General features: G+C 47.4%; 1 protein-coding gene and 2 long non-coding RNA genes across 10 annotated transcripts; 2 read left to right on the top strand and 1 right to left on the bottom strand.

The window, feature by feature from the left end:
- The first annotated feature begins 15,800 nt into the window (after positions 1-15,800).
- LOC109282611 (uncharacterized) lies at positions 15,801-17,925 on the top strand. Its single transcript, XR_002089640.2, has 2 exons — positions 15,801-16,027; positions 17,041-17,925. It is a non-coding gene; the product is annotated as an uncharacterized LOC109282611 (long non-coding RNA).
- Positions 17,926-18,480: 555 nt separating this feature from the next.
- On the bottom strand, positions 18,481-120,243 carry RASSF7 (Ras association domain family member 7). 8 transcript variants are annotated; one of them, XM_019485182.2, is made up of 7 exons: positions 120,052-120,241; positions 72,247-72,382; positions 61,088-61,242; positions 54,436-55,343; positions 46,631-46,799; positions 43,387-43,494; positions 18,481-20,097 (listed from the first exon to the last, which is right to left on the bottom strand). In XM_019485182.2, exons 3-7 carry the CDS (start codon positions 61,188-61,190, stop codon positions 20,033-20,035), a joined length of 1,353 nt encoding a protein of 450 aa, XP_019340727.2. In that variant the 5' UTR covers positions 61,191-61,242; positions 72,247-72,382; positions 120,052-120,241; the 3' UTR covers positions 18,481-20,032. The 8 variants fall into 8 exon arrangements, with proteins under 8 accessions (XP_019340727.2, XP_019340728.2, XP_059578517.1 ...); XM_019485183.2 differs by lacking the exon at positions 46,631-46,799 and having other exon boundaries at positions 20,010-20,097; positions 120,052-120,242; XM_059722534.1 differs by lacking the exons at positions 18,481-20,097; positions 46,631-46,799 and having other exon boundaries at positions 37,298-43,494.
- Positions 20,092-25,565, top strand: LOC132248677 (uncharacterized). The gene is made up of 2 exons (XR_009459997.1): positions 20,092-20,621; positions 25,297-25,565. It is a non-coding gene; the product is annotated as an uncharacterized LOC132248677 (long non-coding RNA).
- Positions 120,244-124,111: the final 3,868 nt, after the last annotated feature.

The following is a 124,111-nucleotide window of genomic DNA, read 5'->3' as shown; positions in this document are numbered from 1 at the left end:
CTAGCCAGCAGATAGCCCCACACGGTAACAACGTCATGCCCCAGCCAGCCCTGGTCAGCATCTACACATGCATTGCAGCAGGGTAAAGCACTCTGCCATAGGATAGTATTTCTGTTGGACAGCAGTATCCTACCGTGGACTTAACTAGTTTGCTCCAGCCTAACAGCATTACGAGTGTACAGGCTAATGCTTTACTGTGGAGCTAATTAGTCAGCTCTGCAGTAAATGTCTCGAGCAGACATGGTCAAAGAGTGTCAATTACAGCCAGTTACCCCTTCAGCCCAACAAATTGTATTTAGTGAAATCATATCTATCCGTTCTTGATCTGGCATCCAGAACTGGAAAATATACTACTTCCATAGAAGAAGGTGAGTCAGGGACTCTGAGACTAACTGGTTCAGAGAGGCATGAGCTTTTGTAGACAATGACCTTCTTTGTCAGATGCATCTGTTATTTTGTAGGTTGTTGCCTAAAAAAGACTCATGCTTCACTGAACCAGTTAGTCTCTAATGTGCCACCCTGCCCTGACTTCTGCTTGACTTCAGAATTACATAGCTAATCACCTCTCTGCTTCTCTGGATTATTTGCTGAAGTGGTTAACTAAAAAATAAGCCTTATTTCAACTTTGAATTTGTCTAGCTTCAGCTTTCAGCCATGGACTCATATTATACTTTTCTCCAATACATTAAAATGTCCTTTTGTATCCAGGATTTTCTTTCACATGAAGGTACATATACACTCTAATCTAGTTACCTCTCAGTCTAAGAGGTTGGGATAGGATGGGCATTAAGGCACACAGTAAGCCTGTGTGAGGTGGCCAGTATTCACTTCGGATTCGGCCGATTTGGGGGACAGTGATTCGACTCAGTGAATCGCTGTCCTGATTCGATTCGGCTGAATCTCTGAATCAGGCCCATCCCCCAGCCCAGCAATGGCTACCCTGCCTGCCCCAGCTCCCCACTCTTTGGGGGAAAAAAGCCCCGGCTTAGTGGGTGCTGCCGTGTGGGGGGCGATCCCTGCTGCCCCCACTGCCCCACGCTGCATAGGGGGCTCTGCCTGCTCCTCCACGGGTGCCCTGCCCAGACCAGCTCCAGTCCTTTAAGGAAAAAAAAAAACAGTAAAATCCTGCACTCACCACTTCTGCTGGCGGGGGGCAATCCCCGCTGCCCCCCACTGCCCTGTGCCATGTGGGGGGCTCTGCATGAGCCCCCTGAAGCTGCTGCAGGAGCAGTGAGTCTCAGGACTTTCTTCAGGTTTTTTTTCTTAAAGGACCAAAGCTGGCCTGGGCGGGACACCCATGGCGGGGCCAGGGGAACAATCAGGGGGCTTGTGGCAGAGCCCCCCCATGCAGTGGGGGGCAGTGGAGGGCAGCAGGGATTGCCCCCCCCAGCAGCACTCAGTGAGCATCGGGGCTTTTTTTTAAAGTACCAAGCTGAGGCAGGCGGGGCAGCCATGGGGAAGCGGGGCGGGGGGGGGGGGGGGGGGCTGGCAGGGGTCCCCCCATGGTCTCCTCCCCCACCCCTCATTCCTTGCCCCTAGTACTTACCAGCTCGGAGTCGGCTGCAGCTCCCTGTTGCAGCCACCAGGGACTGCCCGAATCAGCAATTTCTCCGAATCTTTCCTGAAGATTTGGAGAGCTTTGAATCGATTCAGACCTTTATGTTGGTCCCCTGCTTCGATTTGGATTCGGCGATTCAGCCACCGAATTGAGCCAAATCTCCTCCGAATCGAATCACCACCCGAAGCTTCGCGCAGCCCTAGCACACAGTTAACAGTCCAGAGCAGCTGTTTTTAGATAACAAAACTTAAAAAAAACAACTTCACAATCCACAGACTATTGCCAATCCCACCATGTCAAAAATCATGCGACAAACTCTTAAAAATCAAGAGATTTGGAATGTAAAACATGAAATGCTATTTTTTAAGTGTGGGGAGGTGCTATTTGTAAAGGTGTGGGGGGCTGTGGGTGTGTGTGTCGTTTGGAGTCCGGGTGAGGGGGTCCTGCACACCCGCGCAGGATGCAGGGTACTGTGGGTCAGGAGTGAGGGGCAGCAGCAGGGCTGGGAGGGCTGTGGCTTGGGAGTGAGGGACAGACATGCATACACACAGACATACACACACAGACAGACAGCCTCCTACGGCTCTGTTGCATGACTCGTCCCAGCCCTGGGGTCTCACTCACCCCAGCCCCTGCTCCACTCTCACCACGGGGGTCTTGATCTGCGCCCCCCCCCACCCATTTTCCCTCTCCCCTTGCCCCTTCCCCTCCACAGACTTACCAGCTTGGCACTCTCACACGTGCCAGAAGAAAAAATCTCAAGATTTGATCTCTCTATCAGGAGATCATGAGTCAGAGTTAATTTGACTTGGAAATCAGGAGTCTCATGATTTTTTCATGAGTTGGCATTACTGAGTATGGTCGAAAGTCCAAGACTACAGATTCTTATACCATTTCCTGGATCAGCTTTTATAACCCATTGAGAGACAAAGGGGTAACTGCTTTGTTTTCTCTCTTCTACATACCTTGTCTCTCCCAGCAGTGTTCCCTCCTTTTTCCCCTCCCTTCCCTATCCTTTATATTCTAATCACTGCTTTTTATTTAGGAACTCAGCTTCTGCATTCCCTTTGTAGCATCTGATGAAGTAAGCCCACTGCTTAGGAAAGCTTATGCATCCCTGATTTAGTTAGTCAATAAGGCACATCTCTACCCTGCCTTCTGCCTGACTTCAGACTAAAAAAAATCTAACTACCTCTCTCTGCAAGGAAAAAGCCAGAGGAAGTGAAGCAAATACACCTTTAAGATGTAGAACACAGAAGGCAAATACATTGATTCATATACATGTTATTTTTAAGCCAATATTGTACCTGGAGGCGGGAAGCACCTAAGTAATGATTTTGAATGCCTGGGGTTGGTAACACCAGAACTGAATAAGGGACTATTATGAAAAATCAAGACAGAAAGGTGAAAGGAAGAGGAAGGGAAGGCAGGTTGCTGCTCAGAAGTGTGTAGGGCCTGATTTTTCTCAGTGTGCTGAGCACTCTCTACTCCAAAAAACCCAGAGATGGCCCAGCCTCTCCAAAATTCTGATTTTGGGGTTAAATGTGAAATGCACATTGTCTATAACTGAGGCCAGATTTTCAAAGTTTCTCAGCACCCCAGAGCTTCCATGTTGATACTAATGGCCTGTTTTTTTGAAAACAGACAGATATCCAATATGGAGCTAATATACTGAGCTCTTTGGATATTTCAGCTCTGAGCATGAGGGATGAAATAGCTGGAAGACTCTCACCTTCAGCTGTCCCAGTATTCACAGAAGGCAGGTCCGTGTGTCACCTTATAGATTAACTAGTTCCAAGCAACATGAGTCTTCGCAAGCTACAGCCTACTTATCAGATGCAAAGCAGGCTATAGGCTACAAAAGCTTATGCCTCCAAATGAGTTGGTCTATAAGGTGCCAGACTGTCCTTCCTTCTGCCCAACTTAGCTAGCTACCTCTTTCAGGATTCCCCTTTCACAGTGAGAAAAGGAGACAGTATATAAACTCCCCACTAGAGGTCTCTGCTACATACCACAAGAATACTGCACCCTTGGGCTAGCTCAGTGTAAGCAGTGTGCGTTACCCATAAGCATCTCTCTCAAAAAGGGTTTCACAATTACTTTTCACAGTTAGCGGAAGGAAGAAATCCAGCGCTATTAATGCTCTGAGCTGGAGAAGGAAATAAAAGTGTTTTCCACGTGGCCAGGAAACAGGAAGCAGGCACACTGACAATGACCCTTGATGAATAATCAAACTGAAATAATTTGATCTCATCGGAGAACTACTAGGGTACCCGGTCAGTGACGACCCTGAAAGCTACTACTCCTAGCCCTACCACATTTCAGTAGGTCCAGGTGGTCTTTGTCTTGCTAAACATACCCACCCCATGCACCCCAGATATGAGAGCAGCAGGGAAGGGACCCTATAAAAATGGAACTTCATTAGCAGCCTGGAAACCTGGGATCTATGCAGAGTGAGATCTATCCTAGCAGGATGGAGGTTCATCTGAATAATCCAGAAAGAAAAAAAATGGTAAACTTACTACATGCAGGTACAGATACTTCAGCACACCTAGTTTAATGGGAGATGCCACAGTCATCTTGTTTCCACTTTGCATCTCTCTGAGGTTGAGAATGCCAGTTAGCCATGTTAGTCTGAAGTCAAGTGGAAGCCAGGGTAGATTTGCACTTTCAAGGCTAACCAAAGTAGAAATATAGATCTATTTATAGCACAAAGTGTTGTGAGCTGAAGCTTGCCTCATCAGATGCATCAGATTCTCATCCTTCTCAGAATTAAGGGAAAGGGAAGATAAAAAAATTAAACAATTTTAACCAATTAAAAAAAATAACACAGCAAGGCAGCCTCACACACTCCACTACTCATACCCAGGTACATCCATACAGTCATATACTTCTTCATACTATCTCAACATCTCTCTCTAAAGGTCCATCCTGCAGGACTCCTTTAAGTGGGGGAGAGTAGAACTCACTGGGACTTCCAGAGACTGGTCTTTCATCCTCAAGTGGACCATTTGTGAAACCCAGAAGGGAAGGAGGGAAGGAAACACAGCCCCCCTGTAAAAGCAGGGAAGGAATGTTAAAAAATGCTAAAAGAGAACAGAGCATAACATCAAGCTTCTTGCCCCCCTCCAGGTCCAAATTCAGTCAGGGTGGTATTCAGGGAATGACTGGTGACACTGGCACGATAGTTGCATTGGTAGTTTGAGGCAAAACTTCCCTACCTCATGTAGTGCAAGTACAGAGCCTAAAGCAAGGCAGAACATCTCAAAGAAGTGATTGAGCCCACCACGCTTTTTAACATTTGCCAACACACATGATACCCTCTCTAATACAACAGGCATTATGGAGTAGATGCGGCAGTCCAACCCCTCAGGGAATATGCTCAGCTGGCATGGATGCACTACAGCGGCCTCAAGTTTCAACAGAGTGATCCCCCAGTGTAAAAGGGACTTGCAGACCCCCTGGCCTGCAGCCAAGGTCCAGATCCTATTTAGGTGCCTAACATGGGCATGGCCCTAAGTTCTCAAGGCACATATACTCACTGTGTCGCATTGGGTATATTAACATTGCCTATAGGAAGAGGAAAAGGGTTGGAGATATGGTATCTGCCTTGGAAGCAGTTACCCTATTTGTTGCCCAAAGAGAAAAAAGTTTGGTGATATCCCTCCTTGACCCAAGGCTTGAGTCAAAGCTCATGGAAAGATTCCTAGTGAATTTCTAAATCAAGTTTCTAAGGGGTCCATCAAGCTTCGAAAGTGACCACAGAATAGAAGCCACCATCATTCAGTGCCACTCTTGTCTGTAGTCTCGAAAGCCAACCATAAGTTCCCACAGCCTTACCTCTTGTAGAACAGGGCTGAGGCACAGTGATGATAGATAACATCAGGGAAGCTTAAACTGCTGTGGCGTGACGTATGGAGAAATAGAGGCTTCACTTAGGAATCTCTCATTAATTCCACCAAGATACACAAACATAACCTCCCTCTGACATTTGATTGAGGAAGTATATTTTGAAAGGAACATAAGAAGGTTACAGTGGGTCAAACCACCAGCACATCCAGCCCCATGTTCTCTCTTTCTTAGTCGCAGAGAGTGGATGCTAATATAAAGAATATTTATGCAGGATATACCCAGACTGATCTGTCTCCTGTCCCCCTCTCCTCTAAAGCTTCCAGTATTCGGAGGCCTAGGAAGTCCTAATTTGAAGACCTCAGGAGATCATCTAGTCCAACCCCCTGCTCAAAGCAGGACCATCACCAACTAGATCAGGGGTGGGCAAAATACCATCCACGGGCCAGATGCAACCTGCCAGGCCATTCTATCTGGCCCACAGGGCCCCTAAAAAGTTTAGAAAATTAATATTTATCTGCCCCTGGCTGCCTGTCATGTGGCCCTTGATGGCTTCCCAAAACTCAGTAAGCAGCCCTCTGCCCAAAATAATTGCCCGCCCCAGAACTATATCATCCCAGCCAGGGCTTTGTCAAGTCAAGCCTTAAAAACCTCCAAGGCTGGAGATTCCACCACCCCTCTAAGCAAGTTGTTCCAGTGCTTCACTACCCTCTTAGTGAGAAGCTTTCCCTACTATCTAACCTAAACCTCCCTTGATGCAACTTGAGACCATTGCTGCTTGTTCTATTGTTGGCCACCTCTGAGAACAGTGTAGCTCCATCCTCTTTAGAACCATCCTTCCGGTATTTAAAGGCTGCTATCAAATCCCCCCTCAGTCTTCTCCTCTCCAAACTAAATAAACCCAGCTCCCCCAGCCTCTCCTCGTAAGTCATGTGCTCCACCCCTCTCCAGTGTATCTACTACACCCCCCAGCTTGGTGTATACATGACAAGCCTGTCACATATATGTTGTATATGTGACAGGATTGGATGGGGCCCTTTGTTCCATGCTTCCTACAGCTAGGAATTCTCCATCAGCCCATCAGATCTCATGTGGAGCATGTCTGAGTTTGCTAGGCTGTAACACTTGTGCTTCCTCTCTTTGCTTTGGAATTTGAACATTGATTTCTCTTTTTCCTGTTTGTTATTTTTTACTTGTGAAAGTGTACTAGAACCAGCACAGCAGGCTGTGCTCTCCATCTTCTAGCATAGGGCTGGCCAACCTGCAGCACACATGCCACAATTGACACAAGCAACCTCTGGCATGCAGCAAACTAGGGAAGGGGCAGGGAGCACAGTGACAGATAGGATAGGAAACAGAAAACAGAAGCTTATGGGGCAGGGAGGAGAGTATGAAGCAGAAAGCAAAGCAGTAGTTCAGGCAGGAGAGGAGGATCAGAGGGGAGGGTGGGGGGCTTATATGTGGCACACCAGCCAAAAGGGTTGGCCTCCACTTTTCTAACAGATACTCACAGAGACAAAACCAAAGGGATAGCAGCTACATTTCATTCAGCCTTGTACAGTGGACTGTGTTATTTGATGTGACGTTAGGCAGCACGCTCATTCTTTATTTAAGGACTGACGCCTACAAGCTGTAGAACAAAGTAGTTAATGAAATGAGTGATTTGCAGAAAAGTGTCATTCTCTGTTGGTTTACTTAGATTTTATCATTTTATCTATGTCCTCTTCATACTCCCTCCATATTCCTGACAAGGAGCTATGATCTGTTTGATTCAATCACTAACCTTACCCCTTTCAATACCATATTGCTTATCTAGGGATATTTTTCAACCTAGTTAAGCTAGCATTGGCAGGTGATGGTTACACATTGTGACATGTCAGCCTGAAACGTTAGCTGAGATTACCCTAGTGAAATTGTATTAAAGGTCACTGGAGTTCGGGTTTGTAGTTTCACCCTAACAGATTTTACAAACTGGATTACATAAAGCAAAGCTGAAATTTATATGGAATCGCTCCCTGAATATAAAATAAGTGCACAATTTGTATATAAGGACTCTTAAAGATATTAAATAGTTTTTCAAAGCCACCTTATCAGTCCCTACATCTTCCTTTCAAACCCACACAGTTGATCTCTGCTCAGATGATCTGATTGCCCTCTGGGTGGTAACACACGCACACAAAAAATTATTTCCTGTATTACTTTTTCCTGTTTCACCCTCTTACATCTGCTGTTTGCCCTGAAATTTTCCATGTCCATTGGGAAGAGGGATTGAACTCTAGTTACCCATGAGAAAGTCAAGAAAACTAACCAACCTTTTGATTAAGAAAAAAAGAAACAAAAAAGTTTGAGAGATCTGGGAAATATACAGTGTAATAACACACACACACACACACACACATGACCAAGAGTCTTCCATGTACCAGTGCCAATATCAAGTTCACTCCTTGTCAAAAACCAGAGAAAGGAGAAAAAAATGGAGTTGCTTTCCCTGATGATACAAACACAGCTGAGTAAAACCTCTACCAGTGTAGGCTGTTACTTTTGCACTAGTCTGAGACAGAGAAAGGGGGGGGGGGGGGGTGTAGAACTGCGTTAAAGCAACAGTCACTAACCACTGTGCATGCTAAAAGGAAATCAAGACATTTACTATGCAGACATGAATTAAAGTTTATTATGATGTGATTTTAAAGTGTGCAGTTTTAATATAAGCTAGTTTGTTTTTTTTTTTAACCAGTGAGATAACTATTTTTATTAGAGGAAGCAGGAAAAAGTCAGTGCCTAGACTGTTTTCACAAACAGAACAAATAAAGAGGGGCACCCTTTTCCCCTTGATTTTTTTCAGGTCTAGTGCCAACTTCAGGTTCCTAATGGCATACAGTTTGCCTTAGCAGGGATAAAAGGTGCCCAACAATTCATACCCTGCAACACATTGAAGGAAGGGTTTTCCATCACCACGAAATCAGTTCCCTTTTAAAAATCTTTTGAGAATTCTTGTTAAAATAGGAATTGAAACTGAAGACACAGAGACCAAGTGATATTCAACTGTAGTGCACAGTACTTGTCCCACTAATGTTAGTAGTCAATTATGCCCCCAAGTTTAATGTTGGAAACAAATTCCTTTTGAGTCTACGAGGGTCTGTCAATTAATTTCGGTGGGTGAAGCACTGGATCTTCACATTACTTGCTTTCCATTTTCCAGCACATAAAATGGAACTACACTGCTCTGCCAGCAAAACTTTGAGTGAACCTAACCTCAACGCTCCCATGTTGTGGCAGAACCCTCCTTTCAGCCAGAAGATCTACAATACCACTGCCAAGTGGCCTGAAGCTTTTGCCACCGCTTGTCAGCTAGCAGAAGGCATGTATTGCTATTCTCAAATCTTCTGTCAGCTGAAGTGGCCTCTTCAGCAACTGGTGCCTTCTCAGGGTGCATGTATGGATGTGACATGCCCTGGCAGCTGGTCAGAGAGGCAGGTAAGTGTAGACAAAGCTTGACAAAGATTAGGGGAAATAAAGTGTAGTTATCTCAGTTTACAGCTGGGGAGTTGAGGCGGAGGCTGAAACTGAGTCACCCCAAATCACTGGGGCAGACTGGGATTTAAAACTGAATCATCTGAATCTCAATCCAGTGCCTTAACCCCTCTGAAATTTTGCTCTCAGAATGTATCCCCACTGGCAGGAAAGATACCATGATGCATTTGACCCGGGGTGGTTTTACTGACCTGGTAGGGGAGATCCCCTGCTTCTCAGTCTTGAATGACTTGGTGAAGTTAGTGGGTGGAGAACTGTCCACTGGCAGGCCCCTACCAATTGGAAGATTTTGGCTACACAATTTATGGTGATGAGGGCTTGCTCTTGAGCTTTCCCTCTAGCTTGCTCCTTTGGCCTTCTGGCTAGGGGCAAGGGAGACTAGGGGGCATCTGAACTCTAAGACTTCCCGGCTTGGGGCTTGCACATAGGATGCCTGCCATGGACCTGGGAGTATCTGAAGCCCCAGACTGATAAGTCTGGGAGGCAGGACACTTGCTAGTGGTAGCACCACAAAGGGAGCTCTGCTTAGTTGAAATTTGGAAATTAATGCAAAACTGTTTTGGATCTGGAAATTAAATTTTATTTTTTTCAAAATCCCCACTGTTCCAGGAGGTCCTGATACTATAAATACAATTCCTTCAGTCCTTTCCTTCTGCTGCTAACTTCTCCTTGTTAGCTACCCAATTTCAACCCATTCATGACTGAGTCTGCACACTCTAGACCTACCGGGTCTTTCCCACTTGCTGTAGATCCCTCATGCGGGCGGCGGACAGCCTCCTTCTGTGTTTATAAAAGAAAGCTGCCCCCTTGAAGGATGGACTGAGTGAATGCTAAAAATCCAAAAGGTAATCAAGAGAACACTGTTTTGCTGGACAGTGTAGGTACCAAGGGAAGGAATGGCAATAACTCCTTGAAAAACATGCTTTCACATGCAGGACACCCAGGTCTGGCACCAGGTATTTTATTTTTCTAGGCAACCATCTCAAAAGTTGCTCAATGCTAGGAAGAGCAGACAGACCGAGCATGAAACTGTGCTGGGTAGGTAGTTGGATCACAGCCACGCTGGTTTGCCATCCCCCAGGTGGTGGCCAGTCCAAAGGTTCCCTCCGCCAAAATGGCTTCCTTGGTGCTTATCTATGTGGCTTATTTAATGGCAACCCTGCTTTTAGTGTGACTGAGTACGGTCAAAGAGCATTTTACAACATCACAGTTTACAAGATTAGGCCTGGCCAGTCTCTGTAAGGAAAAGCCAAGAGGAATGAAAAGGAAGTTCATAGATTTTTTATTGTGTTACGTCACCCAGCCAGAATGAAGTATAAGGAAACCTCTGATAGATATTAGCCAATACAGATAGGATTTTACTAGCCTGCATGTGACAAAGCATATCCACTGCCACCAACTGAGCCTTCATTAGCAACTGGAGCTAAATCTATCCTGTCACAGTTCAGATTAATTATATTGGGCTCCATTTATACGTATTCTCTCTTCTCTGGCATTTCCTGATCCCTCCCATTCCAAATCACGTCTCTTGGCCTCCTCTCAAAAAGAGAGAGAGAGAATTGTTTGAGTTGCTTATCATCCCAGACTCTCATTATTCATCTCTGCTGGCTCTCTCTGGTTTTGTGATCCTTTTTTTTAAGACCCTGGTCCAAACCCCACTGAAGACAATGAAGATTCTAGCTAACTTCAGCAGGCTTTGGATTGGGCCCTAGTCTCTGCATGTTGTTGTTGTGCCTTTTCTTCTACTGGAAAAGCCTGTGGGTCTCCAGCTTGCAGGATTGTAAATACCTCTTTTTGACTGTCCAGTCCTGTGCTAAGCTGATCAGAATTCCCCAAGATGGCTTGTGAGCCCAGTCTCATGACAAGTGCATATAATACCTAGCTCAGTGCAGCCTTGGTTCCCTGATTTGGACCTCTGGGCACTGCTGCAATAAACAAATAATAATAAGAGTAGTTTGTGTAAATAATGTTTACACTTAAAAAGTGTTAGATCTGCCCAGAATGTATGAAGTGTATCTGGGAAATGACACCAGTCTCAGAAAAATCTGCTGGTCCACTTATCAGGAAGGGTGCAGGCCCAAATGAATGTAGTTGGGGGACCCAGAGGGTTACAAAAACAGGAAAGGCTCCGATAAGTCTAATGTCAAAGTTGTTAACCTTACTCACAGCTGAAGTGACGAGCAGGCAGCACAGCAAAGGAATGGTTAGTTTGGGCTTTCATGTCACTCCCTTCAATTCCTCTTCTCTCACGTTTACTGGATTATCCAGGCCAGATTTAAGCAGAAAACCCAAAAGATCAATACCTCATTGCTTTAACCTTCATTTCTGAACATGATAGAAGTTCAGGCTTGGATTTACCAGTCCGTAAGAAGCAAAAAATGTACTTAAAGCCTCAATAAGAGATGGCCAGTGGAGAATTTGCCTTTTCACAGGGCAAATCTGCCCAGAGACCTGCCTGGATTGTGGGAGAGGCTTACACTGGGGCTGGGTGATCAAGGAAGCTGTAGCTTGCCCACAGTCCAGGGCATTTAAGTATTGGTCGTGGGAGGAACAGATGGAAAACCTGCCAGTTACAGAGCAATTACAAGGTTCTGTGAATAATTACAGGGCCAAACTCAACTCTGATATCAGCAAGCGCTGCTCCCATTCATCTCTAAGAAATCTGTTCCTGTGTTTGACTTTAATCTCTTGTGTTAAGGATTCAAAAGAAATCAACCCATGGCTGTGGAATCACTTGATAGAACACAACTTCGAGAGAGAGACTGCTACAGACTGTTGTTTGGAAAACAAGACAGGGCATGGAGAGGAAAAACAGCTTTGTACCTTTCGGTGTAACTGCAAAAGCCACCATTTCATGCGCTCTACATTGACTGACTCTTCCCAAGTCAGAGCCAACGGGTTGAAGGGAACTAGTCCTCTTTGGTCATTTCTGTTCGTCTGTGAGCTAATGCTATGATGCTGAGCACAATGTGGCACTCATCCCTATTGGTAAGCATAAGACAGGATGTGGCCTTGCAGAGTGGGATAGCTGTACAGGGACCCATCCCTCAATAAGACAATAGTGAACAGATCTGGGGAGGGCACCTAATTGCCCCAATAACCTTTACCCCATCTTGTTCCAGCTGTCAAGCCCTCCCCACCCTCCACAAGCTAAGCACCTTAAAAACGTCCAAACTATCAGTCCTCCTAGCCCCCCCACCATTCCCTGTTCCATTCTGATTGGCCTGCTGCAGTTGTAAGAAGATACAACTAACTTTTCGCAATCACTGGTTGTCCCTCTGAAAAAACAAGAGGCCACCATTGTGGTTGTCACATACTAGAGCACTATCCCCAAAGTGACAGTACATCTGTGGGTGATGCCAGAAAGAAGTCACCGTTAGCACCTTTGGATGGGTAGACACAGGTTACTATTTTCAGAGGTCCGTGGCCTGGGTAGGCCCAGCTCAGTGTTACAACACGTAGCATCTTTCCTTTAGATTAACCCGGTGAGGATGTGTGCTTTGGTTTCTGACTGAAAAACCAGCCACTGTCTTTATGCTGCAGGCTTGAATGTTTTCTACACTCCACTCTCCATTATGTCATGCACAGCTAAGCATTGTGATACTTAGAAAGGCAGCCATATTTCTCTCATGAAACTAGTTTTAGAGTGCATACCGTGGCTGTAAAATTTTTCCTTTAGTCAGATAACAGTAAGTATTCAGTTATTTGGGGCAGTGTAGAGATAACCTCAGGTTTACATCAGTTCAAGTTCAGATCTCAGCAATGTCATCTTCATTTTTCAGATGAAAATAAGCTGGGTAAAAGTTTTTTACATGAGACCTAAATAGAGGACCTGGTTCCAAAGATCCATGGAACCTTTTTGTACGGCCTTGTACACGTCCTTGGATCACACATCCCCTCCCTGCACTGTTGCACAGTATGCAGTGTATTTAGTAGTGGTTAGTTAACGGCTTCCCCCACAAAACTATCAGCGTTGTATGAATCAGTTGTGAAGCACCCCTATAAGAGAATGGCTTACTGTTTACCGATTCCCTGGTGGCTGGGTGGCTAGGGGAGGGCAGTCTGCAACTGCTAGGGACTAACAGCATTACTCCTTTAGCTGAAGTGGTAAAGGTACTAAAAAAGAGGTTTTCAACTCCTGTTGATAACCCAAGCAGGAGGGATCTTTACACTTTTTGCAAAATTCCCAGTGAAGTCAATGGGTCTGACTCCGATCACATGCCAGTGCGAGATCAGATTCTGCTTGAGTAAAGGATGAGGAACAGGACACTACTCGTAAAACATTGCCATGTAATGCCATGAGCACGCCTAACTTGCTTAAAAATAGAACACCCTATATCCTCCCGCATTGTTAGTACAGGAGTTCAGTCTGCTGTGTACGTGACCCAGAAGGTAACACCTCACCCTGATCAAAGGGGCCACTATTTCCACCTGTCCCCAAAACTATAGGCTGCTTTTGATTTCACCTCAACAGGGCACTTAAATGGCAGTGAGAAGAGACAGACAATGGTGTAATGCACCATGTGGTTTTCTAATTTGTGAAGCATAAAATTCAGTGTCTGAAAGGTTTACACACTGGAGTGGGATGGGGGGGGGGGGGTCAGAGAAAGGGGAACCAAGACTTCAAGGTTGCATTCTAGGTTCTACCTCCGAATCGCTTTAAACAAGGCATTTCGCCTGTTTAGACATTACTTCACCTGTCCATAAAAATAAATCCTGGTGTAGTACAATCTATTGCACAGGGGTGCTCTGAGCCTTAATTAATGCTTATAAAACACCCTGGAGATTTTTAAATGAAAGATGCTAGGTAAGTGTTAAGTGCTATAACTGCTAATAGGGCAAGATACTCTGGCAAATATTTTAGTTCATTTTTTAAGTTTTTTCTGAAAAGATCCATTTACCAGACCAGTACATTTACCTATAACTACAGAAGATTTAATCCCCAACCATCAGAACCTCTAATTATAGACACTTAAGTATACAACTCTTCCATACATCTAAAAGCTGTCATAATTGTACAAGACACACAGGGGGAAAGGGGGGGGGGGGGGGGGCTGCTAACTTTTTTGGCCACGATGCTTTTAAACTGTATTAGAAAATGTTAAAAATCATATTTACATTGTTTTGTAAGATAATATAGGGCCCCGCATATGGTAATTACATGGGTACATAGGTGGTGTACATTAATGCAACCTAAGACACGTGGTCTTTACACAAATATACGTCTCCCAGCGCATCACAGAATGCACAGACACCCACCACACCCTCAGAATCACACAGCTCGCAAATATCCGCTGTGCACAAATTCCTCGTTACGCAAGGTATTATCTTCACTTGGTTGGTCGAGCACCGATGAATGCTTTGCAGCACAAGCAGGGATATTGCAGACACTTGCCATGCACATCCCAACGGCCTGGGCGCAAGAATTCATTGAGAGGGCCACTGAGTTTAAGCTCCCCCATCACCCAGGTTGACTCTCACTTTGCAGTTACATTGCAGCAGCGGCTCTCAATCTCATTAAGGCTTAAGGCAGCCCTAGTGTGGCTGCAGGACTCCTCATTAGACTCAAAGCACCCGTACTTCTGCTGCAGGCACCCATTAGATTCAAGGCACCCCTAGATCGGTTGCAGCAGGCAACCAAGAGACTTGAAGCACCCCTAGCTCAGTTGCTGGCACTCCTCAGTAGACTCAAGGCACCCCTAGTTCAGCTGCAGGCACACCTGAACACTTAAGGCACCCCTGGTTCTGGTGCAGGTACCCATTAGATTGAAAGCACCCCTAGTTTGGCTGACGACACTCACTAGCTCACTAAACCCAAAGCACCCCTTGCTCAGTTGTAGGCACCCATTAGACTCAAGGTGCCCCTGGCTCAGCTGCATGCACCCTTCAGTAGGCTCAAAGCACCCTTAGTGCAACTGCAGGCATGCACTACACTGGAGCCACGCTTGGTTCAGCTGGAGGTCGCCCTCGATACACTCAAGGCACCCCAAGTTCATTGCAGGCACCCTTAGCTCGGCTGCAGGCAGCATCCCTCTCCAGCCTCGAGGCACCCCTCAGAAAATGCCAGCTGTTGGCTTTCATTTGTTTTCCCTCCAGGGTTAAACCAGCCAGCAAGGCCTGTCTTGCAAGGAGCCCTGCAGGACCACGCTGGGATGGTGGGACCCTCTCGAGCTCCTCTTGGAAACCTCCGGGCTGATGGTGCTGAGCACCAACCCCGCACCCTCCCCAGCCTGGCAGGGCCTGGGGCAGCGTGGCAGAGCCTCCTTGCTTTGGGAGCCTATTCAAGAGCCAGCTCTGCTTCCTCCTCTCCCCCACCCCCAAAAACCCCTCCCTATATGATCTGCCCCCCAGCCCCCGCAGCCGCCCACGGCGGCCCCGCCCCAGCCCCAGATGCCCGCGCGGGCCCTGGCAGAGGCGCCCCCTAGCGGTTCCCGCTGCCCCCAGCCCCGCCCGGCTGCTACGTGCGCCTCGACACTGTCCTCATGGCAAAGCCCGGGCGGACCGTACCACACCGCGCCCCGCTGCAGGGAGGGGGGACAATGGGAGCAACCACCTCCGCCGCCGCTCAGAGAGCCCAGCCCAGAGGCTCGGGGAGTGTGCCCCCCTCTCCCCCAGCAATGGGCGGGCCCTAGCCCCCTGACAGGGGGTGTCCATTAAGGGGAGAGGATATGGGGGGGGGGGGGAGCGCTGAGGGGGCGGGGTTGCCAGTTCAACAGGTACAAATGGTTCCTCCCTGGGAGAAGGACGTGCAGAATTGAACGTGCCGCGCCCCGCAATGGAACTGACAGGGGAGGGAAAGGGGGAGCCACCAGCTGATTGGAGGGCGCGGCGCTGGGGGTGGGGCGCCGGCGGGGCCGGCCGCCCCCCCCCCCCCCCCCATTGGCGGGCGGCGGGGCGCGCGTCACAATGGGTGATTTGCATGGGGCAGGCGGCGAAGCGGGCAGGTTGTGCGGCGCTGCGGCGTGGGCTGGACTGGAGCTGGGCGAGGAGCCGCGGGCGCCACTGCCCGGGGTCGGGGAGCAGTGCCAGTGCCAGTCGGAGCAGGCCCGCCTCCAGCTGCAGCTACAGCTACAGCCTGCACTAGTGGAGGTGAGTGAGGGAGGGAAGGAGGGAGGGAGCAGGCTGCAGGGGCTAGGGTGCCCCAGTGGCACCTTCCCCTGCTCTGCAGGCTCTGCCCTCCCTCCCCAGCCCTCTCCTGCTGCTCAGGGAGAGGAGTTACTGAAAGTGCCACCCCAACACCCACTCCCTCAAAACTCCCAAGCCAGAAACCTTCCCCCCACCCAAGAAAAAAGCCCTGGAGAAACTCAGAGCCTGGTTGTTCCGGCCCTTCTCAGCCTCCCGTCAAGTCGGGACTGGCCCCAGCACCGGCTTCTAAAAGAACTCTGCACCATCAGGCTTTTTGGGGAAGGGGAGAAAGCCAGGAGTGAAGCACGTGGAGCCTGGCTCACTGGCCAAACTGTGGGGGAAGGGAGGGGGGTGTCACGCACAGCAGTGCCCAGCTGGACACATCTGGCTGAAAGTCACCTGCCAGAGTGGCGCGAAAAAAGGAAGAGAACGGTACGGGAAAGCCTGGGGAGGAAAAGCCGCCTTGCTGTGATCTGCCTGTGGGAGAGGCCTTCCTGCATCTTCCCCGAAGCATCTGGCCGTGGCTAGCATGGGTGACAAGAGCGAGTTGCAGTGTGGGGCGGCTCCAGTTATGGCAAGTCCGAGGGCTTCTTTTAAAAAGAGAGAATTATCGTCGTAGGTCTGGAGCTCCCTCGGGGAAAGACAGTGTCCCTGCCTGCTGGGAGCACGTTGCACAACAGGGTCCTGATCTTCATTGGGCCAGGCTGCCAGCTGTGGCTGGACTGAAACTGCTAGATCTCAAGAGAGAGAGGAAGCAGCTAGTTTGAAGTGAATGTGACACAGACACTCAAAAGGAAATCCAAAAAAAAAAAAAAAGCCCTTGCTTTCTTGCAAGTTGCTGGATGAAAGTAAGCCAGGTCCCATGTGTTGTTGCCTAGGCCGGGAAAGGGTGCATAGGCAGGGTGGCCAAACTTGGTATGCCATGGTAGCGTGTCTCTCCTCAGCTCTTGATGTGATTTGTCTCTTGTGTGTTTCAGGTTGCTGTGGTAGGGCGGGCCAGTTATTGCTGGCTTCCCAGAAGCATGTGTCTGCTTGCATTGGGTTAATCCTCCAGAAGCAGGTGAGCCACTGACTAACGCACATTGTGCTGTTAGCGATTCCACTGTGCGTGTGACAGCGGCTAACCTGCTTTTCGGACATCGCTATGTCTACTCCATCACCCCACCCCAGGAAGTGGCAATGCTGGACCCTGGGAATGGCTCCTAGTTCCCAACAAAACTTTACCGAGCTTGGCAACAGCCCCTGTTAAGTTCGCGGACCTGTGCTTTTTTGGAATCTTCTGAAGAGTTCGTAGGAAGCTTGTACGCCTTTTTTTCCCTGGGGATACATGAAAGACTCGCAGCAAGAAGGAAAAAACAACTGCCTTTGTTAAAATAAGTTAATGGGATGTAATCGATGCATGCATGTGCCATTTGGACCACCTGTACTCATGTTTAGCATCATGTTTAGTGAGCAATGTCTTGGTGCAGGAGCATTAAGGGACTTAATGTTTGTGGGCCGTACTGCAAAAAGGATCCAGGAAGTCGTGAGCAACTTGCCCTGAGCTAGGGGTGCCAAGCCAAATGCAAAGGATTCATGGGAAGGTTGCAAATGGAAGGACATGCTGATGAAAATGAGCCCCATCCCTCCCCTTTGTCCCACCCTGTCCTTTCCAAAAAGTAATGCTAATGGACATTGAGCCAAATTAGAGAGAAGCTCTTTATCCAGCCAGTGAAGGCTTGGTACCCAGTCAATGACTAACTGAACTACTGTCAAGGGTGTGTTAATAGAAAAAACTATGCATGGCATTGCCCTGGGTGAGTCACCTTAAAGACAGACTCTAATCTCTTATAAGTAAAGCAGAAACTGATTTCACCTCCCAACTGTTTTTCTCTCTCTTTTCTCCTGGTAAATGTTGCTATTTGTCTCTCAAAAAGAGGGCTCTAATTTCCCCAGATTGATCCTGCCTAGGAAACTCTCTCATTCATTTCTCTAGCAAACTGTGATGTCACATGTACCGTTACGACTTCATGGCTTGCAAAGAGCTCAATGCTGGGGGTGGGGGCAGGGGGAGGAGGTGCTTTTTCCAGATTATTTGTGGTTGCTTTAACCAGCTGTGAAAATAGAGGAAGTGACCAAGCAAACTTGCTTTTACCATAAAAAAGTTTTCTTTCACTTTTGCTCCAGCTTATGATCTAGGGAGACTGAAGAGTTTGCTCTTTGGGCGTGTGCAGTTTTATCTCTAGGTCACTTTGTGAATCCAAGCCAAGTTAGAAATATCAGGCATCCTCCAAGAGTGTTTGGGAGGCTTCTATTTGCTGCTCCCTGTGAACCTTTTCTTTTTTTCTTTTTTTACTTCTAAAACTGGACCCTGTGGAAGACTTGGGATTTCTTCTTATGAAAGGCGCAAGAAAAAAAGGGCACAGGTTCATATAAACTCAGTGTCAAAAGGAAGTTTCAAGTCACTAAACTACGTGGATTCCTCATACAGCTACAAATCAAATAAAGCAATAAATTGATTTACAGAGAAAATGTCTAGTCACCTAAGAGGCCTGGTCTTAGTAAATGTTTTTTGCAGGGGGGCCTGTCTGCTCTTCAGAGGAAAACAACCACTTCTGTTCCCTGATCAGCATAAGCAGGTCCAGTTAGCTGCCCTATCTAAACTCTGGAGCTTGAGAAGGAAGAAAGCAGTTTGATGATGGCTGGTGGTCACAGCTATGGCTGACTCTTCTGAAATATTAAAAACAGGGTCTAAAAGGGTAGAGAAAGGGAGTCTTCTCTCTCTTCCCCTCCCTTTTTTACCTTCACAGTCTCCACAATCTGCTTTCTCAGCAGAGATGCCAAGATGTGCATAGACCATAGAACAGGGGTCAACAACCCACAGCCTGCAGACTGAATCCAGCTCACCAAGAGGTTGGATCTGGCCTGGCATTGTACGGGAGATGGGACAGCATGTAGTTTTGCTGTGCCACTATTCCTCTGCTGCTCTTTCATGCCTGAGCTTACTCTTTTAGCAAAGGGGCTGGGGATCTGCAGTGAGAGTCAGCATGGATGCTCTGGAAGGTGGAGATCTGCAGCCCACAGCAGAGGACTGGGTTTCAGGCTCTCCCACTTGTAGTAACAAGATTACTGACCCCTGCCATAGAGAGCTAACTACTGTATTTTCTTATATACAACATGCCCTACAGTAAGAGACCATGCTTTTATAAAGGCAGAATGAAGAAAACAAATAGATAAATCTTTCTTTGAAAATACTGGGAAGCAGCATCAAGTAACAAGTAGCAGCAGCTAGGGAACCCAGCATGCTTGTGCTGTTCCCTGTAGAGCTTGGACAGTGTTACTTTAACAACCCCCTCCCCAAGCCCAGCAGAAGCTTAAGATACAGGAACCGCTATTACTGTATTTTCTTGCTTATAATGCATACCCTGGTTTCCAGCAGCTGAGATTTTTTTTTGGGGGGATGAAAAATGTGTGCTGTATGTGAGAAAAAATAAGGTACTCACTCCTAAGGATTGCCCTCCAGGAAGAGACTGTGGTGTGACATAGTAGGAGGGTGTAGCCAAGGGGCTCTTCTGTTTGGAGAACTGACATACCGAATCTGTGACCAAACAGAGGCCAGTTTCTGGGGCCCTCTCTACTCTAAGCACTCACTCTATCCCACCACCTGTCTCTGGTCCATGAAATTAGAGCTGGGCTGCTGGTAGGGAAACGGTGGGAAATTTGAAGGAAGATGATAGTGTAGGCAGGAGCCCATGGATCTTCACCATGGTAAGAGTCACTGTAAAAAGACCTCAAAATTTGGTTCTGGTAGGGAAGCTTCTTAAGCCTGCAGCGGACACTGACAGTTATGCAATATAACGCACAAGTACGGAGTCTAGCATGCACCAGAGTTAATTGTTCAGGAGGAATCTTCATAATAAGTGTATCGCAACCCAATATTCACAGGTTACAAGATCTCGTGGTCAAAATCTTGTGTTTTTTAAACCCCTCCTACCCAGAAGCGGCTTTTCTTGTAACATTAAAGATGTGACAATACCAACTCTTTCCTCCACTCCCTGTAAAAAAAAAAAAAAAAATGAAGAAAGTTACAATGGTATAACACCAAGCCACACTACACCCTTCTACCTGTGTAATACCCTAGGTAATTTTTGTAAAATAAATAGAGAGTTTGGAGCAACAGGGCCTTTTAATTTGTATTTTTTAGAAGAAGTGCTTACAGCTGAGCTTCTGTTTCCAGGTTCTTGCAATGCTATTAGACTCACTTGCTACACAGTCATCTGAACCTCTCAATAAATATCACAACATACTTGTGCATACATTCAGTTTTACGCTGCGTACTCGGATGCTCATGCCTTAAGCAAAGCCATCTGCAAGGCATGTTTATGTTATCCCAAGACAGCTGAAAGTGAAGACCACTTTTTACTACTTTTTACTGTCACTCTGATCTACAATATATATCATAACCTCTTATGTTATTTCTGCCTTTACTTTCACTGCCTCAACAGCAGTAGAACATCCCCTGAATTCAATAGGAAGGTGGAATGGACCAGCTGCAGTACAGTGCGTCTGGACAACACAGGTATGGAAAGATAATAAATCAAGCTCAGATGTTACCAGTTTGCTCTACAGAGTTGTTTCAAATTGCTGCAGGAAAGCTCTCAACTTTAAAGTCTCACCCAGCCCCCCTCCTTCCTCCCCCCAAATTACAAAGGCTTGTTCAAGCCACTCAGAAAGACGCTTGCTGTGTGAGGGAACACACCCTATTAAATGGCATTAGTCATTTTTATGGTGTGTGCATGCGTGTGGGTACACAAATTACATCTTAACAGCTGTAATTAAACTGATTCTGTAATCTGGCATTCCCATTTATGAGAAGAACATTTACATGTAAACTGAAGTGGGCCCTGAAAACTCTAGATGAAAAACTGTACAGTGTGTTGTACAGTCAAAGAAGTGTCTCTCTGAGTAGCGGACAATTCTGAAACAAAGTCCACCTAAGAGAAAAACCTTCAGAAATTCTGAAGGTAAAGCTACATAAAGGAGGCTGGCAGACTTGGAGTTTACCCACAAATGCTAGGAAATTTGCGTTGCACATGGCAATTGCAAGTGACCCATTTCTTGGATGTTGCTGGAGAGGGAAGCTGGCATGTTAAACATAGAAAGGTGAATTATCAATCGCTTAAGAGAGAGTCTTGCTTTTCCATAAAGACAAGCATGGGGCTTATATAATAAGTCTTAAAAATATATCTGCTGGCAGGAGGTTCCATTGGGAAAAAAACTCACTTAGCCGTAAACAACCAAGAAAGTCTACCAGACTCCTTTAATGCAGAGAAGAAACCACTAGCGGGAGAGGGTAGAAATCATGAAAGCAAGGTAGCATCTTTTCTTTTTACAAATGATGAAGGAATAGTCATAAAAAAGAAAATTACGATGGAAGTAGATAGTATGCTTTGACCCCTGTACCACACCCTCCTCCTGACTCAATTATATTTAATTGTCTGGCTCCAGTGACACCCTTACCAGTTTTTGGGTCCCCAGGAGCAATATAGAGCATTTGTACATTGCTTGCGGCCAGCGAGTGCATTTTCTTGTAGTCACTCTCTCCTTGCATTATGTAACAGATGCCAGTTCCCGAAGAAATGTGCTCTTTAGATAGGACATGCAAAACCTCTGGGTTTGGGAGTTGAACTACTATTTAAAAGCTCCGTTTGTCAGAAACAATCTCAAAAAGTGTGTTGTATATTGTTGTTATTGTGCTGTTCACCTGAGAGAAACCTCAAGGCCTAAATACTTGTTTGAGAGAAAACTAACAAATCTCAGTTGAGTAGGGCAATGCAAGCACTATGGCTGGGATAATAACTGAATAAAAAATAGTAGATTTTAGACATTTTTTTCTTTAAGCTGGTGCTGCAGTGGGGATGGGTGGGTACCTTAGATCAGCATCAAGTTTCTGATTTTAATCCATCGTGGAAATGAAGTAGTTGCCTACCAGTGACTGTCCATCTTCCTAGATATTATAGCAGCTCCCCACACAGTAGAATAGTTTATAAATGGTGAAGAAGAATGCTACCTGCTATTTCTCTGTTCTCTCCTTGATGGTTCACCTTCAGTTTTTAAGCCTGCTTATGGGTTGTTTCCTCTTTTGTAACTGGTGCATGGAGAGTTGTTGAGAAGCAAGTCTTGGCATTGCATCTAGTAAGAGTGGTGAAGGAGGACATGCTTCTCAGTGAATGCATGGCATGCCAGTTCACTGACTGTGGAAGAAAAATTACGGTAGTGATAAGACGCCTGAAATTCTCCCTATGGCTGTGATTAATCTATCCAGAAATTTTCCGTTTTGGTAGAGTCTGTGGGTGCCTTAAGCATCATAGAAATCAGAGGCTAAATTATAGATCGCTGCCCTGTTTCGATAACCCTGTTCACGTGTTCTTATTTTAGTCGACTATAAGAATTTATATTCCTCCACTGGAGTGAGCAGACTGATCCCAGTACATGACAGGACTCCTATAATCACAAGGACATGAAGAATCACACTGCAGTCTTTATCTCCCCTAAAAAAAGTAGTCATGGCCTTGGAACAAATTCATTCCGGACTTTTGTGGCAATCTTCTAGGCCTTTTCAATAACACTCTCTCCATGGGATGTGTTGGGTGGTAGCTGAATGTTGTAGCCAGCTAACACAGGGGTAACTTTGGGGCTCCAGCTCACTGGCTTGATGCAAAGGCTTGGAGCATGGGGGTGCATCAGCTCCAGGGGTGAGTATGGGTTCTTCAAATGCTTCTTGTCAGCTGCTTCCAGGTAACATTGGCATCCACCATAAGGCCCCCTGTCTGTCACCTAGGAGAAACACATTACACATGCTCCAGCTGAACTGGCCTTGGGTGGATCAGAGAAGAGGAAAATAGCTGATAAGCATGTCTCATGTTCTCATATGTTCGGAGGACAGCTTATCAAAATGCATTGATTTCTTGGCTTCCTAGAATAGCCTGATGACTAGGATACACTGTGTTTACAACTGGCATGGCTAGACCGACCTGACTCATAGGGCGGAGGAAGGTGTGAGAGCTGGCATGAAGGATGTAAACCCACAGCAGATGCCTTGGGTATCTCCCCCTCCCCCTTCTGATACCCTCATCCATTGTCCATGCTAGGAAATAAGCACATGTTCTGCTTGGGTGTCTGTTTCCTCATGTAACTCATTACACTTTAATAATGTCTTTGCTGAGCTCAGGAAACAGCAACCCAACTTCAGTATTTTTGCCACTTCTAATTCAGTTGAAGGTGCGTACCATCAGCAGAGGGGGTATGTCTGGCTTATACATAGAGTGACCATATAAGACCACTGGAAATCTGGAACACCTCCCCCCCCAGTCAGTGGCACTGCTGCAGGCAGAGATGGAGCCGCATGGTGCACCAAGCAGGCAGGCAGCACTGCTGCCTGCCTGCATGGCACACTAATTTGCTTTGCATCCCTGCACGCCATGCCCCTGCCATTCTGGGACTCTTGTTTTAATTTTCACCCACTGACTGAGACCAGCCTTCAAAATCTGGGAGTGTCCTAGCCAAACCAGAATGTATGGTCACCCTACTTGTACAAACCAACTGCAACACATACTTGCATGAGGGGGAAAGTACAGAACTCTAGAGAAAGAAGGCTGGAAGGGACCTCAGGAGAACATGAAGTCCAGTCCTGTGCTCAAGGCAGGACCATCCCCATCTAAAACTTACCAGGCAAGTGTTTGTGAAACCAGCACTTAAATTTCTAATGGCTTAAGCATCTCCGATTTAGTTATTCTACAAAGGTGTACCTCTACCTTGCCTTCTTCCAATTACAGAGATCCTACCACTTTCTAGGAAAATCTGTGTCCAGTGCTTAACCACCCCCATAGCTAGAACTGCCTTCCTAATATCTGACTCAAATCTCCCCTATCATGGTCTTAAATTGCAACAACTTTCCATATACCCCATGGGCAGAGAGAATAATTGATCACCATTCTCATGGAAACCGTTCTTTGAATATTTGGAGACTTAAATCCCTTCTCCCCACCCCTTTCCAATCACTCTTCTATACTAAATAGTTGCCATGCTTCCAGTCTTTCTTCATAGATCCCATCCCCTTTCTCTTGCACTCTATTTTGCCCATAAGCACCAAGTCCTCAGGCAATCCCAGCAGCCTTCCTGATACAGCTGAGATGCAAGAGTGATGCCATTGATAGGAAGCAGACAAATGGAGTCCCTGAAGACATGATTCAGGCTAGTGTTGACCTTCACAATAATCCAATATTGTGTAACATTCGTTTTTCCTTCTGCGCTTTAAAATACAAGGATTTTTCTTACTCCTTTATTCCGCGTTCCTCTTTATAGACTCCTGGGCTCTATTAAAGTAACCTGTTAAATCACATCGATTAATGTTTGGGATCGGGATGCCATCACGTTTTTGCTTAGATATGACACAGTTTTATTTGTCCATGAGTGAAGTTTGGCTTTGCAGCTGGTGTAGCTTTCTTTGCCTTTGTGGGAAAATTCAGCTCTTCCTCCTTTTCAGAGGTGAAAAGGCTATACCAAAGGCAGTGCTCCTGCTCACATTCCAGCCCCTCCAGAACCCCTCCTAGGCAGCCCGGTGGCTTCTACACACAGAGAGGCGTGTTCTCCCTCAATGCACCAGTCAGCTTTCCTAGCTTCCTAGTTGCTCTATTAGTGGAAAATTGGGCTGAATGGCCCACATCAGTTCTGGGAAACTCATGCCAGAATGGAGCGGGTGCAGTTGGATTCTCTCTCAGGGAAGCAGAGATAGCACTGGCACTCTCTTGGCACAGGCAGGCGGGCTGGCACAGCACTGCAGAATTTACTCCTCCTTTCACCTCATCCTTAAACACAGATGGCAGATTTGAATGTACGCTGCCAGGGCTGACATCCGTATGCCTCAGTCCATAGCTGCTCAGCTCCCGACTTTAGCTTTTAAAATCCTCTCACTTTCCCTTTATTGCCTGTCTGTCCAACTGGCTACTTACATGCTACTAAAAAAAAAAAGAGCATCCCCTGGGGCTCATGCTTCCCTAAGCTATGAAGACATCTTGCCTTTTGCTAAAGAGATGATTTATAATAAAGAAATAGGGGAATGAGGTCTGAGAGGAGTTGGTTTGGCATCAAGGCAAACTAGTCACCAGCCATGGGGGCCCTGTCATGTAATGATAGGTGAGGGGGGAAAGTGCTGAAAAACAAGTAATTTTGTAATTTGACTTTTTTCTTTTCAGTAACACTCACTAACAAGGTATCTGGCATAGCTGAACACTCAAGTCATCAAGGTTTTATGCTATCCACACTATGAGGTACTACCCTCCCACCCCCACTGAGGAATCCAAAGCATAGCCCTCTGCCTTTTGCTGCAGCATAGCAGACAGGATGAGGAGGACAGCCCACATCCACACATACCTCTAAGTCCACCAACCTACCCTTTCTCTTTTCTGCCACTCTCCAATATGTGCTGCTTGCTTTATTTAAATAAAGTGGTTTCTTAATCTCATAGCAGCGAGTAATTTCTTCCTGCTGTGTTGCGGTGGCCTAGAAAAAGGACAGCACGATCTCCACTGTAGCAAGAAGGCATCTCCCAGGGCATGAAATTTTAATTAGGAACAATCAGGCAGCCTTGAAATGGGAATGGCAAGCAGCAGAAGTCAAATCATCAATAAAATATTCAGTGGCAGAAGTGTAGTATTGACACAGCCTTTCGAGCACGTAAAAGCTGAAAGGCAGAGCGCTGTTTGGCTAGTTAGCATAAGGGCGCCGGCTGTTCCTTCTTGTTAGGTTACGTGTCCACAAGCCATTAAGCAGAAGCCAATGCTCAGTGCAAGAGCGTACATGCAGGGAACATTGGCTTGCTTCTGCCTCGTGGGGATAGCCCTTCAGCAAGTACAACAGGAGAGCTCAAGAATTGCATGGATTATGCACTTTGGAAGGGCTGGAGCACTTGCAAATAGATACTGGAGTGGCTGGGAAGGTGGGTGCACACATCTTTATGCAGGTTGGTCCTTCCATCTCAACCAGAAATCTTGAAGGGTGCCATGAGGTGTGAGGCCATAACCAGGTGAGAGAAGATATATGCAGGATCAGGCTGGTCTCTGCCTGGCCACTTCCCACCCACACGTCCTGGCCGCTCTGCATACGGTAGGGAAGTACTATAATCAAATTAATTTTTAAGTGGGGTACCACTCAGTTCAAAGTTATGGAGGGGTGCCTCAAAGTACCTTTGTCTATGAAGGCTGAGAACCACTAGTTTAAGTATCTCAACAGCATTCAGGGACCTTAGTTAAACAGGAGGCACCTGGAGGGAGACTAGAGTGCTGTTTATTAAGAGCAAAGCTCAGGACCTTTTGCCCTCCCCACAGCCTGAAGAATCTCTGACAGGGAAGGAGTACAGAAGTCAAGTGCTAATTGCAACTGGGATCAGACCAGCTGCTCTATTCTTCTTCGCAAAGGAAACAGGGCCACAATCCCTGAGCAAGGTGTATGTGGGGAGGGTGAGGGGGGGAAACACTTGGCTTTGCAATTCCTCTGAAGATAGCGTGAATTTCGGAGCAGAGGTCTAACAACAACTCATGAGAGTCCAGTGCCCATTTAATCAAATCAGGATGTGTGAATCTGTTACAAGCCCCAACCACAGGTGACCTAGAGGCAGGCCTAAATGTGCCGCAGCAAGGATTGCAGAAACGGCTTCCTTGAAACCTGGGAAGCCTCAAGGCAGGATTAACAGAGGTCACTGTAGATCATTCCAGCTGTGCAGGGTCAGCTGTGACTCCTCAGCTGAACCACAACTGGATTTTTTAGAGCTGAAATGTCTCCCATCTCAGCTTGCTCCAGGCCTATCAGTGCATCATTATACTGCATAATCCATGCCCCCCACCTCCATCACCACCCCCTCCCTCCCATCGTGTTTTCCAAACTGCAGACTGGGAAGGCAGAGTTAGCAGCAGGCAAAACACAACCACCTTATAAATCCAACTCTCCAAACACTTGGGGAGCAGACCTGTAAATTCATCCCCTGAACACAACCTTTACGAAGGAAAGAGAGAACAAAATCTCTATCACGCACTCACATGTGCCTATGTGCCTCACTGGCCAACCAATGGGAACTTTTGGCACTAATAAGCCGGCGTACAAAGCACAGCTAACTGTTGAGACAATATGCAGGAGTCAGCTTGCAGCTCAGAGAATCCTCTAGGGAAGCGTTAGCACAATCCCACTCAGAGAAGGGAAGTCACTGGGCAGGTTTTCTATTCTGCTTGGCCCTCCTCCTCTATTTGTCATGCCAGATGCCATTGTAAGACACAGGCAGAGTCATTAATCAAAGGCATTTTTTACCTTATTAAACTCAACTGCCTTCGCAGCTGCTGGACAATGTTTTATGGAAAACCCTACAAAATCCCTACTGGCAGCACTGCAGGAGTCTAACACTAAGTAGCTGGCAACAATGGAAACACCATTTTACCCTTCAGATTTCCACTTTCTACTCGCATGCTTATTTGCAGAGAAGGACAATAGCAAGTGGCTCATTTTTGAAAGCAAGCAGCAGAGCACCAACTCCAGTGCACCAGTTAATCTGCACGTGCAACCCTGCTGTCAGGGCCCCTCCCCTTTCCTGGACAGATCCAGTCACTGGCAGATACATGCCTGCTGCTGCAGCTCTAAACAAGGTTGCTAGCTATTCCCACCAGCTATTAAATGGTTAAAGAGATTTTTTTTAATGTATTTATTTTATTTTATTTTGTAAACTATTCTGGCCCTTTTGCCTCCTCTGCTTGGTTATGAACATGAACATTTTGCATTCTGGGAATTAGCGGCTCTGTCAGCAGAGCTAGAAATGCTCCCATTCAAGCAATGCAGCAGATTGTAGAAGCCTGGAGATAGACTTTCCATGCCTGTAGAGATTTTTTTTCCCCTGCAATTGATTGACAGTCCCTTTTGTGCATGATGTAATCCAAATGTAAATATACACAGAAATAGCTGAAGGAGCCTTGCATCTAATAGGAGAAGCCACTGTAAAGTAAAAAACAAAAACATGGCAGCGAAATTAGCAGAGACTACTTGGGATAATCCCAGGACTGAGCCAATTTGCAGAACTACCCACCAGGCTTGCCAACCAAGTAAGCAGTCTAAGCTATGATTACCTTTATGGCAACCAGATGCAAAGGAAAAAATACAAGCAATGGAACATCTTGTTTGGTGCCAACTTTGGATATAGACAGTCACATCCTCAACTAGTGTAAGCAGGTGCTGCTCCCTGAACTTCATGGAGCAATATCCATCTACGAGTAGGTGCCGATCTGGCCCAAGATGCAGGCATCTGGCAGAAACCTGAGGGTCTATGCATCCTGTGCTGTCAATCCTCTTCTAGCATGCCAGGGTGTCACTACGTAACGCTGAACCAAGACTCCTACTGCTGTAGCTACATTATGCTGTGAAGCAGAGGGAGTAGGGGGTGGGAAGGGGTCTTGTTTCCTTTACTGCAGAAGTGATGCCATGGATTAGAGGCATATTCCATAAGAAGGGTTTGTCTTCCCCCTACAAAAGGCTCATTAGATGTGAGTGGACCAGGTTGGCCAGACAGACCCATTCAAAACAAGGGCTCTGTAAGAACATGGAGCAAAGGCTGCAACCAAGCCACCCATATTTAATTTGGGAAGAAGCTGAAGCTCCTCCCTCACGTCCCTTTCCTTTGTGAGGGGATTTGCCTCACCTGCAGTATCTGCAGAGCCTATGGCTTCTGTCCACCCTGCAGCCCAAGGCTCCCTTGTTTTGTAATACATTTGCCTTTGTGAATGCCAAGAGTCAGTCAGCTATGCAAAGCAACATGCTTGGCTGAGAATTCAAACCGCTCTGATCTTGTATCTCCCCACCTGGGTGTCAGGTAGTCAAAAAGAGAAGAAGCCTCAAGGCTTGCAGAATATCACTCTATGCTTTCTGCCTTTTTGTGGCACCACATGCCTCACCCTAGCAATTTGTTTGCCAGCAGCATCCATCTCCTTGGCTGGTTATTCAGCAGGTGCTAACTTCTGCAGTCCTTTCTCCTAATCGTGATTAGTAAGTTCTTTGATTAAACCAGTCACCTACACCTGCTAGAAGTCCTGCCACCTCTCATGCTGTGCTGTTCATATTCATTCATGTGGGGGACTCTTATGCAAGTATCTTGCGGCACCTTCTGAGTCCGAATATAGACCTGGCTACCAAAGAACCTGGACATAAGCAGCACTTTTGATCAGGAGAGCACCAATCTGTTTGCCAAGATTGGTCTGCACTTAGAAATAGCAGGCCGAGCTCTCCCTTGGAAGTGAGAAACATGCAAAGCCCCCCCCCCCAAACCATCCCAGGTTGCATGTCCACAGCAAACAGCTTCATCTAGCAAGCAACATCTTCAGCAACCCTGCATGTAAGCATATAAACCAGAAGAGCTACCCCTGTGCAAGAACCACACTTCCTGCTCAGTGCTGGGGCTGCATCAGACCACAAGTGCTTGCTCAAGCAGAGTCAGAATATGTGGAACTTGGTGAGGGGGTGGTCTAAAGATTTGTATGGGGGAAAAAAGAAATGTGACAGCTCCTACTCAGCGCATCTGTTCCTTGAGCACAAACTGACTTAATCCCATCCGCTCGGAAAAACTACTACAGCTATGCGCAGTTCACACTTCAGAAAAGCGTTGACTTATTCCAATGATTGGCCTAAACAAAGTCCCATTTTAGGCCTATGCAGCCACGTGGAAGAGATGAGTGGAAACACGTGAAGTCAAGGTGAGCAGAATGTAGCCAATAGCATCCTCTTTTCAAAAGGTACTTATGTGAGCCAAATCCCGGTTTGGCTTTTAGTTCCCAGGCTGCTCCCCCACCTCAATCCCAAACCAAGCATGCAAAAAAGTACCATATGCTGGCAGACCAGCAGGAGACTCACCAAGAAGGTGAATACTGATTATATTCAAACAGCTGCTGTTCACAAACACTCAGGTGAGTGCAAGGTTTAGGGAAGTGCTAAGGCTCTGCGATGAAACTTTCAAGCCTCCTAACAAACACTCCATGGGGTTACCCAGGTCTGGTGGTGTGCAGAGAGGCCTGGGATTATGGCCACCTGGGTTCTAATCACATAAACTCTTCCACACACTTACACCTTGATACTACTTGCTTGCAAAGCAGCAGTGAGTATGCTTAACCTAACTCCCAAGAGGAGTGAAAAACAGCATAGACTACAGGTTTTCAAGTCCTTGAAGGGAAAAAAAAAGATCAAATCAGTGTTAAGCAAACATGCCTAGGGCTGGGTTCTGCCAGAAGCAATAGAGATGCTGTTTCCACACCTGTGGGGAGGCTTCCAAATGCATGTAAGGGACTTAGGAGCGCCAGCCCATTGTCAATCATCATTAGGAACTGTGCTTTGGAAAGGGCTGTCTCCCCCAACCTCAGAGGCTGGAGTGCCCCAAGCCGACAGTTGTAGGGTTACTTACCCCTTGTTTACCACAGCAGAGCAGGGTCCAGTGTAGGATGAAGACTACAATTTAGCCAGAGCCTGGGATCTTTTTGGTCAACCCTGACCAGCCTCTTTTGGAAGAAGAAACAAGGCATGGTTTCAAGTAGCAGTTGCTGAAGACCCAGTCCAAACCATGGGGGAATTCCTTGTCTCATGAGATGGACAGAAGGCTGCCCTTATACTTACTAGGCTCCTGGCTCCAGCCTTTCAGTCACTATGGCTAGGGACAGATATTACATGTAAGCCAGTTTAAGTGATCAGAAACTGGTTTAAACCTGTAACAGAACAGATGTTCAGTGCACATAAACCAGTTTGAAAATGGCTGAAACTGGTTTGAGACAAACCTGGTTGAACATAGTATCAGACTTAGCTGATTTGGGTCAAACTGGTTTATGCAATGTCTGTCCCAGACCCCTTGCTGGTTTAAGTTAAACCAGACTCCCCCAGCATCCCGGCACGCTCTCTGGGCTGGGGGGGGGGGCTCTCTGCTCCACAGCAAGGCTGGCCCTTCCCTTCTGCTCCCTGGCTGGAGCTTAGCAAACTGCAGGCTACTCCCCCGATCCCCCTCACCACTCCCTGCTAAGCAGGAATTCCCCCCTCCCCTCTGTCTTGCTGAGAGGTATCTGTGTATTAGCTAACAGACCACATGCTAGCTATGGCCCATGCTGTGACAAAAGCAGAATCAAAAGGTAGCTGGTAATGTCCCGCTGTTGTTTTCTTAATGGGGTGATAAACACTGTTATCAATTGCCTGCTGGGCTGGTCAGAAGGGGGGGGGAACCCCTCCCTAATCAAAGTGCTATGCCCCCCTCAGCTCAGTACTGTGGAAGGGAAGGGAGAGCTAATTTAGCACCACACCCCCACCCACCCCCCAGCTTCTAGCCTGATCCACTGCAGGCATGTGGCTGCATGTCTGGGATGTCTGCAGTTAGAAACTGGTTTAGCCTAGCCCAGTTAGACTAACCTGCAAAGATCGAATCAACTCAGGCTCAGGCTTTTTGAAAGTCTATCCCTAGCCTAATTAATCACAGCTGGATTGTGCTTATTGTGGAAATGAGCAGTTGTAGTCCATCCACAGTGTGTGAGGTCCAAGCTGGCCTGTAGATCAGCCCTGTGCCATTCATCTGACCCATGAGGCCAAAATGTCTTAAGGGCCACTGTCCTAAGAATTGGGATTGTTCCCAGGCACCATGCCTTAGATTGTTTTGTGACTTTGTTTAACCCAGTGGCCTGTATTATACCTGCCTAGATGATCACGGTAGTGTCTTCTGGCCTTAGTTTCCTTGTTAAGGGTTTAAAAAAAACAGAGGATAGTCATCTACAGCAGGCAGCCAAATCTAAAACCTTGAACCAATTTATACACTGAAGGAGGAAGCTATAATTTCTGCTGTTTCTAGAAGGCTTCCTTTTCTGCACTACTTCCAGAAACACTCTCAGCTGCACAGAAGGAGCTTCTGCCTCATCCCTCCCCCTATCTGAGAGGATTATTTCCTTTGCAAGCAGGATGTTTTCCAGTAGGCAATAGGTTGCTCTTGACTTTAGCAGTGAAGATGTCTCAGGTTTTGCCATAACAGAAGCTAAGGTTGAGTGACCCCAAACTACCCAGGCAGGGAAAGGAACTTGTGTATCAGTTTAGAAGAGCAAAGGTTTGCCAGGCATGCAATTGTCCTTGTTTAGCTTTCCTGATCATCTCCCTTGGGGTTGCAGGCTTCTGCTGTTTGTCTTGCAAGACAAGCCTGCACTACCCTTTACTGCACTCTGCAGAAGACTGCAGTGAGGCAGCATGGTTATTTTATAGGACCCTTTCACACTCCTAGCAAAGTCACATGAGGATAATGACTGCTCAGATGTGACTGAGGTTCCTCTTAGCAAATGATTTTCCTTAGCTCCTGTCTGTGCTTGATGGATTGTTAGCACGGGGTTGCTGGTATTTGCTTCAATGTGTCTGTAAGAAAACAGTCAAGGGAAAAAGTGGCTTGTGGTCCTGTTGATTTTGCAAGAAAGGACCTAAAAGCATCTTCCATGCTTAACAGAAAGCTTTTCTCGACACCTGCAGCAGTTAGTCCCTTGCTCTAATTCAGTTTTACTGACATTCAGTTCCTTGCATTTGTAAACTCCTGCAGTCTGTTGTTTACAGCATTACTTTGGGGCAACTTAGTGGGTGTGTCTACACATGCACTTTAATGCGCAGTAGCCTATTCTACTGCACATTAAAGCAGTGTGTTACAAAATTATCAAAGCGCCCCTTCCCACCATGCATTGACATTTTATTTGGGAAAAAATATTTTAACCTGTTACTTTTCAAAGCAAATAAACACTGCAAAAATGGATTTATTAGTTTGGGGAGAAAAATCCCACCATATGGCTAAAAATCTGATATGACAAGATTAAATTAAAATTCCAGGCCTTTACCTGCAGGTGCTCATTATAAACTGTCTGATAAACAGCAGGAGTCAACCAACAGTAAATAATCATGTGGCTGATTATGTTTTCTTCTTTTATTTTTTACCCACATGATGAGGTTTTCTCTTTCAGTGGATTACTATTTTATTTACTTGCAATCAGACATTGTGATTGAACGTTTACTCATGAAGTTCTCTAAAGGATTAAAAAAAGTGTAATCTCCTCCCCCTCTTCCACCTCATTCCTCATGCACCATGCATGACCAGTGCATTTAAGCCAGTGACTCTCAAACGTGTTAAGACTCAAGGCAGCCCTCAGTAGACTTGATGCACCCCTGGTAACTTTTCTGAATCTAGGAGCACCCTATTTTTTAACTATAGAAAGATAATAGAGCAATAATTCTTCTATTGAAAAGACCGCAGAAAGACCGCAGCAGGTGGTTTTGACACTATGGATATTTTTGACACTATGGATTACTATTTGAAATCTCAGGCTTTGTCTTGTGAATCAAGTTTAGGTGTTTGTACATTTAACAGCATTAAGATTTTGCAGCACCCCACCGCACACTTGTAAAGATCTCATGGCATCCCATGAGATTTCTGTTTGTGAATCACTGACTTAAACAACAGCCTCCTACTTCCAACAGGCAGAAGCTGATTCTAGGGCTCCTGCAGCAAAAATAATTTTTCAATTATAGATTTCAGACCTCAATTGGTAATTCACAGAGCTTGGGTTTTGTGGTCAATGCTTGCTACAGACTTTGTAAGTAAAGGATGAGCAGCAGACTTGAGGAGCAGACACAGATGTGTGAGGAAGAAAAAAATTATTTAAAAAAACCAAGGCGAGTGGTTTTGATTGGTGAATTAAATGTTTCCATTTGACCTGATCATATTCTGCTAACTCTAGTCAGTGTTTGCAACCAAGTACAGTGCTCTTGACTTCTGGTCCTAGAAGAAGACTGTGCATTGTTGTCATGCATTACTAAAAAGCTGCTGCATTTTATTCCAGCAACTGCTACATTCTCAGTGAAAAGGATTGTCAGTGAGCATTTGTAAAGCAGTTTCTGATCCAAAAAAAGGCATCAAGAGTATAAAAATGGCTTGGTAATAAAATACTTCAGGTTTCAGTCACTGAATGGCAAGTTGCTGATCATCAGTAAAAATGGCTATTTACTCTAAAACAGTCAAGTGAACACTATCTTAAGTTTACAGTTTCTGAGTGTTGGCAGTTGAAAAGCCAAACTGGGTTCAGGTCAGGGATAGACAGAAAAAGCCCCAGAATTCATCCCTCCTTCACGAAGCATCACTTACTTGCTTCAAGTCATACTAAGTGCCCAGGAAGAGGTAGTTAGCTGTGTTACTCTGAAGTCAGGCAGAAGTTAGTGTGGTACCTTAGACTAACTTGCTCAGAAGGGCATAGATTTTCATAGGCAATAGCCTACTTCCAGTGAATGCAGTGGTAGCATCCTTGGAGATTAAGTACATTGAAGGTACTGAGAAGAGAGCTGAAAAGGAAAGAAGCTACTCCGGAGGGAAGGGAAGAACATGACACTGTTCTGGATTATGGAAATCTTGCAGGAGGTAGAACATTCACACAAAACTGGGGACTAAAAAGACAAAGCAGGATAGGAAGGGATGTGCTCACATGCTCCTTCAGCAGCCGACAATCAGTGGTCAGGTGCAGGTGTCACATCCCACACCCCCGACAACGTGGAAAGGCCAGAGGAATAGTGCCTTACAGCAGAACTTCGTAATGTGAACCCTGCGAAGTTTGGAGACTTGAGTCATCTGGAGTAGCTTCTATTCTCCAGCTCAAGAGGAGGAGGAATAGTAGGAGGAATGCCAATATGCTAATTCCTGGCAGCCAAGCACCAGGTGTTCAGTAGAGCTGTGCAAAATTTCCCCGCCAGTTTGTTTTGATGCTGTTTCGACCTGTTTCAAGGTCGAAACAGCAAAATCGAAACAGAACAGATATAGTTGAACATTTTGCCGTTTCACCCATAGGCTATAATGAGGAAGGACAAAACAGCCTATAACTTTTGTCATTTGTGGCCTGATTTGGATGAAACTTGCAAGAATGATAGCCCCTTCTGAGGGCATGAAGCCTGCCATGAATCAAGGAGATCAGTATAGGGGGTTTGGGGAAACTGCACCCCAAAGTTTTGAGAGCAAAACTTGCATCACATGTATGTGTTAAGCCACAGCGGGATCAAAACTGCAGGGGTGGTAGCCCCTGTGGAGGCCACAAAGCCTGCCAACTTTCAAGGAGATAGGTGCAGGGGTTTGGAGAAAACTGTACGTCAAGCTGCAGACAAGCAAAACTCGTGACATGGGTGACACTGCGTGTGTTAAGGCGCAGCAGGGTCAAAGCTGCAGGCCTGCTCGCCCCTGCTGAGGCCACAAAACCTGCCAGCTGTCAAGGAGATTGGTGCAGGGGTTCTTGGGCCCTGCACCTCTAGCTGCTGACAGACAAAACTCATGACATGGGTGCTTGTGCAACTGACTGTCTCTGTCTTGAGGCAGAAGCAGGTCCCAGCTCTGTATTGATTCTTTCCTCTCCTTAGTTTGTGGTTTTGTAGGTGTTAATCCTTTCTCATTAACTCATTATCCTCACTAGCTACTGTGTATCAAGCTGGTCCCTGAGTGAATCATGATTGATTGCGTAACACAGTAGCTAGCTACCACAAGCACCCAGGTCACAGAGTTTTGCCTGTCAGCAGCTAAGGATGCAGAGCCCCAGAACCCCCCTGCACTGATCTCCTCCACACCTGGCAGGCTTTGTGGCTGCAGCAGGGCCTAGCAGCCAGGTCTGCAGTAGGTACCCCCACCCCCTGTGCCCCAAGACAGACATAGTAACAAGCACTCATTACATGAGTTTTGCCTGTCAGCAGCTGGAGGTGCAGGGCCCCAGAAGCCCTGCACCTATCTCTTTGAAAGCTGGCAGACTTCATGCCCTCAGCAGGGGCGAGCAGGCCTGCAGTTTTCACCCTGCTGCACCTTAACACACGCAGTGTCACCCACGTCACGAGTTTTGCTTGTCTGCAGCTTGACGTACAGTTTCCTCCAAACCCCTGTACCGATCTCCTTGAAACTTGGCAGGCTTTGTGGCCTCCACAGGGGCTATCACGAATACAGTTTTGACCCCACTGTGGCTTAACACATACACGTGACACAAGTTTTGCTTTCAAGACTTTGGGGTGCAGTTTCCCCAAACCCTCTGCACCCATCTCCTTGAAACTTGGCAGGCTTCATGCCCTCAGAAGGGGCTACCAATCCTGCAGGTTTCATCCAAATCACACCAGAAATGACAACGTTACAGGCTGTTTTGTCCTTCCCCATTATATTGTATGAGGAAAACATGGAAACAGTTCCGCTGTTTCGAGCCTGTTTCGACAGAACAAAATGGAACAGCTGTTTCAAATCAAAACAAAATTTGAAATAAAACGCTGTTTCATCGAAATGCTGGTTGAAACAGAACGCTGCCATTTCGCAAAGCCCTAGTGTTCAGGAGAGTTTCAGCAAATGTTGTAGCATGTTTACATTTAATTGGCATATAGAGAGGTAAAGCATTGGACTGGGATCAAGGGATCTGAATTCCCAGCTGAGCCACAGACTCCGAGTAACTGGGGGCTAGATCTTTTCATAACAGGCTCAATTTCACTCCTTTAAATTTAAGTATATCCCTTCAGTCTCATTTCTTCAGGGCATGATTTTCAGAGGTGACTGTGTTTGGAACCCATCCCATTGAATGTTGGTCACATCTGTGCTCCTACTGTATTTGGGTGCTTCAGAAAACCCTGATCCTTAGAACAAGCTTCGTGGGACAGACGCAATCCCCCTCCTTAGGTTTATATACAGCACCTAATACAATGAAGTCTAGACTAGGGATAGGCAGCCCCCAACATGGGTGCCAGAGCATGGCATGTGAAAGCATTTTGTTTGGCACAAGTGCCCTGGGGCAGACTGAGGCTGGGGCTGTGCTACCACAACAAGGATCGGGCCCCTTGTGGCTCCCCTGCCCTCCACCCTTGGCACACCAACATCTTACAGGTCAAGATTGTGAAGGTTTCCGGCATTCTGCCTAAAAACATTGCTGACCCCTGGTCTAGACCTCACCCAAATAAGAGAGGATGGAGAAGGCTTCAGAAATGTTCTTCTTCTTCTTTTTTTTTTCAAATAAATGGAGAGCAGATGGGAAATATTAAGCAATTTTGTGGAGGCAGCTATGGGATTGGTAAGCTTCTTCTCCAGAAATATTTGGGGAAGACATATGGTGTGAAGGAGAACAAGAGCAGAAAGGTGACTACTGAGCATCTGAAGTCAACACACACAAACACACACACTGGGAATTACTTTACAGAAATCCTTTCTGAAGGTTTATTTAAAATTTAAACCAGACAACAATTTATTACACAGGATACATTCATACGTGGAAAGTGTGTTTTTACAGAGAATACAGCCGTCGAGTCACACTTTTGTATACAATGTACAGGATGTTCATAAAACCTTCCACCCTCCCCCCTGCAAAAATCGGGACCCCAGGACCCTTCTACATCAATCCATTCCCCACACACCATCCACAACTTTCCCATTTCTTTTTCACAATCAAAATATAACAAAGACATGGCAGGACAAAATTAAAAAAAAAAAAAAAAAATGTACTGGCCGTCAAGTAAAGCTCAGCGTGAAATGTTGCCAATTGTGTACCTATCTCCCTGTATCACTATCCTGTGATGTGCAGCTATGAGAAGAGTTTGTTCTGCTGCAAGACAAAGTTTTTAGATGGGCTTGCACTGAGAGCAGGAAGCCTCGGCTACCCTGCAGACCAAACTGGCTTAGGTGACATCAAGTTTGTACCAGTGAGCCCTAAACAGCTCACACAGTGGGGGTGAGAACCTGGTAAAGGGAAAACAAAGAGGTGGGAAAGTTGTTCTGTTTTCAGAGCTGGCTGGACCTTTCAGTTAGGGAGACCACTGAGAACACAGTAAATACACCTTAGTAATGCAGCACACATTAAAATATTAAAAAAAGAAAAGAAAAAAGGACAGAATCTGTGGGCTCCCTCATCTGGGGTTTTAACACCCATGCCCAATGATATACTGGACAGCAAGCTTCTCAGGGCATGTCTACACTATATCCATGGTGTTCTCAAAGAGTCCTGGCCCATGCTACCACTCCCAATTTGCACGTGGTAAAACTGGAAATGAAGCGGTGAATGAGGACCCCTCTTGGCTGCTGCTGTTGAGCATTTCCATTCTTGGGAGAAACCCAAGGCTGCTTCATTGCTGGGTTTGGTGCACGTAGAGTGGTAGTGGCACCCTGGAAATGGCAGAGAGATGCCCTCTAAGGTAGGGACCATGTCATAAGTATGTGCAGTACCTACCCCAGAAGCTGCCTATGTGTGCTACTATGGTAAATGGAAAACAGCAAGAGGCTTTTAAAGTTCCATGCCTTTCAACTGAGACATGTTTTATGGACATAAAGAATAAACCAGCAGCTTGGATCTGAACAGCAATGCATTCTAGAGAGCAGTGCAGCTTTCCCTTGGTATATCGTAGGGTTATTTCCCTGTCTATATAAGGGTCATAGCAGCCAAAGTCTGTGGTGTGCTTACGTTGAGTAAGCCAGCACCTTATAACATAAATGTGCTTGCTAGCTTAGGGACTTAAGAGGTACAGAGGCTTTCTTGAGAAGTGAAGTGAAAGGATGGCAAATGCCCAACTACTGAAAAGGTCTCTTTTCAGCACCTCTATTAGGAAAGAAACAGCCAATGGTGGAAGCTACTGGTTAACTGGAACAAAATATATTGCACTTAATATTAGGACAGAATGGTACAGACTTTACTCATGGAACAAATGTGTGGTGTGTGTTGTCCCCGCCCCGCTTTCCCTTGCTTACAAAGATCCAGATATAATCAAAACCAGTCTCAGAGGCAGATGAATATCACAAAGCTAAGAAAGCCAGGTATAGACGAATCTTTTGCAGAGCTGGGTGGCACAGTAGGTGGATGTGCCATTTAGTGACCTGATCCCTATGACAGAGAGACAGACCGCCCTGGGGAGAGAAGGGAAATGACTCTCACACTGGGTTAAGCTCCATGTAGTTAAGACTGCTGAAAACTTGGTGTACAAACAGAGAAGCCAGTTTATCATTCAATTATCAACACTTCATCCATTTAAGTACACCCATTTTAAAAATCACCTGGACAGTCCACTATGTTAAATAGAAATTAGGGACTCCTAAGATGAGAATTCTGCTTTCTTAAGAAACAGATGTCACTCCAGCTATTCCACCTCAACTCCTTGCTACTGCGCAAACGACACTGTTGGAAGATGATGTACTTGGCACAATGTACAAAGAGCAAGACAATGTCACCACCAGCACCATGGCAAGTTTCTGCTGACTCTACGTTCAACTTCAACATACTCCTAGTCGCAATTTGTCCCAGACCAAAAATAAATAAATACCAGCAATATTTGTCCCTCCAGGTTGTACAAATCTTTCTTCCACAGGGCTATACAGTGTTTCCCCAGACATCTCTATACCTTTCCAAAATAAACTTCCATTTTCTTATCTTTTTTTCTTTTATTATTAACAAGGTGGGGGGTGGGAATCACAGTATGTTATACAGGATACAGTCCTCATTTATATGGCTCCTTCACTAAACAGCAGTTATGGGTAGTGCTCTCTGGAAAGTGTACCCCAGAGGATGGCACTGAAGACCTACTATACTCTTCATTTATTTAACTCAGACAAGTCTTGTAGCCCCCAAAGGCAGTCCACTGTTTCATTTGCTCAGAGAAAAAATATTTTTTCATCACTTGATGCATCTTATAAGAGGGCTACATGGATCTCTGGAAACATAGCATCTTCATTTTATTTTTTTTTTAAATACAAATAAGTAATAAAAACAGGTGGTTTTACTCAGATAAGATATATTTGCATTTTTTAAATGTTAATCTGTAAAAATAACTTGTATGGCCATTGACATTCATTCATGATAAAAAGGAGTACAATATATATATATATATATATATATATATATGTGTATGTGTATCTATATACACATATATATCTATACACACACGGAATATGATTGTATTTATATAGTTACACTCGCAAGGCAATCAGTCCTCCACTGGTTGGGCCTTTCGACCTCCGGGTGCTCTGCCTTGTTGACAGGACTACAAGACATACAGAAATAAACTGATTCCATCGTGGTGGGTCAGTATTTGAAAAAGGAGATGAATGTGACAACTGTGCATGTTGTGATATTAAATTATAGCCTTCAAAACTAAGAGTGTGGTGGAACACGCACTAAAACATTGTGGGGAGCTAGTGAAATGGTTGTGGGCAGGAGTTGGTGTTTGTTCTTCCTTACTGCATTTGGGCTATACCACAGGCTTCTTGCTGTACCACCAGAGAGAGGGCTATGCAGGAAGATGCTAGTGTTATGGAGTCTCTCTGTGTCCCCAAGGCAGTCACAGCATATGCTGTGCATGTATCTGGATACTAAAACACAGGAGACACCAACCCAGGGTTACCTCTCCATTGCCTCTTGTGACATGAAAAATGGCACCAAAAAAAAATTGACAGAGGAGGGCAGTAGCCAGAGAAGCAATTGTTGGATATTAGGAAAATCTCTCTCACCAAGAGGGTGGTGAAGCACTGGAATGGGTTCCCATGAGTGGTGGTGAAGTCTCTATCCTTGAGGCTTTTAAGGCCTGGCTCAACAAAGCCCTGGCTGGGATGATGTAATTGGAGATGGTCCTACTTTTAGCAGGGTGCTGGGACTAGATGACCTCCTGAGGTCCCTTACAACCCTCATTTTCTATGATTTTATGATTCACTGGCTTTTGTTAAAAAGTGAGTGGGCATGGACCCCCCCCCCCCCCACACACACACACACCTTAAATTGTAACGATTAGTGGGGTAGCCCCGAGTTGGTCCTGGGGAAAAGGCAGGGCTGCCACAACCTGGGATGTGGAAAACCTTATTCAGCAGATCTGGGCAAAGCCATCCCTACGTGCCCCGCACAGCTGGGGCTGTTACTCAAGTGCCATAGTCTGCCCAGGCAGAGTCACCAGGGCTAGGCTCAGAAGCACACACAAGGCAGCAACCAGGTTTCCAGTCCCTGATGCATACTGGAGATAGCTTGATGCCCAGCCTGCAAGGGGGTTGCTGAGGAAGGCACAAAACACCCCCTTCTTAAACATCTCCCAGTGGGTGTGGTGGACAAACCCCCTCTGCCTTGCCAGCAGGACAAGCTGGAACAAACTTCTGCCACCAGGAAATCTGGGGTAGACAAATCTCCCCTCAAAGTTTTCTCCAAAGCCTGCAGTCAGTGGACAGGTTCACGTGGCTTTAAATGGCCCTGCGCTGTCTCCTCTCCGAGCACCCACTCTCCTGCAGCATAAGCAGTGATAGAAGGATTAAACATAATCCCATGGGATCGCTGAAGGAATGCAAGCAAATCAGAAGCGACTGCTCAGTCTGGGGAGAAGTGTGCTTTGCTCCCACCAGGACAATGCGTGGTGGGGCCACAGCAAAGCCATCCCCTTCACATAGAGCCCCAAAAAGGTGTCAGAGGGCCACAAGTGCATAGCTGTCCTTGTATCTGCTGGCGAGGTAGGAGTGACCTTGGCTCTTTCCCTTTTCATTTGTACTGGGGCAGGATGCTGCTGTTAATATCCAGGCTCCAATGCTGGCCTCAGCACCCTTCATGATAAAGGATTTAACCTCTTTGATACAAATCCCTGCTTGGCTTCTTCTCCCTCCTTGGCTGAACCCCCAAACTCTGTCACCTTTCTGTTCCCTAATTTATGGGGTTTTCTTTAAACACAGCTTATTCTGATATCAGAATGGACACATTAAAATGGCACAAAGCTTCTACAGTGGGAGGAGGCATGTCTATTGCCACTTGGGAGGCCAAGTGCTGTTTCTCAAGGGGATCTGAGCCACAGTTAATGGACAGGGTGGAAGAAATGTGTCACACAGGGAGGAGGCATGCCACATCTAAACCGTCCCCTGGCAATACAGAGTCCAGGAGCACCGACTACAGAGCTCTTCCTGAAAAGGAACGGCATCAACAAGGAGGTGGGGTGAGGAAAAGGAGCTCCCTTCGTCACTGGTTCTTCTAGGAGGTTGGACCTCCTGCTGAAGGACATGGGGAACTGCCTAAGAGAGGTGCAATTGTGGTTGTAACTGAATATTCTCGGCCTTCTCCAGAGCTCCTGACCCTCTTACCCTTGCAACCTGTCCCTTGGTCATATCTGTAGAGGGTCAGGACTTGCAGGCTGAAGCAGTAGGCAGGCAGAAGCATGACTTCCTTGGTGGCATTGGCCTTGAATAAGAAAGTGCAGTTTCTAACAGGCCAAGAAATTTGTGGCCCTTTGCCTCCTCTACGTGTGGCTTCCAAGGCAGGTTCATAGAGGACTTCAGCTTAGTTTAAGGCTTGATCCTGACAAGCTGGAGGAGGTTGCAGGCAGGTTGAAAATGCTGGGAGGCTCATTCCTCCAAGGGGGAGAAATGCTAAGCCAAGTGATTCTGCACAGCCATGACCCTGTTGCTGGCAGAAAACCATTCAAACCAAGAGAGATACCCTCCCTGCAAGACCTCTACCCACGCTTTGTTGGGATTGCCAGTGGTGCTGTTCCACCAACATCAGCAGGACATCTCATGCACTTACTCCCAGGGGCAAGGAGATTCAAGAGCCCTTCATGCAGTGTAACGCGTTATAGCAGTCCAAGAGCCTGGCAGGCGTGACTGCCCGGGCAGAACAATGTCCACCCTTGCTAGTCAAGAGGCTTGCTGTGCTCTGCCCACATCCTGGCAAAGTGAGATTCCAACAGGCTTGCAACAACAGAGATGGCCCTTCCACTGAGAGTAAAGAAATAGGCTCCCACAGCAATTAGCTTCTCCCCAGCAGCACCACAGAAACCAGGGGATGCTACAGCTTATAAGCATCACTCTTCCTGGCAGCATCTATTAATAGCCCAGACATCAGGCAACGCAACGTGACACTTTTAAGGCATCACCATACTGCACAATGCCACAGCCCTGGCCTGCCATAGTGAAAAACAGCTCCCAGCATCCCATTCCCATCCTTCCCCTGCCCTGGCTGCTGCTTGTTAACAATTATTTATGGGCCTGAGCACACTATGACGTATGGTAGGCATGGCAGGACCTCCCAGCCTCGGTTGTTCTACAGCAGCCTACTCACTGCAGTCCCATATCAGCAGAAGGAGAGAGAGCAGCGAGTGAGCGAGAGAGGAATAAAAAAAGCCCCCAAACGCAGAGGTCTGAGAGTCATAACGTGGTCTCTTCCACGCAGGTGATAAAGCTGCCCCTACTGCAAAGAGACGCCCTTTTGCAGGGGCTCTTGGCAAGACTGGGCATTAGGATCGCAAGGGGCTGAGGCCAGTTCAGACATACACACCCTCGGGGTTCAGGCTGGACACCAGCGGGTTCTGCAGGTTCCGTGGATTGCCGAGGAATTGCTTGGCAGTTGGCCGGGGAGGCGAGTCTGTGCTGGGATGGAGAAGGCCTAGGGACGAGAAATGTTTCGCACATGAGTTGTCACGTGGGAGCCGGGTCTGCAAGCCTTCTCTGAGCCTGCCAGCCCCGTCTGCCGGGAGGCCACAGCAAAAGGGACGCATGGGCTAGGCCTGGAGACAAATTCTTCCCAATCACAAGAGGGTAAGAGAAGGGGCTCCCCCCACCCCTAAGGTGCAGTCACATGGATGCTCATGGGGGTGTCCCCAAAAGAGCTTTGAGCATGAGCACTAGCAGGGTAGCCAGGGCCACACACAGTTCAGCACTGGCCAATTGCCCAGGCACATACCAGCATTTCAAACAGGCTTTGCAATCTGTGCCAAGCAAGCTTCATGCTGCTATTGCTCCCCTCTTGGCTTCTGTCTTGTTCACTTGGGGACCTCTGCCATGGGTACCTGTACACTACCCTGAGTTCACAGGAGTGAAGCCATACCCTTAGGTTTCTGTGGAGGAAGAGCTACTTGGACCCCCGTCTTAGGAGAGCTTGATGGTCACTTCTCTAACCCACTCAAAAACGTCACATAGCTAGCTCAGAGCTGCCTTGAAGTCCAAGCTCCTAATGCAGGAAACTGATATTGGAGGAATGAATGGCCAACTCCTTTGTTACGCGTGCATCACTTGTCCTTCCTCTGCTCCCTCCCCAACCACCCCATCTGCACCCAAGTCAGCTCAGATCCCAGGGAATAATCCCTACCCCGCTCTTCTCTGTCCCCTTACACAGCCATTGGTGTTAGGCAATCTCAGCCATTCTACCCAAGACAAAGTTCCTCATAGGTCTGGAGTTTTCTCCCTTAGGGTGCAGTCAGCACAGGTTTTCCAGCTGCCCCACAGAGCAGATTTGAGTAGTCAGCACGTGGAGCTCCAGACACCCCCACGATCTGTCAGTGGCAGTGCTCCTTGGCCAAGATCTGGCGAGTGATGGTGGAAGTTATGTAGATATCCACGCACCACTTGCTCTCAGATCTGACAGCTATATAAAGAGCTTTGCCTGTTTTGAACAGCAGCCTGGCCCCCACCTGCCTGTGCTTCTCTTTGCTTTACCAACCACACACAACACTCTGGGAGCGCTCCAGCTTTCTTCACACCCACCAAAGTGCTCTTCATCCCCTTGAGTTCAGGCCTCTGCACTTGGCGTTAGAATCAAAAGCTCTCTCAAGCATGCTCTTCTTCCCTAGGGTTGTTTTTAGGAGGGGCAGGGGAGAGGAGAAGATATCCACCCCCAAGACCAGATGACTCAAGGAAAGAAGCTTCTCTCCTACTTCAAAACCAGCATTTGCCTTAATGAAGGGCCCCATCACTGCCTTGTAACACCAGGTTTCCAGTAAAAAGAGGCAGAGCGCACTGATCCTAAAACAAGGTACAGCACAACCCACATCTAAGAGACACCAGTCTGGTTGTAGGACTGGTGGCACATGTTTAAAACCTACAGGGCCCAGATTCCCAAGCAGTGTAGACAGACACAACTGTGAGGGCATCAGAGAAGCTGTGCAGATCAGAGGAATATTTGCATATTTACAGAGCTGTCATTTCAACTGATTCCCAATTAAGTGTTGCTGTATGGCAGGGGTGTCAGACACAAAGCCTATGGGCTAGATCCAGCCCACAGAGCTGTTCCCTACAGCCTGTGGGGCTCCTGGTGGGCTGGGAAATTCAGGGGAGGGGACTGCCACAGAATCTGGGGTTACTGGTCCCTACTGGGTACAGCTGTCAGCAGCAGGTAGCAAATGAAGACCCCAGGGCTGCTGCCACCACCTGTAATGCTACCACTTGCTCAACTGCTTTCAGGTCCAAGATCCAGCCCACAAGAAGCCACATGGGCTGGATCTGGTTCAGGGCATAGGGTGAGTTTAACACTGACACTGTGCTGCATTTCTTTTCCTTCTGCACTTCCAGTTAGCAGTTTGTCTAGCTGGTAGTGGTAAAGGGGAAGAAATGCTGCAGTCTGTCTAGCTATGGTGACTAGCACAGTTTGTCACCAAAGGTGACTTCGTTTTTCAACCAGTTGTTTCTCTGCCCAGATGAATACACTTACTGACATCCAGAGATGCACTTGCCCATGTGGAAGCTGAGGTGCTAAGGTCCAATGCAGGTAGATAGGCTCCTGACCCAAAGGAGAACTAGTAATGGCCACACAGTCTTTCTGGATACTCTCTTCAGCTCTCTCAGAAAGAGGGACCAAAGGGAAGGAGGAATGAATACACTACATGCCTCTCAGTCACAGAATATGAGAGAAGCCCCAGGTGATCACCTCAGCAATTACCCCTTCCCAAGGAACTGATAAGAGGGACCAGGAGGGCACAACCATCTTTAGTTTCTCTGATGACAAGCCACAACTGGGCTTCTGTAACATGTTCAAAGGCAAATGTAGTGGCAAGGCTTGGCCATGATCCAGTCGCCTGCAGCTGCCAACTCAGGCCTCTTCTAGACACCTTTTCAACCCTGGGGCCTACATTCAGGTTCCTAAATATGGATTTTGGCACCTCAGCAGATGTAACCCAACAGCCAGGAAAGCCAAGCCCAATCCTCACTGAGGCCAATGGGAGAAGCACCTTTTAAAGCAGAAGCAGCCTGGTGTTTAAATGCGGATGTCAAGGTCTGGCTTTAAATGTACAGAGGTTTGATATAATCCAGCTGATTAGCTCTGTAAAAACCATCCTGCCCTCCAGGAAAGGAGTACAAAGGCTTTGTACCCTGGTAGCAAGCCAAACTCTAGGCCCCAGTGTTTTAACATAAGTAAGCAAATGTGACCACAAGGCAGATTTGCACCTAGCTACCGGGAGGTGAGGAGTAGAAATCTATTCCTGAGCCCTGTGGTTGATGTGTTGACCCCGAAAACATGAGCCCTGGTTACCCTCTTCGGTATGTATGACTACAGAATTACTTTGCTCGCATCCATCCAGCTTCAGTGCCTTAGTTACAGCCAGCATTGAAGGAATCAGATAGGAAGTGGCTGGCAGGTGATGACATAGCTACAGATAACTTTGTAGGGAAGTCCTGGGAAGGCAGACAATAGCTAAAGTGGAGGGAGGAAGGTTTTAAAAAAGCAGGATTTCGGCCCAGCGTAGCAGCAGATCTTAGAGCAAGCCCCCCTCTTGTTAAATAATGGAGTCTCCAAACTGCGTCCTGACCTCCGTTTCTCTGGTGGGCTGGCAGTTCGTGGTTAGTTTGTTCCAGCTGGGGTTCATCCTCAGACCTGGACTGCAGAACAGTCACCGTGGCTCCCGTCTGCTGAATAAACTGCTGCAAATTACATTGCCTCAGCTCCTTATTTAAGTCCTCCAGTTCTTGGGTCTGGGCCTGCAAAAACACAGGGGGGGGACAGGGTAAGCTCTACAGCTGTGCCTCTTCTGCCAAGCAGAAAGCATAGCACTCCAGGGGATCTCAAATGTCCAAGCCGCCAGCACCACTCCTCACCTCTCCCTCTGGCTCATTCTACCCTGCGACCTCTTCCTCTGAATCCCCAATACAAGACTACCAGAAAGTGGCAAATAACTCCACTCCTGTCCATAGCAAACACCAGCCTGCACTGCCTGGGAGCCAAGTCTGTGTTCAGACAAACACCCTTTACTGGGCAGCTTGGACACAATGCTGCAGATGTTTGACTTGGATGAAGCTCCAGGTCCCACCACAATGCAGAAGAGTTCAATGCAGCACTTCGTAGGGTACTTCTAAGAAGGGCACCCCAGCAACCTCACCTGCTGTCCACTCTTGCCCTAAAACTGAAACCCAGGCAGGGACATAAAGCACTCACATGCAGAGCCAGGGAAAGTCTCCAGATCCTGCATACCAAACCACTATTTCTCAGTGGCGACTCATCCGGGCCACGACAGTTTCCAAGACCCCACCAGAATGACAGAAGTGGACATTCTGGCCTCCCCCCACCTACCAGATTTCTTATTACAGCTGCCTCCTTCCTGTAAGCTTTCATGTTACTTCCTGCCACAATGTCCTATGGTCTTTAAGAACTCCTCCCCCTTTGCTTTTTGGATTGCACTGAATCCAATAGGAATCACACTTCCCCACAAGATCCCTTTGCATTCATGGGATAGAGTAGCCTATTTTGAGCTCTGCTTCCAACCACTGACTCATCTTGACTGAGACTAAAACATATCAAGGCAGGGGTTCTTGAGAGGCCTCACTTCATTATAGCATACATATTACACCTAAGCTAGAGCCAGCTGAGTAGAACTGGACCAGGGGGCTGGAAGGGACAAGAGGGGAAAAGGAAACAGGCTCCAAGGATCCAGTTGTGGCCCTGTCCATATGAGGGTGTGAAACACTTTGGTTATAAGCTATGCCAGGCACCAGCTGGGGCACAGGTCTATTGCATGGCTCCAGTGAGCACACTTGATCTGCAGAGACAGGAAAAGGGAAAAACCAGGCTACAGGCACGTCCAGCACAGAGCTGCAGCTGGCACAGCACGTAAGCCGCAGTGTGCATGCAGCTGAGAGAGGCATCTGAATGAAAGGCAGGCCATCTCAGGACATGGCTGGTGTGTTCAAGTCCACTGACTCCATCTGCAGCCTTAGCTTAGAACTGCCCTCTGTCCGCACACCACGTCAGGGAAACAGGCTGACAGCCCCAATCAACCACACTGTTTGCCTGCCTGCTGCTGGGAGGAGGTGAGTGATTCAGTCGTCTCTCCCTACAATAAGCCAAAGGGGAGAGAAGCAAACAGAAAACGGTCTCCAATCAGCCCATCCTGCTGCCCGGGCCAAGTTACAGAAACATCTAATCTCAGACCTACTTTAATCCTCCATCTTCTGCGTTGACACAAGGGATCACAATTTGCGTGCGACTGACAGTGTCTTTCAAGGTCAGTGTTTACATGTCTGGGATGTCAAGACAATATCCCCATCGGAGCATAAGGACTTAGGCCCAAATCCTGTTCTGCCTTTAGATGGTTAAGTAGCACTTACGTAGCCAGCTTTAGCTGCTTACATGGAATTTTGGGCTACTTTAATGTGGATTTTAGGTCCTGCTCCCCTCACGAGGGCATGCAACTTCAGGTAGGTTACAGGGAAAAAAAGAGAGAGCAGGAAGAGGAGGACAGTTCCCACCATTCAGCCCCATAGCTTAGTGGTTAGGGCAGGAAAAAGATTGCTTTGCGAGTTGGACACAGCCCTGGGAAGCAGGGGGGGGGGGGGGGGGGGGGTTGGTTCTGGTGCCTGCCTCTGCTCCTGACCCTCATGCTGCTTCTCTATTTTGCATTCAGTAGTCATTGGCTAAAAATGGATAGACTCCACTGGGGCCCAGAGCCCAGGTCCCCTCCATTTCAGAGCAATACCCACCTCCCTGAGCCAGGGAGCAAGGCTCCTACTAGGTTGCTCTTCTTCTGCACTTGTATATCTTCTGCTCTTGGCTGACCAGCTTCAAGAGCAGGGGTGGAGGGTGTTCTGCACTATACCTAATCTTGGGTTGCCAAATTTGTGGCATGTGTGTCTTAAGTGGCAAGGGCAGCTTCTGCATGTGGCACATGGCAGACAGGGAAAGAGACAAGCAGCACAGTGGCAGACAGGGCAAGGAGCAGAAAACAGAGCAGTAGATCAGGCAGGGAATACAGGGCAGGGCACAAAGCAAAGCAGCAGATCCAGCAGGGCGCACAGGGCAGGGAGCAGAAAGAAGAGAAGCTGTTTGGGCAGAGGAAGGGTACTGAAGTGGTGCTCATGGAAGGTGTGGAGCCAATTTGTGGTAGTAACAGGAGGTGCAGGTTCAATGCTCTGGTTGAGTGGAGCCTAGAGTCCATGTCTTCTACTCCTTGGCCACATCCCTTAACCACCAGGCTGGAAGGCGCAAAGGTTCTCTTGTCCCCCTATCATGTGTTTTCTGCAACTAGAGGTGCACCAATATGAAGAAAATTGTCTATATCAGATATAGGGCTGATAATTTGGCCGCTAAGTGCCTATGCTGTGCGCAGCCACAGCGCAGCAGAACAGAGCCAGCAGCATGGAGAGCTGCCCCCAGCTGGTAAATTGGAAGGGGAGGGGAGAGGGAAGGGGGGTGGGGGAAAATCAATGCTCCCCGCAGTGAGGGAGGGGACAGGGGCAGGAGGGAATGCAGGATAGAGGCATGGCTCATGGGGTGGGGGTAGCTCCTGCCACTGCTTGTACTCCGGGAGGGTGGGGGGTGGGCCCCCGGATCTGCGTGATGCGACACAGGGCAGGCTGCAGCTGTGGGGTGGAGCCAGAGCTGGTGCTGTGCGGGCTTTTCTCGGTGGGGATGAGCTCAGAGTAGGCTCCGGCGGCACTAGGAGGAGGCTGCAGCCATCCCAAATTTCACCACAGCTCCGCTTCCAGCCCCACACCACCACCTGGCACAGCCCTGGCTGAATGCCCCGCTTCCACCCAAGTGCCGGGAAAAGCCGGGGCTACGCAGGCAGCAGTGTGGGGCTGGTAGCAGAGCTGTGGCGAAATTTGGAGTGGCTGCAGCCTCCTCCCAGTGCCACTGAAGCCCACTCCAAGCCCAGCCCCTGGCAAGAAAAGCCCTGCACAGCGCCAGCTCCAGCTCTACCCCAGAGCTGCTGTCTGCACTGTGCAGATTGTGGGGACACACGTCCCCCCCGCCCCCCCACAGGGTGCAAGCACAGGGAGCCGCCCCTACCCCATGAGCCACGGCTCCATCTTGCATCGCCCTCCCACCCCCCTGGGCAGCGCCTGCCCCTGCCACCTCCCTCACTACGGGGGGTGTTGATCTGCCCCCGGCACACACTTTCCCTCCCCACTCCCCTTCTGCCACACCCAACTTACCACCTGGACGCAACTGTATCAGATGTCAATCCAATATCAGCCGATGTGCCTCCTTAAATATTGGCTATTGGTATCAGCCCCCCAAATTTTTATCAGTGCACCCCTATCTGCAACAAACCTTTCTGGGATTTTTGTGCCTTCCCAGGCAAGAGCAGGATTGCAGCAAAGGGTTGGGGTGGATCCCTTCTAAGTACACAGATGGGGGAAACTGGATCCCAAACTTGCCCAAGTGGCATGAAATACCCTGAAATGCCACTTAGGTAGCCAACTTGAACAATACGTATGCTATTTACCTGCCTGAAGGGCAACAGGATTGTGTGGATCCTTTAACAACTCTCTTGCTTTCACCATTTGCCCACAAGAGGGCGGCAGTGTCCATGAGATGGAGGAGCGGAACCGCTTGGGTTGTGTGTTTGGAGCTCTTGATTCAAGAGAAGCAGACCCCAACTATAAATCACTGCTTGGAGCTCCCCATGAGTGAACATCACACTCCTACAGCTGGAAAGGCTACCTGCTCTAGCAAGGAGTAACTAATACTGCTGTATAGATGAGTCAGTGCTGTATTGCACCCAGGCTAATTGCTCCCACTTCTCAGGAAGGCTGTTTAGGTAGAGATGCAACGACAGATTTTTGAGGCCAATACCGGTAGCTGATTTTTAAGGAAGCATATAGGGCAATATGATCCAATTTCTGATACAGCTGCATGTGGATGGTAAGTCTGGTGTGGTGGAAGAAGAGGGAGGAGGGAAGGGGCGTGGAGGGAACAGCTCTCACTGCTGCACACAGCCTGGGAAGGCACAGGGGGGTCCGTGTGCCCTGGATCTGCGCAGGATGCAGGCAGGGCAGGCTGCAGCTGCAGCACTGGGAGGGGGAGGGCTGCAGCCACCCCCAAAAAAAAAAAAAAAGTCGCCATAGCCGTCCCGTAGCCCCCCTCCCAGCGCCACCATTGCCTGCCCCGTGCAGATTTGGGGGTACACCCCCCCGCCCTCTCCCATGCCCTCGTGGACAAGCGAAGGGAGCAACAGCGAGAGCCACTGGATAAGCCACTGAACGAGCTGCACAGGGAGCCGCCTCCCAACTCCCTTCCCCTGCCCTCCAGACAAGTGGAGGCTCCGTCCCACACCCTTCCCCCTGGCTGGGCAGCACCTGCCCCAGCCCCACACTGTCCTCACTGTGGGAGCCTTGATCTGTGCCCCCCACGCCCCTCCCTTTTCACCTCACCAGACTGACCAGCTGCAGGCAGCTGTCCACGCTGCTGGTCATCACTTATGTGCTGTGCTGCGGCTGCACACATGTACGGGTTGTTTATCAGCCAAATTAATCAGCCACTTCAGGCCAAATTCCAATGTAGACTATTTTCTTTATATTGGTGCCGATCCGATATCAGACCGATGTATCAGCGCACCTCTATATTTAGGCTGGATGCAGGCCATGCTAACGTGGCTCTCCTACAGTCCAGGCTACAGGGCGCTGTCCTCATGAGCTCAGAGCCTGTCCCAGCATTACCCTAACACCAAGGGGAATTTAATGCTGAAGGTCAGGGAGGAGAGAGTTACACCTACCACATCTATCCACTGGGACCCATGCTGTAACTACCTGCCTTTAATGGAGACAAGGGTGGGGTTCTCCTTCAGTGTCGCATAAGGATTCCCCCAAAACCAACTTCCCCTAAAACTCTCAAAGCTGTCACCACTCATCCTACCTATTAACTCAGACCCCAACCTGCATCTCCCTGTGCCCTTGGCTGGCCGGCAAACCAGAGACGCTGCTGCTTTGTCTAAAAGATGAGCATCCCCAGGGTCAGGGACCGGCAGTCAGCTAATACAATGCAGCCTTTCTTCACAGAAAATGGGCAGAGAGCTCCAGCCTGCCTCCTCCCAACTGAGCCTTCACAGGCAGATGTGTGGTTGAGGTAGTTGCTCCCAGGCTTGTGGGCAGGAGGGCGCTAGCTGTACTGAAGCCACGGATCCTTGTAGGACAGGCCATTTAAAGAAAGAAAGGGTAGCTAATGTCTCAGTTGCAAATGGACAGCAGAGCTCAGCAGACAGGACACAGGGTGGGGACTTGGGAGCCCTGGGCTCTATCACTGACACCACTACACGACTTCTCTATACTTCTGTTCTTCCTTTTTTATCCTTTTTTCTTTAGGCTGCAAGCTCTTAGGGGCAGGGACTGTTACTGTACAGTGCACAGCACTTTGAGGTTGGGGGAGCAGGGTTTTCTTCTTATCCGAGTCAGTGCCTCTAGCTATCACTACATTACAGCTAACAGCTTTCAGGGGAGAAACATGAGCAAGAGGCTTGCAAAGTTGTTGCAGAGGTAGCTTCTGCTAGTAAGCCCACATGGCTCCTCATTAGTCCCACTCCTTGCAGCGAGTGAAATGCAGAACTCCGTGTCACATCAGAGAACGCACAGAGAAGACCGATTCCTGTCCCCTCACTTCGTCCCATTGTCAGCCAGAAGAGCAGAAACTTTGGCTCCGCTGAGGGCATGTTGCAGGGAGGCAGGGCCATTGGTGGGGCTGTCAGTGGAGTTCAGCACTGTACCTAGACTCCTGGCAGCCCTGGGAGAACTTTTAGTGTCAGGCCCCCCTGTTCACTAGAGATAATGATAATAGTAATAATTACCATTTTCAGGCCCCCTTTCTGTCTGGGCCCTGGGTGGCCGCCCGGCTCACCCATGCCTATGTCTGGTCCTGGTGGAGCTAAGGCAGCATGTTTGGCTTCTACTGGAAACATCCCCAGGCATCTTCTGATCTGTGCTGCCTTTTCAAGGTCCATTTCTTTTTCCCCTCACTGCTAACAACACTGAGACCTGCTCTGCTCAGTACACTCCCTCTCAAGCATTCAAATTTTGAGAGGCAGCCAGAGCAAGCACTAACTGGCTCTACCCAAACCCTGCAAAAAGCCATTCACACAGGCCCTAGACCCACTACCTCCCCATTTGTTTTCCATGAGGAAAGAGAAGAGGGATTTTTTTTTTTTAAAGGAACAGATGCATTTAGTGATCTGTCTTTCTGGGTATCCTCTTTCCCAGACACTGATTTCCTGCAAAGAGATCCCATCATAAATTAATAACCTGCTCTAGAGCTTACCACTCCAACTGCTGTTAGTAAGTACTGCACGTGTACTGTGTTTCTCTCCCTTGCTGCATGCGTACTGGTGTTTCCCTCCCTCACTTGGAGAGGACATCACCAACTAAAGAAGAAAGACAATTTTGCCCTTAAACCTCATAACACCCTCAGGTTTAGAGAATCTGTTTCCCTCAGGCCTGGCCTATGACCCTGCCTTTGCCATTCACCAGGCTGCTGCAGCACACGGGGACTTGCTGACTGAATGTTTCCTGCAGGACATCCCAGATAGCATGGAGGAACGTGTGCTCCTCTCAGCGTGGTGACACATGGTCAGACGGCACTACTCACCACAGCATCTTTGTGGCATGGATGCTACTCCCCAGGCCTAGGGTTTCATGCCAGGCCAGCACAATTTAGCACCAGGCAGCCAATACTGATCCATAAGGCCACACATGCTCTTGGGTTCAAGTCACATCAGCAAACGCAATATTTTGCAAGAATTATGCCCCCACCACAATTTTATACCACCTGCACCAGCTTCTAACCCACTTGGGACTCAAACCTGCCAGGTCCTGGCCCAGTGCTGGGGTAGAGACGTAATCCCACTGAACTGAGAAGGGGATTTCTCCTGGAGCTCCAGCTGAGCCCTGGTTTCAGCATTCAGCTGGACTGGGGTCAAATGGGTCAGCATCATGCAAGATACGGACCAGCTGTTACAGCACCCATGTTGGGAAACCACGGGGAGTGCATCTAGCCAAGCATCATTTAACCTTAATGACTTAGTGGTGCCATCTCTAACAGCTGATCCCTCACATTACCTATAATGCTCCTACAGGCAACAGTGATGCTGGTGAAAGAAGAGTGCAGACTACAGTGGGAAAGGAGGACCCTGGTGTCGAAGGCCCTGATTCAGCAGTTTTTATAAGCACAGACCAAAGTGCTTTATTCCACAGGGATGGAAGTGCTGAATCAGGACCTGAATCCAGTCTGTCCCACTCTGGCCACAGGCAGCTGACCCCATTTTAAAGGCTGGGTAGGAAGCCCAGGGGAGCAGCTGAATGAGACTGCTTTCCTTGGGTGTTCACCAGCACACACACGTTACCAAGGCCATACCTGAAGGTTCCTTTCAGCCTCTTCCAAGGCCTTTTCCACATTTGTCAGGCTGCTCTCCAGTTGGGCACTCTGCTTGACCTTGGCTTCCAGGTCCCTTTTCATTTTGACCGCCACATCATCTAGATCCATAGGCCCCTGGGCAGGTGCTTCCTTCACTCTCTTGGCCCGCTCAGCTATCTCCCACTGGATCTCCTTTTCCAGGGCCTCTGTTTTGGCAGTCAGCTCATGGATCTTCTGCGTGTATTCCTCCAGGGTGGCCTGCAGGCTCCTCACCTTCTCCTGCCGCTCCCTCTCGCACTCCTTCTCCAGGCGCAGCTCGCTCTGCCAAAACTCCTCCTCGCCCAGCTCCATCTCATTCCGCCTGACCAGCTGCTCCAGGTAGAGGATCTCGTCCTCCTGGCTGGTGCTCCTGCTGCGCTCCCAGTACCTAAGGTCCATTTCCAAGGAATCCCCATGTACCTCTAAGGAGTAAAGCTGCTCCTGCTGACGCAGCACTGTCTTAAACAGCTCGTCCTTGGAGGACTGGCCCCCATTGGCACCGTCCTTCACATCAGCACTGTCCCTCTTGTGCTGCCTCAGCTTGCTCTTGGCAAACAGATCGCTGGGGCCCATAGGGCCCAAGTTAAAGGTCATGGACTTTTTAGGCTCCCTGGACCTGGGCACTTCTGTGCTCACTGGCCTGGGTTTGATGGGCAGGCTGGCCCGGATGAATGTCCTCTCAGGAGCCTGGGTGGCATTGTCTGAGGACGGCCGTTCAGTGAGGCTGGGGCCTGTCCGCCGTAGGACGAACTGCACGTCATTGGCATACTGGCCACACTTGGCTAGCGACTCTACCGGGCATTCGTGGGGGAGGAGCTGCCTCTCCTTCTCCCGCAGCTTCTGGACGAGGACGTACCGCCCCGTCTGACCTGGGAAGAGAACAAAGAACAGTCACCAGGGGCTCAGGGAGAAGTGCGTCTTGAGGGAAAGGGAAACTACAGACGGCAATGTTTTAATCACACTATTGTAATGTCAGGCAACAGACACCTCACCTTACCCCCTCTCTGGCCTGAACCCCAGCTCCACCCAACATTAGAAGCACACAGATGTTGGCAGCATGTCCAGTCATCAGGTGCTAGGTCTCTTCCACCATACTAGCAAGCAGGAACCTTGCTGTCCCTCAGGGAAGGAGACCACCGTCACTGGTTATAGCATAGCAACATGCAATTTTCCTCCACCATGCTCAGCCAATTCACTTCCAGCCTGCCATGGGTTGCCCTTTCCTTCCTACCCTTGGCTCACCACCCCGGCTTCATTCCAAGTCCATAGATATGGATGATTCCTCAGAGAGGAACAGGGCCTTGCCTGTACTAGGAAATTAAAAATCTTTTATGTTTTCCATTGCTCCAGTTCTAGCACTAAGGTTCAGGCCTGGACAGGACAGGACACCACAACCATAGAGACTCCTAGGTCACACCTACGCTGCAGCCATCGAGTGCTAGTGAAGTCTGAAGATAAGGGATCTTTTCAAGTCACCACCAAAGCATCAGAAAGCATCTGCCAAATAAGCAGCAGGCAACAGGAAGAAATTGCTGTTCCCTGGGGATTAAACACTGATTCCAGCCTGCCTGGGAGGGGTGGGGGAGAAAAATCTGAGCTATGCCTGTGCACATGACCAGAGGCCAGGAAAGTTGAGCATGTTACAATGCTACTGGTCCAAACCAACCCCTCCCATCCAAACAGATGGGCCTGCTACAGTTGGGTGCTCCTGCTATAGGCATCACATCAGAGTATAACCAGAGCCTCCTTTTAATCCATGTTATTAAGACACAGGATTGTGTCATGAGGGTGAAGTTACATAGTACACTTAGACCATACTAAAGCTGTGGAGTGCTAAGCAATGTTAAAAGTTAGAATGGGCTGTGAACAGTCACATGTTAAAGTTAATATGGTTTCATGCCTGCACAGCCCTGACTTGCCACTGGAGGGCTGGTGAGCAGAGATGTGGCCAGGAGCCAGAATACCTGGGCACTGTCCCTGTTCTGGGCAGGGGGCTGGGAAAAGCAGTGCATACTGGGATGTTGGAGGACTACAAATTGCTTGCTTTATCTCTGCGGAGCAGAATGAAGTTACGTTAACAAGAGCTAGGTAGCGTGGCCCTCACATGAAGTGGCACAAGTTCTGAAATTCTCAGAGGGTGCTTAGCACAAGTTAATGAACTTTAATGTGTGGAGGGCCCTTAGTATGATCTAAGTATAGCATGTAACTTCAGGCATGATTCAGGGAAAGAGAGCCAGAGAGAGAGAGCTGACAAAAAGGTCGCTTCCTATAAAAGCTGATGCCTCTCTGAACCAGTTTGTCTCTACGGTGCCACCCTGCCCTAACAAGCCATAAAGAAAGTGTAAAGTTAAGTGCACTTGAATTTTCTGACCTTTTTGATAGGAGAAAGAATCAAAGGGAATAGGCTAATTAGATGACACCCAGAAAGAAAATAAAAGGAAGATTAAATGCAGTCCCAAGACACTCTCAGCCAGTCTAAACAAAGCCTTGTGGGGTGGCAGGCACCTTCCCATCCCTTTTACATGACCCGGAGCAGCATGGCTGCTGTAACCTTGGGCAGACATTGCCAAATCAGCTACATTCTTCCCTGGCAAATTCTACAGCCTTTGTGGGAGAATAAACATTGTAATCCAAATAGAAGAACCTGGACTGAACCCAAAGCTGACACTGCCATCAACAGGAAAGCCCTAGTGAATCAGCAGGTGGATGTGGCATAAAGCTAGGTAATGCCATAGGGAAACAGGCGAGCAGATGCTTGTGAAGGTGGTGGTGTTGTGATCATAACGGAGGGGGCGCTGAAGTATATGAGAGCCAAGGTACAGACATCTGAGCACTTCCCTAAGCTTCTCCAGGCACATAGCATTTATAGTTACCGCCACAAGAGGGTCTGCAGAGCTGCCATTCAAACAGGGATTTAAATGAAGTGTCTTTTTAAAAGCACAGTGGCAGAGTATTGAAGGCATCTTGCTATGGTTCCAGATGTGCGAGTTCAAGCCCTGCTTTGGACAAATGCCAGAGGCCACTGCCAACTGACCTTGCTCTAAGTGGATCTTCCAGGCTGGGGCATCAAAAAGCAGATGGACGTGATGCTGGCCACATCAATCCTTTATGTGGTCCTGGCTACAGAAGCTGGTGGGTGCCTTACTTGTGCTGGCTCAACAGGCTTGCAGGCCCAGGAGGACCACTTGACTTTTTGCTTCTTGGGACAGAAGTGCAGTGTGCACACATTGATTCCTCAGGGCTTGCTTTGATTATAGGGCTGCAGTCATGGTAGCAGAGCATCCTAGTGGAGATGCTGCACACAGCAGCAGAAGGTGTTATTCCACTTGCTGGCTTTGCCTTGTCAACCCCTAAAGTGACAGATGCTAAAAACTGGCAGAACCCTCATCTGTCCACAAGGCTGCATCCAGAGTGACAGAGCAGAGGTGGGGGAGCAGGCTGGCTGCCAACATAGCTATAGAGGCAAAGCTCTCGAATGTGGACCAGACCTAAGTTGGCAGGGCTAGGGTCAAACCGGATTATTGCAAGGATGCAGCCTGGGCCTTTTCACAAGCAAATTAAAGATAGGACTCTTGCTGGCAGAGCTTTTGCTCAAAATGAAAAGCCCTTCTACTTGGCAGGCATATGGGCCCACAGGCTTCCAGAGAGAAGCAAATGCTTCCCTGACTCCCTGCTGGTGTCAAAAGGATACAGCTCCATTAACTTCAAGATTGCAGCTGCCCAGGATGACAATGCCCAGCATGCTTTCCCCTCAGCATATGTCATATTCTACTGCCCATAGGGAGGTGAAGATGGGACAACATCCAGAGCAGAGCTTTCCTAAAGCTTTACCAGTGGACTGGAGAAGTGAGTTCTCACCTGCTGGCTTCCCAGCTCTGCTTACCCCACAGCCAGACCTGACCCCTTTGTAACTCTTGAAGGAAAAGAACAAAATGCAAAGAGCAGTCCTGCTCATCTCCCAGGGCTTCTGGAAAAATGAATTTACAAGAGAGAAAAACAAAGAATCCGTGAGCACTGCACTTTTTGATCCCACAAGGGAAGGGATGGTGAAGGCCTATTAGTCTGATGAGAAGGATCTCGCTTCAAAACAACATAGAGATTAAGGACTACAAAGCTTGCCAGTGCTTCATGATCCAGGTGCCTCGGGGCCTCCTCACAGTGTCCAAGTCCATCTCCAGGTACAACCCTGCTGGTTGTGCCTAGATTCCAATTCCACCCCACAGACCAGGTCCCTGGGCACATGCAGACTCAGCTTGGCTAACATTAGTGAGGGGGAAACCCTTCCCCATCCAAATGCCTCTGGCCGCTTGTTCCTGTTGGCCTTGTACAGCGGGCACAGAAAAGAGGAAAAGAACTGGGGGCTTCTCCTCCTTCAGGCCTCACACTGATCTGATCTCTTTATTGCAGTCAGTCGCACCCGTGTGGAGCCAGAACTGACCGTAAAGTTGCAGAGCCCTCTTCACCCTGCAGACTCTTTATTATGGGTGAGTCTGTGCCAGCGGTGAGAATCCAGCTCGTGCCCAGGATCCAAGGCTGACTTTCCAGGGCTGGGGGACACTCTCCATTCTTCTCCATGTGCTCAGCTTCAACAGACTGATTCAGCAAAGCACTGAAACACATACTTCACTTAAACCCACTCTGAAAGTCCCACTAAAAAATGACAGGACATAAACATGTCTTTAAATGCTTTGCTGAATCAGAGCCCAGTTCAAAAGAAATTAGGACCACGTTTTAGGGGGCATGTCTGGGTCACTGTCTGATGCCAATGACCAACATAACTGACACAATTCTCTCCCCAAACTCTTGTTCCCACCAACTTCTTCAGCAACAAATTCTCTTATGGAGCCATACTGAAGTATCTGGTTAGGGAAGCAGGAGTTCCCAAGGAAGTATAGCCCTGTGCCAGCAGGAGGAGCAATATCTGTATCTAGTGAAGCATTTGGGAGTGAAAGAGAAAGACCACTGCTTACACCCTATTTGTTCTCCTTCTCTGCTGTGCACACACACCACAGGATGGTCCTTGCAGCACTTGGCCTGGTGCTGGCTCAAGAAGGTCTCTTCTCTCTTAGGACTGAAGGCAATTTTCCTCATGGGGAGATTTAGCTAAGGACCAAACCTCACCATCTCCTTGCTTGCAGCCACTGCTGACAGGGAGACCTCTGTACACCTCCTATGAAAACTGAGGAAGTGGAATCATTTCACCCAGTCCCCATGCTACCTGGGGTTCTCTTCCTCAGTGGAAGCCACAGCTGTACCAGTGCAATTAGAAACACTTGTGATCCCTACTGATGACTGTTTGCATCACATTGTTTATACATCAAAGCCAGAGAGTTTAGCTGTGCCAGCCCCTGTGGCAAAGAGGCCTGCAATGCTAGGAGGGCTCTTTCCTCGACCAGGGATTACACCACAGACTGGAAAGAAAAATAAAATTCTTCTGCAGAGATTTGAAGGACGTTTTGATTTGGGGGAAGGAGAGTGGGGTTGGGACTCTTGGGGCTATTTTGATTTTTAAAGGTTGAAAGTTTTCAAACCTGTCATCAATGAAGAACTAACCTGGGCCAAGCCTTCTGGATTAAAACTCTGAGGGCGTGGACATACAAACAATTTACCATGGGATAAAAGGGAAGATGGAGCTTTACCTCTGCGTCAGTTGTTTCATGATAACTTCCCACGTTCTTAATCTTCCCCTGAAGCAAGTGTAAACTGAACAGCAGTAATTTACCTCTCTTTCACTGAAGATTAAGCTATCTGGGTCCAGTGCCTTTAGGGATGGGTGAGCAGGGGACTAGCTCCAAGTGCCAGTTTAGAGGGGGGAGTCAGACTGGCTACCCCTAGGGAACCCATGTTACAGGGCTGCTGCAGTTGGTGCACAGGGAGTCCATGCTTCAGCCACAGCAGACTAGACCCATGTAGCACCATTGCCAGCGTGCAGGTAGCCCAAGATGCAACTTTACTCAGGGTGCAGAAGGAGCTGGCTATGCTTCTGCTTCCACTTACCTCAGGGTTAGAGCATGCATGTGGAGAGTTACCACAAAGCAGCTCACAAGCCATAGAGTTCTGCCCTTTTACCTGCAGTCAGTTGTTTGTGAATCCATACCCTAACAAAGCTCTAAAACTAAATCACTAGGAAGCAGTCCAGCTACAGGTGAAAGCAAGGACCCCAGAGCGTGAGTGCAGGGGTTTGGTCGCATCTCAGCCACTCACTTTGGGATCCTTTGGGCAAGTTAATGCGTGAATGTGTCTCAGTATGGGACAAGGGCTATGGCCACACCAGCCTGACCACACCCAGTCTCACTTGATAAAGGAAGCTAAACAGTCACAAGTAAGAGACCCTCAGAAAAATCGTGGTGCTACGGGCATGAGCCAATGAGTCATAGTTGAACATCTGGCAAAATACTACACCATAGAAACAAAACGAGCAGGAAGGTTTCATTCAGTCCCCACTGCTACTCCTGAGCTAGTGGTGATCATAATCAACACAACACAGAAAATGGTAAAATATGGAGAAGCCCCATCTCAAAATGGCAGGTGCTGTCCAGGTGGTAATGAAAACCAATGGGATGGTAATGAAAACCGACATAGCTGGCAACTTGGTTTTAGGACCAGTACTCACCAATTGCACGTGCCAGAGCAATGACCACCTCCTGGCATGTGGTCTGATCAGAGACACCACACACCACTCTCTGGATGCCATCCACCCAGACCTTCAGCTCCATCACCAACACTGCTGAGGAATCAGGATCTCTGGACCATCACCAAGCAGCTTCCCTGAACAGATAAAGAAATTAAAGTTTGAGTTTCAAGTGTGCTGCATAACTTTTGTTGCCATAAGCATTGACCTGGGTCCTGGAAAGTGCCACACTAATCTAAAAGAGATCATAGGCCAGAATCCCCGAGAGGGCACCCATTCATCAAAGCAACAATGAGTTATTTATCAATGACAAAAAAACAGGGCTTATCCTAGGGGACTTTGGCTAAAGGTTCCAAGACCAGCTAGGACTTGATGCAGCCTGGAGATAGAGTGAGAGAGAGAGAGAGAGAGAGAGGAAAAAAAAATTGAAAGCACCTCACTCTATACCAGGCATGCTGTGCAATCTGCCCCCAGCAGCCAATAGCCTTCCAGACTTTATTACACCTAAAGCTTAGAGCCACTCAACTCCCCTGCATCACTTCTTGGGTCACTGCTTTGGAACAATCCCTGCTCCCAGGTTTCTATTAAAACAGGCAGAGATCTGTCCCCACAAGGAGCTGTCCTAAATCTAGGATTGGGGCTGGGCAGCCTTTTACCTTGGCACAATCCCAGGTGAACATCAGATGAGTTCCAGGAGCAGTCCCAACATCAGGCAGATTTAATTAGCCCATAACTTTTTGCCTAACACTCACAGGTTAATAATCCCAGGCTGGAGGAGTATCTTGTTCACAGAGAAAGAGCAGCGAGTGACTTCTTGCTCCCCTCTACTCCTTGCCACTGTAGCAGCAGATAATACTCCAGCTCAGGTTTTAAATCCTACTAGATATAAATCTAGTTAGTTTCACAGGTTCCCCAACCACCCTGACCTGGGGATGGAGATGAAACATACAATTCACAATGACCCTGTAATCCTTTGCTCCCATGCAGCAGCAGCCATGGCTAATAGGGTCATACCCTGCCTCCTATTGCAAATCCCTGCAAAGCTCCATCTGCAGTGCAGATTTTAGCCATTGTAGGACTGTACTTACACACCTGGCCCCTATTTAATAAGCACCCAGAAGCTACAGGAAGGAGCAGTGTATGGCACCTGCGTGTGTCCAGACAGTGTGACAAGTTGGAGTGACTTACAAAATCTGTACTGCACAGGTTAATACTCAACAATGACTAAGTCTGTTGAAAGTCACCCAACCTGAGAGACAGGCGCACATAAAATCAGCAACTCTGTTCCAGTCCCTGTTTACCAACATTAAGATAAGGGAAGCTTTGCTCACATACCATGATAAGGGAAGCATGTGATCCTATGAAGAGTCATCCAATCAGAAGGTGACAGCCAAAGTCATGTGATTTGGGAGACCAATCACATAGCTTGAACAACTACCACCAAAAGAAAATATTTGACAGCTTGCAAAATAGTCTCTGGGCTGGGCCTGTGTCAGTCCCAATGAAGTGAGCCACTGGCAAACCCATCAGTGCCAGCAAACAGGTTGTTCACAGGCAGATTCCCAAATCTGATTATGTTGCTTTCTGCAAGGGCTTCAGCTACCTCTGGTTTCACCCCAATCTGGCCCCGTCTGCACTGGCCAGTCATAGGTGGGCTTCACCGAAGCATTCTCTTGTACTCCTCATCTCTCAGTGGTAACCCCTGACCCCCACCGTGGCCCTGTACTTCAGATAAAAGCTCCTCTGCACAGGGACTGCCGTTTTGCTCTGTGATCCATACAACACCTAGAACAACAGGGGTCCTCATCTATGACCACACTCCCTAGATATTACTGCAACTAACACCCCAAAAATGAAGGGCGGGTGCCGTGTTGCATTAACTTATAGTGCGTTTAAAAGGGCTTGACTTGATGTTCCTCCCAAGGCTGAGGCTAAAAATAAAGTCACTTCCCCCTCGTTCCAGCTGGGTAAAGTAGGGTAGGTGGAACACCAGCTATGAGCCGGCAGGGATTACACAAGCTGCACAAACAATAACATTTGTACAACATGAATCAGCTTCCTACCAGAAGTATGAAAGGAATCCAGTGTGAGGACACCTTGAACTGCTGCCTACATGCTGGAATCCTAACAAAGAAGCTGTTTGGCAGGCTGCAGTGCTATGCCATGGTATGCTCCCTTCTCGCTACCAAAGCAAACACCAGAAATAGCACCTTGCTGAAAAGAGAAATCAATGCTTAGAAGATGCCCAGAAGGTCGATGCATTCAGATTTCTGAGTAATTCCTTTAAATCCCTCTATATGCATCATTACCGTGTACACTGCCTCTAGATTCCAAAAGATGGCATCTCAAATATTCACAGCTATTGCCCAAAGGGCTATAAGAAGGCAGGTGTAACTAGATGCAAGTGAGTTTTAATGAACACACCATGATGTGGATCTTCAAGCAACAAGTGAATGACAGATGGGTTGGATTTAGCCCCAGAAGTTGGCTTGACCTCCTAGATCTATACAAATCCAATATATGTATGGGTAAAAAGACAGCCAGACAAGACATGCATATACCAGTCCATCACTTGCTGCTTCAGCTGGACTAAGGGAGCGACCCCCAAAACAGCTCTCACCCAAGATTCCAATGCTTTTTCTGAGCCAAGAAAGGCCAAAGTGTTGTTATACAGAGGAAGTCAGTCAAGAACTTTTCATGCCCCGATTAATGATTGCTTTGATGGGAGGGGGAGGGCACAGGGCTGACAATAGGCCAGAACAACCTGGCCAGTCCAATGCGGCCTCAGCAGCACATCAAAAGCAGGCGGGCAGGGAAGGGAGCCGGGGGGGGGGGGGAAAGGGGAGGGTGTCCCCTAATGCTGTTGCTTCTGCCAGCCCCCTTGCTCCCTGCTGTTTCCAGTCAATGGAGAACTGTGCCAGGACCAACTACCTGCAAATTTTGTCCATGCTGCTACCACTTCTCCCAGCCTCCCTTCTCCAATCTCATCTGCAGCATGGGCACAGCTGGAAGCTGCCTGGCCCCAGCACAGCTCCCCTCTGGCTGGAAGCTGTGCCTACACTGCAGCTGGTAGGAGGGTGAGAAGCAGTAGCACAGATGTAGTTTGCAGATGTTTGGCCCTGGCACAGCTCCCCACCAGCCTCAAGGTGCATACATGCTGAGGCTGGGGACCAAGGGGCTCGGAGAAGCAGCACTGGACCTGGCATAGGCACAGGCAAAGCCCCCACCCACCACTGAAACCACCCAGCCCATATTGGACTTGAGTTGGGAGGGTAGGGAGAAGCAGCAAGGGTGTGGGCAGAGCTGCAAGCGTTCAGGTTCTGGTGCAGGTATGGGCACTAACAAACCCCTCCAGCTCTGGAGGCTATATCCAGTAGTTCCATAAGCAGGATGTATATTGGCTAGGAGGAAAGGAGGAACATGCTTTCATTCTTTCTATTACTGACACTTACAAGCCTAAATCAGAGATCAGGGCCTTCTTGTGTCAGGCCCTGTGCAGACAGTCTCAGCCTCAGGAAGTTTTGTTTTATCGGTCAGGAACTCGTGGAGGCAGAGATGCACTGTAGGAAGCAGTGTCCCCACTGACCTCCACACATCTACATCCAACTGGGAAACAGCTATAATTTCAAACCTAAGACAAGCACACACTGTTCCACCATGACCTGACTAGCAGAAACAAGCCAAGTTAAAATTGGGCACGAACTACTGATTTCAGGGCAGGATGGGAACTTTCCCAAAACTGGCTGCAGGTTTCACTTTGAGCTCATCTCCAGCAAAGAAGAATCTCTGTACTCCATTTAATCCTCATCCCAAGTGTTGAACAAACTGATCCTGGAGACTGGTGTGGGGCATTTAGAAGGGGCTTGGGGCTCCCTAGCTCACCATTCACAAAGCCATACCTTCATGTTCATCATAGAGCCCAAGAAAGCTGCAAGTCAGCAGTCACCAGAACCCAACTGCAGAATTTTCTCTGCTTATTATTTCTGGCTTGAATCCACCCTCCATTCCTGAACCACCTTAGTACAACAACAATACCCAGGTATTTCTGGCGAGAGGATGCTGCCTTAGTGGATGAGCTGCATTTTTACTTTGCTTCCATCAACAAGTTGGCAACAACTTGCTGGGGATTTTCCAAACGATGTCTGAAACAGGCCAAGAAAGCTACAGCCGTTTTCTCCTGTTCTCCCAAGCTGTGCAAGTAAACATAGCAGGGAGACCTCTTTCCAAAATGTATTATCTACTCCCACTTTACTGGAATCTCAGGAAATAAACACACAGGAATTTAAAACATGCTAACGGTTTTCAAAAGATACAAAAGGGGTATGCATCAGACCTAGCAAACTCGAGCTCAGGTTGCCTTTAACAAACTTTTTTTCACAGGAAGACTGTTGGGGGTGGGGGTGAAGGGGCAGGGAGGAAAGAGAGGGGGGGGGAGAGAGAAAGAGAGAGAGTCTCATCAAACTTATCAGCATTCACATGAAACTCACTTCTTCATGCCTTAGAATGACACATCCTGAGGTCATGTCTATACTGGAAAATAATGTATTACATCATAATCAGTGGTGCATTACACTGTAATCAGTGGTTCTCAACCTCTCCAATCCTGTGACCCCACCTTAGAACAGAAGAGAGCCATCCCGAAAGTTTCAAGTTACCTTCCCCTTCTTACTAACCAGACTTTATAAAAAGCAGTGAGGTCATCACCCCTGGAAATCAGTCCACAACCACCAAGCTGGCAAAATCCATGTGTTAACTAATGTTTCACCTAACATTTTTCCCCTACTGAGAGAGAGAAGGTTGGTTGTATTAATCAGTCCTGATTAACCCTAGGATCCAATTTGACTCATCTTAAATTTGTAGCAAAAAATCTGCATCTTTACCAGATCTTAAAAATTAAGTCAAGCCGGTATTTCCCAAGGTCAGGCTAGAAGACCATGACTTGAATATGTACTAGTACGCCAGATACCATGACCATAGATGGGTCACAGACATCCTCTACATCCACTTTTTGTTTTTAATTGGTACATCAAAGCATTACTGTGGTTTACATTTACTTTTTAGCATATTGATTCCCATTTTAAAATTGATGGTGCAAGAAAAAAAAAAGACATGCTTTGATCATCAGCTTTTCCTCACTAACATCAGATAGGCTGCCCTGTGATCAGGATCATTAACTATGGCACACTGGATACCTGGCAGCACCTTGAGAAGCTGCTACTCACCTGCCCCACACTTCCTGTTTCTATCTAGGACTCTCCTGCCTTGCTGGATGCCTGGCAAACACAGATCTCTAGGCCTCTGGCAAACATTTAAAATGTCAGTCTCACTGGCAGAGGCTGGGTCCTGCAAGCTGAGCACCTGCTTTAGCAGGAGGCAGCCTGTACTTCCAAGACATCTTGACCTCTCAACACTGGCACTGCAGCCATTTCCAGTGCCACCTGGGCAGGTTTGAGGAGCTATGTCTGACACCCACTAAACTGGTATCTCTAACGTATGCCTTATCAGCATTTCCTCTCCACCATTAGCCCCTTTAGGCCCCACTTCTATAGTTTGTGGGTACCCCTTACAGCTGCTGAAGCGTGAGAGAGGACCTCTCCATGGCTGCCTCAATTCACAAGAGCTTATTACCAGTGCTGGTATGCACTGGTGGCTGGGAACAGCCTTCAGAGGAGTGCTATTCAGTGCAGTAGCTCATTTGAATCCATTGCTCCTGCAGGGGGAATCCTGACCGCAGGCACAAAGGAGGGATTAGGCAAGATGGGTTTATTCAGAAAAGGAAGAAAAGATCCCAGCTTAAACCAAACAGAGCTCTGATTCCATAATAACCCCTAATAGCCTCCAGCCTCTTGAAGCTCCCATGCAACGAAGCCTCTGTCTGTTGGCATGGCCAAGCATGCACACATTGCTGAAGTCAGGGCTCAAGCTCTCTGCTAGAATAGATTTTACAGGGAAATGGGGCTAACAGGTTTCATATCAGAAATTGGACACGTGGTTTGTTGGCAGCCGCTTTATTTTTTCTGTTCAGGACCCAGACCCTTCCCCACCATTCCACTTAATGGGGTTTTACTGCAAACTTAATTAGAAGTAGGAGCCAACTTGTTCTGAGGTGGTTTCTAATCTCCTTTCCTTTTGCTTGCAGTTATAGTGTTTCCCAGCATGCACGCACATGTATCTTTTGAGCTCCCTCCCTCATTTTAACTGAAGCCTTTATTTCATGCTCTTATTTTAACATAGGTAGGAAGTGCTATAGTATTAGTTTCACCTCTGACACAATCTGGATCTGGTTTGGGGAACTCATCACTTTTTCACTTGGGAAGCTCCATCTTTTGCTTTGCACATTGTAGTCTGTTAGCAAGAAGACTATATTGATGGGTCCTATAGATATCTACACATTGGTACAAGTTTTTCACCTTCTCAGTAGGCAGCTGGCAGCGATATTCACTATCTTGGATAAATTGGATATTGCCATTTTTCAACCACTGAGCAACTGAAACAGGCTTAAGAGCTAACGTGACCTGCAAAGGATTGTGTGCATTTGGGCTTATGCCCTTCATTATGGTGTACAAATAAAGGCAGGAAAGCTGATCCCTTAAGCTTTCCCTTTCCTCCCTTCTCTCCCACAGTTTTTGCTTTTTCAAAACCCTTAGAAGCTTCAGCTTCCCTGGATTTGTTGGAGGGTCTTTGCTGTTGCCTTGGAGAATGCGTGTTGTTAGCTCTACACAGTAAATTGATAAAGCCTCAAAACTGGACGATGTAGAGAGCTTGCTCTCCATTCCCAGCTCAGCAGAAGCAGCTATGAGTACTTTCTTCACATGCTGCTCCCATGTGAGCTGCTGCTGTAGTTTCTACAAGGGTGTTAGGGAATCTGCAGGAGGGCCAGTGTCTGGGAAGCAATTTTTCTAGACGACTGTGCTCTGCACCATGAAAAATTGCATGAGATGAGGAGGGGAGGGAACCAGACATCAGTGAGTGAGAGAGACAGACAGAGACACTCCACTCTGGTTTAAAATGCATGTGCAATTCCATCTACGCAAAAAAAAAAAAAAAAAAAGCCTCAAAAACAAACAGGACCAAAAGGAACAAGAAGCTTAGCTCCATTTAGGCAGCAGGAGGTTGGCAATATGCTGACTGTATTTTCTCATATACAATACACTGCAGAATAAGATAAGTGCCTTGTTTTTGAAAGACAGAATGAAGAAAAAAAAGCTCGTTCCTTGCTGAATTCTGGCAGCTGGGGAGACATGCTTGCTCACTGTTCTGCTCCCCTGCATCGGATGCAGAATTCCTTTTGCTCAGCAGAAACTTAAGCAGCAGAAACTAGTTATTGCATTTTCTCGCTTATAGTGCGCACCCTAAATTTCCAGCAGCTACGATTTGGCAAAAAGGTGTGCACTGTACATGAGAAATTATGTCAAAGAGCTTATAAACTAAAGAGGCAAGACAGAAACAGGTACAAGAGTAAAAAAAAGGAATACAGCAGCAAAGTGCGTTGTCCAATTTTATACAGCCAGTCAGTGGCAGAGTGGGGAAATAAAACTTGTCTCCTGACCCCGGCACAGTCTCTTAGAGATTTCCCCCCACTGCTTCTCAGATCCTTCTCCACCCTACCTCACATGCACACAGAGCACACTGAATGCATTGGTTCATACTGAGCTGTAGCCCAAATGATTTTTTCTGACAAGCTACCCCAAAAAATCATTCCTAAAAAGGTGAGGCAATAAAAAGAGAATGAGAGGCAGAAATTAATGGTATCACAGGCTGGCCACAAACCAGTGTCTCTTGTAGTGCTAGAAAAGTTAAAGTTGTTATAAAGCAAGCCTTAAAAGCCAAGCGCACATGCGAATGTGCATCTTTAACCTGCTGAATCCAACATAAATATTTTTGTTAACCAGCAAGAGCCATGTAGCACTGTTTATTGATCCGTAATTCTGCAATAGAGTAGAGGATCCCTTATCTGAATTCCTGATAAGTATACTTGCAGAGCAACACTCATTATAAAATGAAGCCCCCTGGAAACATGGCAAGGCTGTTCATATTTTCTGAGGATTCTGCCAGGCTTCTCCACAGGCTTCTATGGGACCACAGCCATAAATTAGGCAACAGATGCTCAACTTCAGTGATTTCAAACAGAAATGAAAAAATCTGCAGCACTTAAGAGGAGACAAAATGCAGATAAATGTGGCATATGATAGATGGCCAGGGATACTAAAAACTGACAAGCCGACAGTTATGCAATATTCATAAGGTGCAGGATTGTGACACGCTATTTCCTACACTTAGGACTCGATGCAAAGTCCCTTGCAATCAAATGGGAGCCTTTCAACTGACTTAGGATCCAGCTCTTATTTGGAAGGGCAGCGGGCCTCATTCATACCACTCTAGTTTACTGCTGCTCCAGCCATGCTAATACCACTCTCCCCACTGCATATTTTCCACTGGACACGATTCTACAGAAGGTCCAAGTGCTTCCTGAAAGGTGTCAGTGACCCTACACTTCATGCTGTCCCCACCCAAAATCTCTCAGGTGGCAGCCCACATTCAGACACCATGCTGTATTTATTAACTGCAGGCACAAGTGTGGGCAATATTTTTCAAAATACATTTTCCCCCAACCAGGAATACATAGCTGCCTCCTTTCACACACCAGGGGAGAAGACTGCACTCATCGTACAGCTCACATGCCACAACCCACATGGAAACTCACTGCTCAGAGGCACAAACAGCTACCGAGGCATGCAGCTCAGGTTTTATAGTCCAGCTCAATGTTATAGTATCTTATCCAAGCCAATCCCGCAGTGCTGAGCCACTGCCATGAGCCTGTATATAGAGCACAGCCAGTCACCCATTAAGAGAAGAGTCAAACTCTTCAGTAAGGAAGTATTTTCAGTTGGTAGCAAGAGATTGAGACCATTCTTTCTAACACTACCTAGCCGAGCAAGACTGTCAGGAGAAGACGGTTTGTGCTACTCTGTAGTATAACTAGCCTCACATGCAACTGGGCTGGGTTCTTGAGCCACATCTACAACCACAATATTCCAGATGTGCCAGGCTGAGTAGTCCCCGACTCCCGTTCTGTTTGAGTTCTTGTAAAGAGTGGCCTTCACCGTGACCCTTCCTAGCCCTCTTTTGCAGGTTTCATGAAGAGGGGAGAAATGGAGAGAGAGGGGTAAAGAGCAAATGGGCCGGGCCTCATGAGTGCCAAATGGACCCAAAGGACAAAGAGTCCAATTCACAAATTTGCAGGAGGTGATGGGGGAGATGACAATAAGACAGAGAGATGGGAGGGGAAAAAAAAGGGCAGACATCCCCAAAAGGGACCTCCAACACAGAGTTCAATATTAAGCCCAGCTTTCTGGAGAGTTTGGTAGAAAAGAAGGACAACAGGAATCAATTTTTGCCCAACAAAGAGGGAGAAACCTCCGTGACTGAAGGCTGCTTGGCTAAAAACAGTAAATCATTGTCTCCTCTGAATTCTACCCTATGGTCGTCTCTCAGAGAAGTTGGGTGCACTCAAATGCACAAGACCACTTGCACCAATGTCATCAGCCAAGGTTAACGTCATCTCAGCCCACCAATTGTTTCTGAAGGCAACAAAGAGCAAAGTTCACCAACTGGCGCATTATGTATCTCGTCTCTCCTGGGAGTGTGCAACTGCGCTGCCACTGAGCCAACAGGCTTGCCATCTTAAAAGGGACAACCTCAACCCAAAGTCACACCTCTGCCCACCCTTTAAAAAAAACCAAAACTACTGTGGATACAGTACACAAGATTACACTGAAAGAAGCCTCCCTCATGCTAACCATTCGGCACACATTGTAAACAGGCAATTTCACCATTTCCTAGTTTGTATAAGCCTTTCAGGCAACAGCAGAGAAAGAAATTTCAACAAAAAGTGGCAGTAAAAAAAGAAGAGAAACAGGGATACAAGGGCAGGTTCAGAACCTCAAGCCACATTTATTGATTAGACTTCAAATGAACAGTAGCCATTTAATTCAGGTATTCAACAGTAAGTCAAGTACATGTAATCCTTCCCTCACCTGCCTCCTAACATTTTCAGGACAGATTGTTATGTAGCAATGGCAGGTTCAGGGCATCGGTATTTCTTGGAAAGTATTTGACGACTGAATAGACCATCTGGTTATTACACCCCCTCATGCTACGTTTAAACAGGTGGGGGAGGGAGATTGGCTCAGACATTTGGTCTTCACTGCAAAAGAGCATGTGGGATTTTTTTTTTTTTTTTTTTTTTTAAACAGCAAGATACCTATCTTGCTGCACATATAGCTGAAACAAGTTACAGATAATTTTTACCACAATGTCTAGGTTAGACTCAAGAGATAGAGGTAAAACCTTGCTTCTACCATAATTTTAGTGTGGCAAGCTTCCTCAGTATAAAAATCCACTTTTTTCTTTTCTTTTTTTTTTTTTTTTGCAGCAAGCATGTAGCTACAGAAAAAAACACATAAAAATGAGACTCACTTGCAGCTCTCCAGTGGGTGATGAGAAAAGAGGCTGGACTGCACAGCATAGACAAATAGCCATTAGACAGATTGACCAGCAGGCATATATTCTCTTGCAGATGTGCTCTGCTGGTCTGTTTTCATGCCTTTGTTAATCAAAGTTCACTTCGTGCATATTAAAAAAAATAAGTAAATAAAACCCCATGCATCTAGCCCCACTGCCATTTGCTGTAGCTCTACCCCATCTGATAACATTGGGCAATCATTAACCAACATTCCTGCAGTAGTCTCCTTCCCAGGGCATGAGGGTGGAAGGGAAAAAATATCGATGAACTGTAGCCAATGACAAAGCAGGGTTGGATAGTTATAGTATTAAACAGTTCTCTTCTGTTTGTGACCAAGGATAAGACTTTTTCTACTTCAGTATAATGTTCCTGCCTACTGATTCTCTGTACTCTTGTATCACTACCAGCAGGCTGCACGTACAGGGAATAAAGCAAACCCAGGCACTAGCCTTTTGTTAAGCCCTGTCCCCAGTTACACAGGTTCAGCTTCCAGCAGGGAGTTAAGATTTCAGGAGGGTTGTCATTAGACGTATTTTGGCTTCCCATCGCCTCTACTCTTCTGTGTCCCTTCTATGATCAGACACGGAGCTATCCAAGTATCCAGGTCTCTTCCTACCTTGTCAGCCTCTGTAGCAGTCCTTCTCTCAGTTGGAGATTGTCCCCAAGTGATTTCATGCAACCCTGTAGTGTCTTAGCAGGCATCAGTACTGAAGTCTACTGCTGCTCCCTGTCCTCTGCCCAGTCCCGGATCTCTGCAAGGCAAGCAAACTTCTTTTCACCTGTGGGCACTGTATTCCAGCAGCAGGTCAATACTAGTGCTAAACCCAGAGGTAAGAAAACTCTCTCCTCCTCACTGGTTTATAAATCCAAGGACTGATTTAGCCCTTTTGGCCACTATACTGAGAGCTCATGTTCAGCCACTAATCCACAAAGACTCCAGTCTTTTGGTATCATGCCGTCCTGCGTGGTTATACTGAAATGTGTATTGTTTCCTTTCGTCTGGCTTACTGAGTGACCCAGATCACTCTGTGCCAGCAACCTGTACACTAAGAGTGCCTGCACTCATCCAGAAATCACTGAGCATGTGTCTGCTTAAGCTTTCTAAAGAGAACAGGAAGGTCTGATCACTGCATTCTGTCCCAATTTACTTTTGTCAGTGTCATTTTATCAAAGCATGGACCTAAGACTACTTAAGAACAGGGTAATTTACAATCAGTATACAACAGTAAGCTACATCAGAATCAGGAATGGACAGACACACAGCTGTCTTGGGGCAGCAGGCAGGGCACTTATACACATACATTTTTGTGCCCAGACATGCCGGAGATATTTCACATCGATCTCCGGCGTGTCGGAGCAGACTCAATTAACTGAGTCTGCTCCACACGTGAGTGGACACGCACAGTGCTGTGTCCCTTACAGTTGTAGTAGAAGCAGCGAACTACGCATCAGCACAGAGCAAGAGGCAGCGGTGTGCTTTTGAACTAACACCTTCTATGTGTTTTAGTTCAAAAGTGGACCATCACCATTTTCTGCGTGCTGATGTGCATTCTGCCGCTTATACAACTACAAACAACAAAGTGCTGGGCACTTTTGAAAGTGCCCAGCGCTTGCATGTGAAAAAGGCCCTATTACATCACCTCACCACTATGTGAGAGAGCAGCAGGTAAATGGTCTGTTTGCCTTTAGCAACTAAGTACCTCAGCACAGATATGGACTGACTGTGTTCAAACTGGTTTATTTTACACCTGTAGGACTTTACCCCCCAATTCTTTCAGGGACAAATTTCTATTGGCCTATGCAAAAGTTTGCATCATCTGTTCCAAACTTTTAACACCAGTATAAAACATGTTGTCTACATCTTCAGTGATATTTCCCATGGGATTATGCATTAAATTATCTTGTGATATAGGAAGCAGTTGAAATTCTTCACACAGCTTCAAAATCTCTCCTAGAATTCACTTGAACCTAAAACAACCTTCCCCGTCCACCAGCAAATACCTCCTGCTGACATAACAGCACTGTCTTCACAATTCTCCTTGACATTCAACAACTCATTCCTGAATCCTCTCATTACATGAGAGCTTTGCTCCTCCCTTTCTTTAACCCAGAGGTGCCACCGATATGATCCATGGGCCAGATTCAGCGCGCAGAGCTCTGTTGTTCTCCCAACCTGGCTTGTCCAAGACTGCATGGCATGCACTACCTGTTCTGGCTGATCCAGGATCTGTGCCACAAGTGGCCTCCCCCACGCCCCTCACCCACACCAGGACATGCCACATACAGTGCCTGCTCCAGCCAATCTGTGACCCACACTGCACATGATGTGCACAGGTGAAGCATACAGTATGGGTCCTGGATGGGTTGGAGTGGGTGTCACATGCAATGCAGTCTAGACAGCTTGGGGATGGGGGGTGCTACATGCTGCACAAATCCCAGACTGGCCATCAGTGAAGAGGGAACACCATGTGCGCACAGACCCAGACCAGCTGGGGTGGGTGCTGCATGTAGCGCAGATTCTGGAGCAGGCACTGAGTCTGGCATGCAGAGGAGTGGGGTCCATGGGCCTGATCCAGCCAATGGACCAACCCTATGACATTTACCTTGCCCACAGGGCCATTTGAGTTTGGCACCCCTGCTTTAACCTTTTCCACCACTATTCCCATCTGCCATGCACCTCTTTTCCTCAGAACCTCCTGCTTTTGCATTGCTTCCTGTTTCTGGGCTGCCTTTCACCCACTGTCTCAGCCTCAGACACCAAATTGGATATGGTTCATTCACTGTTTAACTGGATACCACCATGTTGATCTAACCCTTGCCCCGCTTTTCCCATTCTCCCTCCCTGGCCTGTCTGTGGCTTGCCGGAGTCTGACCCCGATCAGCTGCTATCAGCTCCCTGCCCACAGACACTGAAGACCTGCCCTGAATGAGCCTGAAAGAAGGCAATTGAAATCAGTGGGGCTGTCAGGGGATGCAGGGGCATATCTTCATGAGGACACTGTAGGAGCAGAGCTTGAGGGCACCCGCACCCCACAGCCTTCCTCCAGTGTCTGTGGAGCACTGGTGCTCAATCTTTTGGCCCCACTGGCCAGACAAATGGTACTGGACTGGTCTGAAGGGCCAGATCAAGCCCTGAGCCTCGCACTGCTTCCTCTTGCCCTTCGTTGTACCTGGATTGGATCCTAGGGGCCTGGCATTGCCCCCTCAGCCCTGCATGCTGGGATTGGGCACTGGATCCAGCACACAGAGTTTAGGGCTCCCTATGGGTCTGGATATTTGGCATCAGGGAGGCAGTGCCACTGCTCCCCCACTGCCAAATTTCCAGACTTGTGAAGAGCCCTGTGAGCTAGATGACACGGTGCTGTGTGCTCGATTTGGCCTGCAGGACAGAGGGTGAGCACCCCTGCTGTAAAGCATTGTACAAAGTAGGGCTGCTATAAAGAGCAGTGAACGTTTGCCTGATGGTTCAACAATCACTCTCTTATAGGCCTGGTGAGTCAGAAGTCCTCTTCAAAACACCAGTTGAAAAGCAGCAGGGCCAGAGCAAGGACAGGTTGGGAGAAGAGCAGCTGGTATTTTGCCTGTACCACATTGCAGAGAAATCCAGGGGAAATCTGATCTGCTGTGCAAGGTGCATTGCAGGCAGCATAAACATGGGAGTTTGACAGAGGTTTTAGTGAAGGTTGTACCACAAAACTGCAGGAAATTAAATATCAACTTTTTAAGCCCTCCCTGTCCTGGGACCCCTCCACCCCACAATCACACCTCCTTTATGATACAAATCAGCTCAGAGACTTAATAGGACTTGGGGGGGGGGGGAGGGGAGGCAGGGAAGAAGGGGGAAAAAAAACTTCTGGCTTTTGTTCTGTAGTGATGGAAGCACAAAGGAGAGAGCTCTTCTCAAGCAGTCAGGCAGGCAATTTCCATGTGAATGTTTTGTTTTGTGCAAGGAATGAGTTTCTCCCACATAAATGCCCACAGCTCAGGGAGTCATTGGGACCTTTTTGCCTTGTGCATTATTGGACCCACCTCCCTATTCTACATGGGGAGGGGGAAAGATGGGATGACTTGGCTGATGCATCTTCAAATAAGCTTGCCAGGGTACCAGTGATTTAGCAGGTAAGAAAGCTCCCTGTTGCTTCAAACCAAAAAGAGTTTAATGTAGATTCATATGGCTTGTGATTTAGAAGAACTTTATACAAGAGATCTGTGCAGCCAAGGTTGTGTGCAGTGCACACATCATGCTGTTCTGATTATTAGCTAACCCTATCTTTCAGTTTTCCTCCTGACTACAAGTCAGTGACTACAGATAAAGACTTTGAATTGCTCTTGCTCTTCCAAAAATCCTACCCAAAAATGATTAACTAATGCTACATACACACACACACACACACACACATATATTTTGTGTGTGTGTGTGTGCGTACACACACGCGCACACTCTTAAAACAGCCAAATGTCAGATTCAGATATTTTAATTAACATAAAAGCACAATTAAAATAACCTACACTGAAAACCCCCCCCCCAACTTGGTATTTTTACCACTTGCACAAAAATATTGCAAGTGCAAAAGGCAAAAAGGACAGACCTGATTACAAGCCAACCCCCTGTATAAGTAGAGTTTGATTTTTATGGTTCTTTTAGAGGAAAAAGAAAGGTAAACTTCTCATCAGAACAATACAGTTTGTTAATTCTTACTTCACCCCTCTATTTCTCCTTCTGGCTGGAGCAGGTCCAAATTTTATGTTCATGACTCTCTGTGTTGCCTGAGGTAGTTTTATCTCCCCTAATAGCACACAATGTCTGAATGCCTCAGTCAAGACTGGGGCAAGGCAGTACAGCTGGACAAGGTATGGTAGAGAAACACACAATTGTAGCTGCTTCAGAACAGGAACAGAGGTTGTTGTTTGGGAGGGTGCAGCAGTTGTTAGATGGTAACTCATATCTGCATGAGCCTGCAGCAAAAGGGTAGCAAGCCTGCTCCAACTTTAACCCTGCTTCATTCAGGGTCAAAGGTGGGGTGATTTAGCTCACTTGCACTTCTGCACGACCATGCAGAAGTGTAACTGCTCTTGCATACTTCAGTGCAGCAGCTCCCCATGCATGCAGGGGGAGAGGTGGGGGTATGTGGGGAGGGGTATAGCATGTGTTTGAGGGGGGGTGTTGTCTATACCCTGAGGCAGAGAGAGATAAGCGTCTTCCTTGGGGTCACACAGGAAACTTGTGGCAGAGTAGGGAACTGAACTCAGATCTTCACATTCCTAGATGGCATCAAGTCACTGGACCTCTGTTGCCCAAAGTATCAGATTCAGAATCAGACTGGTAAAGGGGGGTGGGTCCTGTTGAAAACAGCACTGGCAGGTAGCAAACAGTATAGTAATATCTAGAGGAATAATCAATATTCTCACACCATTATCTGAAAAATGTTGTTATCAGTATGCAAGTCCTTGTGAAAAGATAGGAAAAAAAACTTGCCCTGCCTTCTAGGTTTCTCTAATGGCCATGGAGATCATTTCTAGTCAAGGAACCTTTGGCATTCAAGCACTGAAAAATTTCTGCTCTTCCAGCTCCACACTCACATTGGGTGCATCTACACTATATGTTTACTGCAGAGCTGACTAATTAGGCCCACCATGAAACATCACTGTCTACATGTGGGGTGCTATTAGGCCAGAGTAAACTAATTAACTCCACCATAGGGTAGTAATTTAACACAAGCACTATTTTACGGTGGAGTTATTTACTTTGTGGCAATGAACTTGTAGGTGCTGATGGGGCATGAGGGTGCTTCATTGTGAGGCTGCCTGCTGGCTAGCCCTGCACCTGAGCACCCTCACACCCCAGCCAACCCCTGTGCAGCACGTTGAACTAGGTTGGAGCAGCCCTGGGGTGGCAGGCTGACCCTTGGGCCCCTTGCCAGCCGGGGCTGCTTTGCTCCAGCTCAACGTGCTGTGCCGGAGTTTATTATGCTGCACTAATAGCATAAGTAGATGCACCCACTGTGTTTCCAGGTGCTCCTTTTATTTTCTCTACAGCCTGAGCTTTTCTAAACTTATTAAAGTAGTTTAAGTGTTTTAACAACCCTTGAAATGCAGGACACAGATATTCCTCATCATCACCCTGCTTTACAGATGGCAGGTTAGGGTGCTATTAGTGTTTTGGGGGCAGGACAAAATGAATTGTAGTTGTGCAACCCGGTTGATTTGTATCATTTTAGGAACAGGTTAGATCAGTGGAGGCCAACCTTTTTGGCAGGCATGCCACATATTAATCCTGTACCTTCCCCAAATGTCACTCTGATGCCTCTCCCCTGCCTGATCTGCTGCTCTGATCTCTGCTCCCAGGACTATGTGCCATGCCTTCTCTGCTGCTCTGATTTCTACCCAAATCAACTGCTTTGCTTTCTGCTCCTTGCCCTGTCTGCTACTCAGCTCCCTGCTCCCCCCCGATCTGTCATGTGCCACTCACACCAAAGCTGCCTGTGCCACCTGTTGCACCTGTATTGCATGTTGGCCATTCCTGGGTTAGACAAACACTTGTACAGGATGGTCGGGATAGGCATGATCCTGCCTTGAGCAGGGAGTTGGACTAGATGGTCTCTTGCAGCCCTACTTTTGTATAATTTTACTTGGGAAATATCCCACAAATTAAACAAAATGAAAACAGAAGAGAAAATATCCTGACTTTGGAGGGTGGAAGAAAGAGAATGACACTTTAGAAAAGAAGTTGCATGGAGACATTCAACATATTTTGTACTCCTGTTCTTTTCTCTTCCCCTCTCCCGAGAATAGCCCATTAAAGAACTGCACAGGACGTCTTGCAGACTTAGAGGTTTGAAGACCAGAATGGACCATTACGATCTCTTCATCTGCTCTTCTGCAGAACGCAGGCCATAGACTCTCACCCAGCAGTTCCTACACTGATCCAGATTTCACCTGCTCCATAATACGTCCCACCAGATCTCTTCCCCTTCTCCCCCTTCTGTTGAGGATTTCTCTTTCCCTCTCCAGTAGCCCACAAGCTAAACAGCTGGGCTACAACATCCATTAATCCTTTCACAAATACATTGGGTTTTATCTCCAAATGTTTTTAAGTGCTGGAGCCCATGCTTCCCTAGCTGCAGCCTACATCACCACCCTTCCCCCAGTAAGAATGAGGGTCTGGGAAGCCAGAAAGGTTCATGAGCACCTCTATTTAAACCAGGCCTCGCTTGGATAAAAGCCCATAACCCCCACCAAGAAACAGGTACTATAAGTTGCTGGGAAACATCAAACCGAATCAAACAGGTCTGGTTTTCTAAAGCCCTCAGATCACAGGCAAAGCAAACCTCTTTATCTTGCTCAGCTGTGTTGCTTTCTTCCTAGATAATCCTCTGAGACACTTACTCATTACACACATCCTTAAAAGCAGCATCCCCCGGAGAGGTGATTGGGATTACACAGTTGCCTTCCCAGAAAGATAAATCTCCCCCTCCCTTGGCTTTATTCTTCTTTGTGCTCCCTGTTAATTACTACACAAATCTTTAAAACTGGTCCAACCACTCAATGGTACAACTATGCACTTCCATTCAGGGACAGATGATGCATGCATGCCTCAGGATTTCAAGCCTGGCTGAGCATTCAGGAGAGTAGCGTGGTGGGTGTGTATGGTGTTGTGGACAGGGGGGAGTCCAGAAAAGACAGCTCTTTGTTTATTATCTGTATTGCAGCAGCTCCCCAGAGCCTCAGTCACCTACCAGAACCTTACTTAGGAGCTGTACAAATATGAAAATACAATAAAAAGTGATCCCCCTGCCCCCCACCAACGTTTACAGTCCAACATAAAAGACAATAGAGGGATGGGGAGGAAGAGAGGATGGGACGAAGGAACCAGGAGGAAAAGATGAGCGTCCACCTCAATGACCAGTCTCAGCATTCCTGCTTCCCAGATGTCATCATGGTTTTGGAAGATATTATGGCAAAGGGGTATTTTAAGGAGCACAGCAAAGCAGTTGTGGGAGTGTTCATGAGAAACTGCCCCAAGTGTGAGATGCAGCCCAGAAGAAAGTACAAAAGGTAGTGACTGCCTGGAAGTTGAAACAAGCTGGCAGAGACTGGTGTCACTGGCAGCGTGCCAATAGGTAAGTGACATAAGACTAGGAAGCAGACAGTTCCCCACCCTATTTGTCAATGGCTACTATCTTCCCCACCTCAGCAAAGGCTTTGACTACAGCAGTTTGCCGCTAATGCTGTGCAGGGCAAATCTCAGGAGCAGGTTACTTCTGTTAAAAGAAACACCACAACTAGTGAAGTCCCAGCCTCTGATGCTAGGGATAAGCTTACATCTCCCCTCGAAGTGCTTGGGTGCTGAGAGTCCTCCAAAGTCTTTTCAGAGCTAGTTGTGTAACTACAAGGATGCTAGTGAGAACAAAGTAATGAGAGCATCTGTACTCTAGCTGCCCACACCCAGGCTGGGGCTAACCTGGATACTAGTCACCTAAGTGAGTGGCAGTAGAGGCAGAGAGGTAGTTAGCCATGTTAGTCTGAAGTCAGGGCAATAGATATGCACCTTACAGACCAACTAAATAGGATACATGGAGAGCACAAGCTTTTGTGAACTTGAGCTCACAGCATATGAGGTGAGCTCAAGTTCACAAACGCTTATGCTCTCTACATAATCGTGTTTAGTAAGTGGAAACATATCCCCAGGGCACACTGTTGTGTGCAGGCCCTCTCTCAGAAGCAAATGTTACAGAATGACCCTGCAGCCCAGAAGGAAACCTCTGCACCTATCTCCTATCTGCATCTACCCCTGAGAAGGCTGTGGGACTGTGCCGGACTCCTCCTGGGGGTGCGGGTCCCCGCATCTGCGCACCGGATGACAGGAGGCTGCTGCTGCCGCCTAGGACTGACACTGGGCATAGCCTGCACCCAGCACAGGGGATGACTGATGCTGCTGCCAGTCTCTGGCAGCAGAAGCAACCTCCTATCATCCAGTGTGCAGATCCAGGTGCTTGCACCCCTAGGAGGAGTCTGGCATGGCCCTGCAGCCCTCCCGTGGGCACAGGCCCCCAGATTTGCACACCAGATGAGAAGAGGCTGCCACTGCCAGCAAGTATCAGGAGTTTAGCTTTGAACAGTTTGAGGTGCAGTTTTCCAGAAACCTCTGTACCCATCTCCTTGAAACTTGGCAGGCTTCATGCTCTCAGAAGGGGCTACCGGCCCTGCAATTTTCATCTGAATCAGGCAAGAAATGACAAGGTTTTAGGCATTTTCATGATTCTCCATTATAGTTTATGGGTGAAACGTTGAAACAGCGAAACAGTTTCAACTAAACCAAACAGGACAGTGCTTTGAAATGAAATGAAACAATGAAACAAAACACTATCCCTTTGAAATGAGGAAATGCAAGTCGAAACAAAATGGAGCTGCTTCACATTGCCCTACCATCCACACTAAGGCTCCCAACTCTGCCACAGCTAGAGCCAAAATGAACATAAGCAATATCTTTTTGCAGTATTTCCCTTCTTTGGCCATGGCATGCCAGCATAACATTCATTTGTAGGCACGACAGTATCCATCACTAGTCAATAGGGTACGTTAAAATAAATTAAAAAAAAAAAATCACATTAAAAAAAAATCAAAACATTTAAATCATGTTTGCTTAAATCTGATTAATCCATTGTTAATCCAGTAATCCCTGCCAATTTTATAGGTCTTAAATTATTCACATAGATGTTTTGAACCATTTCTTTAATTGCTTTCTTAATTGGTGGTAGAATCTGAGATTGCGCCAAAAGCTTTTCTGGCTAAGAAGCTTCAAGATCTTAAATGCTAATATATAGAGAAAAAGAAAAGCCTAAAGTCTCATTAACCTCCTTACTGTGAGATCACTACAAATCCAACACACATGATCAATAAAGTAAACAGCCCATGTTGTATCTGAACCTAATGGGCTATAGATGATAATGAACTTCCATAAGCCCGGAAAGCTGAAATGCTTGCACCATGTTGCAGCTTTCTGTCTGCATCCAGGTCAATGGGACTTGTGTTGCTACCTCACTTAACTGCTTTGGAAAAATAGGTTTAAATGGTTAGACATGGAGGCAGTTTTCCTACCTCCAGAAACAAAGACTGGTTCCACTAAGAGAATGCATTTGAGGGATACAGGTAGCTCTTATCACTAAAAACAATTAGGCAGAGGGATTCATTCTGAGTGGCCAAATTGGCCCACCTACAATGAGTGTTGCTATTCATACACATATCTAACTTCTTGCAAGTACTTGCAGAACCAGGAACTTCATCTGCAAGTTTTTGGGGTTTTGCCTTTAGCAATAAAACTCAAATGAGATGCCATGGCAATAGCAGCATTTTAAAAAAAGCTGTTATTTATTTCAGTATAAATTTTTAGTCTAAACTAGTAAAAGCCCAAAGGAGCAAATTTTCAGACTGCTTCTTCCAAAACCTCAACTGAATGCAACTCAACAGGGTTCCCCACCTTAAAAAAAAAAAATAATCAGCTGTTATGCTTAAATTGCTTCGATTTAAATAATTCCCTCATTAGGCAGGTGGTTTACCTTTATTAAAATGGAATTTAAAGTTCCAACCACACACAATAAAGTTCTCAGTCTCATTAGCATAAGATGAAGGAAGCTCTCTGATGTAGGAGTCCAATTTTAAAACAATCCAACGGACACCGGAGAATCTACTATCACCTGCTCCCCCACACAAGAGAGTCTTTCAATTAAGATTTTTTTCTTCTTTTCTTGAAGAAAGACATTCAACTACCCCACAAGCGATATGCTTTACTTGAGCTACAAGCTATTTGGTTTGACATGCGATTTAACTGGATGAAATGAGAGGGCTGCTGTTGTGATGCAGGTGGGTCATCCTGACTAATCATAATGGTTCCCTCTGACCTAAAAAAATCTATGACACTGAGAAACACAATGATTTGTTCTCTACCCTGGCTTTAAAAAAATGGCACCAAAGTTTTCAAGGCTAGAATGTAACTTTATAAAACTTAGCAAGTATTTATTGGAGTTCTGCATAAATCTTATACTGCAGGCCAATTAATTAGTTACTCATGGTAAAAAAAATGGTAGTGGTGTCATTGAAGACACATTGGGATGAAGCATTTCTGCTCTGGCTTCTTTCTCTAACCAGAACAGGACTTTATAAATGATACATCCAATCAGAGATGCCTCTTGGGCATTAGTAACAATTTGGAGTAAAGGCCTGACTTCCTTGGCTGGTCTAGTTATTATTTTAGGTCCAGGGAACAAAAGAACAGCTCTTTGGTTACCAGGCTTTAGTGGGCTGTTAATGGGGCAATGGAAATCACCCCCGCATCTACAGGCAGGACAGATCACAGGGTTAGGACACACTACAGCTGCTGTCCCTGTTGCTGCCCTTCTGTACAGGCCCAGTCCCTGCACAGAACTTACACTGGTCTGACCAGTTTGCTGAACCTGGTGCAAGCCCTTTGTTACAGCCACAGTTAAATTCAGTTTAAAAAGAAAGCAAGTGATGTTAAAGCAAAATAGACTAAAGGGGCTAGACTAATTTAACTAAGCTCAACCCAAAAGCTAAGTCTGTGCTTTTAGACAACCCCTACAACCAGCAACCTACTTTTATGTACATCCCTTCCATCCTAGAATCTCAAAGTGTTTTACAAAAATGGGTACAGGCAGTTCTTGACTCACAACGTTTTGAGTTACAACGTTTATAGATTGACACCCTGTTTCAACTTTATGACACCAGTTTCGACTTTACAACGCTTGATCCGATGCGATGCCACACCAGCGAATAAGTTTGCTGTGTCACTTATCTCCCTGGAGAACATCTGTCCAAACTTCCTTGGACACTTTCTTTAAGAAAGCAGACAAGACTCCAGAAAAACCTGCAGCCAAGACTCCTGAGAAGACTCCAGCCAAGAACCCTTCAAAAAGTCCAACCAAGAGCTCTTCAAAAAGTCTAGCAAAGTCACCTCAAAGAAGTCCTTCCAAATCAATATGATTGCTATTTACAATATAAATACATTAATGTAGCTACATTACTCATCCACAATTGATTGAGTACAAAATTCTGGGTTATTTTTGGTGAAAACAGGGTATCAGGCCTTGGTTCAGGAACCAATCCCCCATTTATAATATTGTTTCTTATGAGAAAATTGGTTCCAAGTTACAATGTTTCGACTTAAGATGCAGTTTTCAGGAACCCATTGTGTCATAAGTCCAAGGACTGCCTGCATTTCCCCCATTTCCCAGAGGGCCGCACACTGGGCAGACATGATGTAAATTACCACCCAGCTTTTCTTATGTTTGCCAAAACTATCTAAACTGTGATTTCCAGTGCTTCCAAAGCAGTCTAGATGCTTATTCTTCATTCATTTTAATGGGAATTAAACCTCTAAAGCTTTCAACACCTCAGCTGTAATTCTCTGGGTATTTCATCCCCCAAAACTAAACTTACTTCCATACTTACTTCTTCCTCTAAAAAAGAAAGAGGGGGTAGGGGAAATGGAGGCAATAATGGTGACTAGCAGCCAGAAAGTGTTCAGCATGGAAGAAAGAACATTTTTTTAAGCAAGAGAAGAATGAGAGAATTCCTCCATGGGCCCATTGCTTGTAAAAAGAAGAGGAAAAAAAGTGTTGTTGCCTCATTTGGCCTTGGGCTTAAATTTTGCTTATAGGAGAGAATTACCATTTTTTGATGTTTGCTTGTCTATTTTATCTTTTCTTTTCTGAAAAGCAGCAAATACCTTTCTTTTCACAAGAAGCACTTTCTCCCCCAAGGCTCTGAGCAACCGGTTCTGCTAAAAAACAGAAAGGGGAGGTTACCTGACTGCTTTTAGTGAGACCACAGAAGCGAAATTCAAAAGACACCCAAGGGATGTCTTCACTGCATGGTTAACCAGGGAAACCCATGGCCCAAGTTAGCCAACCTGGGTTTGTGCCTTGTTCTGGTACAGCCCTACCCCATTTTAACCTCTCATTGTTTCAGCACTCCCAGCTCTTGTTGCTGAGACACTTGAGGAGTCTACCTCACTCAGTGGAGAGAGACCTTGTCTATCCTCTAAGAGCAGTGGAACATATGGTTTTGCCTGTGTCCCCTGTTCTAGCTCCACTTGCTAATCCTATCTCCAGCCAGGCAAGTCAGCTTGGGCTTTATACACCTGGAAACCTGAACCAGATATTTCTGCTTGCAGGCCTGCAGAAGATGACATGCCTACCCCAAACAAGGCCTCTAAGGGGTGTTATATTTAAAACCATGCTGCCCTGGACTAGCCAGCCACCAGATAACACGTTTTAAACAAAGTTCCTAATTGTGTCCATTTGTAAAGCCAAACTGCCAGGGCAACCTGTGGACTCTCCTCATTAGAGAGGCTCAAGAAGAGGTAACTGCTCTGGAATGGTTGAAAACCAGCACATCCTGCATCTGGGCAAGGTAGGGTTGCCAACACTCCCGGATTGGCTGGGAGTCTACCAGAATAGGCATCGATCTCCCGGTGACTACTGAAAGCCATCTGGGAGATTTTAATAGGATATTTTGATGCTGCATTACATCATTGGGGGGGGGGGGGGGGGGAAATCTCCCGGAATAGCTTCAGTCAGAGTTGGCAACCCTAGTGCAAGGGATCAGAGGAAATAGTCTGCGAGGGCCCTTACTAACTCTAGGATGCTGCATTGGTAGATGAATCAGTTAGCGTGTCTTCAATATTACACACACCCACAAACAAAAACAGGGACTTTGCATTCTGAAAATCCAAGTAGCTCTCTCCTACCATCTCGCTTTAAAAACAAAATACAGAAACAATGCACCCCCTATTGTAAGTGGTTACAGCATGGAGCAAATTAGATTGTAAACTATGCATAGTTTGCAAGTCCTGGCAGGTGAACCTGGCACCCAGCACCTCACTGAGGATCCTTCTACATGTGGCAATACAAATCAATCATCCTCTTTGGATTTTGAGCTGGTCATTCAAAATCCGAGGCGCTGGGTAGAACACGGTGAACTCTGGCTCAGCCGGGAGCAGCTTTACAGACAAGACAGGGAAGGTGAAGGGAGGAAGACTAGCTGCTTAACTGTCCTTCTGCCAGAGATGAGTGCCTGGTGGCTGGGAGGGGAATTCAGCAAAGGACAGAGTTTTACATCAAGTAAAATCTAATTAAACTTCAAAAGGCCAAAGAATATTGCCCTCCTTCCACATGGTTTACACTCAGGGTCTAGCTGAGGAGGGAGCGTGAGCAAGGGAAGGGAACAACTTTTACTTATAAGACTCTTCCTTAAAAAGAGCATTTGTATCTGTAAGTAGGGGGTTCATAGCATGCCCCCACCCCCCGCCTGGAAGGCTCCATGAGCAAATAATGAACCTTTATGCCATTCCACGCCCTTGCTTTCAAACCGGGCAGGCCTGACTCGCATCGTACTCCATTGTCTGCTGGGAGAGACCAGGACGAGGGACGACCAATTCAGCACCACAGTAGGTGCCACGCTAGAGTGACCTGGGAAAACAGCATCTGATGAAGCTGGAAGGAGGAAGGGGCAGCTAAATTAACACCCCCTCCACTCTCCTTCCCTGCGACAGACCTTCCAACTTATTGGTGACAGATCATAACAAGTAACTAGGTGCTTGGGGGAAGGGGTAGAGGCTGGGAGACATCACCCTCAGCAGAACAGAGGGGTGCCTGTTGGTATATTATTGCAGAGTGAGCGAGAAAGCCAAGCCTGTGTAATAAATTATTCTTCATTTGCACCTTCTATCGCCAAAACAATGACCTCCTTTGTATTCAAACTCAAATGCGCGCATCTAGTTTAAGTCCATAATTCTAAGGCTGCCTTGTTTGTCAAACACATACAAAATCCCTGGGTATTAGTTAAAATTAACCTCTTCACTGCTGCTGCAGTGTGCACCCTCCAGGAGAGATATTAGGTACCCCGGCTCCTGCCTAGGTATTTCCATGTGCTCCCATCACTACAGAGCTCAGGCACCTCAGCCTCGCTGCAGCCTGACTCGTGCATGCTTTGCACATATGCATTTATTTCACCTATCAAGTCCATTCTGCTTAGAGACCATCTCAGTCAGTTTCTAAGGGCATCTTCAAAAAGCACCTTGACACCCATCTTGCTGAGGCCATCTGACCCTGGCAGTCTTTCCTGCCCAAGTGCATGGAGCTGGACCTGATGAGCTGTAAGGTCCCTTCCAGCCCCTAACATCTATGAAACCATAAGGGGCCCTCAAATTCTACAGTGGGGCTTCTCATGAATGAAGAGCTCAAAAAACACATTGTACTCTAAATGGGATGCGATTCATATCTAGCACTCATTCATTCAATGCCCCTGTGTAATTATTGCAGCTAATTATCACACACTGCTGTTTGTTCTCCAACTCTCGTCCAGCCACCTTGCCCTACCCCTAGCCTCCAAAAGGCCCCTAAGTAATTTGCCTTCCTTTTGGCTCGCTGCATGCCGAACACATCGCAAGCTGAGTTTAATTTTTCCCATCAGATTTTGTAAGTCACTTTTTGGAACAGTGGAAGAAGCCAAAATTAGCTGAGATCTGGCTACACAAGCCCTGCCCTATTAGAAGCCTGTCTATAGCAGGAAGGGAGATCCAGTGTTCGGCTAGAGATTAGCTAACACACACTGCAGTGTTTGGAAATGGGAAGGTAATACTTCTACCCCAAACAGTTTCTAGATCTGTTCTGACACCATTTATCTCCATGTCACTGCCTGAAATGGAGTCAGGCTCCTTTAGCATGGAAGTAGCCAGGCTCTCCAGGGCAGAGCTTTCCCCAAAATGACCCACTTTGGAGGCTAGTTCTTCCTCTGCTCTACAGCAGTTCCCACCGACCCTCTTAATGTCAAGAGCAGTGCCCCAGTAAAAGCAGCCAAAGAAAAAGGTGCTCATCAGTTTGTTTTGGCATGGCTTAGTGCAGTGCTTCTTGACCCTGCCTGTGTAGTGGGTCCCCTACCATATAACAAGAAGTCTGGTATCTCCCTTCCACAAGTTCTGGGCTCGCTTTCACTTAGTCATAGCCCACAGTCTCCTGGGTGAAAGAATCATTGCTAGCTCACGTCTGCAAGACAGAGCCTTTTAATTTCTAACCCTAAGCAAGAGTCACCTCAAATTCAACACCTGTGAGAAAGGAATTATCCTACTCTCCTGCACAGGGATGTTGTAAGGATTGAGGCCTGAAAAATATTTGGCAGTAACAGAGCCTAAAAGCACTGAGAATTTACTACTACCCTCAAGGAGTTCCAAGCCCATTTAGGGATACACCTAGCAATGGCATATGCCCCAAGAAAGAAGTAGTTAGCCATGTTAGTCTGAAGTCAGTCAGAAGGCAAGGTAGATATGGACATCTATAAACTACATAATATACACAGAGAGAGCATAAGCTTTTGTGAACCCAAGATCACTTCAGCAGATGATGTCTGATGCACTTCAGCAGATGCTTTATTAGATGCCTCAAGCCCTCACAAGGAAGGCTGCTTAGCACTGATCAAGCATGTCAGAGCTCTGCCTTGGATTACTGTCACACAAGCTGCATAGCAGAAGCAGACTCAGTCCTGTTGGGTGAAGGAGGTGATGGTAGAGGAAGAGCGAGGCAGAGATTCCATTTCATTTCAGCTTTCATCCACCCTTCCCACTCTTCTCCTATCCCAACTCAAACCAGCGCTGCCTATCATGGGTCCCTGGAGCTAGAAAGTACTATGTCTTCATTTTCTAGCCTAATTAGTCTTGACAATTCAAAAAAAAAAAAAAAAAAAGAACGGCTTCAGACTGACAGAATCTAATCTCTTTTGGACTGAAAGGCAAAAATAATTTAAACTTCACTCCTACCATGCTGGGTTACAGCCTCTTCCCTTCCCTCAGCCTCATCATACACATGAGGGGTAGGAAGGCATTGCCCTACTTGGGGGTGATTAAAAACTCAACTGCATTGTTGCCTCTCCTCAGGCTCCATATTTTAAAATGTTCTCTGCTACTCTGAAAATGTCTCTGCAATGTTCTATTAAAAAAAAATCCCAGTATCCTGGAAAGAGACTCCCAACCTCTTTGAGACAAAGTTAAATTGCTTCTGATACATCCTTAAAAAATCTGAGGCCCCTTCTCCCACCATTTCCTCCATTCCCCAGTTTCCTAAAACATACACAATAGATTTCAATCACTGGCATTAGCTGCACCAGTTCAAGACTTTGCATATTCATAGGGTGAACTGCAGCATGCCTTGGTGCGGGTCAATCCAACTCCAAGCCAGCTATTTACATAGTGGTTTTGCCTATCTGCCTTTCAGCATAGGCAGCACCACTGCAAACTCGTGAGCTGGACACGGGACAAGCCCCCAGGTTTCAGTGAATGTGTAATATGGACCAGGTCTTGACTTTATGTGGATGGGTGAGCCAGCAGTGCATATGCATCTCACACTAGAAGAGTTTATTCAATGCTGGTGAAGGAGGGAAGGCAGCATCACATACGGGTATATCAGCACGTACCTCCTTTCAGAGACAAAGCATCCATTCATCACGCTGCACCTTACTGGGAAGTAACTCATGCTGAGGTTTGCCTACCTGGCCTGTCACCACCCTGCAGAGTGGCTTTGTCTGTGATCACAAAAGGGCCCTTCAGTAACAGATCAGGGGGAAGTTCAAAAACTTCAGGATCATCTTGCTACACAGATTGTAGAGAAATCTGTAGACACTGCAGACAATTTGGAAAGAGTCCAGCAGAAGACAATGAAAATGGTTAAAAGGGCTGGGACACATGATTTCTGAGCAGGGTGAGGGAACTGGGCTTATTTAGTCTGGAGAAGAGAAGACTGAAGAGAGGGATTTAATAGCAGCCTTCAACTACCTGAAGTGGGGTCCAAAGAGGATGGAGCTAGACTGTTGTCAGTGGAGGAAGACAACAGAACAAGGAGCAATGGTTTCAAGTTGCAGCAAGGGAGGTTTAGGTCAGATATTAGGAAAAACCTCTCTCACTAGAAGGGTGGTAAAGCACTGGAACAGGTTACCTAGAGAGGTGGTGGACTCTCCATCCTTGGTTTTTAAGGTCTGGCTCCCCAAAGCCCTACATGGAATGATCTAGTTGGGGATGGACTAGATCAGCAGTTCCCAAGCATTTTTGTACCAGGACCCATTTGTAAACATCGATGACCAGTCCTGACCCAATGCCCCTCACTCCTGACCTGCTTTCCCCTGCCCCCAGGCCCTAGCCCTGCAGTGTGTGTGTGTGTTGTGGGGGGCAGGGGGCGGTCTTGCCACCCCCAAGCCACCTGAAAGGAAAAAGTGATGGTTTCCCACATTTTTCTCTTTTAAAGGAGAATCCATTTTAAAGGGTCGTTTGTTCACGACCCTTTCATATATTCTTGTGACCCACTTTTGTGTTGGGACCCATGGGTAGAGAAACACTGAACTAGCTGACCTCCTGAGATCCCTTCCAATCTTAGTTTTCTACGATTCTTTGCCCTCAAAAAGGACCACGAGTAGAAGATCTATTTTACTTCCTTTCACCTCAAAATAAACTGAATCGCCTTCACTCCTACCATCCTTCCCATTTATGGAAGATCAAGCAACCAGCAGGCCAGATATTGGGTTGATTGAGTGGCAGCGACTGTGGGAAGCTTAATATAACAATAGCAATACATAGGCACCCTCAGAGCAGGCATAGAGCAATGAAGAGCCCACAGTCCCAGCCAAATGGGATTACTCCAGAAGAGAAGGCACACTTTCTGTTAGCAGACTCTGATGACAGTGTGAGGGGGATGAAAGCTGATGCAAATGAGGCTGTGGCAGAATGAGACCTATGCAATAGGAAAATGAGCAGAGGCAATTGGGATTCAATCTTCACAAGCAGTTAGATGCCACTGGGAGCCCCATGTAGTCAAGCAACTGGAAAAAAAAAAAAATCAGAAATAAAAGCCAAGTGCAGAACTGAACTGATACACAGGTGAGTGCCAACACCCTGTGTGAACGCTGCCAGGCACAGGGCGAGTCAGAGCTCAACAATCAGCTGTTTACACTGACACACCAGAAAGTTATTTAATACTTCCCCCGGCCCCTCCCATTGCAAAGGTAGCAGTAGTTATGCAGGTCACTCCCAAAGGGAAAGGAAGCCCTCTCCACTGCAAGAGAAGCCATTTGAGATGCTGGCAAGCATACAACTTCCTGGGATATAACCACGTGACACTCTGCCTTGAAGTGGCACCACAGCCAGCCCAGCCACTCCTGGGGAAGCCAGTCAGTAGCTCAGTGTTATTAGTTAATACTCTAGGCCAGCGGTTCTCAACTGGGGAGCCGAGATCAGGTTTCAGGGAGTCCATGGGGGCTGTGGATCTGGCACGATTGTGATCTCTTGAGGTCAGCTGGGGCAGCCCAAGCCTGGACTGAGCCTGCTGTCACTGCCACCACCAGGTTCACAGAAAAACACAGGATTTTCTCTTTTGAAGAAAAACATGGGAAACCACAGGTTTCCCCTTGCAGGCTGGCAGAGTTCCAGTCTGCAAAGGACTGCTTGGGGCTGGAGGGGCAAGAGCAGGCTGATATGGCAAGGGGCACCATGTGCATGCACACATGCATGTGGCAGCCAGGCAGCAGTGGAGAGCAGCTAGCCTCACCTGGCTGCTCCCTGAGTCAGCTGACTCAAGTAGCCCTGGCCTGCACCTGCCGGCAGCTTTGCAGGCTGCCTGACATGCCTCCACCCCCTGATTTCTGTGCCCATAGCAGGCACACAGCTACAGACTGCCCAGCAAAACCCAGCATGGGAGGGCAGAGTGGGGCAGCAGGACTGCCACCACCAGGACCCCCACGCCAGCCATGCCACCAGCAATAGGAGGAGTAACAGATTGGGTGCTGCCCTTACTGCCTCCCACCACTGAAGGGGAGGTGGGGTGGAGGGCAGTGAAGGTGGCCTGAGGAGAGTGGCAGCAGCCAGGCCATGCCACTCCTGCCCCACACCCCCTCCTACTGTGGGTTGGGAGTGAAGGGCACTGCCAGAGCCAGGGAGCTGCAGATCTATGAGTGAGGGGCACCATCAGGGCTGAGGGGGGCAGGTCAGAAGGGGCGGGGGTGGATCTCGAGTCCAAAAAGGTTGAGAATCGCTGCTCAAGGCAACAGTCAGAGGAAGCTGGTACCAGCAAACTCAACGAGCAACATACAACTTGCTGCTGCATTAAGGAAACAAATGTGCTAAATGAAAGTGGGCTGCATATCCTGTGGCTCTGCAACTATAGCACTGGAATCACCCCCCGCCCCTGAGGCAAGGAGAGGAAGTGTGGGGCACAGCTTCCCCTCCTTATGTACCCTGCCAGGCCCTCTTCTCTTCCCTGCTCAGCAGGACCCTTGTGTTACAAGGGACAAGGAGAGAATGGCTCTCCTGGCTGTTTCTTTCTTGACTTCCAAACTAGGCTATGGGAGCTAGAGAAGTACTAGGAAAACAGAGGATTGATCATGACCCCTTGACTTCCCTGAAACAAGTTCTACCCTCTGGCAGGGAAGGCCAGACACCCTGCTCTGAACAGGCAGGCAATTCAGGCTTTGAGCACCTGTGTGCAGAAGAATGTTCTTAGCAGAGAGCTGGTCATGTTGTTAACCAAGTGGGTGATTACCAGGAGCTCTGGAAAGAGAGAGAGATGAAATGATGGACTCTATGCTGCCCAGAGAGCAAGGGCAGATAGGGCAAAAGCATGTTTAAAGTTCCCCCTCCCCCTCAGCTGCACCTGCCTCCCATCCTGGCCAAAAGGACCTGGCTGTGGCTCTCTCCAGAGTGCAAAGAGACCCTTGCTGTATTGGCTGACCCTACACTGCACAGCTCGGCAATCCCTAAGCCGTCCCATGATTCAAAAGCTGTGCCAACAGTGAGTAAGGGACTGAGCTCAAATCCCTCTGTGCTAATGTACCATACTGTAATTAGACATGCCCTCATTTCTGCAAACATCCTGAGGCACACATGACTTGAAATAATCCCCTGGCAATGCCACCAACTGAGCCATGAGGATGCTAGAGATGGGTAAGAAGGTCATGGAGCTTCTACGAATGGAGCATCCCTTTAGACAGAGGGTCTAAAGATCAGCAGTTCCCAAGCATTTTTGTACCAGGACCCATTTGTCCTGGTATGAAGGTTGTGAAGCCTTCTGGTGGCCCTGAACCACAGAAGCGAGTCAGAAGCTACCAAAACCCTGCTCAGGTAATTGTATGGTTAAGTAAACAGGCCCTACATGCTGTATACAGGCAGGAAAAATGGTTAGTTTGACTCCCAGGTGCCAACATGGTTCCTTTCAGCAAGATTTGTTGCATCAAGAGGTATGACACAACAGGTCATGCCAGTGCATATGTCAGGGTCAGTCACACCAGGAAGGTCATTACAGCCACTATTCAAACACTGAGCCTTCAACCCCTCAGTCTCTCATTTAGTCACGTTCTTGCAGTATTATGGGCACCCCATGCAAATATCCTTCCTACATTAGATTTTCTAGTGATTAGCGATAAGGTCCAAGTATTAAGCAATCCACCTACCCACCTGTAGGAGCTGGTAAGGAGCACAGTTAAAACAACAAGGGACTAAATATTTACATTTTTTAACCCAGTTTCAGTAGGGTAGAAAAGAGTTTTTCCCCCACCTCTACAAAAAGCCAAGGTATCCGCAATGAGAGAACCACCCAGTCACAAGGGCCATATCCTCTGGGAGACCACCCTGACTTACGAAGGTTTTGGCTATTAATTGGCAACAGAACAAATAGCACCTAGGGCTTCCTTCTCCTTCCCTATCCCTGCACTTCGCATCCCTCCATGATTCAGGTGCTAGGCCAGGACATAGGGGAAAGCAATTTCAAATTCCAGCTCTGCGAGACTTCTTGAACAAGCCTGGGCAACTCATTTAAATCTCTGTACTTCGATGATTCTTCTTTCTGCCTTCTTTATCTAGTACTGTAGACATTTGGAGAAGAGACCATCTTATTGCAAATCTCATTTAGCACAACAGCCCTGATACCAAGTTTTTTTCATCAGAAGTGCTCCTGCTAGAGTCATAACAAGGGTACTTCCTTCCCTTAAGCACCCAAAGACACTCAGATCTCAGTGGCCTTGTTTAAAATTTGCACTGAAACAGAACCTTTTGGAATGCAGTATACCATGCCTGATCACATGGCTGCCTGTCATCATGCATTTTAGTGTAAAACTGGCCATTTTGCAAAGGGCCACATTTCTGGGAAAAGGATTCTCAAAGCTGCAAGTGCAGCATTTTCTTTATAGAGTCCTACATAGAACATGTACTAGTCAGTGTCAAAATAGCAGCAATTGGACCCCCTAAAGTAATGGTCCATAATACATTGGGTCAAAAGTAGCAGAGAACTACACTCCATATTTGAGGACTGATTCCATGGATTCCTTGGTCCCTGAAATTCCATCAATATACTACACTTTTCTCTACCACCTTTCTGCACCCAACATTTTTGGTCCTCATTCCTGGTCTCCTTACCCCACTTCTAGACGTATCCAAGCCAAGACAAGAGAAGCCAAGTGAAAGGCTGTAAAAACTAGTACAATTCTAAACCCAGTGAAGACGAGATTAGCCTTAACCAAGTGATCTCCAACACTCTTCCAATGCCAGGAGTGTGCTAGCACCAAGAGAGTTCTCTAGCTGGGTTTTAAACCTAGCTCAGTTTTGCACATTTTAAAACTGGCTAGAGACCTAGAATAAATCTGGTTTTGGGCAATTTCATGTGACCCAGCGTGTTGCTCTGTTGAGTTAGTCAGTACCAAGGGATTTTGCTGAAATAGCAGTCAGAGGTTTCAGAAACCCTAGTTGAGAAAAGCCCCCAAATGCCAGAAGTCCCTATCAATGCACAAACAAGGCCTCCGTTCTGAGTGCATATCCATGTCACTACTCCTCTGCGTATGTCATTTTTTACATTTAAATTAGTGCAAGATCTCTCTTCCTGGCCTGCCCCCTCCACTCTTCTATATCCAAGGCCTTGCTGCCACCCTTCCCCCACTCCAGGCTCTACTATTGTCCAGAAGTTTGATCATGGTTGAACACAGCCCAGAATAATACCCAAAGCAGCCAGGACAGCAAAATCACCACTCCACAGCTTCTAAATGGTTGATCAAAAGCCTTCTGGGAAGTCTGTCTCTGGCTGGCCCTGCTCAGCTCCCAGCCTGGGCAAGGCTTTGGTGGTGCTCCAACAAGATTCTGCAAACCGTAGCTTGCTACGCGCAACGTGTATTTCATGGCAAAGAGGAAAACACGCTTTACCTTTGTAGAGCATCTCCTACTTGTAGGGCAAGATTGGATCAGGACTGTGGGAGTCAGGGATGCAGAACACAACTGTGGGACCTGAGTTCATCTGGTTACATCTACACGGATGCAGGGCTAATGGACTGCTGCAGTGCTAAGGGTTACAATGGCCTTGACTCAGGCACAGCCAGGCCACTAAATGATTAGCTTTTTCCTGCCTGGTTGAAGACATTAATTACTGAAACCCTGACACAGCTCTTGCAGATAACACTTAAGGAACTTGAATGTCACCCCCCACCCCCCAGGAAGTGCTGCTGCTGCTAAAAATTGACTCACCATGGTTAAAATTAAATTACTGGTTCGATTGGATAGGAAAAGGAACAATATCCCACTCTAATTTCACTCACTCACTAACATGCATACAAATCTCTTCAGTGGCACCTGCTTCCCCACTTCTACTTCATCAGACCCTACAGACTCAAAGCTTGCTTTTGGCTCTCTGGCACCTTGACTGAAAGGATAAACTTCCACACACAAACCACAAATGTGGCAGGATCTTCTCCACCATGCAGATGGCCACAGAAGCTCTGCTAGATCTCATCGGTGGTATCAATCTAAGGAACCTCAGATCAGTGCTGCTAGGCCAGTGATTCTGAACCCCAGGGTACCATGCAATATTAGCACTGTTAGCTGTGCAAACACCTACACATCCTTTACAAGAAAAAGCCAGAGATTTTAAATAGGAATCCATAGTGTCAAAACCATTCCGAATTCTTTGCAACAGAATAATTTTTCTATTATTTTTCTGTAGACAAAAAATAAACGAAAGCTAAGAAAGCTGGTATTTTCCGAGGGGTGCCTCAAGTATAACAAAAGATGCTTTGAGAGAACAACTGTGCAAAACAAACCCTATAGTGAAGCTGTCTGGAGTCTAGTCAAGTCTTTTTTGATGGTGCTGAGAACATTTTCAGACAGACACAGGCACCAGAGCCCTCTATGAGCAAATGTCAGTGCTCTGCAAGGACAGAAGAGACCTCCTCTCCATCTCCTTTATCTGCACTTTCCTCTCCTGATTGCCCTTTTGGTCCTGGGAACACATCTGCCAATTCATAGGATGCCCATTAGCCAGAAGCTGCTACAAGAGACAGGATCCCTAGCAAAGTCCTGCCACGGCACACTAGAGAGAATCTTGTCACCCTTCCTCTTTTGCTGTTAATTCATAGCATCTGACAAAGTAGGCTGCCACCTAAAAAAGCTTATGCTGTTCTGAATCAGTCTGGTCTCCAAGATGCCCCCTGCCTGCCTTTGCTTGACTTTAAACTAACATAGCTAACCACCTCTCTCTTCCCAAGTGCTAAGCTAGCGCATGCAGGATGTTCATCAGGATTTCACCATGAGCCCAACTCCTAGAGCTGCGTCTCTCAGTTCTGGGCTACCTGATTTATGCCTTGGCTAGCAGCGGCAGATGGAAAGTTGCAATCTGCAGGGCCTGAAAAACGTTATCTTGCAAACAGCCTTTACTGTTGTCAACACAGGCCATGCCTCTGTTTTAAGAATGAAGGTGACTGCAATATGCTTTCTTTTCTTTTTCTTTTAAACACAGAGCTCCATGCAAGTTGCCAGCCTTCATCTAGAATATATGAAAAGAACAGAGCCCACTCTATTTGGCACTGGCAAAGCCTCGCTAGCCAGTTTTGGACTCTAACCTTCAAGAAACATGTGGACAGACTGGAAAAGAATCCAGCACAGAGCAACAAAAATTATTAGAGACCTGGGAAGCAAGATTTATGAGGAAAGGCTGAAAGAACTAAGGGTTATTTAACTTAGAGAACAGAAGACTGAGGGGAGATTTGATAACAGTTTTTAAATACCCAAAGGGTGATTATAAAGAGGATAGAGATAGATTTTCTCTGTGGCTATAGGGAAAAGGAATAGGAGCAACAGCCTCGAACTGCAGCAGAGGACATTTAGGTTGCCGATTAAGAAGAACTATCTATGAGGTTGGTCAAGCACAGCACATACTACCCAAAGTTGTTGTAGCATCTCCATCTCTGGACATTTTCAAGAGCAGGCTAGACAGACATTTGGCTGGAGGGGAAGGGGGGGGTTGAGTCAGATGATAAGACGGGTAATTATTTGGGCCCAAGGGTCACTTAGGGATTTTTGGTGAGCTGTCATGGGCTGGCTCAGCACCCCCCTCCCCTGCAACAGTTCACCAAAACTCCTAAACTGGCTCTGCTCTGTGCTCAGCTGGGATGCAGCCGTGGGCAGGTAGGGAGTAGTATCTGGGAGTGGGACAGGCAGGTGGGGCCAGGAGCCGGGATCACAGGGCTGTGACAGTGCAGGGCCAGCCATAATCCTCTACTCCCCGCATGTCCCTGTGCTGGGTGCCGGTTTCACCGGCAGGGGCATGCTAGGAGCAGAACGTGGTTCTGCCTTGGGCCCGGTCCCACACTGTCACCGCCCTGCAATCCTGGGGTCTCTCTGGGGACCAGCTGGGACTTGTGTGGGTAGGGTGTGCAGCCAGGTAGATGAGGTGGGGCCACCAGCGGGGAGCTGCATCCAGGAGCGGGACAGGTGAGCAGGGATGGGTGGGTGACAGCATGGGGCTGGGGCCAGGGCAGAGCCACAATCCACTCCCCACATGCCCCTGACCACAGAAGTGCCCGTTGCAGGGAAGTGCGGGCAGCAGACTGCAACTATGGCCTGGGCCCCAGTGCTGAGTTGCCACCACCCTACAATATCATCCTGTGATCCTGGCCCTGCCCACCTGTCTGTTCCTGGATGCTGTTCCTCACCCACCTGTAGCCCCATCCCATCCGCCCAGCTGTGCACCCTGCCCACATGGGTCCCACCCCTGGTGGTGGGTGCGATGCAGACAGCACAGGCGACTGATGGGAGGGACATGGGGGGGCACGCCCCCCCTCCCCTCCCGAGATTGGCTCCCCCGACTCAGCACCACTCAAGACCGGGCAGTTTTTTTGCCACGCGGGCCAGAGACATTGGGGGTGGGGAAGAGTAGTAAGCTGTGGAACAGAAGTATAGGAGTGGATATGGGGATTTTGGCCTGCCCCTGGGCCCACCCACAGATTGTGCCCCCCCAGACTCAGGAGGCACCAGTCACCCCTGGCACACAGGCCAGGGTGCCCAGGCAGCAGGACCTAGTCTGGTGGTGGCAGAAACAGCTGGAAGGAACCACTGCCACCAGGGCTGCCAGAAAGTTAATCTGGCTGCTGTACCACCCCAGCCCTGCCGTGTGCCCGGGGGTGGTGGGACCTGCCACATGCGGCACAGCAGAGGCTGCCCCCCTACATGCCTAGGCAAGGCAGGAACAAGGGCCTTGCTGAGGAGCTGGACAAAATCCTGTCATAGGCCAGATTTGGCCCATGGACTGTATTTTCCCCATCCCTGAGTCAGGTTGATCTTGCCCTGAGCAGGGGCTAGATTAGATAACCTTATGAGGTCCCTTCCAGCCCTACTATGATCTAATAAAAAAGGCTCAGGTTGCTTTAAGTTTGGCTTTCAAGGTTTAGTGACCAATGATTGATACATTTTTCTTAAATGCCAAATATCACTTAACTTTAAAACTTTCTTGATCGGATTGATAGTGTGCACACAGCATTTCAGCTGGAAAAGTGAAGAGGCAGGTATTCCCCACCTGCATGCACTGTACAAGTTCCACTCAGCAGTAACGGAGGCTGTCTATGTGGAGAGAAAAGATGGAGAGGGCAATGATAAAACTGGCCATAAAGAACAAGGTTTACAAGGAAGATTCCACCTGACCTTTAACTATTGCTGCAATCCTTATGACCAATGCCAGACAGATAAGTGAAGAATGACTTCATAAAACCACAGCAGTTTCTCCTAACTGCATTCAGCAGAGTTAGCGATCATGACCATATGAAAAGGAAGCCAGGGAAAAGAATGACTAGGGTTCCAGGGTGTGAGTTCAAGCCAGACCTTGTTTAACAGACCAACTCCATCCTCCCAGCTGTTAAGTACTTGGGCTTAGATCCTCAAATGGTACTTTGGTGCCCAACTCCAACTGCTTTCACAGCTTGGGTATTGGTAGCCATTTTCACTAAAAAAAAAAAAAGCTGAAAGAAAAGGGAAAATATCCTCTGCACTCCCAGTTCACTACCCCGTAGGGCTTCTACCTGCAGGGCTTCTAGATTTTAAATAAAAACTATTCTAAGGATATTCCCCCCAGAATGTATTCTCCTAGCAGTGATCCTGGTATTGCTACTTTTTGTCCTATCAAAGGACCCACGCAGGAGTTGCCAGAAGCTGCATGATGTGTACAACGGCGCACAAGGGAAATGAGTTGGGAGTGTAAAGCTTCTGGTGGGGCACCCAACAAGTGACACCTCTTGGGGCTGGGTTTGCAGAAATTGTTTAGCTCCCCACTTTTGAAAGTTGGACACCCTACCATGGAGGCACCCTCAATACCCAGCTCCGTCAGGCAGAAACTTTAGCTGAATCAATCTTGTCACCTTCTGTTAATAGCAAATGCCAGAAGTAAATAGCAATCAGGACTTGTAGTACAGATGATATCTTTTATTAGACCAACAAGATTTTTGCAAAAAAATGTCTTTAATTGCAAGCTTTAGGGCACAAACACCTTTCATCAGGCATAGGAGAAAAGATTGTAAAAGTTCTGGGTAGAAATGAAAGTTCACATTTCATAGGATTTCACAGAGGAGTCAATAGATAGAAAACTCCTCTTGGCAGTCAGTTCACAGAAATAAATGGGAATCATATGCAGTTCACTAATGTTTCCCTGTAATTGTTCCAATGGGTTAATCTCTAACAAGAAATATTTTGTAACTGCATGGAATGCCCCCTGCAAAATGGTCAACAGGACCCAAGATTCACACCACACCATCAGTTGAAATAATTGTAATTGGCTTGTTTGTTCACTCCTATCCTGGAGTAAATGTAAGGTTGAGAGAGAGCTGGCTAGGTGAAACAGCCAACAGAAGCAGATAAGCTGACTTGCAAGTCCCCCATGCTTTTAAAATGGTATAATTGCCTATCTTAGTCCACTGCTTGTTCCACTCATCCTTACTGGCTCTGGATATACCAGCAGTGCATGGAGCCTTTACATGCATAAACCAATTAGGAATCTTTAAAAAAACCAACATCATGGCAAAGGCACAGGAGCAAGGGGAAAAAACAAAACAAAACAATAAGATATGAGGGCAGGTCCAGCTCCCAAGGTGGTAAAGGACATTCAAATAAAAACCACTACCTCTGGAACTGCAAGAGTCCTCCCAAAATGCCCTCCAACACTGGGCATGAGCTGCTGAAAACCTGTCAACTCTTGTTTTCCTTAAAGGGGGATGAAGGTAGGCAGCAGCTCAGCAGAGCCACTTGGCTAATGGCAACAATTAGGTGTTAGAAAATAATGTTCTCCCTGATCACTAATGAAAGAAGTAGGAGAATGTAGATGACATTGTCTTGCGGCTGTTTATTTTGAAAGTGTCCCAGCAATGGTAGTTGGAAAAGCTATTCAACCTGGTTATCTTGCAGGCCTGTGGATATTTTCCAAAGCAGATACATACTCCTTCCTCTCCCAATGTTCATCTCTCTTACTTTCTTAATGCATTAAGGAGCCAGCAACAAATCCTTCCACGATCCTGATCTGGAAGCATATTTGCATTCAGACTGGTTCTCTTCCACCCACCCACCTCACCAATTTTAAGCTTCCTCCATCCATGAGACATGCTCTTCATTCAAGGCAGGCACTTGTCTTCCCCTTTACTTAGCACAAAAGAATTTAGCAAGAGATACTGCATCTGGACAACAGAGGATGGCAACAGCCATGGAGAAAAGCATTAGAAGAGGCCTCTTGTTTAACAAGAGTAACCCAAGAAATTTTGCTGGCTTGAAACATTTAAATCGGGGTGACCAACGCCAACCTGTGGTATGTGTGCCATAGGCTACCCCTGTGCATGGTACACCATAGATCAGGGAGGAAGCAGGCAACACAGCAGCAGATAGGACAGGGAACAGAGGACCAGATTAGACAGGGGAAGGGGCTAGAAGTGTCATGTGGGGAATGCATGGGGCTTACCTTGTGGCATGACAACCAAAAAGGTTAGCCCCCAGCAATTTAAACCCTTGCTAATACAGTTATGAGAATAACAAGCAAGAGGTAATGGGCAGTATTACACAATGCAGTGCCTACAACTTCAGGTACCTACTAACGCCAGGTAGAATCCTGCCATTTAACCAAGTTACACTGGTTTGGCTAGTGCGAGTTCAACGCGTGACTTGTTTTGATTAATGGGAACCCACACCATGCCTGGCGCTCTGCCAGTGGTAGCAACCTCTTAAGACACAGATCTCAAAGTACTTTAAAGAGATAAGCATCAGTGACTTTGCTTTACAGATGAGGTGGAAGCACAGAGTAGCAAAGCGACCCTTGTCCAGCAGCAGAAATGCAAGCAGAACCTAAGCCTCTCTGTTCAGTGCCAAAACCAGAAACAAACAGTCTTTGGGCAGCAATCTTAACTGAGCTTCCGCTGTTGACAACAAAATGTTCACAAATGATTTAGTCACAGGCGACTGCTGATCAGTTATCCTTTGTGAATAAAGTACAAAAGGTGGACCAGACTGAGGTTAAGGACACCCAGGTGTCTGTTCTCCTGAAGGTGTTGCAGTAGGCCACATTTTGCTCTGAAGTGACCGATCCTACTCTCTGGCAATCAATGCAAGGGGAGCACGTGACACCCTTCTGTATAAAGACACTAGTGAAAATTAGGGGTGCAGCAATAGAGATTTTTGGGGCTGATACCAATAGCCGATTTTTAAGGCATATCGGCTGATACCGATCCGATTTCCAATACAGCTGCGTCCACCTGGTTAGTCTGCCTAGCTGGGGCAGGGTGCAGGACAGAGCCGCAGCTCACCCAGGGGGGTGCGGGGAGGAGGGGTGTGTGGCTCCCACCCCTGTGTGCACCCCTGGAGGGCATGGGGGGGCACATGTGCCCTCAATCTGCATATGGTAGGGAAGGGCAGGCTGCAGCTGCGGGTGGCACCAGGCTTTTTCCAGTGGGGGCTGGGCCAGGCTGGGCTGCAGCAACACTGCAAGGGGGGATATGGGGAGGGCTGCAGCCACCCCAAAGTTTGCCATAGCCCCCCCATGGCTTCCCTCTCAGTGTCACCACTGCCTGCCCTGAGCATAGCCCCCCGCCCCACCCCAATGTGCCAGGAAGAGCCTGGTGCTGCCCTGGCCCCAGCTTGCAGCTGTAGCCCGCCCCCCCCCCCATGGAGATCTGGTGGCACAGCCCCCCCATGCCCTCCTGGGGTCCACCACCAGTGGGAGCCATCTGCACCCTCCAGACAAGCCACAGCTCTGTTCTGTGTCCTGCCCCAACTGGGCAGCCCCAGCCCCCCCACAGGGGTGGGGGGGTGTTGATCTGCCCCCCACCCACCCCCTCCCTCCCCCCCCTCATCCATCACAACAGACTTACCAACTGAACGCAGCTCTCCAAGCTGCCAGGCTGTGCTCCTCACTGCCTATGTGCAGCTGAGCACATGCACAGGCATTTATCGGCCAAAGTATCAGCCATATCAGGCCAATTTCTGATACGCTTAATTTTCTTTATATTGGTACTGATCTGATATTGGACCAACGTATTGGTGCACCTCTAGTGAAAATGAAGAACATGTAAATTGGTTGTTGGGGGACCCATACCTCTTGCCACCTAGGTAGCAGATCTCAAGGAAGGAGCAAAAACATCAGTAAACATCTGCTATCAGGTAGAAATAGACTGAAGTATCACCTCATATTTCCTTATTTCTTATTCTCCTATTTCATAAGCATAAGTATCATTCATAAGTCACTCTTCATCTCCATTTAGCAGACTATTGCAGGGTTTTGCAAACTATTGCCTGTAGACCCACTGGATCCAGCCTGTGGACATAGGGCTTCAGGGGCATTTGGAGGTTTTGGCAGTGTTCAGGGGCAGATATTTCCCTTGTACTACAGTGGAGAGAAGTGAATCCTTGCGCCCACCTGTCTCTGACCCAGGTTGGGTCATTCTACCCTGCAGGTGGGAGGTTGCTAACTGCTGGATTATTATACACAGCACAGAGGAAGAGACTAATTAATATGAGCAAATTAGAGGTAAAAGTCAAACCTACCCAATGTTGTATTTCTGAAGTAACTCACAATTTGTTGCTTTGTAATGAAAAAGAAAAAGAAAAAAAATAATCAAGCAGGTACTGCAGAGTTGCTTCTGGAGATAGCTCTCCTGAATTCATTTATAAATATACACGTGCAAACTTTCATTATAACTTTCAAAATTGAAAAGGCCTTTAACAACCCTTTGCTGCGAGTTAAAAATTGCTTCCCTCCCTCATGCACCCATTATCAAGTAAACAACAGACCAGGGATTAATCCAGGTTAAAACCTTTGATAACGACACTTGTGTATTTTGGATGTCTCTGCTTCCCAGTATCTTACATTTGATTAATTAGTCAAAGGTGGTATAAATCCTAACCAGAACCTGCCTGTACATAATGGGCTCTTTAAACAGTAAAATGGAGCTACATCTGCAGCGAGGCTATTCAATCCCTTATCTTGCACGAAAATGCCTGGCACTATCTCGCCCTCCACAAAAGGGTTTGAGTTTTGGTTAACAGCCCTGTGAAAATAAACTGTTCAAAAAAAGGGCTGCAGTACAAAAGGAGGAGCTTTCACTCAGCAAAATACAAATCACAGGCTCACAAGGAGGGGATGCTTTGAAGTTGAATGGAAGGGACAGAGCTTGGGAGTGTGTTGCTCCTTCATTGATGCCTCTGCATGTGTGATTGTTTAATACTGCCTTTTAATCTCTGATTCTGTCTCACTCAGGCCGAGAATCCTGACATTTACGGCTCTTAAGAATAATTTATTTGAATGCTAATTTATCTACGAATAGACCAAGTTTCCCCCAAACTGGAAAAACTGGTCCAAAGCAATATCAAGGTGGGGGATCACGTTTTAAACCCTTAAGGCCAGAAGCTCAGCTGGAACATTACACTACTAGGGTGGAAGCTAACTCAGGTGCTGGTATGTAGCAGTATTCTGGGCATGAATATGCAGGTTGATATGGTACCTTTGAGCCCCTACCTACAGCATGAAAAGGGAGATATAAAAGATCTGCAGTAAAACTGTCAAAGGCTCCAAAGTCACTTACCTGCCTAAATCATATTTTCAGGGATGCCTCAGGCCTTTAGGAGTTTCAGTCTCCTGAAATTTAGATCTTAAGAACAAGACACTTTTTAAATGAGACTTAAGACTTTTGGGCCAGACATTACACTTTTACCAGTACAGGTATCAGAAACCAGTCTATATCCATAACAGAAAAGAAGTTCAGCACACAGACTGGTTTAAAAATGGCAGAACCCAGTCTAAGATTTGCACCCCCACCAAAGGGCGAATGTGTGATCTGTTTATGCCGCCTACAAAAAACTGCATAAAACTTAGATTGCTTCCACCTCAGGCTTTTTTAATTTCTGTACATAGCCCAGGAGGTGGGAAAAAAAGTTCTCCAATTTATTTTGCTACTGTTTCTTTTTTTCCTATATAGGCTGATATTAAGAGGCAATTATGAAGGACATCAATTGAGAAGTCATTGGATAGGTAATTTTTTAACCTAGCATTATATGTTTCACCACTCAAAAAATAGTAAAACTAAATGTAATCAGAAAAACAGTATTTCTCAGTTTACTTTATATGTTTAATAACACACTGTATCTAAGTCAGTTGTTTCCCCTCCCTGTATAGGTTCACATAGCACAAGGGGGGGGGGGGGGCGGGCAGACAGGACACTCCAAACTTTTGAAACATTGGACAGAAATTTTTGTAAGACCCCAATTTGTAGGTGGCCTAAGAGACCAATGTACTTCTTGAAGCTAAGTAGCTTTCAAGGAGGTGTTAAAGAGAAGCAAGGTTTCTTTGGCAATATCTTTTAACAGACCAAACATATAGCTAGGAGAAAAGTAAGGTTTAGTAATATCTCTTCCTCAGGTCTGGGGAAGAAGCAGAAACATCCTAAGCTAAACACTAGATAAAACAGTGGCTTGCATTTAAAATATGACTGTATGGAGTTAAATCAATAATGAACGGTGATGATAAAGTCAGTTCTACAGAAGGGCACTTTGTGCCGAAAATGTCTAACACTTTTCCTAACTGCATAGTTGGTCCAGTAAGAAAGAGATATTACTAAACATAGTCACTTTCCAGAAGTGAGTTAAGACATTGCTTCCCAGGGATATTAACCCAGGTATAGCCACATTAGTGCAAACCACCAAATGCAGACCAATCCTGCTACAATGCCAGCAAAGACAAGGTCCGAGGAGGAATCATTGCTACTAAGAGTTGAGAATCAATGCTCACAACCTATTATCTAGGGGGTTTAGGTCACAAGTGCACAACCTTGGTGTAGATGCCTACAGGTCCAAACATATCCCTTGACATTTCACTCGTGCGTAAAAATGAAATAACCCAGAGGCGAGACCAACATAAACATAACATTAAATGACTAACTTTCACAGCCTCTCAAGGGCTCTATGACTAAGTAAAGTGCTGAAAAATAAGTACTGCGATTGTATATGTAAACACTTGCTATATCTGAAGGGTGGGAGGAGCTGTATCTTTTCTGTAAAACATTGTTTCCCCAAAAGGTGTGCCATGGTACACAATCGTGCTGCAGAGATCCCCCCCTCATGTGAGAAGGTAAATGCTCCCCTTCTCTGTCCAGCACCCTGCGCCAGCTATGCCAGCCTGCAGCTGCTCCTCTGGGGACTGCTGACACTGCTGCTACCTTCTTCTGCCCTTCCCTGTGCCCAGGGCAGACTCTGTGCCAGCCACTGTCACCCCACGCTGTGATCATCAGGCTCATTCCCACCACTCCTCCTACACTCCTGGGGCTAACAGGAGGGGCCACAGGGATAGTGGCTGGCATGCAAGACCCTGCAAGAGCAACCTCAGTAGCTGAGGCTGCCCTTGTCCCCTGTGATCCAGACCAGGGGTCAGAGGGGACAGACAGTGAAAATAGCAGGGCACAGCCCAGTGACATCTGTGTTACAATCTATACCAGTGATTCTCAACCTTTTTAGCCTCAAGGCCCCCTCCATGTCTTTTCTGAATTAGATCTCTCACAGTCATTTTTAACTGGGGTGCTGCAAAATTCGGATAAGGTATGGGGGGCCTTGAGGCTAAAAATGCTGAGAACCACTGGTATAAAGACTCGTTTGCTTAAAAGAAACATGTTTTAGGTGTTACTTTTTTAACAGTACATCACTGGTATGATTTCTTCTGGCAGAGAAATGGAATGCATTACATATTTTGAAATACACACACAACACCTTTGCAGGCATACGCGTGAAGAGCACCATCAATTTTAATCCAGAAAAAAAAAAAAAGTGCGCCCCAGGTAACAAAAGTCTGAGAAACACTGTCATAAGGTGAGCAAGACCAGCTGCAGAGTTTGGATGATAAGCTTCACATTAGGCAGAGAGAGGGGTAAAGTATCATTAGCCACAGTGGGCAAGGCACTGTGTTGGGATTCACGAGATGTGGGTCATAGTCTAACTTTTGCCACAAAGCAACTGGGTAAGCTTTGGCAAGTCCCTTTGCTTCCCTTTCCCCCGCCTGGCCCCATTTCTGTCTGGAGTTTCTTATTATGCATTTATCCACTGCTTTGTAGAACAGAGCTCTGATCTGGATTGCTATCTCCAGACATCCATGTCATACTAATGTAACAAGCAAGAGCAAACACCACGGAACTGAATGAAAGCATTTGTTTATTCTTATCTACTTATGAAGGTGGTGGCAGCATTCAATCAGCTCCCACCATGCAACAGTTGATATCAGCAGGCAAAAGGTGAAACACCCCTCCCTGTGCGTCTAGCTACCATGAGGGAGACAGTAGAGGAAATCATTTCCCACAGAAATAATTAGGTTGATGAAGAATACTGGAAGTTCCTACATGACCATCCTTGACATATGGACTCTGGGTAACGAGACGGTACAAGTTGAAGGCAGGAACATCTTGTTTCTTACCTATAGCCACCTGCTTCCCCAGTCAGACAGAAATAAATAGGTGCATGCTAGCATGCTGTAGTAGGATGGTCAGAGTGATTCCAGCCAACAGCAGCTGGTACTATAGAGGGATTCCAGTATATCCCAGTTTGTCTCACTAGCTTGAGCAGATTCTCCACTGGTATTTTCCTTCAATAAGTAGAAAAGGCACAGACTGTTCTGTAGGTAGCTGCATATCCTCAGAGGCTTCCATGCTCAGCTGCATAAAGATGATGTGATAGGGGTTTAAAGGAGACAGACTTCTGGTAGAAAAAAGTTTAACATACATCCTCTTCTCACAAGCCAGGGGAAAAGGGAGCGAACCAGAAGCGTTTGTCTCCCCTTGGCTTACCAGTTGCTTAGAGGGTTCTGGTGTGAACCTCGGATGCCACAACCCATCAGGTGCATGTGGTACATACACCTGCCATCTCCCAGAACAGTGTGGGAAGGAAGATGTCTAGTGAGGAGAGTTATAGACCAAGACCTATGGTTTCTCAGCTTCCCATCAGTATACAAACTACAGGCTCAACCCCATCCCTCTACACCCACCCCCCCACCCCAAGCATACAAAGGCAGGTCATTACACTGGTGTAGGTTGTAGCCATGTTGATCTAAGGACATAAGCAGACAAGGTTCTTTGGGTGAATCTGATATCTTATTAGACCAACTTAAATAAATGGAAAAAAGCACTGATCAATAGAAGATTCCTATTCACTTCAGCAGGTGATGGTTAGGTTTCAGCATAGCTTCAATTTCTGCACCATAAGCTTACAGCTGACCCTTTCAGGTATTTTGTAAACCTACTGTAAGCATCAACTCTTTTCTTCCTAAGGCAAACAGGTAAGTGGTAAAATGGTATTCACACCCAGCGAAGCCTTTCCTGCAAAGACTGGCTATTTCCGGTCCAGACTCTGAGTCTAGGCTGACATTAGGTAGCTTGGCAAAGAGACTCTTTCTAGCTCTTAGTGACACAGGTGCTTGACAGCCACATAGCACAAGATAAAGCAACTGCCAGCCAGAAATATCCTAAGAGGCCAGCAGGACCAAGCAAACCTGCGTGGACAAGAGCAGTTCAAAGGAGCTGCCATTTTGGCTGCAACAGATGGCTGCGCCTTGCCATGGTTATCTTGGTCCAACCACATTCATTTGCAGCTAAGGTCATGGATCCCTCTTGAAAATTGTTGTCTGATCACCAACTACTCCAACCCAATCTCTCCGTCATCTAAATCACAGTTCACATTATGAAATAATTGCATACATCTCTGCCAGCTGAACACATAGCTTCTCTCAAGAGGGCAGAATGGCGAGGCAGGACACACACCCCAAAGGTCCTGCCTATTACACATGGCACATATCCTCCTATGCATCATTAATAAATCTGTTCTCTGCTCACACCACTTATTTGAAAGAAATATCTTCTCACTCCACTGTTATTGTAGACCAGGGGTGGGCAAAATGCGGCCTGCCAGGCCATTCTATCTGGCCTGTGGGGCCCTTAAAATATTTACAAAATTAATATTAATCTGCCCTGGGCTGCCTGTCATGCAGTCCTCGATGGCTTTCCGAAACTCAGTAAGCGGCCTTCTGCCCAAAATAATTGCCCGCCCCTGTTGGAGACTGTGCCTTGACAATGATCTATATTTAAATACCTCCAGTATGTCACTGGCTTGGAACTTTTAAATGATGTGATAATGATGGAGGCTTTGCAGTAACATGCAGAAACCAAGTTCAAAACCACATACCAGGCAGAAGGGAGACTGACACCAGCCCAGCTGGGCTGAGGTACTGTTATCACTACAAGAGACACTAACAAGGTGTCCTGAGCAGGTGTCTCCCCCAAATTGCTCTAAAAAAAGAGTACAGAATCAAAAATGGTGCCCCTCCTTCTTATGGAGTTCCTGAAAACAGTCAAATTTCCAGACAGTGTCCTGAGCACTGGCCCTCTGAAAACTCTTGCCTTTTTTGAAGTCCTTCAGGCCGGGCATGCAAAACCTGAAGCACCCAAATCACAGCAGCCATTAGGATCTTGACTCACCATTAAGAGCTACAGCCAGCTCCCTTTCACTAGGATAGGGTAGTGAGCACCCTGATTCAGGGAATCAACAGAACTGATTTTGTTCTTTTTGCCAGCACAACTAAGAGAGGGACCAACGTGGTAAGGTGTTTCAGACAAACATTACCAGTCTCTTGCCAAAAAAACTCAAACCTCCAGTCTCTTGCCATTGCTTGTTATGGAAGTAACTGATCCCACCACAACCGTTTGCAACGAGGTCCAAGAAGTCAGTCCCTTTTCACCCGACACACACACAAGACATTGTAGTAGTTTTACGTAAGTGTTTTAAAATAGATATAGTTAAAACTGGCACAAGCCTTAGTGTACAGTTATTACACTGGTTTAATAACCAGTAGCTGTACCTAAACACAAACTTGTACTAGTTCAAATTAAAATGAACCACGTTTAATTAAAATCAGTGTGTGCCTGGACACACATTAGCTTAGTTTGCTCCGCTGGTAGATTTACAGGGACCAGCTCAGCCAACATCAGCCAAATTTACACAGATAAAGGAGCATCCCAAACAAAGTCACATTTATTTAAATTGTTTTAAAAAACAAAAACAAAAAACTCTACACTTTTATTTTAGCCTGTGCAACCATCTACACATAGACCTGAATAATTCAACACAAACGCACAACCATTCTGCTCCAAAGCAAACAGAAAACTCCAGAAGCAAATGCACATGGAAGTTGGCTAAAAAGCAAGACAGCAGCCAATCACTCATTAGTTTTGACACTATCCTTAAACATCTTCCCCTGGGAAGTTCCTTATTCAGCTGGCAGTTCCCTAAGGCAGTGGTTCTCAACCTTTTTTGTACTAGGACCCATTTGTAAGCAGCAATGGCCAGTCTTGACCCAGCACCCCTTGCTCTGGCAGCCAGCAAGGGAAAAGCCATGATTTCCCATGTTTTTCTCCTTTAAAGTTTGTTCACAACCCTTTCACATATTCTTGTTACCCGCTTTTGGGTCATGACCCATGGGTTGAGTAACACTGCTCTAAGACACAGCTTCAGGTCTGGTCTAAGTCAGATGAGTAACAAAATCATGAATGTCTAGAGGAAGCTTATGTGAAATGAACTGGAGCACCCTCACTCCGAGTCAAAGTCAGTATTTCTTCTCAGCCCACTGCTGCAATGAGCCATTTTGTTTAGTAGCACAGGGTTGAACAGACTTCTAGAGATAACCCCACTGGGTCAGTAGAGAAGCACCTTGGTGTTGCTAGGTGGGAAGACAGGAAGTGAGGAGGACTGCATACAATGTTAACTCTTGTCTACTGAGACAGTCTGAGTATATGGAAGTGTCAACTTCCATAGTGCTGATACTAGTAAAATAGCTTGCTAACGCGTACCAGTTCAGCAGCATCCCAAACTGTGCCTTCTTATCACACAAACAGAATTACCACGAACTAGAGTTGTACTGCCTTCCCCGAATCTCATGGTATAACACTAGACAACACTAGAAAAGCTACACAAGCATATCTATGTAAGTTAGCTATATGCATATAGCCAATTTCACTTCCCAAGGTAGAAGACATAGAGGTACTCCTCACTTAACTTCATCCTGGTTAACTTTGTTTCATTATTACGTTGCCGATCTCTTAGAGAACGTACTCATTTAAAGTCATGCAATGTTCGGTTATAATGTTGTTTGGCCACCGCCTGCTAGTAGGTAACTACTGTGATGTTATTAAATTCGCTTAACATCATTTCGCTTAGTCGCATTTTTCAAGAACGTAACTACGACATTAAGTGAGGAGTAGTTGCACCAGCACAGATTTTCTTATAACTGCATGCACATCAGGGGGGAGGGGGTTGCTCCTTTAACTATACCAGTGTAGGCAGAAGGAAGGACAGGTAAAACCTTAGAGACTAACTGGTTTGGAGAGCCATAAACTTTCATAAGTAGTGGCCTACTTCATCAGATGCTATGTTGAAATAGGCTGCCGCTTACAGAAGCTTATGCCTCTATAAACCAGTTAGGTTCTAAGGTCCCACTCTGCCCTGCCTTCTGTCTGACTCCAACTAACAGCTAAATACCTCTCTGTACTAGTAGAGTTAGAGTGGAAAAACTGTCTTATATAGGAAAGCAAAGAGGTCAAAGCAAAACTAAGAGAAGCAGGAAAATAGGAGTTATGACCAAAAGAGTCTACTCAGCTCCTTGGTCACCCAATGCCCGCACAAATTACATCAGAGACACTGGCTATTACACTGTTTTAGCTCCTTTGGTTTAGCACAATGAACCTCAAAGATCACAAGGCACCGTGTCTTCAGATGACTCGGTCAAATGCAGTGCTGGATTTATTATGCCATCTCTGACCAACTGCCAGAAGATCTGGCCACGACTGGCAAGTTTTGCAGTAGATTTTTACCTAGTCACCCACAGATATGCAATATGCATTTATACACAGAAGTATACTGTTAAAGGTTGCTAAAAAGTGGATTTACTTTTTTTCAGTCTGCTCATACATGAACATCAGCAAAAGGCTGTTCCTATCTTAGAACCCTTTTTTTGTCACTGCAAAACATTAAGGGCCACAACAGATTCACAGGGCAGGACTGAGGTGTTTGGACAACTGGGGCTGGGGAGGGGGATGTCTGACTACTCTCCTCCACCCCAAAGGATCAGTGGGAGACATGCAATTTATCACGAGGCTTGCTTTGCACAGAATTTGTTGATACGCGAAGGGGGAGAAATATTTTAGTAAAACATTAAGTACCTTGTTCAAAAGAAAAACAACCGGGAGGTCAGAAAACCCCCCATCATCCTTTGAGATAAGACAGGAATTATTTTGAAGACATCCCAGCAGCATCCACGATAACCATGACAGAAAGAGCAGCACTGCAAAGCACAGCAAAGGATTCCTGGAATTCCAGCAGGCGCAAGGTCTCCACACAAGTGAAATCTGAAGCTTCCCTCTCCGTCTTACCAAACTTCCCTGAACACCCTGGTCCATGCCCTATGGGAGAGCCAAGCTTTTACATTAGGTAATGGAGATGAGAAACCCTGCTGGATAACAGGGGCATGCAGGGTTCAGAGAATGCTTTCTACCTTACTCAATCTTCCCAGAAAAGCTTCTGACACATACTTCTCTCAGGGGAGTATTTGGAAAGCGACATTCTTAAAGTGATGTATTCGGTAGCTGTGTTGGTCCAAGACAAAAAGAAATGCAAAACTCTAAAACTCTTGGTTCAGAGACGATACCTGTTATTAGACCAACTAAGAAATCGCAAAAAAACCCAGGTTTTTTTTTGGTGATTTCTTAGTTGGTCTAATAACAGGTATCACCTCTGCACCAGGAGTTCTAGAGCCTTGCAGTACTGAAAGGGATGCATTCCCAGCTCCTCAATAGCTCTTGTACAAGTCGAAGGACTAGGCACAGCCTGCTTTGACAATGTCCATCCCTGGAGGTTTTAAGTGGGTGTGCTCATACTTCTTCCTGGTTCCAGCAAAGCTCAGTGGAAGAGTGCATAATGCGGCATTCTTCTGCTGACAGTGAAGGCTGCCATATTCATGCCACTGCACGTCACAGTGCCTGCTGCCTGCAGAAACCTGTTCAGCATCACTAGTGTGCCCTTATCGCAACTTCTCGATGCCATGGAATCATAGACAAGTAGGGCTGGAAGGGACCTCCAGAGGTCATTTAGTCCAATCCTCTGCCTGAGGCAGGATCAACCCTACCTCCTATTCCATGCAATTCATAATCTAAACTCTTCATAAGACTATCTTCAACCTTAACACAATGCACCTAATGCCCTAACCTGCCACAGGTAAGGCAAGAGAACCACAGCAGCCAATGTCTTGCTTCTATAAAAGGTAGAGATGAACCAATACATCAGTCTGATATCAGATCAGCACTGATATAAAGAAAACTGCCTGTATCGGAAATTGGCCTGATATGGCATATAAAGGCCCGTGCATGCGTGCAGCTGCAGCTCTGCGCTTAGGCAGCGAGGAGCACAGCCCAGCAGCATGGAGAGCTGCATGCAGCTGGTAAGTCTGTTGTGGTGGACAGGGAGCAGGGAGGGAAGGCGTGTGGGGGCGGGGGGGGGAAAAAAAAAATCAAGGAGACCTGCAGTGAGGGAGGGAGTGGGGCGGGGGCATGCGCTGCCCAGTTGAGGCGGGGCACAGGGCAGAGCTGTGGCTTGGCCAGGGGCACTGGGAGGGGTCCTGCCACCCTGCGCCGCTTGTCTGGGAGCCGTTCATCCAGGAGCCACTCGTCCAACAGCTCCTGCCCCTGCTCCTCATCTGGGAGGGCATGGGTGGGGGGGAGGCGTGGCACATACTGTTGGGTCAGCACAGGACAGAGCAGAGCTGGGGTTGGGCCAGGCTCAGCTGCGCTCAGACTGGGTGGTGGCAGTGCTGGGAGGGGCAACATGGGGGGCTAGGGCAAATTTTGGGCTGGCTGCAGCCCTCTCCATAGCCGGCTCCCAGCACCACTGTTGCCCACCCTGAGCACAGAGCAGAGCAGTGCAGCGCAGTCCAGCCCAGCCCAGCCCAGCCATGGCTCTGCACAGATCTGGGGGCATACATCCCCTCCCCCAGTGGTGTGCAGCAGCAGGAGCTGCCCCCCCCCAGGACAAGCCGTGGCTCCATCCCGCACTCGCCCCACCCCACCTGGGCAGCGCTTGCCCCAGGCCCTGTCACAACCTCACTCCCTCCCTCACCACAGGGGGCCTTGATCTACACCCCCCCACACACACTCCTTCCCTCCCCTCTCCCCTGCCACCACAACAGACTTACCAGCTGGACACTGCTCTTCAAGCTGCCAGGCTGGTATTAGAAATCAGATCATAATGGCTGATATGCCTCCTTAAAAATCAGCTATCAGTATCAGCCCCAAAAATCTCTATCGGTGCACCCCTAATAAAAGGTTGTTAATATATGCTCAAGAGATCCCAGGAAGGGGACCATGAACCCCTTCTCTCCCCACTGCAGAGGGAGGTAAAGCCCACCCCTCACCATCACCACCCCAATCCATACCAATGTGATCTTGTGGTAAAATTCTTTCCTGACCCCAAATATGCTGATCCCTCTGACCCTGAATAGAGGGGCAAGACCCTTTAGCTAGGGACCTCCAGCTTTGGTCCCAGGAGAAGCATTGGCACACTCCAGTCAAAATCCCTGGTCTTGGCTGTAGCCAACACCCAATGCCTCCAAGCAAAGCTTAAAAACACCCTGACACTAGCAGAAAGGGGGGGGGGGAGGAGAACCAGCAAAGCTCAGAAGCATGGGAAATACTAATAATAGAACATAGGCTTAGCTACTCTGAATCATCCAACCAGTGCCTGTCCAATCTCTTCTTGGACACCTCCAGTGATGGAAGGGCCACAACTTCTCTCAGCAGTCTATTCTAACAGTGAAGAAGTTTTTCCTGATATCCCATCTAAACGTACTTTGCCACAACTTCATGCCACTGGTCCACATCCTCCTCTCCGCAGCAAGAGAGAAAAGGTGCTTTCTTTCTTCTTTATGGCAATCCTTGAAGTATTCAAAGACTGCTATCATGTCCCCCTTTAAGCACCTTTTTCTGCCAAGCTCCTTCAGGCTCTCCTTACCCTTTAGCCCTTTACCATTCTTGTCACTTCCCTCTGGACCCTCTCTACCACAGTTCCAAGTGGTTCTCCTAGCAGTGTGATGGCTTTTCAGAAGCAATGATGAGGTGTCCCTTTGGATCATTTTTTTGAAGCCACCTAAACCTTCAGCAGTTTACTTCTCCCTACCCTGCACTTTCAGCACACTCGGGCAAACTCCCCTACCCCAATTCCTTCTCATTCCTTATGAGGACACTGCCATCACACCCTTTCCTCATGTTCTACCCTCTACCCAAAGAGCAGGCAATTATTTTGGGCAGAGGGCCGCTCGCTTACTGAGTTTTGGCAAGTCGTCGAGGGCCGCATGACAGGCAGCAAGGGGCAGATAAATATTAATTTTCTACATTTTTTAGGGGCTCCACAGGCTGGATAGAATGGCTTGGTGGGCCGCATCCAGCCCACAGACCACATTTTGCTCACCCTTGCTCTACCCCATGCATCACGTGCCTGATTCTGAAGTGCCAGCATCCAAAACTCCATAGGAGCCGAGTTCTCAATGCCTCCAGTGATCGGGCGCCACTAGTCTCTGCTGCGAAAGCTCATGAGATGCATGCATGAATGCTCTCTCTTGCATTGACCAGCACCCGCATGAACAGCCAGTTCCTCATGATCCCCCAAATTGATTTCTAGCAGCAAGAACTGAACCAGATGATGATGCCAAACACCTGCTTTGTTTGATTGAAATGCTCAATGCTAAGGCGGTCTCTGTCTCCTCTCCAGAGGTACAGGGAGCACAGCTTTCAAAAGCCACTTCATCCTTCACTAGCTCACTATTGTTTTATAGCAGTTATAAGCAACATTCACAAGGCAAGGGAAATGAAGAGACAAGCACATTCTTATCTGCAACCTGCTATAGGGCTAATGTGTTGAGTGTAATCAGAATTTCCAGAAGGAAACCATCCAAACTATGTAAACACATACTAGTTCTTATCTAGTCCATTTGCCATGTAATTTAACCCCTCTCCCAAAACTCCCTCATATCCCACCTCCTCCCAAGTGATGGGCACTTGAGATTTGGAGAAGCCCCAGTGTCTATCCCTGTCTTTGAACACAAATAGAGGATGACCTAAAAAAAAACCCCAAACCCTCTCTAGAAGTACTCCAGCCAGTTCTTCGGTTCTCCCTCCATCCCCACCCCTTGTCAAACATTTCTTCCACTGGCCAGCAAACACACCCTCTGCTCACCCCAGGCAGCTTCTGCAGAAGTCCAGCTGGCTCATGAAGAATCCTCATCTGGGTTGCCTCAGAGCTGGAGAAACTGGAAGGAGACCACTCCAGGAACCCTCCCACATTCCCTCTGGCCTTGCTGCAATGTCCCAACTAATGCTCTCTGGGCAGACCAAAAAAAACCCACAAAAACCCCCCTGCTTCCATGAGGGCTAAGATGCAGTGCTACAAGGCTGTATCATGTGTATTCTAATCTCTGTTTAATTGAGATGATCCAGACCAATGCAGAATGAGTCTTAAGTCTTCCTGCCTGCCTTTGCTGCTCCAATTCCACAAAGTCCAGCTGTACCAGGGAGGGGCAGGCAGAAAGAGGCAGCTAAGCTGGCTCACAACTCATTAAACAGTGCAAGGACGAGCACAGAGTAGCTTTTGCCACAGCTGTGCAGATGGTAAATGGGTTTAAAACCTATGGATGCCAAGACAGTCATGGGTAGGACAGTCTTCCCGGCTCTGCAGAGCAGAGAGCTGCTCCAAGTCATTTTATCCTGGATGGTCATTAGAAGATTTCCATTTTTATGGGCGCTGCATTACTCTGCCTGAAGCTGAACAACAAATCAAGAGCTGCTTCTCCCCCCAGCCCTTCCCCCATCACTAGTGAAGCCAGCCTTGCTAAATAGATGATTTCACTTCAAAAGAAAAAAACAATGGAAAGTGAGCACTGCTACTCTGGCCACCTGAATTTTAAAACAAAATGAACAGGGACTGTCTCCTTAGAGCCCCTAACTGCTACCAATTTATTTCAAGGACAATAGGCAAATCCCTGTAAGTTCCACCTGCTTCTTTTCAGGGAAGTGCTGACACTGGATGCAGAGAGAAACTCTCTCACTCCTTTCACATGACCAAATTAAACCACTTGCTCTCAGGGGAAGGCAACCTTTTACTTTGTATTCTTATAGCCCCTAGCACATCCTCTTGTTGCTTCTAAGCATGACTACAGTCTGTCAGTTAACAATGCCACATGCATATCTATTAACAGACAATTAGGATCTCTTTTAGCAAAGTACTGAAAAAATGCATGAAGATGTTAATTTTATAATGCAGAAACCTTTCAACGAGGACCTGCAAGAATTAGTGACTCTTGGAGACCACAGTCCCTTGAACAATAACGCATTTCCATTGTATAGGTGCATTCTCAGAGAAAGTAAGTAAAGTTGTAAGTACGTGCAAGGTCAGGATTTTTGAATCAGGGTTGCATGATTCACATTGTAAGAGACAGTTCCTACCTCAAAGATCTTACAATCTAAATCAGGGGTCAGCATCCCATGGCCCATGGGCAGAATCCAACCCATGGATGGAGGCTTCAGCAGCACTGGAGTACAAGTGTGTGTGCGCGTATGTGGAGGGCATGGGGGGGGAATGAGCACTGGCAATAGGTGGGTCCTGGTGCCACCCCAGCTCTTACCCAAGATGGGTCATTCCAGCCCACACTTGGAGAAGGTTGCCTACCTTTGACCTAAACAGACCAGCCAGAGAAAAAGCAGGGTAAAAAGTGACAATATCATCCTCTTCTTCAGATGGTAAAACTGAGGCCCATGCTGATTAGGTGTCCAGCTTAAAGTCACAAAAGGGGTCTGGGGCAGATCTGTCACCCAAGTCCAGATATGCTGAGCTCCAGCTATGTCCCATAACCTTAAGGCCAGCAACCTTTCTGGTTCTTCCTTTCCCAGAGCCCTGAGCAGCACAACTACTTCCATATTCATTGCTGGGCACCCAGCACACACAGAAGCTCAAAAACACACACATTAAATTAAGCTGGCAATGAGAAGGCTTAAAACCAACCAAGCAGCCCTAAATCACATCATGAAGGATGCCCCAGAGACAGATTTTCAAACCTAAGAGAAGGCTGCTGATAGGCACACCATGGTTCAAACTCAGAGCAACCAGGCACAATCCGGAAAGGGAGAAAGAGGAGGAAGCCGAGAAGGCAGATGCACCGGTCAGAGAAACACTTCACAAGCATTAGTTAAACCCAACTAGCATGTGAGGATGCGGATCAGTACTACAGCAGGGCTGGCAAACCAAATGATTGGGGGAGGAGGGTCAAGGAATGCAGGAACATGCCTGGGAAAATTCTCATTCACACATGCTGGAAATATAAAATCACTTAAAAAAATAATCCCAAATTCTTGCCTTCCATTTCATGGGATCCCCCCACCCCCTGCCTTGTCTCATTCAACACATCCTTGTTCTTTCCTGGGGCAGCAGAAAGAAGAGCTCCTATTTTTCTTTTCTATGCCATTCATTCACTTTTTCATGCCCCAGCTAAGCAACAGTCCAAGTCTTTTTAGTTTCTCCAGGTTTGACATGATATTCATGATTTTTAATCCCTTCTACATCTTTGAGGGAAGAGGACCAGGAAGGGGGGGGGAGTTATAACAGACTTCTATAATATTTACAATAGCATTTTCTACCCTGTTCCATTTTGTTTTACTTTTATTACCCCCAGCGCACATTAATTCACCCACCCCCTTACTTCGCATTCCTTAGAAGTTTTCACTTAGCTGTCCCTCCTGAAACACTGGGCCTTCTCCCTCTCCCAAGTGGCTACAATTAACCTGGCACACAAGACTGGAAGGAATCATTTGAATTGCTCATACACAAAGCACATAGCTTTGTTGACAAATGCAAAGTAAAGTGGCTTGACCAAGGTCACTGCATGAGTCAGTGGCAGAGCTGGGAATTGGACTGCCTGGCTAGATGGGGCAGAAGGTGGCCCATGATGAGCCTCATGGCAGAAAAGGTACAGCTGTAGGATGTCTTCAGGGAAAAAAGTCACAAGGAATGTGGCCCCAGATACCGGCAATCCCTGTTACCACAGACACGCACGCAGATTAGTCAAACTACACTTCCTCCTTCCCAACCTCTCTGTGGTGCTGTCGGAGTGAGCTAAGAGGAGCAAAAACAAAGAGATTTGCTGCTCAGCAGAAACTAGGACAGGTCTACTTGCTTCACAGGAGTGCCGAAACCCTCCATGCAGAAGTTACAGCATCAAAGGCCGTGTTTGCTTTAACTTAGCAGAGAGCCACGAGACAATTGTGACTCCTGTTGCTAAACAGAGGGTAAATACAGTTTCCCAGGCAACAAGAATGAAACCTGCTGCAAGCAGTGCCACCTGTGCCCACTGTGGCATGACACTAAGTCTCCTTGGAGGGTCAGAGAAGGAAGGCATGGACTGTGGCAGAGACCTGGGAAGGGCAAAGAACTGGTACCTAACAACAGAATTGTTTGCTTATTAGGGTCAATGGACCACGCTTACTTCACACATTGACACCCCAGGGAGCTGTGAGGGGAGCAGGCCCATGTGCTACTTTTAGGGGATCGTGGGCCAATGCCCACCAAGGAAAGCTATAAGTTCCCTTGAAAGAGGAGGCCGCTGAGAAAGTAACAACTCATTTCTTGGGACAAAATAGAAAAGAAAAATGGGGAAGGGAGTAAGGTCACAGGTTTAAAATAAAGGATCTGGAAGGGGACACCCAGCAGTGCACACTGGACAGTGCCCGCTGGCCCTCAGAGCTGGTAGACACTGCCCAGGAATTGGCGTAAGGGGGATAGGGGGCAAAAGGCTGCCCGGACAGGAGGGAAAGGATGGACACCGGAGAGAAAGGGAAGGAACAACATGCCTGATTCTGAGTCCTGGCTACTGATGCCACAAGCGAGCCCTTCTGGAAAGGACAATCCATTGCATTAAAAGCATATGGGGGGTGGGGATAAGAGTTATGGGGCTGCTGATTCCTACACCCATTCCAATTCTCAGCTGTGCTAACTTTTTTTTTTTTAGTCCTTAAATAAAACAACCCCCCTCCACCCACCGCCCAGCCCCAGCACTCACCGCAGCCCCTGTCCTCCACCTCCGAGCAATGCTCCCCCTTCCTGAAGCACAAGCTAGCAATCCCGGCTCCTCTGGTCTGGCAGAGCTGGGGCTGGCCCTTCTCCCGGGGGGCTACGAGCCCCCTGGCACACAAGCCCCTGCCCAGGAGATGAAGGGGAACTTGGACCCTCCATCTCCAACCTGCGGGGAGGGGATGAGGAGAGACAACCCAGAAGGGCTCATTAAACCCCCCGGCTTTAAAAAAAAAAAAAGGAAAAATAAGAGAGAGCTGAAGGATTTGGGGGTCCCGCTCCAAGAAGGCACATGCCAAAGGTGGGGGGGGAGGGAGAAAGGGCCAAGAGAGGGGAGGCAGGGAGCGGGGTGCTGGGAGAAGGACAAGCAGGGCTGGGGGGGAGCAGAGAAGGAGCCGCCGGGGCTGCACCGACCTGCCTGGATCCTCCTCTCCCAGAAGACAGGGCAGCCACAGCCAGCGCGGCTCCTCCTCCTGCCGCCGCACAAGGTCACGGGCTCCTCTGCACTTCGCAAACTTGAAGGCGAGTTGCCAGCCGATCCCCCCGGCCCCTGCCAGGCCGCAGCTAGAGCCGCAGTGCCAGCCTCCCTCCCCGCCAGCCCCAGCGCCAGCTCCTCGCGGGAATGCGGCGCCTCCGCAACCTGCGCCCGGCCCCGCCCCGCCTGGCAGGTGCGCTGCCCCGAGCCCCCGCACGGCCCCTGCCACGCCCGCCCCCGCGCTCCTGCTGCGCTTCGGGTTTCTCTGCTGGCTTGGTCCTCAGGGGGCCCTTCTTGGTTGGCTCGTGCTGTCTTACGTGGTGACCGCCCCGGGTGTAGGTTGTAGCCGGGTTGGTCTGCGGACACGGGCGCACCAGGCTCTTTGGGTGAATCCCATCTCTTTTCTTAGACTAACTCAGATAGTTGCAGTCTCCCCCCTGGCTTGCCCCGGGGCCTTATGGCTGAGGGCAAGCAAAACCCGGGGGCAGCAGCGACGCGTAGTGGGGTGCATGTGCACCCCCTGTTAAGCTGCGCTCCCCACTCAGGCAACACAGGGGGCCAGGCAGGAGCGCCAGTGCCCCCTGCGAGTGCCGGCCGGGGAGTGGAAGTGCTATGGTCACTTCTGCGAGCGCCGCAGCCGCATTTCCGCCCCCCCGTCAGTGCAATCAGCTGCAGGGGACCCCCTCCCCCAGTCATTGACTGGTCGCTGGGGGGGGGGGGGGCACATGCCCTGATTAAGGCAGCACCAGTTGCCCATGCTCTGGGCTTGGGCCCGCACACAGGATGCCCGCCAAAGGTTTTGGAAACATCTGAAGCCCCAGATGGGGGGGCGGAGGATGTTTGCCCGTAGTAAGGCCACTTATGGTTCTGGACTAGGGTGGCCATTTGTCTGGTTTTATAGAGGACAGTCCAGCTCCCCGCTCACTGCCCCTGCTGCCTACAGGAGCTTGCCATGCCCCACCAGCCTTGGGAGGCACGCAGCATTCATGGTTGTGGGGACAGTTCTTGAGGTACCTCACTGGCCCCCCTGTTCTGGACTGACTCTCAGATTTGGAATTTGTTTAAGCTAATTTGGCTTGGAATGCAGAAAATTTAAAAAAAACAACCCTCAAATAGCTAGAAAAATTCTTTGCAAGGTTTTGGGTATAAATGCCCTTTGTCAGGCTGAGGAAGCATCTGTAGTTGGTGTGTGCTCTTTTTGGATGATTAAATGATGATGACACCCAGCTGGGGGGAGTAGTACATATGCTGGAAGGTAGGGTTAGGATTTAGAGAGACCTCCACAAATTGGAGGATGGGCCAAAAGGAATCTCATGAGGTTCAATAAGGAGAAGTGCAGAGTCGTACACTTAGGAGGAAACACACCAGTGCAGGCTGGGGGCTGACTGGCTGGGCACCAGCTCTTCAGAAAAGGACCTGGGGGTTACAGTGGACAATAAGCTGAATATGAGGTAACAGTGTACCCTTGTTGCCAAGAAGGCTAATGGCATACTGGGCTGCATTGGTATGAACGTTGCCAGCAGATTGAGGGAAGTAATTATTCCCCTCTATTCAGCACTGGTGAGGCCACATCTGGAGTACTGTGTTCAGTTTTGGCCCCACTACAGAAAGGATGTGAACAAGTTGGAAAGAGTCCAGGGGAGGGCAATGAAAATAATGAGGGGGCTGGGGCACATGACTTCTGAGGAGAGACGAAGGGAACTGGGCTTATTTAGTCTGGAGAAGAGATGACGGAGAGGATTTAATAGCAGCCTTCAACTACCTGAAGAGTGGTTCCAAAGGACAGAGCTAAACTGTTCTCAGTGGTGGCAGATGACAGAACAAAGAGCAATGGTTTCAAATTGCAGCAAGGGAAGTTTAGGTTAGCTATTAGGAAAAATTCTTTCACTAGGAGGATAGTAAAGCACTAGAACAAGTTACCCAGAGAGGTGGTAGAATCTCCATCCTTGGAGGTTTAAGACCCAGCTAGGCAAATCCTTGGCTGGGATGATCTAATTGGGGATGATCCTGCCTTGAGCAGGGGGTTGGACTAGATGACCTCCTGAGGTCCCTTCCAACCCTCATTTTCTATGATTTTATAAAGCCTGGAGTCTCCAAGATCTTGGATTTTTGTTGTTTTTTTTTTGATGGCTTGGTCCCAAGGCCAGTTCACAAAGACATCTCCACTCACATACAAACACCCACCATGGTTCACTTGGGAATACCAAGTTCCCCCAGCCCCACAAAAAAAGTGTCTCCGCCATTCGAGACTCAGCTTTTTCTTCATGCTGTATATACAAGCATCTACGAATGTGAAATGTGGGTGACCTACCACCCGCATCTCAAGAGCCTGGAGAGGTATCACCACCACTGCCTCTGGAAAATCCTCTTCAGGCAGCAAATGGGAAGATCACCGCACAGATGCTGGCATCTTTGCCAAAGTCACTGGTACCAGCATTGAGGCAGTGATCCTCAAGCACCAACCTCACCAGACTGGATATCGTGTGCAGATGCCCAGCTCGCAACTGCCAAAACAAGCACTCTGATCCCAACTTAGTCACGGCTGGAGAGGCAGCCAGAGAAAATTCTACAAGGACACACTGAAGGCATATCTGAAGAAAATGGATGCCAACATCAAGAGTCAGAAGGAGATGGCTGCCAACTGACTTCAGTGGTAATCTGACAACCGGTAATCTGTTTCCAGTTAAAGCTTCTTGCCTTTGAATCAGAGAAGAGAGAGTGGAGGAAGAAAAAGCAGAGGAATCCCAGCCTGCAATCTACTCTCCCCTGCAGAAAGACCTGCAATTTCTGTGGACAGACCTGTGGCTCAAGGATTTGTCTCTTAAGTCACCTCAAGACCCATCAATGAGCCATGGTGGAGAACATCACTGAATCAAGAAATTGCCAATGACAATATACTGTACAAGCCTCTGACAAAGTAGGCTGTCTGAGGGATTTCTCTGTTCCTAAGAACTCAGAAAGACCACCAGTCAGAATGCTTTTGCTGCAATGGAGTCCTCTTGGAAATATCTGGGTTTATCTCATGCATCGTGTTTGCACATCTAACAGCGCCAGCACTGCATGGCACCCTTGAAAGGATCTCAGGGTTGAGAATCAGTGTTTTAAGGTGCCTTACCTTCTGCCTCACTTCAGACTAACATGGCTAACTATCTCTTGCTGCCCACAAACGGTCAGATCCAGCTCTCAACGCCATGCCTAGTTTCCCACTGAAAGGGCCTCTTCTTCCAGTCCTTGCTGCCCACTTCAGGAATGCTGACTCCTGGAAGAAGGTGTCTGATTAGGTACCTTACATGTTGGCACTGGATTTAGGACCCAGCCCTTATAACTTTGTTCTGGACGACCACAACCCTCAGACCGACCACAACCTTTCCATTTGATAAAAGTCAAACTTATTGATACAGAGTAATAACAGAAAAGAAACAATACAAACAATCAAACAATTCTATATCTACCAATTCTAGGGCTGTCGTCAGAGTCAAAGTACATTTGGTCAGGATGTAGGCTTCACTCTGAGGCTGTCTCTCTCCTGCATCAGATGTCAGCAGTCTGAAGGTGGGATGCCGAGGCCCACAGCCCTCCTCCAGTGGGTTGCATAAGATGGGCTGCTGGTGTATGCCCTCTGCCAATGGTGGTCTCACAGGACCCTTTCTGGGGGACAGGGATGGGGATCCCTCTCAGGGAGCAGGTCAGGGAGGGACAAAGAGGAAGAGAAGGAGGGACAGGAAAGGACCCTTTGTTATTCTCAAGTCTCTGCTTTTGTATTCTCCTTCTCTCTTGATGGCTCCTGATGGCTCTTCATCCATGGCTATCTCTGGTTGGTTGTCTCTCTGTGGTCACAAGTCCACGTAGCCTTCTGGGCCTTCTCCTAATTTGGTCTGTTCCCCCCTCTGCTCTGGGGCCTTATAGCTGGTGCCACTTATCTCATGTTACGGAACAGTACAGTATATACTTCCTTGGTTCCCAGGCTGTGTCCTTGTGTTAAACAACCTGTCTGCCTTG

Source organism: Alligator mississippiensis, chromosome 2 (assembly GCF_030867095.1).
Source record: "Alligator mississippiensis isolate rAllMis1 chromosome 2, rAllMis1, whole genome shotgun sequence".
In the NCBI taxonomy this organism is placed as follows: domain Eukaryota; kingdom Metazoa; phylum Chordata; order Crocodylia; family Alligatoridae; genus Alligator; species Alligator mississippiensis.
The sequence above is the reverse complement of the archived record's forward strand: the minus strand, read 5'-3'. Positions and strand labels throughout refer to the sequence as shown.

What these genes read in the sequence shown, in the direction of transcription:
- RASSF7 (XM_019485180.2), bottom strand. Translation starts at nt 61,190, where the DNA reads ATGGAGCTGAAGGTCTGGGTGGATGGCATCCAGAGAGTGGTGTGTGGT. An exon ending in TGCTCTGGCACGTGCAATTG is followed by an intron (nt 55,344 to 61,087) that starts GTGAGTACTGGT and finishes TTCTCTTCCCAG; the next exon opens with GTCAGACGGGGCGGTACGTC. An exon ending in AGGCTGAAAGGAACCTTCAG is followed by an intron (nt 46,800 to 54,435) that starts GTATGGCCTTGG and finishes GTGTTTTTGCAG; the next exon opens with GCCCAGACCCAAGAACTGGA.